The sequence below is a fragment of the Vanessa tameamea genome, chromosome 12 (genome assembly GCF_037043105.1).
Source record: "Vanessa tameamea isolate UH-Manoa-2023 chromosome 12, ilVanTame1 primary haplotype, whole genome shotgun sequence".
Taxonomy (NCBI): domain Eukaryota; kingdom Metazoa; phylum Arthropoda; class Insecta; order Lepidoptera; family Nymphalidae; genus Vanessa; species Vanessa tameamea.
In genome coordinates, this window is record NC_087320.1 from 10,503,727 (window position 1) to 10,637,522 (window position 133,796).

General features: G+C 32.8%; 2 protein-coding genes across 15 annotated transcripts; one reads left to right on the top strand and one right to left on the bottom strand.

Moving 5' to 3' along the window:
• Window positions 1-223: 223 nt before the first annotated feature.
• LOC113398477 (uncharacterized protein) lies at window positions 224-99,578 on the top strand. Of its 4 annotated transcripts, XM_064216477.1 has the most exons (19): window positions 285-408; window positions 18,133-18,188; window positions 18,308-18,389; window positions 19,944-20,039; window positions 83,624-83,695; window positions 88,661-88,835; window positions 89,714-89,740; window positions 90,490-90,701; window positions 91,194-91,401; window positions 91,932-92,140; window positions 92,309-92,444; window positions 92,769-92,867; window positions 93,062-93,273; window positions 93,821-94,049; window positions 94,268-94,466; window positions 94,588-94,792; window positions 95,052-95,181; window positions 95,725-95,903; window positions 99,361-99,578. In XM_064216477.1, the coding sequence occupies exons 4-19, from the start codon at window positions 19,952-19,954 to the stop codon at window positions 99,552-99,554; spliced, it is 2,574 nt and encodes an 857-aa protein (XP_064072547.1). In that variant the 5' UTR covers window positions 285-408; window positions 18,133-18,188; window positions 18,308-18,389; window positions 19,944-19,951; the 3' UTR covers window positions 99,555-99,578. The 4 variants fall into 4 exon arrangements, with proteins under 4 accessions (XP_064072546.1, XP_064072548.1, XP_064072547.1 ...); XM_064216476.1 differs by lacking the exon at window positions 18,308-18,389 and having other exon boundaries at window positions 224-408; XM_064216479.1 differs by lacking the exon at window positions 83,624-83,695.
• Window positions 99,579-103,898: 4,320 nt separating this feature from the next.
• On the bottom strand, window positions 103,899-125,699 carry LOC113398488 (heterogeneous nuclear ribonucleoprotein R). 11 transcript variants are annotated; one of them, XM_064216451.1, is made up of 17 exons: window positions 125,460-125,699; window positions 125,121-125,186; window positions 122,751-122,862; window positions 120,785-120,978; window positions 118,810-118,937; window positions 115,642-115,883; window positions 113,435-113,570; window positions 112,530-112,663; window positions 112,361-112,450; window positions 112,124-112,273; window positions 111,479-111,624; window positions 110,468-110,562; window positions 108,650-108,792; window positions 107,882-107,941; window positions 105,788-105,932; window positions 104,842-104,893; window positions 103,899-104,775 (listed from the first exon to the last, which is right to left on the bottom strand). In XM_064216451.1, the coding sequence occupies exons 3-17, from the start codon at window positions 122,859-122,861 to the stop codon at window positions 104,628-104,630; spliced, it is 1,974 nt and encodes a 657-aa protein (XP_064072521.1). In that variant the 5' UTR covers window position 122,862; window positions 125,121-125,186; window positions 125,460-125,699; the 3' UTR covers window positions 103,899-104,627. The 11 variants fall into 11 exon arrangements, with proteins under 11 accessions (XP_064072521.1, XP_064072519.1, XP_064072518.1 ...); XM_064216449.1 differs by lacking the exons at window positions 113,435-113,570; window positions 125,121-125,186; window positions 125,460-125,699 and adding exons at window positions 113,080-113,215; window positions 123,117-123,322; window positions 123,740-124,074; XM_064216448.1 differs by lacking the exons at window positions 125,121-125,186; window positions 125,460-125,699 and adding exons at window positions 123,117-123,322; window positions 123,740-124,072.
• Between the last annotated feature and the right edge of the window lie 8,097 nt (window positions 125,700-133,796).

The following is a 133,796-nucleotide window of genomic DNA, read 5'->3' on the forward strand; positions in this document are numbered from 1 at the left end:
TGTTTACTTTTAGCATTCTACGTGAACTATTGAATATTACATTTTATATATCAAATAAATATTCATCACTAAATTTTACAACATACGGCTCATTACAAACGACGTGCTCAAACATTCACGAAATACTACCCTAATAAATACCATATGAAGTTCCCATATTCATTGGAATGCCCCGCAGCGTGTCGCATCTATAACATACCGTAATCTCATTTTCTTGCACCGATAAAGTTCGAGAGCAAAACAAATTGTGGGTAGTCGCGCGCCTGCGCTAGTCTGACACACGCAAGCGCCCCGTCAGTACGCGTTAGTCGCGCGTTGGCCACAGCCGCGTTCGCACAACTTCGTTCGTTTGTCACGCGCCATCAACACGCGATAAATGGCGCCCAAACTGGGACCTCTTTATCGCGGGTAAGTCTACTGATTCTTTACTTTAATCAACAAATAATATGTATGTTATCTCATAATTCATAAAATATGGTCCACGCAGCATCTGAGTGCGAGGGCGTGGTAGTAGTGTTGGGCGGAGGCGTATCGAGGTGATAAGAAAACGTCCACTGTCAACAAACTCTGTCATTATATAAACTGTTAAACTCAGAAGTGGAGAGTCATCTCAAAGTGCTTATTGATTTTCCTCTCCGCAGATATTCGTTTAAAATATGCTTGTACTAACATACAATAAGATGTGGTTTTATACATAATGTACAAGAAGCAACGTTTGAAACGTTAACACCGAATTACTAACATCATTTTCCAATTTGTCCTGTGAGCGTGTTATTATCTTGTTTCGCCATTACCTACCTCTGACATTGTTAGATCTATATATAACTTTTAACGAAGCATTCTAGTTCGTTTTAAAATTTAATTTTCTTCTTTTTCACTTGATAAGTTATATGTTAACCTAATTTCGTTTTATAACATACATAGATATGTGTATGTATATTCGGTATGTTATGGAAATGCTTACTGCAGATGTAATTTAAAATAACTATAATCCAATAAATATAACAATTCAGTGCATTCATATTATTAATAATATTTTAACTTTAAGCTTAAAGAGAAAACGTAAAATATTAATCTTTAAAGTTTTTATTAAAATTGTTTAATAAAACACCTTGTTTATAAAATATCAGAAACATGTTATTAAGCTATATTGAATAAATAAATCAAAGATTAAGGGGAACAACATCAATAGTTTTATACAAATATTATAAATGCGAAAGTAACGCTGTTGCCTCTCGTCCGATCTTAATGAAATTGACATTGAGGTAGTCTGGGACCTAGATAACAACATAGCTATTAAAATGACGAGATTTATGCGCAAAAATGCTTGAAATGGACGCTGTGATCATATGCAAAAGTATTTTTTACAATACATCTATACTAATATTATAAATATATATAAAGTAACTCTGTCTGTCTGTCTATCTGCCTGTCTGTTGCGCTGTCACTGTAAACCACTGAACCGAATTTGATAAAATTTTCTATGAAGCAAAGTTGAACTCCAAGAAAGAACTTGAGCTACTTTTTTATGCATAGCACATTATGATCAATCCTTAAAACGCCAGCGAAGCAGCGCACGACTGCTAGTACTATATAGAGTATTATCTACTTTATAAAATTTAAGAGGAACTACGCGAGTTTCTTGCCCTTTTTTCAGGCTGGAGGCTGCTTTCCGAAACGGTGGTAGAGTTGAAATTTATATGTTTCAAAAATAGTTTGTTGTAAAAATTACTTGAATAAAATTAAATTTTATTTGATTTGGTTCGATCAAAAATAACTGTTAGTCACGCAACATATAACCTAAGCCGTTGGGATTAACAGGATGAAAAAACTGCACAGAAATTCTTTATGGACCATACGTGTTCACTAAGAAAGGGTTTACAAAATTTAACACCTAAGGGGGTTAAATGAGGGATGAAATCTTGTAAATGATAACTTTTGTACGAAGTTTGAAACTGGAATTCAAGTATCTATTATGTAGTACTACATACTAGTAATACTAGTAATATATTTTATGTAATAAAATAAGCAACCATACAATTTATTTAAAAGGTTATTAAAAGGTATTCCATTCTTTATAAGATTATATTTATAAATACCTAAACATATAAAACATATAAATAAAATTGCCAGGAATTAGTCTTAGGTCACGTAAAAATAGCTGGCTGAATATTCCAGAGCGAATTACAATTAGCTGTAAGAAATACCAGTTATACAGCCTAGCTACCCCTAATATATTTAGATATGTTTTGGGGAATGCTGCTCTGGTACTTAAAGTAGAAATTGTTTGATATTCGTATGTAGCTAGACCGTGACGTTTTTAATGGTTCTATAAACTCTTGACCCAAAAATGAATGTAACATGCAAATACCTTTATAATATTCTAAATGTATTTTTTATCGTATTAATTAAGTAACCGAAAGTGTTTTTTTTTTTTCGATAATATTTCATGTTTTAAATTTAAGATAATATTTTTACTCTTTTATATTCTTACGGAATGAATCTCAAATCTGGCACTATAAGCTGAATGATTTTAAATAGCTTTTCCTTACAAAAATTTAAAACTATGTAATATTCATAAATTTTACACATCCATAATAAGTGTAATTTTAAAAATAGCCTTGCAAATTAATGACAAAACAATTTAAAAATGAGTGAAGCACTTTTATTTTAATTCATTATTTGCAGTCCAAATATTGAATTAAATTAATTAATATTGTTGTATTTATATATAAATAAATGGTTCACAATGTCCGTTCCACCGATAATTCGTTATTTATTATTAGTTCGTCCCAGCTTCGTATAGAGTGAAACTGCATAGAACTTTATAAGGACCAAAATACACGTAAATAAATGGTTGACGAACGCATGGCATATTTGAATCGTCATTTAACAATAATGTATCAAATGTAAAGCTACCCGGCTACGGCTACGGCTAAGCTACGGCTCGGAATGTAGATTCTATGGAGAAGAACTAACAATAAACCGAGTATTTACTCTCTTCCAACATTTAAAATACAAAGTTATGTTTGAACGACATATAAGAGCATTTATATAATATATCCTTTTTGAAAGTCAACTAGCTCCACTATTTTTGTCGTATATACACGAGTGAGCAATATCCTTTATAAATTAATGTTTGTATAAAAAAATAATTTAAATTTATGAATCGCCAAAGTTAAAAATATCTGAAACGAATAACACCCCAGGAAGGATTTATTGAGTTTGCGGAGTCGGAAGCTTGGCGTTATAAGCTTATCCTTACTTCTGTTATTACAACTGATTCTATCAAAATGATCAATGCTATTTTATGTATATACATAGCATTGTTCTAAATGTATTGTGTTGTAACTGTAAGTATTCCTAATTTGTTAAAAATATCGTGCTCCACGCTTTTTATAATCTATATAATTGTTTTATATTGCGCAGGTGTTTATACATTGAGTGCAGTAAGCATTAATAAATTTATAGAAAAACCCTTTTTGTTTTTCAAATTGACCACAAAAGTCACTTATGGATATCAAAAATATAAAAGCATGTAAAATTGATCCTTGTAAGACACCCTTTTTTAATATAGATCCAGAGCTTCGTGTAACATCATAATGTTTACGATTGTATAAAATTTAATAAAATACGTACCGAGTTAAAATGAGTGTTTTTTGAGATGGCCTGGTTGTTTTTAATATAATTTACTGTTCCAATTGAGAGTCGCTTCACAACAACTAGATATATAGGCTTAGCATCCTTTATATGCATTTTTACTTGCTTTTTATATTGCTATTCTCGAATTTTCTGGAGCATTGGAATGAAAAAATAGTAGGATAAAGATGGACGCAAGCTGTCTCCCTGTGGTACTACTTTCAGTAAAGTCAAAATGATTATACATGAAAGAGTCTTGAGAAAGGTCTGGAAATTATCAGAAAAAAAATCGATGGCACAAAATATCATAAATATCGGTCATGTCGAGGATTCCATATCTTTTCATATTGGAGAAACATTAAAATAAATATAATTAAATTAATTGATTAAAGCACAAAGTCTCTGGTTGTAACAAAAAACATTCTGGTTCTAAATTGTATGGCTGGATACGTTAAACGAACACCTAAATAAATGGTAAAAAAATAGTTAAAAGTGTTACACAATTTATAAGAAGACGAAAACGAAGGCAAGGAAGATGTGATCAAGAACCACCATAAAGATGGATGATGCTATCGCTGGAAGTACCTAGAGTATGCTAGCTATCTCTACAGACCAGAGAAGAAACAGGATTCTTTCATCAGAAGAGTGATTCTTACAATAAACTAAACTTCCAACAAGTTAGGTTTCTAACTAATAAAATCTACACTTACATGTATAACTCAAGTACATTCTTGTTTAAACGTGCTAATCTCTGAGTATACTAGTCTGTTTGTAGTATAGTATAGAAAAAATACAATTCTAAGCATGTAAGTATTAAATAAAGATATTTTTTTTATCTTATTATAAAATAAAAATAAAAAATTGTAGCTTGATAATAGAATATCTTATGTACAAACACTAGAACCGAACTCACTATTTAATAGCTATAAACGTTATTCAAAGCTGGTATAAATGAATAACCGATATAATTGGCAGTGTTTGGTATCATAAAAATACAAGACCAACCCTCTAGCCCACAAAATACAATTTGAAACAAGCGTCGAAGCAATAATCCAACATCAAATAAGTTATCGATTCTGAATCCGTTCGTGTTCTATTTCGAATACCAACAAAATTCCCATTTAGTACGAAAATTCGGCCGAGTATCCACAAGCACATTACTGGACTATTAATAAAAAAATGTTATATCATTTTTTTTATATATATTTTGTATTGGCAGGTTTTAGAGTTGTATGTATATGTAAAAAAATACAGACATTAGCAGCAATTAAAATTTATATTGATGATTTTGAAAATAATATTTTTTCTGACATAGTTTTAAGAAACAATTATTAATGGATGCCATTTATTATCTATGATTTGTTATATGGACAGTCAAATGTCTTTTTAATCAATTTCTTTGTCCCCCTAAAATTTTTACCAAAAACTAAGGTAGCATTCTGGCTTAATTATGGGGTTCAATCAATCAAACCTATACTAATAAATGTCAAAACGTCATAACATACGTCTTTTTTTAATGCCTACTGAAAAAAAAATTAAAAAACCAATATATTATGACAAAGGACGCAAAACTTTTCGAAGAAGGTTTTAGTATATAAGTAGCGGATAAAATTTAGAATATTGACGTGACAAACGTGAATTTAATCATAAAAATTATTTATAAAAATATAATAGTTATTATGTATTTATTATAGTCATAGTGTATAAAATAGCGTTTAAAGAATTCCCCAATGTATTCAAAGTTTCCAAGCAAACGTTTAATATACGTCTTGTTAGTTTTGGGACAGGACAGGGTCGGCGTATTACCATTTAAATGGAGAGAATCTTGGGCAAGTTCTCTTTTCGGTTTATATTCTTTATTGGGTCTAAAGCCGCATGCCGCAAAAGTGTTATATTACTAAACGAATAATATATTAATGAAATTAAATAATTATTTTAAAGGCAGTTTTGAGATTAGGTCTAAAGCCACGATTTCCACCTGACTGATTTCAGCTACAGCAGTGATTATCAATAGAATTTAGTAATTTAATACTGAGCATGGTACAGTGCACAATTATGTGCGCTAACATAAATGCAGAGTGCACTTTATTTTTCCCATACTTTCAAAATATGTTAGATGCTCTATAGCCCGGGATCGGTTTGCTAACCTTTAAACTCCGATTTGGTACTCAGCATACATATATTGACAAAAAATACCAATTTAATTAAATTAGTCCGACCCTTGGTTTAACTATTAGATTATGGGCTTTGCAGCCTTATAAACTAGCCACAAAAACGAATCAAAATATACTATATTAAAAAAAAAACTTACAAGTACTTTTGAATCATTTTGTTTTTAAGTGGCCTTATCTGAACTAAATCCGGACGCAAAAATGTATAATACTGCTGATTGTGATATACAACTATTTGTTAAGTTTCATAAATAAACAAATTTGAAAGATTTAATAATAAAATAAAAAAGAGTCTTTGTTTACCAATATATAATGTATTAAATAAAAGATACAGTGAAATAAATTAACAGTGTCTGAGACTAATTCAATGACAAGAAATTAAATTTTTATTTAAAAATCCCGTGTGAGTTAAGACAATAACAAAAAATGAGTTTAAGCAATGTTAATAAAACCGTATATAAAAGAAAGAGACAGAGATAAAGAGAAAGAGAGGGAATTGTAGCCTGGATAACGCTTTTTCCTTATGACGATTTATGACAATTCACTCTAGTATAAGCCGCGGAAGTGATCTTTGTTCCAAAAATATTTTCATTGGTTGTTTTATTTTGAAGAGTGAGTGTGGCAGTGTTAATACAGACACAAGGGACAAACATCTTAGCTCCCAAGGTTGGTGGCGCGTTGGTGTTGTTAGGAATGTTTAAAATTTCTTAAAGCGCCAATGTCTATGTGTGATGGTTATTACTATCAGTTGGCCTATTGGCCCGTCCACCTACCAATAGTATGAAAAAATCGCTCATTGATCACTCGTTGCTTCATCAGCTTCTATTTTTACTTTAATCTGAGTGGTCATTGCAATTACAATTTAGACTATAGTAATAATATTTTGACTTTATATAAGAATATTCAACTATCCTCTTTTAGTCGATTCGTTAACGTTTACTTTTTTTTTTATATGCATACTAAATAACTAATAATGGGTAATAACGCTTCGGAATTTCTTTGCTATATTGTTATAAAACTATTCTCATATATGTTATAAACATTCAGTAAAAATATTAGAATTTTTTGATGTTACGTATTTGAATTAGATCTCTAGTGTTATCACACCATCTCGTCTAGTCGTCTCAGAAACTAAATTGATAAATCGATATCGATATATATATATATATAAAATCATATAGGTATATCGTAAATTAAATATAAAAATATATTATTTTGATATTTGCTTAAATATAATATATTTGTGAAAATAAACAAAGAAAAATGCCATTACCTGTTATGTTTTTCTGATTCCAACATTATTCCAGTAATTCTTCACCCTTTTCAAGAACGCGTACAAATCCTATGGTATGAGATAAAAACGTGACTCAAATTTTGAGTGTTGGTAATCCAATGCGTAGAGTGTTGGGATTTATAGCGAGCGATCCATTGGAGGTCAGTATGGAAATATAAACTGTCTAGTAAAAGAAAAAAAAATAAGTATTTGTATGGTCCGTATGTTGCTTCTGTTTTCCATTTCCTCCTTGAAGTTTTTAAAACTTAAATTAGTTAACCGCAAGGAGAAATATGCTAAATTTCAACTCGATTAGACATATTTTGTTAAAGATTTCGTGTTCAGTAGTATTTCAAGTGTATTTATTATATATATTTTAATTGGAAAAGAGGAAACATGTAATCGGGGCGTTTATCTGTTGCTCTTTAACGGCCAAACTTACTTTTTGTGTCTAATACGTGACGACCAACCCATAACACGCGAGCGAAGCCGTGTACGCCAACTTGTCGTGTATTCCAACCATAACAAGAAAAAAGCCAAATAAACAACATTTGACAGCAAATTGACGCGATATCATTGGTCGAGAGCTTGATTAGTCTATGATATTCACAATGGACTTGCGAAAATTTCGTTTAACGTTTTGAACGTCGACGAAACTGTTATCGGAATTTTGGAAGGTAAATTAAAGTGAGAATAAGGGATTAAGTGCAATAATGTTGTATTATAAATAAGGATATATTAATCATTAACTCTTTATAGTGCACAACATAGCTGAGTTATTAGCAAATCGCATGAAATACGTAAATCTAAAGTTTGTTTATCTTTTTTCCTACTTCGATTAGAATAGGCTATATGCACGCACGCCCCACGTCTTTGACATGCGTTTATATAAATGATGTTAAATCTCTAGTGAAGACGTCATGAGATCGCTTACTGATACTGGACTTGAGGGTATCTAGATTACAGTCAGATTCAATTGAGTGTTGACCAAGTGGTTAAACGCTATCAGAGTGTGATATATCTCAGTTATTCCTAATGAGTTATTATTTATAATACCTTAACATGTTAATAAAAATATATATTTCTTGCAATTACTTGAATTCTAATGATAGTATAGTGAAAATAATGAGGACAATATAAGCATGTAAAGTTTTTTTTTCAGGTGTAAGGCCTGAATAAAATAAAACTTTTCTTCTCACCTGTACAAGTACACGCTTCGCTCTTAACACGGACCCTTATCTAATACTTAAGAATCACCTTTGTTTGCTGAAAGGAGCGTAACTTTACTATAAGGTACAGTCAGCTACAATAGTGAGAATCCAGAATGATAAATTTAATACACGAACAAAATTTGTCCTTTATAGTTATGACATTTTAATATTTGGTAACATTGCTATTATACGGAGAGTCTACCTATCTCCTTAAAACCCGTAGTCAAAGTGTATTTGTAAAATCTCCACTGTGACAAAATATTGAGACCATTAACGTCCTTATATGGGGATGTTTTTAAAGTCACGGTGCACAGGCACACATATTGTCAGGGTTGCTACGTACGGTGTGGTGTAGAGTAAATAAAAATGGAATAGTTTCATTATACAATTTATATAATTCTAGATGAACCAGCGGCTTTACCGAAATTTATAAAGCTTTATCACACAAATCCCTAGGTTATACCCCCTCGAGAGATGAATTAAGTAGCCTATTTCTTTCCCCGGGACGCAAACTAACTCCATACCAACATTTTAACTAAATTTATTCAGCGGTAGAGGTAGCGGTAGAAAACGCGTGAAGAGGTAACAATATCTTAAACTATAACTAAATAAATTTTCAGTTTGATATTTTCTAAACAAAATTATACTTTGTTTATATTCCTATGTCGAAGACTCATAAGTAACCCTTGATTTTATAGTTGACTTACTTATTTGAATAACAAGGAGTGATTTGAATAAAGAAAGTGAATTTTTTTCACGTTTTAAAGTCAAAACTACTCAGCCAATCATCAAGAAGTTTTGTATAAATATAGACATATAGACAGGTTCCAAGGACAAAGTATAAGTATCACAAAGTAGGACAAAGTAGTATAATTTTAGTAGTTGAAATACAAAAGGACTGTTTGTTTATATATATTTTGAGGCTGACTGTACACAGCGCTGGTGCAAATTGATAACTCTTTGAAACTACTCACAAAGTTTATCTTCGTAACACTTTCTAAACTAACATAGTTGCTTACGTGAAACGCTATTACTTTAAATTTCTGAACTAAATGCTTGTTTGTAATAGATGTTCAGAAAAATACTACAATTTATTCATACAAATTTAAATATTTAAGTATTTTTTGCGCCTCCAATAAAATACCTCATAGATATGTGAAAATAAAGTAACATTTTGAAAAAAGTGTGAGCGACTATACTCTATTTGCATGTGGAATTAAAGTATCGAGTCGGTTACACTTTTCTGATTATTCCCTCTTTTATTTCCCGGAGTACAGGATTATTGTTCCTATCACCTGCATTATAAGCCCATCTCTCTCTTCCAGTATCCGGATATGTAGTATACGACTTCTATTCTCCTGCCCAAGATTTTCGGCCTACTATTATCCAACCACTATTTTCCTATCCTTTTTATGCAAAATTATCGAATCCATTGTTCATTCCTAAATTGCTTTATTATTTACGAAATGTTAGTTTAATTAGACGTTGTAGTTTATGTTTTGAGCTGGGCACATCACGCCTACAGTTCTGCTAAAAGTTATCCACTAATCAGGAAAGGCGTGAAGAATAAATATTATTCTTGGTGTAATCTACTCAAATTCTTTACCGAAAATGACTCTAAATAATTGTAGAATCAATCAAAATCAAATATCAAAATATACTTTATTCAAGCAAGCTTTTACAAGTACTTTTGAATCGTCATTTAACAAACTATTTTAAGTAACGTTACCACCGGTTCGGAATGTAGGTATATCTTGAGTGGACAGACTTTTTTTAGAGAGTATCATGTTAATTATGTTCCGCTTTGTGACCTTTTTTAAGTCTTAATATGTTTGTAACCATCAAAGTTATGCTCTACTCAGTTCATACATTATTGTTGCCTATCATCGATGAAGGGGATTTTCAATTAAACCTTAATTAAGTCTACTTAAATAAAATGGACTCCTTGATACATGTGCTCCATATCTCCACTTATAGATCTGAAGTAAAATGGGTATCGATTCGTCAGTCTATAAATCTAATCCCTTTGATTACTTTTCACCCTCTCGTTTAATCTCTCTACCCTTATATCTACAATGTAATGTCTATCTGATTAATGGCAAGGTATTTTGTTCATTTAGCAACTTGTTACGGAACTCTCCTTTTAATGGCCGGTCGCCATTGGTACAAATTACCAGTCCAAGGGAAGCTTCTTCAGTTCACCCTGAAAGGTTAGTTGGTGGAGAATGCTTTAGCATTAAGTTAACACGTGAACCTTAGCCAAATATTGCGGGTGCAATCCTTGACAAGCATCAGCGAATATCCGAAGTATTTAATGTGTGTTTATAATTCATCTCGTATTCCAAATAATCCATCGTGTGGAAACTTACACGAATGAAATTAAATCTTGCATAAGTGTATCCAACAACCCGCATGGAAGCGATAGTGAGACATTTACAGTAGTGCGATTCGGTATTATAATAGACTACGTATCTTGTGAAATATTGGCAACCGACTTAACTTGATATGCCATTGTGATACATGTATTGTATACATTTTGACATTTCAAGCTCATATTCTGCGGCGATTTTGTGTTTCTTCTTACAGATTGCCTCTAAAGATCACTTGAATATATACACTGACGGACTTTGAACTGCATCGAAGTTCAGGATTATTTACGAATTTATTTTTGATAAGTATGTAAATTTTTAGATAAGTAAATCTAAAATACTAAAAAACGAAACTGTCCATTAAAAATATAAAAAAAAAAATTTAGTATAAAATTCTTTTGTTTTTTTTTTTTTATAATTGTTATCAATAGCAATGATTATGAGTCTTTTAAATTCAACAAAAGTTTTGTAATCATGAATATGGATACTTCGTACGCCCAAGCCTCTCAAATTGTGGCATTGGTGCGGGAAGTCTCAGAACAGCGAACGGTTGCTAGTAATTTAAATTCGAATCAGTCTACGGATTCTAGAGCATACCGAAGGTTTGTAGAGATAGGTTCACACAAAAGCAGATCCGGTAGCGGCAATACTCACCAATTATTTTTTTTCAATTTCCCTACGATGTCTTTAAACATCAAAACAAAGCGGAATTAATTGCGTGGAGTACTCCTGAGTGCACGAAAAATAAGAAGGAGGCTTAAAGAATCACCGGCAATCACTTTTTCAGAACAGCAATTGCTATTTGCAGCTCACAGACAAGCTCGTTTAAGATTTGCGTGTGAACATCTATATTGGACTGAAGAGCAATAGACCTCCATATTGTTCACCGATGAGAGTAGGACGGATAGTAGTAGACGGTAGCAGAAGAGTCTATCTTCGACGTGATCAGAGAAATACTCAAAGTTGCATTGAGGAGCGTGTTCCGTGTGTATGGTGGTATTTCGATGATCGGGCGACGAAACTTGTGTTCATCGACATGGTTCGTCAAAACGGTAGAAGAAGTTTGACAGCTCAATACTATATAACAGAGGTTTTAAAAGCTTACGCGTGCTCACGTGTCACGTCCGATACAACCGTCGCTGCACAAGTTCGACAATATTGCAAAGTGGTTGGCATACGTACCATGAATGCCTAGCACGCAGGCCTGATCCCTTAATCCCATTGAATATATTTTGGACAGTTTAAAACAAGCTGTAAATGCCAGAAATCCTGTGCCCACAACAGCAGCAGCACTAAGAACAACGGTTTCCCAAGAATGATTTAATATTCCGCAATACCGTTTAATAACCCAAATTAGATATATGCTGAGCGATTAGAAACTGTAATAAGGGCACGTGGAGGCAATACACCTTATTAAAAGAAAAAAAAAACCTGTGCTACAACTTTTTTTTTATTGTAAAAACCTATTTTTCAATAAAACAATTTGTTAAAAAAAAGTTGAATAGTCCTTTCCATTATGACAACATACACTCAAGGATATGATACTATGCTATTATGAAGTTAACGAACAAAATTATAGTTTTCATATTAAATTTGTACAAAAGTTTGAATACTTGGTTGAAACGTATATTTCAAAGGCGTTTTGAACATTGATGCAGCTTACGAGTATTTCAGTATATTAATAGTATGAAATAATTAAACATAAATTTTCATCTAGGGTATAATTTATTATCTTCATTATACAAGGATAGAGGGAATCTTAAAAGCGGTGTTGTTATCTCGTTAACTAATGTGTTCTATAAAACCCTGTGTTAAGACAAAGTCTTATATCATACAATAATTCATAAAAACTATGAAGTGAACCCTCACACGACTTATCAATGAACAATGCATTCCAATCAACACTAGACAGATACTCCCTAATTTTAATATAATCTGCTTTATAAAATTTGTATTTTATATTTTTTAAAGGGCGATGATGCGATATTAATATATTAGAACAATCAATTTCTAGCGCTTGGTGATACTTATCTTCGATTAATAAGGGATCGCACGAAAGATACACTTTTGGTGTAGTATTCGTAATAATAAGGTCTAATATATGATTGGAACTATTGCAATGCTTATTGACTTGTCTGAGTCCAATAAACTCGATGGTGTTCATAAAATGAGTTATAGCAGTTTGGCTTTTTATAAAAAGATAATATTTATTATTTAATATTATTATATAAAAAGTATTTTTTTATAATCACAATGATCGTTCTGCTCCCAACTCAAACAGCCTTCTGTTAAATATGTAAGATTTTATCAAAGATATTAAAATTATTCCATACACAATTACTACTTTTATGATATATTCCTAACAAATAAAACGAGGTAAACGAGTCTTAAACATATTATTATGATTGCTTTCTGTCTCACTCGACAATGCCAGTGGAAATAGTGCCTAGCCGAATTTTCAAACCGTCACTTTGGTCTGTTCTTGTAAATTTTACACATTTAAGTGATCCAGATTTTTTAAGCTCAGCTTCTTACTAAGAAGTACGCAATTTAAATGGTTGTAAAGGCAAATTTTCAGTAATCGTTCTTACTTAAAACAAATTACAAACATCAATTTATTTTCAAAAAACACTGCTCGCCACAACTAGGAACATTATAGTTTTGCTCGAGATATTTTATTGACTTACGAGTATAAATATAATATTGGTCTTTTGTATTCATTTTCCTTCCTATTCCATGCGGTATTTTAAAGTTTCTACTAACAAAAACACTCTAACTCACACACTAAAACTCCTTTGTAAATTCCACTTACGTTTGGGTTACCCATAGACTAATATTGTTATTATTTAATGTTTATTATTAACATTACGGCCTTAAGTATATACAAATAAGAATTAATAAATTGAAATACATTTTTCGACCGTAATTTATAAATACAAAACAAACACAATTAAGTACATGAACGTACATTGTGCATTGAGATAGAAAAGTTAAGTTTTTATAAGTTATATTTATTTTAGAAATGCAGACGAGTTGCTGCTGCCATTTATATCATTATGTTACGTATAGATACTTTCACCGCAAGATCAAACCACCATGATACAAAGCACTGACGTGATAGAATTTAGCACACATCCTAAAGTGTCCAAAGAACTATGCATATAATTGTTTAAAATAAACCAAGTATAAAATTGGTTATGACTGTAATCATCATTAGTATTTTGTTCATGTACGAGTATAATATAAAGGCAATCTCTACGCTCATTTAAATTCGAGAAGCATCACGCTTTTTCAAGTGCTAAATTTGTGTTTATTCATCCTGTACAGTGAATGAAAAATTGTTATGAGGAAATCTGCATATTACGGAAGGTATTCTAAAAAAATATCGCGTCCGACTATTTTTATTTATAAAACGTGTTTTATGTCTATATTTTTTGCCGTACAGTAACTCATTTTTTTTTACACACAGATATATATGTACTTATATAAATTGCCAATAATTTGTTCGTTTGCCAACGAACGTACATTGTGCTTTTAACTATATCTATATTCATATTATAAAAGGTAAAATTTGTTTCATTTTATGTATGGGTAAACGAACGATCAAATTTTTTTTTTTACTATTACCTAGCTACATTATTCCTGAATGACAAAGGGTGTACATTATTTTAAATATTTTATATTTTGTATATTTGTATATTATTTTCTTTATTAAAAATTGCAACCTGCGAAACCGTGCGGGTCGCTAGTTTATTATATAATAATAAATACATAAACACAAAGAGGAATTTCCTAAAGATTGATAATTAAAGAAATTTTAAAATACCACAAGGAAAATTAACAAAGTACAAAGAATATATTAAACAAACGTACAGATTCCACATTGTCCTTGGTTTATTATTAATTGTGCTCAATAGCGATGCAGTAGGAACTGAGTGGCTTTTGTCCGCTGAATAACCTCGCAACCGTACAGCCTGAGTTTAACAGCTGATGCATCTAGTCACAATATGCTATGTATATACATGTATGTATTATCGTACTGGATTAGAGAGAGACCGTGTGACTAGATTTAATATTTATAAAATGATCGTGGGAGAGTTTATGAGAAACGAAAAGGATTATCTCGATTATAATATAATATATTATACTTATGTTTTACCAATCTATATTACATATAATAAAATTGGAGTGTCTGTTTGTAATATTAAATTAACCGCTTTTTACTAAATGCATATGTATGTATACACGGGACATATACTAAAATAACATTTGTTTCAATTTTTGTCTGTATGTTTGTTCCGGTTAATCTATGGAACGGCTGGACCGATTTTGACGGGACGCTCACCGGCAGATAGCTGATGTAATAAGGAGTAACTTAGGCTATTACAATAATTTTTTTGTTACATTCAAACGCGCACGAAGTCTCGGGCACAGCTAGTATTATATATAGTTACATAGACTGATATTGTTATTATTTAATTGTATGTCAATTTGCAATATTTTATTTACTTTGGATTATTTAGTACAAGTATGAAACATAACGAATTATATGTACAAGACAAGATGTTATAGCGATTGTAATAATATTTAAGTAATCTCTGGGTCATTTCATCTCATTACAACATATTTAAAAAAATATATTCAAAAATCCGATTTTATCTTCATTCGAAAGATGTATTACCACAGTATATACAAATAGAGAGGTCCTTATGATTATTTCCTGAGCATTTGGTTGGTTTTTAAATGTGATGCCGATTATTCTCTTCATTCCACTAAGAGCAGGATACGATTGACAAAATAAACTTAACTAATGACGTAGCATTAGTTGTTATAATAATAATACTCTTTAACTATATTACGTATAAAATACATGTTTATTTGCTAAGAGATGTCTTAGTTCTCACTGCTAATGGCTTCTATGGAAAGAGAAAATACAAGTCATAAAATAAAATAAAAATACATGTCTAAGTCATCTTGAAAAATAATAGAAAATAAAAACATAATAATTTAACCCTTAATGTTTTTTTTTTTACTGAAACAGTTCTGTTAACCGGGGCTTTTTTCGCATACGCGAACATGGCGCCCTGGTTGAGGATTCATTATGAGGATACAAATAATAATAATAAATAATAACAATATATATAAAATTAAAAACTATACATTCCATCAATACGTGCAAAAGATCATCAGGTACATTACAAGTTGTGCCCAGACCGAAGCAGCAGAATTAATTTTGTTTCATTAAAGTTGATGCTACAAACAGTTCTGTTAACTTTCATTACATCGATATTAACTTGGTAGTAGTACCAACACGTCAGATATTCTAACAACAGCAATAATTAGTACTGTTGTATTGAGCCAGTGTAACTACAGGCACAAGGGCCATAATATGTGTATGTAAGGTATGTTTAATATTTCTTGCAACGCCTACCCGGTGACCCATTTGCTTGTCGGAATATATCCTTAATAATATTATAAAGGCGAAACTTTGTATGTATGGATGTTTGTTACTCTTCAACGCAAAAAAAATTAAATGCCACTTATACATCAGAATAACACATAGGCTTTAATTTATAAAGATATTGTGTGAATAATACCTAGAACGCGAGCGTAGCCGCGGCCGAAAACTAGTATATTATAAAAAAAGTGTAGCACTCTGTCATCACGATAATAAACGCAATGGATGTAAAATATTGATATGGAATAATACCATATTTATTGTTAGCAAAAATTACCACATTTCCAAGGATATTATAAGGCCATGATTACGCATTACTCCCGGGGGTATTTATATTAATTATTCCACAAAGCGATGCATTTTGAGTCTGAGTTTCTATTGTTTGCTTAATTATTTTGCACTTCGGACAGCTTCGAGGCTTCGGAGCAGAATATACTGAAAATAAATGCAGCGTTTTCATTTTAGTCGATTTCTTAAAATATCAAATACATTTTATCATCGTATAGGATCGATCATAGAACAACCTAAGAGTAACTATAAAATATATGTACATCTGTACCAACAGTGCGATTCCATATATGTGTGTAATACGCAATTTTGACATGTGTCTCCTATACATTTGAAAAATATAATTTTCCATGTCGTTCTACGGTGAGTTGCGATTTTCTTACATAATACTGTAAGATTTAAGATACCGTTCAAATAAATAACATTAAATAACGAAGAATAAACAATCGGCTATATAGTTAAATACCTAATACATATATGTATATAGATACTTAGAAAACATAAAATACATTAATAAAAAAACATATTATTCAATACACGATTATATAGATGATAAAAAAGGATGGAGCTAATATTGTTGTCTTCCAGGCAGGATATATTTATTATATACAAATATAATTGAATTTAATTAACATAACAGTGAAAAAGACAAACTGAGTTTCTTGCCGGTTCTTCTCGGTAGAATCTACATTCCGAACCGTTGGTAGCTTCACTTAATATAGTTTTGTAAAATAATGACTAAAAAGGTTACTTATAAAATTGAATAAAGTATATTTTAGTAACTGTACAGCTTTTTTAAAGTGGATCCGGTATTTTTATATGAAATTACAAAATAAAAAAATGTATATTGTTACACAGGACAACTAACGTAGTATCGATATTAAAATGAGGTCATTGTTTTCATATATTATTATTAAATAGTTACTAGAATTAAATCCTCTGATTGTTAGATAGTCATGCAGATATAACGAAGTCTAATGACGTCGTCGCAATATTCGTAGCGGCGTAGCACAAAGCAACGCTACGTAGTCGATCGCACTGCGGTGCAATGAACTGACAAATTCGCATTGCTTCAGTTGACTTCACAAAACAAATCAATTTGTTTTGCTTTTTTATTCATAGTCTGAGTGGCTTTGTAGTTTAATTTAACTTCGTAAAAATAAATGCCCGGGGTATTGTTTTTATTATTTATAACAGATCATGGTCGACGAGTAACGCAAGTTGTTGTCGTTGAAACTCCCGTAAGAAGGTCCAACATTGCCACTGTAAAATAAGTTCCTTAGACTGTCAATGAAGAACTGATTATGAGAATTAAGACGTTATGATCATAAACATAATATACTTGCAATTATTTTAAACTTATGGTTGTGCGCGGTATCTATCTCGCTTACTCACCCTTCAAACTCAAACGCAAAATTGCGAAGTACTTCTGCTCAACGATAGATTAACCGATAAATGGGTGTTACATTTCCAGACATGCTTGTGTGGTATTTAGTTTCTGATATATATTATGTAGTTTCTAAATTAATTCCTTTCTAGAACATAAATATACTTACATTTTGATTGTGATGCTGTCTGGCAAACAAGACATAAAAGGCACATTAAAGAACGTCAATCACATTATACGTAAGATTCAACATTGAGACGGACCGATATAGGAATAAATAAACAAATAAAAATATTCTACGTAATGAGAGTACAAAATGTATTTTTATACTTTTAGGTGATTCGTGGTGGGCAGCGGACGGCCGCGGCGCAATCACACATGCTGACGATATGGTAATATTAAACTCTAACAAAGACAATTGTCTTTTTTTATTTACTGGACATGACGAAGAAATTTGTATGAGCAATACTTTTGTAAAGAAATGTTTTTTTTTTTAATTTACATGTTACAGGTATGCTCAAACCCTAATGGACCGATTCCGATGGAATTTTCTTTTTGCCTATTTTGGAAGCAGAGCTGAGCTTATTTTTAATGTATGTATATTTTTATAAATTCAAATAGGTAGCAACAATATTCATTCATAGATTTCACATTTAACGAAAAATATTCAAACGATGTGATAAAAGTCGCGAAGGAAGGGAATGCCTGTATCAATAACTTTATCCCTTATTTTTATTGTTATAATTTAATTCTATAAGAAAAGATTGAAAATTATTTCGAATGCATCATTTAATGGAACAATTCATTTCATTCAAAGACATATTTTATACATTCAGTAGTGTTTTAATTCATACATTTTGTAGCGAATAATTAATGAATGAATGAATGTATAATTTTTTCGGACAAAGATCGTATTTATAGAACTAAGAACACGAGTCCTAATTTCATTTCAATATTTTAATTAATTGTAAAATATTGTGTACATTTTTATTCGTTTTATTATTTCGTTTCGATTATGTGATTACATTTAAGTTTTGTATGTCAAAAGAGTATTAAAAAAAAATTGTAACATTAAAACAAATCCGTGAAAAATAATATATTGTAATATAATTTTGTATGATTTGTTATATGTACAAACATATTAAAAATATCATTTTTTTATTATATAAGAATTATTTACATTAATTATATGAATAAATATATATCTACGAATTAAAATTAGCTACAGTACAAATAACGAGCGCGTCGTGTGCAGAATTCTAGCAGCATTACATCTCTGAATCGCAAATCCGATACACTTGAACGAACTCTTGTCACTCGTGGAGGATGTATATAATATATTAAAAAGGAAAGGGTCGTAACATCTTCCCAAACTTTATGGTGAATGACGATGTATGGAATCGTTAATATTTCTTAGCGTCTATGTGTATGAACAGTCATGACCACTCATGATTCATATGCCAGTCGTAATATAAATTAAAAAAAAAAGTTTTGTTAGTATTTGTTCTTGCGATATTTCTATTTTTTTTTCTATTTATACAGTATGCAAAATACATTTAAATTACCGGAGAGACAATCTCAGATGACACAGACATATTATGTAGATTATAAGTAGAGGCAGGATTACCGAAGTAGTTCCGTCGCGCTGCTCTGAGGGGCTGAGGGTACACTTATGCAAAAGCTTGCTTACTTACAGGATTTTAAATCATGTTTTTAGGTTAACAGTTTCTCGTTTTGCTTTTTTTATTGCGTGCAATTAAACTTTATAAAATTTTGTAATGTTGGGTTAGGTTATAAAATACTAAGTAAATTGTTTTATCTCTATCTTGATATAGGTATCTCATAGCGTATTTTGGTTTATGGCAATTATAAGAAAGTTGTATTTTAAATGAAATCCATCTGGCATGAAATTCTATATTACTACTTTTACTTATAAACGGGAAAAATTAATTTTTTTAATTGCAATAACTTTTAACATTTTCAAATAGCGCCATCTATGAGTTTTCGCGGGAACCATCTCGTAACGGTTGGAATAAACATTGGTTATCAAGTTCTTGCACCACCTACTAGATGGCGCTGATTTATAAAATTAATGTTTTTTCACGTAAACCAGTAAATTTTGATAATACAAAATATTGTTTTAACAGGATACAGTATGGCCGCGGCACATTGGCTCAACTCGCTCGGATACCTGTCGCTGTCGGTGCTATGTCTCCTCGCCACTACTCTTCAGGTCACAAGCGGTAAGTAATATATTCTTCATATTATGGTATTTCAATTATTTTATTTTATTATTTCAATTTAATAGATTTTAATATTGACAACATAATATTTTATAAATTAAAAGTATTGTCTATACATATATAATGTATAAATTCCCTGATATGTATGAATTCATTATGTTGTATTTATTTTTAATTATTTCAGTATGTACATTGTATTTAAAATAAAACAAAATTGAATAAATTTCAATTACTTATTTAACATCAATAAAATTAGCAAGGCATGTTCACCAATTAGTATTACAATAGTGGCCAGTATGAATTGAATATTGTTATTCGTTGGAATTCAAGACTCTACAGTGTTTAATGACACTCAGCGAACTCATTATGCGGAGATGCAATTAATTATTTGTCAGAATTTGTAAATACCGTGCAGTGAATTTGTGCACTGTAGAACCTACGTGTTTATGACACACTCGTTGGCATTCTTACCTTCTTCGGTCTGCTTTGGGTCAAGTTATCATTATCAATTAAATAATACGCCTCTTGTTTAAAGCGTACATTTTTATCAATAAAATATAGCTTGTCACTCTACGGTCTAGAAAGTATTTAAATGTAAAGATTCACGACGTCTTGCGGAGTAGAAGACAAACCAAAAAATAGAATTTCCTAATTATGGTATAAGTATAAAATAAAACACTAACTGTTTAATTTGACCTGAAGCCCTGAATTTAAATTCGGAGTCTTAGAATTTTAGAACCGTTTGATCTCTTTCGTTTCACTCATATTGCTGATTCATCGGTTTATGAGGGTGAAGTAAACACTAAAGTATGTGAGACACCTCCGCTTTGACGAATTCGGCGGGTGAGATCTTTAGTTTATAAGTTTTTTTTTATAATTCCCTATAAAATTACTTCTGCTTTACAACCAGTTAAATGTACGGTTAGTATTTCTTATCTGTATACCAACGAAACGTTAGACATGATCATCTGAATTTGCGATTTAAATGAAATTTTTGAATGTTTTCTCTATTTATCTATTTTTTTATATATCTCTTCGTCTAGTTATATATGAACTATACGATATATTGTGACGTCATCATTATGTTATTACTAGAATTATGTAGATTCAATATGACATGGTATATATAGGACAAATCTATAGGATTTCTATTCAAAAGTAGATAATTTGCGACAAATTGCGACCAAAACGAAATGAATTTTCGGTCACTGATTTTAAACAATTAGACTTTTATCGGTAATCATCTGTAATATACATCCGCACTAATCATTTTGAATATTTTCATTTCATTGGTTATTCAATTTCATTTTAACAAAATATGAACTCTAGTTATGTTGGTCGAGCAGAAAAGGAGATACAAATAAAATTGCACAATACCTTAATAGTAATTTTATTATAAGACATTTAAGAGTTTACCAATGGCTTTTAATAGGTATTTAACTGATGTGCGTCGCAATATCTATGATCGTAATATAACCATAAAGTATAATTAATTGATTCTAATAGTTGTGTCAACTTAGCAACTTATGATTTTAGTTGTGTATTTATTTGTAATCTCTAAAAGACACAGAAAAAAGGCGCTCGAGTAGGTATGATTATAATAATAATGTCCTAATTACGACCAACTAAGATCTTATTTTCAAATACTTTTAATATATAGCATAAAATCTAATAAAATAATAATAATCGTAATAATGACATAAATAATTCAATATAATACATAACTTTTATAGGTAAACAGGTTACATATTAATAATATATTATATAACTGATTAGACTAAATGTTAAATAATAAAAGATACAATAAAAGTGTAAAATTGAAAACAATTAAATATATTTCTGAAATAATGAAGTATTGAAATCAAAAAACATATTCTTGATAATAATAATAATAACCCCGAAAGGAAAACATTATCGAGCTGTAGTTCCTTTATATATTTACATTGTTTTTAAAAGGATTTAATATTAATTATTTCGTTTCCACAAACGCGTTGTCTTTGAATTTGTACGATATTTATGTTTATGATTCCGTCTTTCGTTAATTGCAATAAAACTATTCCAATTTTTCATATACTTATTCTTAAAGCAGTATTTCATATGAAGTCTGCATTTAATAGCGAAGTCAAGCCATTTCACGGTACTTAAGAGGTTGCAATGTTTAATGACAGTTCTGGACTAAGAAGTCTTATTCCAAGAAGTATTACTGCCCGCATTCATACAATTCACTATTTTCGAACTTAATTTATAACTTTGAGCATTAAATTTAGTATATATACAAAAAATATTAAAGGTTTTTATGTGGTAAGGACTTAATAGAAATTTTCAATATATTTTTATCTTTTAACTAGCGACCCGCCCCGGCTTCGCACGGGTGCAATGATGATACTAAATATACTATAGAATGTCTTACAACGTTCACAGTTTTTTAGTCGTTAGACAATGCAAACCGCTATGACCTTGCGTTTTAGATCTGTAATATCTTCGAAAATATTCATTTAAATTACATGTTGTAAGGGCCATATTAATCTATATTAAATTCAGAATAATTTTGAGGTATTTAATTGGATAAAGATTAATGCTGTATTTCTCGTAAAAATAAACTGTACAATACTGTAGTACATTATTTTGATCTATCTATAGCGTTTTTAACGTCGGCGAAACTGTTATCGGAAAATTAAAGGTTAAATACGTAATTAAGTGTAATAGTGTTGTATTATAAATAAAGATATATTAATCATAAACTCTCAGTAGTGCACAATATAGCTGAGCTATTAGCAAATCGCATGCAATACGTAAATCTAAAGTTTGTTTATCTTTTTTCCTACTTCCATCGGAATAGGCTATAAGTTGAATATACTCGCAGTACTCGGGATTGTATGTGTTTCAAAATATGGAATTAACAATGGCGGTTAATGTGTATTCATGTATTAATCTCGGCTTGTTATTTATCGTCTTAAAGATTATATAAGCAGTTATAATGATAATATTATGTTCCATGGAATATTCATGTTCTGTTATTGTAAATATTGTTAGACCAATTACCCGTATTAAAGCAACATATGAGCACTTAAGTGGAGTCCACAAACGAGACACAGATACCCACTTAGGGACCTCTATCCTGAGTGTCTCGTCCTTGTCTAGTACACTAGTAAAATATCTTCTATCCCATTCTAGCGTCAGGCATCGATCAATAAGGGTTCAGATTGTAAATTCGAGTAAGAACCTCGGTAAGGGTATGAAAACGTCTAATGATGTTTTATGGTTTTGCGTGAAGAGATACTTTTTCTTGTACATTTTATGCGCTACTTTATATTGCAACGCGGGGAGGCTGTATTGAAATAGATGGTTTATGTTCACTTTGATGACTTGGGATACATTTTCTTTATGGATTCTACAAATTTATTTATAAGAGACAAGCTCAACTATAATACACTCCAATAGGAAAAGGAATAAAAATAAACAAACCTTAGATTTACATTTCCCATGCGATTTGCTGATGTATTTTTGTTATCACTGCTGATTCACACCTCATTCGTCTATATTTATTTCTAATAGAACAATATTCAACTTATACCCAGTCGAATTTTACTTTCAATGTTCGATTTAACATCTACGATATTCGAAATGAAATCACGAATCCACGAATAGTGAATACCATAAATAACCTTTACTTTTTCTGTCGTTAGAATTGACTACAGTGATGTCTATTCTATTTTGAATGTCGAACTTAGAACCTAACTCAGATATTTAAAATGATTACAAATTAAAAAACAATTATCGAACAAATTATTGTGCTAATTACAATAAAACGTCCATACTAAAGTTATAAGTGCGAAAGTAAGTCTTTCTGTAACCCTTTCACAGCCAAGCCATTGAATCGAATTTAATTTAATTTGGCACGATACAAACTTGAACGCTTAGAAGGATAATTTTTATAGCTAACATCTAATGACCAATCACTGAAAAGCGATCGGAGCCGTGGCCGGCGACTAGTAACCTATATATGTCACAATCATAATTAGTAGTTAATGAACAATTCAAAAATCAAATAAAAATGTATACGACTAGATTTTTAGAGAAGAACATTCTACTAAAATATTAAAAGTGAAGCTACGAGTAGTTGCTAGTTACGATTTAGAATATATATTATATTATTATGTCGTAAGTGACGTAATTGGCTGCTGTTAAGACATATTTTATAATCTGTTGCGCTAAATAAATTTCATTGTTTACTGGTAAATGTTAAATTATAATTATTCAAATTCTAAGTATAAAGTCTGTAAAAAATGTGTATAATATTAGATCTGATTTACAGATTTTTTTTTTTATAAAACTGTATAAAATAGACTGTCAGAGAAGTTAGAAATAAAAGCGTTGTTGCCACCGACCATTTACAAATGCACTCAAAAATAAAATCAAAAGCAAAGTATTCTTTATAGTAGCCTCATAAAACCACTTTTGTGTTTGTGTTTAATTAAATATAGATTTATCATCTATGAGAAGTTTTAATCCAGGGCGCCAATTCTATTAGCAAATGTCAACTGTCAAATGTCTGTCACTCGATCGCAATCGAATCGAAACGTAATCGTTGCTGTTCAGCCATTTTCCTTTTCCTAATCTACGAACATAATGATCCAGTTACAGTTCGGTTGAAGTTGGACCGGAATATAATCCGGATCGTATCATTGATATATGTATATGATTAGAATTGGCCCATAGTTACGATTAGTCTCGGTTTTATTTTTGCGAGGAATAGTCGAAGGTCGGAATGGAATCAATAACGTATCATAATCATTATATATTAGAAGGAAAGGCCCTCCGTATCATTCTGACATTGTCAATCATGAAAATTAAAAATATAGTAATGATCTTTATTAAAATGTTAATATTATGTTACTCACCCGTCATTCATTTTTCATATTTATAAACTATTAGCAGAATCGACAGTTTTAAATCGATTTCTACTTTTAATTGTTATAGAGTTGTAATTCTATTTTAACCGGTTAAAACCGGTATTGAGAATAAAACTAAATAATTTCACTAAAATAAATAAAGGATTTTACAGACTCTGTAAACTATTCCATATACAAAGTTCACGGGAACAAAGTTGCGGTCATAGTTATAACTACATAAGTATCGAGGTATGTATTGTTCTTCAGCACGCAGTATGCCACAAAGGACCTGTTATGCTATGAAGTTGAAAACCGCTTTGTTATAACGCATTATTGCGTTGTATTTTTTTAGTTTATTAATAACTAGGTCGAGATGTTAGTTTTATACGCATAGATTCCGTAACAAAATTCCGTTGCTTTACATGTGCCGTATATTATATTTTACATTTTATTCTACACAAGATTACATAGATAATGAAAATTGTAAAGATGCTTTGTTGAATTAATTTAACCGTATGTTATTAATGTTTTTTTTTGTTAAATTAAATAATGATAGCTAACAATTAATTTAATCCATTAAATTAAATTCATTATTTTGGGCTAAAATTGATCTATAATTAGTTTTTATAACCTGTTCGGTATTGCTAAACTCCCAGGAAGCTTCCAAAGAAGACTCCAAATTTTAACCAAATCGGGGAAATCGTCTCATATATGGCAACACAATTTAATAATAACCTCCATATATAAAACATCATGGAATATATTTCAATTATTTTAATAAGCAATATAGAACTATATGTTATTATATAGTTATAATTTTTATATGGTAGGCAATGTTTTAATTGTTTCACTATCAATGCATAGCTTTGGAATCTAAAAGTTCGTGGAATTTTAATGTAGTTTAAAATTTGATTTGAACAAAAATATGGTCAAAAAACACAAGTTATATGATGACCGGTGACGCAGGCAACTAGCATCCGGCGTGGATTCCACTGCCCTCCTATTATTGTCAAAAAAGTCAAAGAAAAAATCAAACATTCAATATAGAAGCGTAAAACTTGCTTATTGGTTGTTCACAATCTACCATCGGTTCGGAAATAGATACCTGAGAAGAACGAATGAAAGAAAATCAGTGGGATTTATTAAGAAATATGAGTTTCATTACGATAAGAAATTACATGTTATTTATTATCTTGAAAAAGGAGAACTAAGAAAATAATGATGGTTCAAATAAAATAGCTCCTATTTTATTTGAACTTATAGAATACATAGAGTTTAAAATTATGATTTAATAAGACCGTAGCTTACTTATATATATTAGAAGTTAACTGTATATAAAAATCTTACTTATAAACGGTATTCATAAATACTATGGCACGTCTAGTGGATAATTAGTATAAAGCGAACGAATGTATAATATATAAATAATATACAGAACCCTACAATTAACGTGACCAAACGAACTTGTTGGAATTATTTATAATATAATTTTATATAAATATATATAGATGACCTGTATCTAAACTTAGATTTGTGGAATTGAATTTCAGATCGAAGATGCATCTCTAAGATCTCAATATTTACCGAGAACTTGAATTTCTAACCTTCTCGTACGATTCAACTCGTAGCGTTATTTGAATCACTGTATAGCATGGAATGAAAAATAAAATATGCGTATAAAAGAGTTATATTAAAATTAAAAAATAAACAACACTTTATTCAACAATATTTCAAAAGCTCAAAAGACTATAAAACATGTGATTATTAACCGAAGATAGCAGGTTTAAATCCAAGTTCTTCTTGATGGTAGGACTTTTTTGTAATTCCATCTGGGTAGTTACCTCTCAATCATCATATATCTACCGCCAAACAGCTATACTGTTATTGTTCACTGGTTTAAACGGTGAGTAAGCCAGTGTAACCACAGGCACAGGTGATCAGGATATCACCTTAATCCAAAGGTTGGTGGTGCATTGGTATTGTAAGGAATGGTTAATATTTTGTTACAGAATCGATGTCAAAGGGAAAATGGAGACCAGTTGTCATCTGGTAGCCCATATTCAAGTCCAAATACGACATAAAAAAATGTATTGCAAGTGTCACAAAACATCTTACAAGTGTCACAATATGAAACTATGCCATGTGTATACACAGCGTAGCCTGATGGAAAAACCTCTAAACATTTTCCATAAGAGAAGAGAAATACTTAGTGTATCAGTGGAAAATTTATAGACCCTTATTTATATTTATTTAATAAAATTTAAACGTAAAAGCCTGATATAAACTACTTATATGCAGAGAAACCGAACAAATTATTTGTAATTGAAATCGCTGAGATGTTTTCAGAGGAGCTTTAAACTTCAGTCAAAGGAGATATTATTTTTATTGAACATAAAATTCTCTTTCATGTTAATTTGATATTTAGATATATTATATAGTAGAAACTTATAATTTTCTCTAAATGAAAATTGCTATTTCAGGTCGATTTATAATAACCAGTGTTTGCTCAGTTATCGAAAGTCGACCGCAATAATTATTGATATGAGGATAGATTATACATATGATTTTTTGCTTGGTTTCAAACATAATTTTACTCTTAATAAGCAGATATGGATTGATAAGAAAATAATCTAAAAAAAAAAAAAACTGAAAATCGGCCGACAAACAGAAGGGAAAACTATGAACTGTTTTGTTTTTGCCTATATAATGAAATAGTTGTCGCCCACGGCTTTGCTTGCGTTTCAGGGTTTGGTCGTCATGTGTTAGGAGTAAAAACCTTGCTTCATATCAAATTTCATCTATTTCGATTCAGTGATTTGTAAAAGAGCTTGTTGACTTCCAGGCAGGATATATTACATACATATATAATTGTATTTAACTAACATGACTGTATTTTTAGATGTTGAAAAAGTGTAACTACTGAGTTTCTTGCCGGTTCTTCTGGGTAGAATTCTACATTCCGAACCGGTGGTAGCTTCACTTAACATAGTTTGTTAAATGACGATTCAAAAGTGCTTGTAAAAGCCTGCTTGAATAAAGTATATTTTGTTTTGATTTAGCAACAAAAAGGGTTTCTTTCGCATTTATAATATAACTTTAAATGTTTTAATAATAAAATATCTTAAGTAAAAGCACAGGAGCGATTTGTAAGCAGGTGAACTGTGAGTCTGTGGTTTAATTGCTGAAAATCGAGACCGGTGACCTTCAAGATGCCACTAGACCCGGCCCGGACTGCGCAACAGGCATGTGCACCACTTTCGCATGATAGAATAAAAGCAATAACACGCGTCTCGGCAATACTTGACACGCTGTAGATTTGTTTGTAATGAAACAATAAATCTCTTGATGTCAAAGTTAGGTATTTTATTTGAAAATAGAAAAACCCGACCGACGTGGTCCTGTCCGTATTATATATTAAGATGATTTTTAAATATACATTTAATCAATATACGAATTAACCGTATTAGCTTTTTACAGTTCATTTTAAGCTCTACAATATTAGATTAAAAAACATTAATGTATATTTATATATATCACCGTAGAATTGTAAATACCGTTAGATTGTTATCTATATCGCGAAATTGTAAACTGCCTAAATATTGTCAACGGTGATTTAACTCAAAATAAAACGTCAAAAATTTCGATAGTTTATGATATATTTTAGTTTTTTTTGTTGTTGTAGGTATATTGTAGATAGTGTTTTTTTATAGTAGATAGTGTTTTTTTATAGTAGATAGTGTTTATAATTTAACTTTAATTAGCTTCGGTAGATTATAATCTACCGAAAAGTAACGCGTTAAAATGTAAGCAGTATGTTGCGGTTCACAATCTTTCGACAGTTCACAATCTCGCGAGATAGATTATAATCTAACGGTAGTTACAATTTTCCGGTGACATATATAAGTCAACATTTCGTATATTTGAATATAATGTAGCCTTACTAAATAATCTCTCACTCTTTTTAAATAATCGTGAAAATTTAAATAAAATTTAATTCGCATTCGCTTCGGAAATTACCAAATTACAATTCCATTCCATATTTACAATAATTTTATCTGTTTATAGTATAGACCATTAAGACACGATTGAATAATTTCGTTTCTCATTAAAAGATTTATTTGTATATATTTTTCTAGTACTGTAATTATCTCCGAGCTTCTTCATTTTTAAAATTGAAAACCAAACTGTCATTTCCATGAAGAGATAATGAAAAAGAAAGAAAAAACGTGCTGCTTTTCACGGGTTCCTATCAGTTTCCGAGGTAATTTTTGTCGAGTCTTTGTTCATATCAATCACCAAGGAAGTCCAATGACTCTATCAAATGAATGATAAAAGGAGAGCAACATAAATATAGTATAATTAACATTGTATACTTTCGTTTTTTATTTTCTTTATTTAGTACAAAATTTGACATAAAATCTTAAATTAGTAAGTAGAAAGAAACGAGTATCATGTCAATAATATGTTCTTAAGTTGAGGTCAAAATTGACAAGAAACTTTCATGGTTAATCTTACTAATATATATTATAAATGTAAAAGATTGGATGAATGGATTTTTGTTACTCAATCACACCAGAGCAGGTGAACGGATCTGAATGAAATTTGGCCCAGAGATTGATTAGTCTGGAATAGCACATAGGCTTTTTATTCCGGAAAAATATTGTTAACACCCTTCCCCTCATTCGAGGATAAGGTTGCGGATGAAAACTAATATGTATATATGTATGTGAAATCGAATGATTTGGTGTAGTAGAATGTCTGTGAGTTAGATGTCACACAAATAAATTACTTAACTCTATATTGGAGATATGTTTAAATTTAGACTTTAAAGAATGTGATACATTACTTTAAATGAATGCCATATGTGTATATAATAATCATATTTATTTGATATTATAAAGACTATCTGGTATTACAAAACTGCAACGAATTTATGAAATTCTGTACAATATTACTACTAAATATATCATAAGAGTTCATGATATTATTATTCTCATTTCACTTAAATTATTTATTGAAGAAATCCGTGATGTTGAGAAATATAGTTTTCCCAAAATGTCAAGAACTTAACGATATATAAAGTAATTAAGTTAATAATAATAACATTCCGGCTTAATTAAACAAGTTCGTATATATTATTATACATATACAAAAGTATAATATTTTCTTTTCAATATAATATAACATGCTATACAACATTGAAAGTCATAGCGGAGGCATATATGTGAAATTCAAGCGTCAATAGTGCAATGGCTTACAGGACATATAGCGATGTAGAAAGTCACAGGATCGATCCTGACACCTTGTGCTATTGTCGTCCCCAATCATAACACAAGTGATATACTTAAAAGGAGAGGTAAATAGGAATATCAGTAATTCCTTAATTCATTTGGGGTATTGCAACTATTCGTTTAAAAAAAATGAGAATATATTTAGATTTAAATGGCTACGCCTTAACCTTAAGTGGTGCTAATTAGTATGATTCGAAGTAATGAGGTATTTATTTTTTACATTACACATTGTGCGAGTTTTGAAGAATTAGCAAGTCGTCTAGCGCATGCGATACAATAATATGTTTTGTTAACAAACCCAATGTGTAATATTTAAACTGTCCGTAAGGCCTGTGTATATAAAATAGTTTTGTTCATTATATTTAATCTGTATATGTTTATATTTTTTTATAGAAGGCTTGTAAAGTTTTGTGTCTGAAATTGTCTATATAATGAATTATCTATTAACTAATAATAATTATTATTAGTTTTTTCTCTGACAATTTAACTAAATGGTAACATTTACATTCAAATCAAATCAAATCAATTTTATTTACACTTTATTTAAACCTTGAAATTCAATTATCTCTTATTTTCATTGCATTTTCTTATTCTATTATTAAAAGTTGCATATTCAATTTTGAATAATAGTATATTATTTATTGTATAAAAAAATCAGACAAAGTTAAAGGCCAGTACTAGTTGTTACGGATAATACAAGACAAGGTCTGTCATGAAAAATATTTACATTGCCATATTATTTGTTATATTTTTTGGTAAAACGTGTTTCTATAATATATGATAATAAATGTACGAGGACATTGCGAAAACTGCAGGTTACACCTTGAAATGAGGTAATTTTAGTTTAGTTTTTATGAGAAATAATCATATCATTAATATATTAGCTCAGTTAAAAATAATTAATCATCATCAATAAGATGTCAGTAAAGTATAGCGATTTTTAATAAATGATTTAATAAATATGTATGTTGAATTAGAAAAAATCCACTGTGCACTCAGAACGCACAATTAGATTTTTTTATTATTTAAAGTGTCAACCTTTTCCTGTTCCAAGAGGAATATTTTAAATAAGTTGCGTGCACTTACGTACGCTTCTCCGGCATGCTTAAAAGTAGTTTTAATCTAATTAAGTCTACTTGTTATTAATAAAGTAATAATAATTATTATGTTAAATGTAAATTCGTCTTTATTCACCACTACTATAACAATCACAAATTTAAACATTCGAAATTTAAATTTGTAACAAAATAAACGTCGTAAAATTTTATTTGTTGCCTATTACAACATGTACGTCGTCTATAAAGGTTAAATCATGTTAGCGAAAAATATAATAATATTCTAGAAAATGTATTACAGTAATTTGGATCTTTACTTGCATACGTAGCCCACATCTCATCAACTTTCTTTGTAAGTCATTGAAGAATCTGGGTGGGAATTTTAAGACTACGTCACATAGAATATCTTGTGATGGATTAAAGTCTAAATGTTCTATCTCTTGAAAGCCTTTATAGAATGCCTTTGTAAGCTATCTATGAGATTTTTCGGGTTCCGTGTTAAATATTGCCTTAAATTTATATATTTTTTAACTATTACTTCACTTCTTGGTTTAATACGTGTATTAAAACATTTTTTAGATATTTTGAAATAACTTTATGATTCCTATGTTTGTAGACCGTAACTAAATTGTTGTACTTAAGACTATTACTTCCCCTATAAAAAAACCCAGTTTTTTATTGTTATCACAGATTTGTGCAATGTCCATTCCAAATTAGTCTTTATGTTTATTCTTATAGAATATTTTATTAAACGTGTCCATTAATCTAGGTGCTAGATGTTATGATGCTAGATATAAGCACCTATATCATCAATAAAGTCACCTATATGTGGCGGATACCATAAGGTATCAGCATAAACATTCCCAGAGAGCGTTTATGTCAGAGAGCTGCCACTGCCCTTAAGACCTTAATACTTAATATATTATAATAACCTTATCTTACGTTTTCACCTATCTCAAAATTAATGACAAAAAGGCAGGACATTGCTAATGGCATATATTTAGCTGATGAGGATAAAAAATAATTTTAAAAAACAATAAGTATTTTTACATGATTATTTAAATTAAATCTTTCCAGAGGATCCGTACAATATTCCGCAATAAAAAGTACAGTCATTGCGTGAATGAAGGATATAATCGTCATCCACATAATATTTGTCAGGATATATTGTTTTAATTACATTCTGAAGCAATATTGTATTCACGAATTAATATCAATACGACAATTGCATTGGCAATTGACGAATTAAAACACGCCTCTTGCTGCAATCATGATATTTGGCCAATTACAAGACAGAAAGAAAAATTAAACTGTAAAATGAAATTAATTGGTATTCAATCAGAGCGCTCCGTCCAATCATAAATGAGGACAAATCATTTTTATTCATAAATGTTTCATTAGAATGTTGAATGAGATTTTCATACTGAAAATTCATTCATATTTCATAGATCTATATCGAATTTACATTTATTGATAAATTTTTAATATCAAAATTGTAGTTAAAGCAACTAAGCTGACGGGTGTGACATTTTAGAATTTTTATTTTTAGTCTAAAACGTTTTATGTTGATACGTTACGGAATATAGAAACATTGCATTTGGATGATAATTAATGTGAATGTTACTCCTGTTGCGGCTCGAAGAAGTTAATTATAAGTATACTTCTAATTTTTATTTTAATAGAGCGAATCAATTCTTAGTTTTTGTGTAATTTTTAATGTATTGTCTAAGTGTGATTTAGAAAATCAATTTAAAGTTTTTATTTCATCGAAGTGAAGAATATAGTGTTGTGGGCCGTCCCCAAATCCCGGCGATCCCGGATAATCCCAGGCGGACGGTCACAACTGATTCTGAACATAGACACTCAAGCTTGCATTACGATTCACTGATATCCTTCAGTTTATCTACTATTTTTCAAACTTTCCAAAAAAAAAAAATGCGTAAAATTGTATTATTTTCGTAAAGTATTCTACCGTGTTCTAACATATATATAAAATTAAACAAGTATTTCGGATTTTCTAAGCCTTAATATATTTGATAGTTTCGGTATCGAGATTAAAACCTTTTTATGAATAATCGGTTTTAATTTTTTTATTGAGAATAGAGAAACATTGAAAAAAGAATTAATTCTATCTAGTACATCAAATGCTGCTTATATGAGTGTGTGTACTTTATTATTTTGTTTGAGAGTGAAATAATAGTAAAATAATATGTGTTATAACTGTCAGATAAACTGTACCAAATATGTGGTTTGCTTAGCAAACTTTATATAATGTAACGTACCCTGTTTTATACGCAGAATATACAATTATTAGTCTTTTAGTTTTACTATAATTATCTAAAATATGGTCATACTATAATTAAAAGTGCATTTAATATATGAGGGCAATAATTTTAATTGTTCATATTTTATTATTAATTTTGTAAATCATTAAATAAAAAAAAAACATCTAATTTGAATAATATTTATAAAAATAGAGACAAGATGGCCCAGTGGTTAGAACGCATGCATCGTAACCGGCGATTGCGGGTTCAAACCCAGGCAAGCACCACTGATTTTTCATGTGCTTAATTTGTGTTCATCTCGTGCTCGGCGGTGAAGGAAAACATCGTGAGAAAACCTGCATGTGTCTAATTTCAACGAAATTCTGGCATATGTGTATCCATCAAAACTTTCTCCTCAAAAGGAGAGGAGGCCTTAGCTCAGCAGTGGGAAATTTACAGGCTGTTAATCAATCCTACCAATATAACCTGCCTTAGTACAGTTACATTTTGCCGAGAAATTACATTTCTCACGCCATTTGTCTTAGGCTTTCATTCCATCTTAATTACTGTTAACATATTTTTTTTATTTAAATATTGAGATAAAGACCTATCAAAATTGCATTCGCAGTAATTAATTTAAATTAACAGACTGACAAGATAAGAAAAAAACAATTTATCGCTTACAAAATTGCGACACCATAAAATTAAAAGTTGTCAAATAATACACCATATTTCCGTTATCTAAAGTTCAATATTTATATATAAGGTTCATATTATGTAGGTATTTTTTCATAAGTGAAAACAGCTCCTAAGACTTTGATGGATGAACGGCTGATGTTAATGGATTTTTTAAGTACTGATTCGCGTATCGGAACTTGCGAAGATTTTGACCTTATTATTCTTTATTTCAGGAAAAATACTACATTTATTTATTCAAAAGACTTTTTCCAAGTTCATAAAATTAAATTAAATAAATAATAAATACTTAGTTACATAAAAAATCTCTTTCAAAATTTGATCTGAAATAGAAACAATTAATGAATATTCACGTGTTATCCATACGGCCAATTTTTTAAAACTGTATTTAAACATATATATTCCGATTACTTTTATGAATAGAACAATATCGAAGTGAACGGATCATTGAACTCTTTCAGATTAAACAATCTTCGATCCAACCGAATGTATTAAAACAAGTAAACGATGAAAGTGTTGTTATACCAAGACGCGAATTAAAAATCAGTAGTTGTAAATAGGTAGTTTTTGTAATTATTCAATTCATCCGAGAGCCAGATGCGCGCACACGATTGAAAGGTTTCCCGCCCGCCCTAGTTACAGTGCTCGCTCAGTTTCAGTCAGAAACTTACGGAGATTGTACGTCCCTAGCGGACGAATCTCGCGCGCCGCGAATTTCAAATAAACCACAATATTAATTAATACCTTCACATTTATTAAATGTTAATATCACATTGAATATTTTTGAATTTTATTGCGGAATATAAAAGGCCAAATATAGTTATAGTTGTGTGTTGAATAGTGATTAATACTGTAGTTCGTATAGATTGTTTTATTTGTTATATTGTAATCGTGTATTTGAATGTGCTGAGTAACATCAAGTGAATACAAGTTATATTTATTTCTTCATGTTTAATATTTGGGTGCAAACATCAATGATGAGAAAAATACATCGATATATTTTTTTTATATTAAAATGTAGTTAAATTATTAAACAATAACCACAAACTGAATTATTACATTTGAAATAACTTGTGATATATCTTAAAAAATATAATTTAATTTGGACTTGTTTTAAATAACTTATATCATTTACACTTTAAGCAGTTACGAAAAACCTAATTTGTTAATAATACATAATTTACTGTTGGACCTACACATATGTACATACCTCGTACAAGCTATTTGTTGTTTACGCTACTACATTTATAAATAAGATACTTTACATACTTTTTATTTACTGTAAAATTATTTTTATTGTACGAGAGATAACTTTTAAATCGTAAAAGTCATTTAAAAAAATACGAAGGAAATCGAGTAATGAATAATTTAGTATAAAAACCTGGCAATAAAAATGCGAGTTGAAAATACACTTGATACCCATCCCAATAGAACCCAAACGTAGCCGATTTAAAATATTCTAATACTATTTTTAAAGCTGACATCCCTGTAGGTTTTCAGTTACATATTATTTCTAGACGGGGCGGTTATTTCAAATATCGAGCATTCCAAAATAGAATCGATTTTATAGTTCGGTGGCTGTATAAATGTTGTCCGTGTCATAATAAAAGAAACTGTTGATAGATATCTCACCTGTGGACATAACTTATCTCTCCTTTAAATACGGTTTTGTGTTAATACATTCATACTCATACTATAAAACGAAAGGCAGATGGAGCGCATGGATCATTAGAGTGAAGCAACAAAAGCCAATGAAAAGTCCCGGTAGTGCGAAAGGAGTCGTCGTTTCGTTTTTTTACCGAGTACTGCACTGGTTTTGTCTCGAAGATTTTTTTTAAATCGCGCTTTTAGGTTTCTTTTCCATTGTCCTGTCTTAAATTTAATTAAAAAATTAATAATCTCTACGTAATATAGGTAAAAATCAGCCCCTTTTTCAAAGGAATGTGAAAAGTCGTGTGACCGACAAAAAAACAAATAAGTCTTAAGTTAAAAGCTAAATATATTTTATTCTAGTAGACTTTTGAATCGTAATTTTACAAAGTTAATTTTAATATAAACACAGGCTTGGAAAGTTGATTTTCGTGCAGAATCCGCCCGAAAGTCAGTATTAGTAGTTACTATTTTTCAATCAAAAACAATGAACATGTAATAATCATATACAATTATAATTATGTATCCAATACGATCCACAAATATTAACACCAAACTCTTCTATCGTTTATATAATCAAGTGGACATAATATGTCGTAGGAGAGTAGATAGAAGTCACTTAAGCGTTTCACCATCCACCGTCGGGATCCAATATCATAGCACTATAGCTACCAAATTATTGTGTTATCAGCGTTATTACAAGATGACACAACACCATAAAGTAGAATAACAAACAAAGTCGATTCCCGCCGTCTGTACGCATAGATTTTAATAAGCAGAATGATTCAAGAGGCAGGTATTCGATATATGTATGATACCATAGTTGTCGCACGCGACTTCAACCGCGTTTAAGCAGTCGGTCGTCAGGTGTTAGGTACAAAAAAGCTTTTTTTTTCAAAATTTCATCAAATCGCTTCAGTGGTCTGGCCGTGAAAGAGTAACAGACAGAGTTACATACTTTCGGATTTATAATATTAGTATATATGCATATTATAGTAGAGGAAAGCTGAGAGTTTATACTTTCCTAGCCGGATAAAAATAAAAAAAATCCTTTTTATGTTTCTTCTTCAATTTTAAAGAAGTAGACCCTTAGAAGCAGGGATGGGTAGCTAACTATTATACTATACGTACTGTCTACATAAATTTTAAGAGGAAGTTTGAAAGTGAACCGAGAAGCTATCTGGAAACCGGCTGTCTTGGTATGGGCATGTTATGCGGAGGAATGAGGACCATGTTGTGAGAAAGGTTTTGAGAATGGATGTGGATGGATATAGAGGGAGGGGAAGACCAAAGAAACGATGGATAGATTGTGTGAAAGACGATATAATTAAAAAGAATGTTACTTGTGACATGATGTCCGACAGAGAAGTATGGAAGAAGAAGACATGCTGCGCCGACCCCGAGTAAAATTGGCATAAGTGCAGGAGAATGATGATGATGGTAAAAGAACAATCTATTGTTTCTAAATTTAAATAAATTTATTATACAAATAAAAAGGACCAATGGTCTCATTAAAAAAAGTTGGAAAAACTCGATAGTAATGAAACAAAGTTTGTTCAGAAATATAACGTACAAATTGGTTTCCCACTCAGCCATTGTCGAAGTTCCCAACGTCACAGTCGCAACTTATACAATTGAGAATACAGTTGACAGCTTGAATTATTTCAAAATATTATTACAAATAAGTATGTTTCGTTTGCGTAACATGCCATACAACTTTTACATTTAGTCGGGTTATAGTTACGAGATAGACAAAGGCTAAGTAAAATCGTTGTTTTGAGTTTGATAGTTATTGTGTGTCTTATATACTGGAAATATATCGTTAAACATTGTATGTTTGTTTAGGCGGGATGATGGTTCGTTGCTAAAGATTCATTGCGAATCTCCGTTGTTACATAAAAAATGGAATCGAGAATTGCTTGATGCGTATTAAATCGTTAGTAATTCTTTACAAGAAAGAATCGCAATATTACTAATGATATGTAAGTACCTAGTTTTCATAACATAATTATTAATTATATTTATTTAATATATTGAATTCAATCCTCATGTTTCCAATCTCATCGGAAATATTGCAAATTGTAATTAAAAATATAGCGCAGAAGAAACGAGCTGTTAAAAGAATATAATCATTGGGCTTGCGGCAAGATTTACATATTGTAATGGCTCGCTTAAAACGCTATTGTAATAAAATATTCAACAAAAGAACCTTGATTGTATCTAAAAGAAATCGTGGCAAAAGTACCATCCGGTAATGTCATACTGCATTTATTCCATCCAATCACAGAAACATCTAGACATGATTTATTGAAATGTAGTATGGTGATGCGTGAAAAGGTAGCAACTAAGGATATGACTTGTGATTGAGATAAATGGAACAGTAAAGCAGACTACCCTGAACCTTTTTTTTATCTCACTGGAAGAACGCATTAGGCGCTTCCTCCACGTTGGGTATGTGGGACTCGCTGGTGCCCCGGACGCCGAGTGCGCCCCGGTACACCGGAATACCCACTAAAAAACCAGCGGTACCCTCTCCGTCTCTTCGGCGGGCGCCACGGGCTCGCTTTCGCATGCTACCGTGACGCCCTGACAGACTACCCTGAACCTAAATAACTAAGAAAGGCAGAAGTATTGAAGTGTTGTAGTTTTTTTTATGATATAGGTAGGCGGACGAGCAAATGGGCCACTTGACGGTAAGTGGTCACCATATAAGTTCCTTTATCAAATTCAAAACTATTATCATACTACTATATACATCAATACTTGGTTAGGGCTTTGTGCCAGTCCGTCTGGTAGGTACCACCCACTCATCAGATATTCTACCGTCAACCAGCAGCACTTAGTATTGTTGTGTTACGGTTGTAAGAGTGACCAAGTTAGCGCAAATACAGCGGTAAGGGACCATACATTAGTTCCCATGATTGGTGGTGCGTTAGTGTTGTAATGAAGGGATAATATTTGTAACGGTAACCAATATTTGGCCCATTTCTATTTTTCCTATCTATTTAATATAAAAAAAAGTAATATAAATATTACGATAACATTCATATGTATGTGTATGTATACACACAATATGTTATTTATTATAGAAGTTATGTATATAACGAATGTTGTAAAAGTGAAAGTAGGTAATATACTAATTTCCACCAACCGGCATTGGAGCAGCGTGGTGGAATATGCTCCAAACCTTCTCCTCAAAGGTAGAGGCTTTCGCCCAGAACTGGGACATTTACAGGCTGTTAATGTGTGTAAAAGTGATTTCACATGTGTCATGTCGATAATTTTCTTAAAATATATATATTTATGTACAGTCCTTGAGAGGTTATAAAGATGTCACCAGAAATATCTTTTAAATTTTCGATCTGGAGAAGTCTCGATACGTCGACCCTTGTCAAAGATCACATCATTGATTATTGATAAAATATACGTCATATAAGTACGAGATGAATGCTTGTGACTTTATACTCATGGTTACGCAGATTTCTTAATACTTAAATTCGCAATTCCAAAAGGATTTAATTAAATTGCCCATTACAAAGCTATGCTATGCTAGATAAATTGTAATGGTATGCTATGATGCCGTTTATTAATTTTGCAGATATCAACGAATCACCAAGATTTAAAAACACACAGTTAATGTTTTTAAGGGAATAAAATTATAGATATGCATATATATATATATATATACATATCTATAATTATAATATATATATATATATAATAAAACACTATTTAATACTGCAAATAAAACTGTATCAATACATAGAAAAAAATATATAATTTAAAAATGGAAATGTATAATATATTAAGAAAATATAAAAACGGTTTATATAATGTTAAGCGCTTTGCCTTAAAACAATTTAGAGACTTTTATACAATTATAAAGTTATTAATGTTGTTTTTAAATTAAGGAAGTTGAACATGTTTCCTTTACTTAGTTATTATTTAAATATTGGAATTATTGTTCGAAAATGTTCTATGTATTGTAAATTTATGAGAGTATAAAATTATTCAAAAGTTTTCTGATCGTAATTTATATGGAACACTCATTTTGGTAAATTTTTTGCTATGATAAACGTTATATAAGTAAATGAAATCACTTATTTTAACACATTACACTCATTACACACATAGTCGTTATATATATATATATATTAATATAAAATGGCATGAATGTACATTGAAACGAAATATCTTCTAATAATTGAAAATAATAATAAAAAATATGCAAAATTTTATATTAAGAATACAATAATAAATGTCATCATACAAAAAAAAAACATTAGTCAGAAAACGTTCTAAAAAAGTAAAAGAGGTTTTTTAAATTTTGCGTTTTTGACGGATTGCGTTTCAGTTTTTGTGATATATGAAAATGATATGAAAACTCTTTTGTAAATTGTTTGTCGGTATTTGTTGAAAATGACTGTCATACCTATGTACTAGTGGATATTATTAAAGGGATAATTTTAAAATTATATTGTATCGACCATTTATTATCGTTGAAATGGCCAACCAAACTTTGTATCTTTTTTTTGTTAATTTATAGACACATACATATTTTTTGGTAAATGGTTGGTTATGAGCATGTACTATAGTCACAAGGGACCTAACTCAAGTTCGGCGTTACGCATTAATAGATTGCTTTTATTAAACAAATGCAATAACATTAAGTGAATGACCTATAATAATCGGTCAGCTTACTTCTCTACTTGGCAATAACGAATCAAATACTTTTAGCCCGATATAAAACGCTTACGGAACCTTAGAAACAATTTTGTCGCTAGCTGCTGTGAAAATAAACCCGTGATTAAAAGTCCTCGGTATTGTTTAGGTTTTTTCCATTATTTACAAAGAGTTCCTGTTAAGTAGACACTCGTCCGTTTGCAAGCGTTCTCGGTCGCTTTGTCTCCCTCCGTTGCGTCGGTAATTAGTCCTGCTAAGAAAAATGAAATGTTGTCACTTTCAGAGGATGTATTTTTTAAAATAAGCAGTTTGAAACGGTTGTGGATATTGAATGTGGAAATAGTTTTAAATATTTCGTAATAAGGCTTATTGCAAAGCGGGACAGGATTATTTTCGTGAGTTAAAAGTACCTGCCTTGTTCCGTATGGAGGGCTGTTTCTGCTGTTTAAACTTGCTTTTATCGATCACAGAATACAAAAGTATCATATAATATCTGGTAATCAAATCGTGGCAGAATGTAATCGTGCTGTGGCCTCCCCATGGTTGGAATCCCATAAATGTGACTCTATTTGTTCTTTTTTAGTTATTTTATAAAAAAAAATCGTAGTTTAAACTACAATTGTTTCTTTCGAGATTTTAATTAAATATATATACAAATTGTGTTATGAAATTTATATTTATTAAAAAAAAAAAACAATTTATTTAATGACTTTCTGCTCCAGTTGATACAAAATTGTATTAATCCGAATGCGTGGGGTTTTGAAACAAAATGTAACGGAATAATTATAAAAGCGTTGAAATAAGTCGCTAAATGCGGAATATAATAAAAATTAAAATAGGTCGAGTGCATTTCAGAATACGCAAGTGAAGTGGTTGTAGATTATTATCCTAAGAAGTTTCTCGTTCGTATCCCCTACCAAAAGTTCTCGCTTATATATTATTAAAGTGAATTTCCTTTTAACGCTATAAAATAACGAGTAAAATTAAATTATAAATCGAATTAAAGCGCAACGTAAATTGAAACGTTTTTAACGCAAAGGACTAATTTGATCTCTGTCAAGTGTACTAAGTTGCTCGTTTTTTCATCGAGACATGAATAATCGAGTAAATATACATATTTATTATGTTCGCATCTTTCTTCTATAGTTTTATTATTATTCAAAGTTAAAGCGCTGTTCCATTACAATGATTAAATAAATCTTTGTATCGCAATTCAGTCTCGCAGTCGCATTTCTCCAGTAGCATTGCCGTTGCGTCTTGAGGAAATAGAGAATGTACCTGTGTTTACGTAGATATTTCAGCGCGATAAACTAATCCCCTGTCCAGGTCCATTGATAAAGGTCGCTGTGATTAAAATTAACTATAACCTAAAAAGGCGATCGTTTATTTAATTTAATTGTGTTACAAAAAAGTGAAGTATTTGAATTTGGAACTCAAGTTCGAAATATTATTGTAAAACCCAACAAATATATTTTCAATAGGATAATATTATGATAATATTACGTATCGTCTAAGCAATGAATCTAGACATATAGTCTAAGAGCCAGTGTTCCGCAGACTTACAGTATATAGCTTCGCCGAAATAACTATAATAAATTTGTATAAAATTTAAGCAGCTTTGAAATTATATAAAATATAGTAGGAACCGGAATAAGTGTCTGCCATTAAATTTTTCTATATTTTTCCTTATATATTTTAAGACATCAAAACGGCAGACATGCTGCGATCACGTTTTAAAAGTAAATTTTTAAGCTTTTCGACTCCTTGGCACGCTCAAAGGAACCCTCGATGGGAATAGTGGACCTCCATTTCTCCAACGGCAGGTGAAACATATTACCTGGCATTAGTATGGAGTTTGCTACTATCTTGTAAGTCTGCGGAACACTGGCTCTCAGTCTAATAGGCATGGCAGTAGCACGCGTCGACGATATCGAATAGCCTTTATTAATTACCGAAACATCGACAGCAGAATATCGATAACGATGTATTGTTTACATACATCACAAGTTCGTGTTTAAGCGATTGCCCATTACTTTAATAACCGTGCGAGTTTTAATCACCATTACTCAAAGCGAGTAAGTGTATCATTCACATTTAGCTTTATATGGCGGTATAAGTAGGTATGTTTTTATCGATAGCGGAACCAATTTTTGAGGATCATTTTTAAATGATCTTCGTTTACGAAATACTGAAACCAAGCTTCATATATAATTTGACAGACGATATGTGGAAATTGTACTGTCACTTATAAATAATTCATTTTCCAAATATAGGCCTTATCTTATTCTTAAAAACCTGTTTATTCAGAAAAAAGTCTATTGTTTAGCGTTATTTCAATTTTCTTTTATATCAAGTTCAAAAACCCTTTTAACTTTTTAGGGTTAGCGATTAAAAGTTTTCAGAGTAATTTAAAGATAAACCTCGCAAATAGTAATTTTGCCTTTTCAGAATTTCTATTAAGGAAAAAAGTTTTTTTTTAAATTCATATTAGTTAAAGATCTGAATGTAACTAATCTGAACAGACGAGACAATAATATGTGCTAGAAAACAAGTGATATTTATTTGCATGTATTTTTGATTGGACGTTTTAATTAATTCAAACATAATCAAACGACCTTTTATAAAGAAATGTATAATGTAATGTATGTAATAAAAATAAATGTAATATACTAATTGGCAGTTTAAACAAATATGAACCAAACATATCTCCTCGTAGAATAAATAAAATAAAAATTATATTCTATTTTACAAAAGTTGTGAGATTTTTTATTCTGGTCATAGTTATAAATTGCTCAACATCGATCGTGATAATAGCCTAAAACACATTTGTTTTTAGTCATTATTTAACGCGTAATGCGTTATTCGTGTTCCTTCATGTCGCTTAAAATCTGTAGAAGTTAATTTCAGTTAGATTATAAAAACTCTATCCGAAAGATTATAAAGTATCGAAAATTAATTCGTTTTATTCTGTGATTCGTCACCGTTCACTATCTTTCGACAGTTTACAATCTCTCGAGATAGATTATAAACTAACGGTATTTACGGTGATATACGTTTATACATCTCTATACAGAGCAAACACTTTGATATTATAAATGTTAGGACATATTTAATACACCTTCGCTAAACTTCAAAGTATGGTTATTTAAGTAACCAATATTGGAAGCTCGTATAGATTTCAATCATTATATTAATATTATTAATAATGTATTAGTTAATTTAATTAATGTCCTTGAAACGACAAGGACGTTACATATAGGAACGTTGCATTCAAATTCGAATTCTCATCGGATCCAAAAAGGTTTTACTGTATTTTGAACGAACTTGGGGCTTCAGTACGTTATTCTAAGTTATTTTCTATTTCCCAAAAAATAGTGTCTTACCCGTTGAACGTAGTTAATAATCACGCCTCGTTTCACCTTAATAGTAGAATCGAATTAATTTCCTATTAAATCCAGAGTGATGCGATTGATATATATTCATGCATCACTACAACTAATGAATGCTTCAGTCAGTGTTGCTACCTTCTATAAATTATATTTGTGAAATTCGGCATGAAAAGATAAATTTTAAGGTTAATTTCATGCCAAATGAGAAAGTGTGAAACCCTTACAGGTAATATCATAAGATAAATATATGATAAAAGATTTTCTTAATTTAATAATATATTCAGGTAATTTATTATATGACAACATTAGGCCAAAAATAGATTCAATGAACCATAGTGTTGCCAGCTCAGCCGTTACTTCCCGGTGATTTTTTTTATGGTTATTGTAAGTATTCGCCATCACCCATAGATATTGCCACAAAAATATTAGCCATTCCTTATATTGCCAATGCGCCACCGACCTTGGGAAATAAGATGTTTTGTCCCCTGTGCCTGTAGTTAGACCATCGCTATTATGATGTCAGCATGAGTATATGCTACATATATTACGCGTTAACAAGCATAATTTAGGCAATTAAGACAATGTGCAATATATTATGCAATTAATATTTCATAATTTGATACGTAGTTAAGCACACGTTGCGGAACAAGTGACGTTAGTTTAATCAGGACGTCGGACCTTTATCGGGGCACATGGAAACTTTTCAAAAATTTTCTGTTCCAATATTATGTCCATTGTATGTATGTGTTTGCTGTTTATGCTTGTATTTTTTTTTGAACAGATGCTTTTTTTTCTTAAAAAATGATAGTCTAGCAAATCGACCACTTGATAGGACGTGGTCCACTGTCCATAGACATTGTCATAAATGTCTCTTGTGCATGTGGCTATGCCTTTAAATTGGAGCACAATAATACAAAGTACTGTTGTTTGGTGGTAAAACATGCGATGAGTGGGTGGTACTTAGACGTTCTTGCACAAAGCCCTACAAGCAAATATATGTTACTGATGTTTTACGTTAATAATATTGTAATATGTAAATAGATATAACAATTCTCGTGGCGTTCAATTGTGCGGCATAAAAGTTCAAGTACTGCACCGCCATCTTGCAACACAATTATTACTACCAAAGATGACTGTAAAAAACCTTAATCGATGAAAATAAAGTATATATATGCTTATAGATATAGTAACGCCCATTTTCATATATAATATTATTTGTATATAAAGTATATGCTGATATTGAATCAGGAAAACTTTATTGTATGGATTTCACATATTATCAAATCAAATCAAATCATCAAAAAAATTACCATAATATTATCATAATATATCTGTATAAGGGAAATTAATTTGTTCAGGAAAGCCCTTCGGCTTTATGTCGTTTCCATTTAATAGATTAGGCATAATCTGATAAGCTTATAGGAAAGCAAATTTTCTCGAAAATTGTATACAACAGTTTTTCGTTACGTTTCACGTTACGTTCTAGTGTTTATGTCAATATAAAATACTTAAGTACTACATAAATTTCATTTGCTAAATTACTTTACAATTTATCTCGTGTTTGATGAAATTACTATTATTTTTAAAATGTTGCCGATAAAAATGTGAAAATTCTGCAATATATTTTGTAATAAAACTCAAAAAAAAATTTTTTTTATTTTTTTCAATGAATAAATTATAATAAAATAAATTAAAATAACAAAGTATGTTAAAGTATCATAATTTAATTATAATACGTTCTTGGAGGTTCTTATTCTAAATTGGCTAGTTTGTATGCGATCCGACGACCTCGCTTCGATTTCCATCTGAGAGCGTACCGGAGCCATTTATTCTTGAATCAGATCATTCTACTGTCTATCTCGGCCTTGTTCATTGATTCTCGAGGAATGAATTCGATGCCGAAAAATAGATCGATTTTTCTTAGTTTAAGACACTATCAATTGTGTTAGTAGGTATCAGGTTTTTTACAGGATACAAATATGCTAACTATTTGCTATTTCAGACAATAATCTATCTGTAGTATCGTATCTATAAGACGTTCTGGCGTGATCAAGTAACAAACACCCATCCAAGATACCGTAATAAAAAATATTGCAAGATATTATTTGTCGAATAACTATACTTTTATAGGAATCCTCGTTCTTCTATAAAGTTTACCTAAAAATATGATCTAATAATTTGCTTTTTTTTTTTCATTTTCAAATTCACATTATCGTTCAATTAATTATTACAAGAATCGAATATAATAGATACATATGTACATTTATACCGTTCTATAATGTAAAATACATTAAAATACATTCGTATTTCTTGTACAGAGAAACTAAACATTAAACAGATGTATGGTTACGTACTACTTAAATATCTTTGTGAATATTTAATAACCGCTTATATTTAAGATTAGGATTTAATAACAAAGTTTTATAACAAAAACTTTCTTATCTATTATCATATCACTACGATTAAATTGTTTAAGTATTATCACTACATAGTTTAAAACAAAGTCGCTTCCCGCTGTCTGTCTGTTAACGCCACAGATATTGATGCGGATTTTTTTATAGATATAGTGATTCAAGAGGATGGTTTCTATGTATAATACAAGCATAATATAGTAGAGAAACACTGATAATTTTAGAGGTTTCTAATGTGTGGCTGAACCCTACGAGATAGATCAATACAATGTAAACAACTCAACAACTGTCTACAAAAAAGTCCGCGATGGTATATGCCTATCTTTTAGGGATAACTCACAATAACCATTTTTATCCTTTACTTTTTACGAGAAATAATGACTAACTACGAAGCGATTTTAGGCAATACAGCATTATAATCCTTATTCAATTAAGTACCTTGAATACCTTCTGCGTTTAATATAGATCAATATGGCCCTTTACAGCATGTAATTTAAATTATGTTTTCGAAGATATTACACATTTAAAATGCAAGGCATAGCGGTTCTATTGAAAAAAACTATAAACGTTGTACATAAAGACATTGTGTAGTATATTTAGTATCAGTATTTCACCAATGCAAAGCCGGGTCGGGTCACTAGTAAATTATTTATAAGAAAAATATGCTTTTGGTTAATGTATGGAAATTCAAAACAAATGGCTCAAACTCAATAGTTTTTTCAGGGTTTATTAGTAGATTGAAGAGTGCCACTAGAAGCTTATGACTGTTAACACAGATCAGCTAGGTGGTATAAGAACTATCATCCGAATTTTAGATATTTTGGAAGTCTAAATCTATACGACAATTAGAACTGGGTTCAATTGACTGCTTTCGTTCACAGTACATTTGCAGACGTAGAACCTCTTTTCGTTAGAAACTATTTACGCTTGGAAGTGGGAATTTGTACAAGTCTCTCATAATAGATACTACTCATTTATTTTTGGATATAGTACGGCGCCAAACAGCAATGTTATAAAAAAAGGCAATTCTTACTTATAAAATCGTTGCACCAAATTGGGCGATGCAATTTTAATCTAATCCTCATGAAGTTTCAATTAAAAAATTAAGACGCGTTATTATCCAAATTGCTCTTTAATATTTCACCGGGTGACCAGTTTTTAAAACGTTCATTTAAAACAATGAAAATGCGGCAACACTCGTAACAAGAAGGTTGAAAACTTTTCAGTGCATTAATCCAGAGAAATCTTGTAAATTGAAATAAATATTCAAAGGTTGTTTTACAAGTTGCTACGATTTTTATACTTAATTGGTATCGAGTCATAGCTTGAGACGACTACCCAGAAAATGTGACCTCTCAGGACGTTATCGGAATTTTAACTCAGAGACAAGTCGTTATTTCCAGTAACTTTTACGCTAAAAGAAAATACAATAAATAAAATGATAGTATGCACCCAAATATTAAATTTCGCTTTATTTCTTGTCTATAAAAGTCTATAAAATAGTAAATTAACTATCTCTACCTCTTTAGGGCTATCTAAATAATTTACAACAAAAAATAATATAATTTGAAAATTTGTAACTTCTGACAATATTAAAAAGGAGTAAAGACTGAATAAAGGCCTATTCGTTGTAACGTTAGGACATATTTTTTCGTGTTAGTAAAAAGTTTTAAACTTATACACAAATAATGAAATTGACGAAGTGTTGAAAACATTTTTTTTACCAAAACTTCACTTTTAAAATAATTCGCTGTAACATTTTAAAATGGATAAAAAAATAAGTGCTTGTACTTAAACATCGAAAAAACAACAAAGCACAATAAGTGCGCGCGTAGTCGCGGCGACGCTAACCGCAGCGCGCTGCGCTGCGCGGGGCGCCGCCAAGCTGGGCGAACACGCTGCCATGCTCGCCGTCGCCATCTGCTGTATACTCGTGTTGCTGCTCGTCTTCATCATTCTGATCATCGTGGTCGGGCAGAACATGGAGGTCAAAGGCGGTTCATAGCAGCAGAAAGGTATGTCAATAGAATCAACATCAGAGTTTTAAGTTTTGCTAAGAGCTGATTGTGAGTTATTTAAAAAAAATTGCTTAAAACGACACACATATCAGACCGGAGTTTGACACAAAAAAGTGATTTAATCGTGGAAATAGATTTAGGCTAGAAGAAAGCTATGTTTAAATATACATACAATTTTCTTAATTCTTGTTCTTACCAAAAAAGTTTGCTCACTATGTTAATTTTATTTACGCCGATAACTCCAAAAAAGTATACAAGCCGTCTTGCCACTTCACAAGCATCCTATTCACACAAACGAGTTTCGTATTGAGTTTCGGAAGCTATTACAAAGTTTCAACGCATTGCTAGAACAACCAACAAAAAGTAGATTGAAAAAAAAAGTATATATTCACCGATTTTACATTTTCTACAGAAAATTTGTAAGTATACAAAAAACAAATCTGATCACACTGACAGCAAGAGATGATTCATTATTTTCTAGAAGAGCATATTCCGTATTCACTCTTGCCTTAAATGTAATTTTTAACATTAAAGCTTATCGTATTGTCTCAGCCTTAAGATAAATATTAATATATTTTCAAAGGGTATTTAGTTGCCGCGGTAGCATAATTTATTAAATAACGCTTAACTTCATTCAGTTCCACGGCGCTATTTACGGACCTTTATTTAAATTCGTCAGGGACGTCCGGATTAATGTTGAAAACTGTTTTCAAAGAGCAACCTGCAAGAAGTCGAGAATCTGGCATTGAGTTGTCGAAATTTGATTAAAATTATACTTAGCAATACAACCGGTTTAAAGTTCAGCAAAAAGGTTTTTAATATTCTACTATTGAGCAAAGACATACTTTTAAGGTTTAGAGATTTTATCGCCACATTCCTCCAACGCGGGTCATTGTGGTAAGTCTTTGTGCAATCCCTTCTAGGAAGGTACCACTCGCTCGTCAGATATTCTACCGTAGGGTCTGTGAAATAGTTTACATTACAGGACAAGGGATATACTATCTTAGTTCCCAACTAAAACACAAATTAAGCACATGAAAATTCAGTGGTTCTTGCGTATGTATGAACCCACTATCTTCTGTTAACATTCAGATGTTTCCGATCGGGCCATTTCGAATTTCACGATTCTCCATAATATGAGAGGAGATCGTATCCCAGCAGTGGGATATTTACAAGTTTTTCTTACTTAAAAATATCTTGGAAATATCGCGTCGTGGAGTTAAAGTTTTAAAATGAAACTTAGTAAATGTCTTTAATATTCGAGATTATTTAAGTAAGAAGCATACAGTTCTGGTTCGCCTTTAGCCATACTCTTAGGTAATTAGACTCATCTCGATAATGGCAGAATTACTGAAATGCTATTCAAATAGTCAGTGCAAAGGTAATACTTAAAGTACCAAGATTATACTTTTGAAAAATGAGCTTTAAAGATTTATGTTTAAATATCATTTTGCAAAAGTACAACTTTGGAGTTTAACCTCTTATTCCTTTCCACTGACGGAATAATATATCTTACTAAGAAATATTTCGAATTGCGAAAAGTGATTTACTTTGGTTATTCAGTATCACCTAAACGTTTATGGGGGAAAGTGACAGATAGACATATGACAGACAGATAGTATCAGGTGACCATTTTGCTCGTCCGCCTTACTAGAATAAATATTGTGTCATTTAAACTACATACTTAAATTAAAAAATAAGTTGTAAATATTTTAAGAATCTTTGGAAAATCTGAAAATAAAGTTGTAAGAAAAGGCCATTCGATTGAAAAATTGCTACATATGTTTATCAATTTGTAGAATTAGTCTTATTGAATTGTAATCAAATAATTGGTTATTCAAGTCAATTACGTTCAATGATACGGCCGTTGTGTAGTAATTACTACAATTAATTGACTTTGCGACATTGTAAACAATAAATACAATGAGCATAAATCTGATATTTATACTTTGAACATTTCCTTACATTTGCAAAAAATATTCAATCTGAATAATTTATACATAGTACTAAAATGTCAAGGAAATTTTATGCATCTCTTTTTATGTAAGATTAATCCCGATGGATGTGACTCTCGAATACAAACTAAAAGGCATGGTGAAATAAAGTTATAATAAAATAATTTTACAAAACAGTCACGGTGATTTAATAGGCGTAAATCATTGTTTAGTTATTTTTATAATTATTTGTGTAAACTTTGGTGAATGTTGCCAATGTAATTACTAAAGTTAGTATGGTTATGTTGGTACTTTTGTTTATTTATGCTGACTGCTTGCTGACTGTATACTGACTGAATGTTTAAAAAAAGAGAACTTAATTTTCTACATCAAAAATACTTGTCTTTATTTTTCAAGAATATTACCATGTATTTTGTATGAGTTAAGATTTTCCGTACCGTTTCGACATCGTCATAAGCCGAGGTATGCGAAAAGTCGATGGTAGTCGTAGACAAAACAAAAATTGAATAAATACGGTTTATATAGCTTAAAAGGAAGCATATGCGACCAAAGTTTATTTGCAAATCGTAAAAATGAATATTACAGGATTATATTTAGCTTAGTGTGTGGTTTCTCAAATCAATTTAAAGTCGTTAAGCCCAATCACTTTTAGATATTTTCTGTGCTGGTTATAATCTGATATAATTTTTTATGTATTAAATAAAATCTATTTTGGTTTGTTAATTTTTATTATATTTTAGTTTAGAATAATTCTAAAAACGCGCCAAGTTCTATAATTGATGGTAAAAAGTCGAGTGAAACGTCCACGTGTGGGACTTGTTCTGCGTATGTTTATGATGGTAAAACATTATATTATGTGTAACAATGTGTATATATATTTATCTATAATCCTATTCTGCAATTCTGGTTCATTTATAAAAAAAGACTAGTTTCCTTCGTATGAAGGGGACAGGTGTTAAGTACGATATATGTATATATTTCTGTATCTTTATGTACGATTTCATGATGATGAGAGAAGTAGTTAGGACATGAAAGTATAACAAACAAACTCAATTTCGATATATAAAATTAATTTCATTTATATCTATTGAGTTTCATTGAGCCGAAATGGCAGTTAGAACGCTTAATTAGAACGCTTCCAAATAATCGGTGATTGCAGGTCCAAACTCCGACAAACACCACTGAATTTTCATGTGCCTAATTTGTATTTATATGTTAAAGGAAAACATCTTATAAACCTGCATGTGTCTAATTTCAAAGGAATTCTGCCGCATGTGTATCCACCAACCTACATTGGAGCAGCGTGCTGGAATAAGCTTCTAAACCTTGTTCTCAAAGGGAGAAGAGGTATTTTCCCTTTGAGCCTAGCCTGCACTGCCAGCAGAGCAACATTTTCAGGCTCTTACTTTTATATCTATTCAAATAGTCAACAATCTGCTCGCTGAACGTAAGGGGTTTATTACAATGTTTGTGAACCAACGGGGCTATGGGTCGCTGCAACCGTTGAAAATTAATTTACTATCTGCGCATACAACAGCACCAATTATATCTATTCTCTGTTAAGAATAGCTGCCGTGACTGAAATCCGTTAGGATAACAACATAATCATTAGAGCATTCACCGCTGAACGTGCAACGTTGCATGCTCTTAGTTCATGAACATAATAAGAATCCACTACAGGAGTTATTACAAGAGCGAAGTGTCGTAGGTGCACGAACATGGTGGGTACGAAACATAAGATAAAATACATTCGAAATCACCGTCACTGTTGACGATAAGTTAAACTTACCTTTTACTAAAACTTGTAGTATAGGATGGAAATTATTTTGGTATTATGGAAATAATTGTACTCTTTATTGGCTTAACACTAAAATCCTTTTATAAGATACGTATGTATTTTTTATATATTTGGCTGTAGCTAAAATTATTTTTCTATTTTGTTAAACGCCTTACCTGCTGGGGACAAGTACGGAACAGTGGCTTACTCGAATTTGAAACAAATCCCCTACGGCTTACGTGTTCTCAGTTTAGTTTATTTTTGGTGTAGATAGTTATATCAAATTAAAATCCATTTATTTAATTTAGGAGCATTAATTAACTTTTTTATCAATGTAAAAGTTATGACTGGTCAGATCGGCCGGTTAGTTTTTTATGTAAATTTTTTTCTACAACTGTCTACAATTGTCTATAATTTTCAAAAGAACAAAGAAAATTGCCAGAAAATCCTTCATTACCAAGCTTCGTTATCTTCCATAAATTCACCACATTGTATATACAGACACAGTTTACGAATATTTTTTTAAAAAAATTATTGGGTAATTAATTATATTATTGTTAGCAGTTATTTTTTGTACCAGATATACTTATTTTTTATTCCGAATGGAGTTTTATGTTGATAGTTGACTCAATTGGAATATCGATGACAATATGAGTGAGTAAGAAGCAAACGTAATATTCTATATTCTACCTATAATTGAAGAGTATAATTCTAGGCACATGTTTTTAAAATATATTATTATTATTAAAGTAAAATGAAATTAATATTTATTATAGTATTTATAGAATTTTATTTACAAATTTAATAGAAACACCCGACTAGATTTCCAAGAATAGAATATAATAGCCAAAAAATTGCGGATGTTATTCAAGAAGTGTCCCAATAATACCAAACCTATTTTTAAGACACTACAAGACAACTTCTTAAACTCTTTTAAACTTCAAATGGCAATAACTTTAATTCCTGACTTACTCTAACGATAGTTCTTGACAAAGTTGGTAAGGGATTCAAACTTTATATTTTAACATACTTTTCACTCGTAAATAAAATAAAAAAAAATGTTCGGCAGTTCTTAGTATAATATGTGTATAATTAAAATGTTCCCGATAGTATATTACGTCATAATGTTACGAATTGATTGTATCTTAGAAAGATAAACCATATATTATTAGTAATTAACCACGTTACGGTAAGTGGCCACATTAGCCGATAACCATTGGCGCTGTAAAAACACTCCTTTCTACGTCAGTGCGCACCTAACTATTGGATCATTAATATTATATCTTCTGTTCCTGTAATTGCACAGACTTTTAGAGTATTAATGTATGTCGTATGTGAGTATTATCCAGGTAGGTGATTTGTACTTACGGAATATCTCCACAGATCATCAAAACATATAGAATACACACATAATGTACTATGTATATCCTCTTTCATACGACAACATTTAATTCAAAATACCACAATCTGACTGACGTAGTTTATCACAAACTTTTCTAATATAAACATTCGTATAGAGATAATTTCATACTAAAGCGAACATAAATTAAATTCCGAAACTTTCATAATATGACAAGGACGCGTCTAACTTCCTGACATAAGTAGCATTTCGAGGGCGTGGTCAATGCATAGTTTTGAACTGTTATGACTTAGCTGAGAAATATTTAATCCTACCTGATATTATAAATGCGAAACTGTGTGTGTTTGTTGAGCTTTTACATCGTAACTACTCAAGCGAAAATTATGATGCATACATTTTTAATACTCCCCCCTTACAGTAACCAGTATTACATATGGAAGAAATAAATTATGATATTTAAATTACCACTAAGAATTTTCTAATTTGAAAAAGTCTGTTAATATCTACCCGTTCCTTTTTTGCCTATTGTTTAATTATTCTTGGAAGTCTTGGGTCTATTCTTGAGCATTGACAATGTGAGGCATAGGCCATTTTTTATATTGACAATGCGTTGTTGACCGTGAAGTCTAAGCTGCTATGAAGACGCTATGAAGTTTAGTTAATTCGACTTTTTATACAGTTACAAAGATGAGTATTAAAAAAGTATCGTAATGGTATTACTTACTTATTTATATAGTGATTAGTTATAAAAACATATTAAGAATTATATTCAGTGCTGCAGTTTCGGTTACAATTCGGGTGTTTAATAAAATATACAAATTTGATTTATATAGGAAATCGCACTTTATCGAAGGAAATTAAAGAGGTCGTTGCTAGGCAACTGGTATTCATCATTTCCGCGATCATCCTCTTTCTGAATTGATTGCTCGTTTAAATAGTTGAATATTACGGAATAATTGAACGAATACATGAACAATAAATAGATGCTATACGATTTTTTTTATATTTATAACTTTTTTATTTGATTTCGAACCAATTTCGAGCAAATCCAGATTTTTTTCCGCTTTATTCCAGTAAAATTATAGTATTGTATTACTAATTGATAGGGTTTTTTCTGATTTGCTAACGGAGGATAAGCAAAATGATCGAAATTGTTGAAATGCGAGGAATAGACATTAAATCTTCTTAAAACAAGATAGGATAAGATAAGAACAAGACAAGATATTTTTAAAAGAAAGCATTTTTTGCACCATTTGGCATTTTCAAATTGGGATCGCATGCTTTTATATATTTAAAACTAATGACTTCTCAAATGATGATGATGATGATTATTATTATTATTTATGTCTTATATTTGGCATTAATATGATTAAAAAATATTTGGCAAATATATAATGATTCATCGAAACAATTTATTATTCCGCTGAGTTTCCTTCACTAGTACTTCTGAAGTCTGTGTAATAATGTAATTGAATAGATTTCATGACATAATTTTACTAGATGAATATTCTGGAGAAGGGTTATTATACATATATGTGTTCTATCGTAATATGACGTCCATAAAAATATTAAATTAATTATTGAAATCGTTGACATAATTACTGCATAAAATACAAAATGTAAAAACACGTATTTGGTTAAGAAGTTCAGAGAGTGCATCAAATAATCCGCGTAACAGTTTTTACAACCATCGCTAGAGATATACATATTTAAAAAATATTAATTACTTAGTCCGTGGCCTTTTAAAGCGTTACGATTTAAAATAAACTGTAATTTATATATGAGCTTGTTCGCAAGTCGAGCACGTACTTTGACGGAAATGGAACAAGACGTCACCATATTGATGTCCCGTCTTCCCATCTTCCTTTTAATGATATTGCAATTTCATTAAATAAAAGAAAAATTATCATATAAACTTAGGGCTTTGGAAGAGATATGTAAGTCCTTACGTCTCTGAAATACTAATATTATTTAACAACTAAATGAAATCTCGGTTTCGCTCAAATATAAAACGGTAAAATAAATAAAAATATACAAATATAAATAATTAAATATACTAACTACCAAAATATTATTTGGAAAACACTTTCTGAATGCACCCGTAAACGTCAAACATGGCCGCCCGTTGAACTGTCACGTCATTGAATTTCATGGATTTAATATCGAAATATCTCGTATACGAATTTTGTGGATATCGTTATCAACACATAAATAATTATTTTTTAATTATCTATAATTGTGGATAAGTTTCGATCGGATCTATCGTCGATCTGCACGAAATTATTAATATAGATAACGCATAATAAACATAACATAAACAGCCTGTAAATTTCCCACTGCTGGGCTAAGGCCTCCTCTCCCTCTGAGGAGAAGGTATGGAGCATATTCCACCACGCTGCTCCAATGCGGGTTGGTGGAATACACATGTGGCAGAATTTCGTTGAAATTAGACACATGCAGGTTTCCTCACGATGTTTTCCTTCACCGCCGAGCACGAGATGAATTATAAACACAAATTAAGCACATGAAAATTCAGTGGTGCCTGCCTGGGTTTGAACCCGAAATCATCGGTTAAGATGCACGCGTTCTAACCACTGGGCCATCTCGGCTCTTATTCGAGAAGTCATATTATAGATAACGCGTGGGATACATATATGTATATATAAGGCTTACTTACAAAATAACATTAATTTCATAATACTTAAATTAAAAAAAAAACTCTTAAACTAACTGACATACAGTAATTTTAAGAGTATTTAATTTTAAGATTTAACAGATAAATGAAATAGATATAAAATAAGTTAATTAAAATTTTAATAAACTATCAAATACGATATTGTAATAATATAATATCCTATAAAATACGGTGATTACGACTGAATTACTACTATGCTAATGTCCGAAACACGGTACGAAATTAATATATCATTTTGAGAAAGTTGTTAAAATTCGATATTCGTTACAAAACTCTTATTATTATTATTTATAATTTAAAGAATATCTATATATATCTGTATGGACCTGAAATAGATATATTTTCATTTCGATTTACATCTAATATATTAAGAATATTAGAGTTCTAGATATAATATACTGGTAGTCTTATACAATCAAACTATAGGTAAACTGGTCGTCCTCAATAATATCTACAAAGGACTACATCACATAAAAGCGTTACAGGCGATTTTATCTCCTATAAGAATTAATAAAGGAATAAATGACGCAATACATCAAAGGAGCTAAAGGCTAGATGAAACGTGTGACGCACATGATTAAAATGACGTGGTATCTTATATCTTATAGGGTATGTAAAATATTCAGGGGGAGGATAAGCGGCGCCTCTTAAAGCCACAATCCATACATTTGCGGGAATCACAATGGAAAATCGCTCGTGCCGAGGAAAACCTATCGCAAGCGATTACAGCGAACTTATATCGGCGACATTATAATATCGTTTTAAAGAGCGTCATGTATGATACGATGGGTAGCTTATATTTCTATTCATAGCGTCGCGCCGTTTCAATAAGAAATCCTTAGAATTCTTTGCGAACGTGATATGTACTCGCTTTACGTTTTTATTAAGCGATGTTTTATGAAACTATATTAATTTATGTTGTATGTTTATTTAATACAGATAGATTATCCAGTAAAGACTCCGTGAATCTTAATCGAAAATTGCGATTTTAAGCCCAGACAAGACAGAAAACTCAAGAAGTTTATACAGATTATGCAAACAAGGCGTTAAAATATCGACTATTAGTACATTGGATTATTAATTATTGAGTCAATATGAAGACTTGAAGGTGGTTTGAGTAATGTATAGAATAAATATTAGCTTAAAATTTGTTCTTAGTTTTCAAAACTCGAACCATTCAGGATTATTATTACGAAATCGCGAAGATCGTCCTCTGTAATGTAAATGAGTAGCTTTTTACCCCCGTAAACGACGGCGCAGGTCAAATACGATTCGGTCAGATTCCCAATAGATCCGATATTTTGATAACAGTGAAACTGAGTTTGGAAACGAGACTTTGCATTATTTAAAAGCTTGAATGTAATAGAATATTCGTTATTTAAACTAGATTAACTAGTTTTATATATTCGACTGCTTCGTTGGTGTATTGGTTAGCAGACCTCAAGATCCTGGGTTCAAATTTGGGTTTTTCTTCGAGAAATTTTCAGTAGCTATCCGGAATCTGGAGATTGGCAGTGTTTACTTTCCCTTCCATCGGAAGGCACGTAAAACTGTTGGTCTTGCGCCTGAATTGTTACCAGACGTGTCGAATATTCCCAATGAGTTGAGAGTGAGGGTCCAGACTAGACCGTTTATTTGGGCACAGACGCTCACTACAATATTTCCGGCGATATAATCGTCGAGACCGATATAATCCATCATTCAGGGTATATCTTTGTATAATATTAAATTTAAGTTGCACTTTAAAATGCTTATAAAATTAATATCGGCTTTAACCTCGATTATTCCTATTTCATTAATTAGTCCGACTTCTTGACAGAGTAGCACTTACCTTTGTCACGAGTTGGTCAACCTGGCGTAATAATAAAATAATATGATCGCGGTTAGAATTTTAGTATACTTAAGAAAATTTTAAGGTGTATGGTGATTAAATGGAAATCATGAAATTTTATATACAATTTTCAATGCAAGTCTTAATTATTAGTAATGCTCTTTATTGCTCTGTTCCGGTTTGAAGGGCACAAGTAATAATACAAGCACAAGGAATATAGCGTCTTCTAACATATGCGAAAAACGAGCATATCTCAAATGTATAGCACCACAGATCATGAGGATAAAACAATACTGTCTAAAATTTAGCTACGTAGTGCTAGGTAACATTTCATACAAATGTAGAGTAGTATCTGTACTAAATCAAAAAACGTTCAAGCAATAAATTACTTGAAAGACTTATATCGGCTGGAGTTCCACGTATTTCATCCACTAAGCCGATTTGGCGAAATAGAAAATCAAATATATATTCATGTAGTTCAAATAGAGGTAAAAAAAATACGCAAAGTATGCATTATTTTCATGACATTAGTTTAAAAAAGGACTGCAATGAGCGATCACTTATGTAATCGTTTTATATAAAAAATGAATATGATTTTGAAAATGTAAATAATGGTGTCTCTGATAAGCAACAAAGTTCAAAGGAACAATGATATGTTCAGAACAATTGCTACTAAATCACGATCGATTTCTAACTACCATTCCAGATAAACCTTAAACCATTTCATGGTTACAAACTGGGGGCGTTCGGACATGTAGCCGGTATTTGCATAACAATTCCAATTTTCCAAACAAATACCACTTGGTCTTGCTACGGGAATGTTTGGTGAAATCAATATTAATTTTGTTAGCACTTTTTCTATTGGTTATTTGAAATGACCGGCTTCAAATGCTAACTCTACTTATTGAACTTTTAACAAGCAATGGATTTAAGACGAGCTAATTTGTTTTGTTAAATTATTAAGGAAATTGTTACGATGACAAACTCGAGCTGTAGTTTTTATTTTGCTATTTTTTTATCTACAATTTTGGACCATCGATGGTAAAATGACTATTTGGATTATTATAGATATTGGATTGATTGATGGATTTTCTATTTTTTAAAGGCTTTTATAATTACAGCAATGGCTATGCGTAAAATAAAATATTAAACCAGATTAGTATGTAATACTAATCTGGTTTAAATTTATTAAATACATTTTAATTGATGAAAAAAAAATATTAAATGGCTGGTTAAAAATAAAAACACGATGAAGTTCACAAAAAATATTGTTAAAAATAATTCCATTATCTCTTAAGCGTTGATTGTACGATTATCGTTACAATTCTCCCTTTATCACCAAAATAAATCACTTCTAAATTCCAAACCAAAATTTCTTTTATATTCGATGCAAAGGTTGAAAGACTATATATACTATCGTTTAGAACGCCTCCGCTACTCCAATTCAATTTGCGAAAGTCAACACCGTTTGTTTAAGTTAAAATTTCAACATTGCGCGACTTTTCACTCCATTACTAATGAGTTCAAGTTTTTCAGACATTAGATGGTTTTCGTTTACTTTTTCGTTCGGCGCTGTCTCTATAATGCAGTGCACTTTCATTGCTTTGACGGTTTTAGAGCTTTATATCCCTTTTAATTACGAGCCCATTTATGAAGCAAACATAATTGGTTTCTGAGATAAGACCTTTTGGAATAATTTTGTCACCATTTCTGTTGAAAGTTTAACGGCCACATTTTTTTTAAAATTTTAATAACAACAACTCAAGTATTAAACTCAAGACATGAAGTATTTAACGAAGAAATGTAATAAAGTAATGTATATTTGCTAAAGTCTAATTTTAGAAACTTAAGTTGATGTCACCAACTCTTAATAGACTTATGAACTCAGGCTTATGTATGTGGGGATGTTCCATCTTAGAGCTAAATGTAGTTAGCAGATTTCCTTGCTGGAACTTTAGGAAAAGTATAATTCTGAAATGTAATTACTTCATTTAAAATAAGAATTAAATATGGAACATGATGTTCTAAAAAACAAATGTATTGTTTATATGATCGAAACAATCATCGGAACTGCGATCTCAGAGTTACCAAAAGATACAAATCACTTAAATACATATTTTCAATCAATACACGAACAATTTATCCATATCATTATATCTGTAATAAACCATGAACACTTTATCGTCGTAATCTTAATCCTCCGTCCCTTACTAGAATGTTCCTTTGACGGTTGAGACTCTCGAGTCAAGTGCTAAATAATATCGAAGCATTGCCACACAATGCCCCCATCTTCGATGACGGGGCACTCCAGATACGCTCGAGATATTTTTTTTTACTCTGACCTAGTTAATTTTATGACTATCTAAAGTTTTGACCCGAAAGAACAGCTTATTATCGGTTTGGAATATCGGTTACAATATTTTATTGATTTTGAAGAAGCATGTTACAACAAAACAAACTTACTGGCAATGTAAGTTTGTTTTCTAAAAATATATCGACGGTAAATAATTCTGTTTGCAAATAAATTTTGGAATTGGTAAAACATTGGTGAAATATTATTATTATTATATTTACTTGAGATTTTCCTCGTCTTTCAAATAAGTCTCATCAATATAATCTTCCTCCACCTCTCCATTCTTAGTAAAGTCACACTCACTATCAATATATTACTAAACGGTCAATTTTCCTACAAAGTATACGAGAAATTTCACTCGTTTGCATTTATTGTTGGTTTTATACTTCAATAACTTCATGCTTTAAATCAAGAAAACTCAGTTATAGTATTATATATTATTAGCTTCATTCTAAGTCATCATCTTGGGTTCTATGGTCTATCAGGTTGGCCCAGAGACACGACGACACACTTAAGATTTCGAGGTTAAAACATTCTGTCATAAATTAAAAAATAGTATGGTAATAATATAATAATGTAAATCATATTGTATTTAAAAAATAAAATATTGATTTTAAATGAACGGTATTAAAAATTCAATAATTCTATAAAGGCCGTATATGAAAAACTTTTTGCAGCGACACTAAATTAAACCTGACCTAATCTGTGATGTTGACCTATTAAAATTCTGCCGTATGCATAGGTTGAACACAAAAGGCAAGCGACAATAGCGCGCCCTTGGTTCAAACGTTGTAACTTTGGAAAGTTGGAAAGTCACATCTGTTACGTCTTTTTATTAAAAAATACCTACAAATCGTAAGGACAAGCCTCAACAAATATCTGAGCAAATATCACTTACTTATAAGGTACTAAGTTATTTTTTATATTATAATTTATCCCGTGCGCAACGATTCCCACTATTTTTCCAAGAAAAATAGTGGGGATAACTTACGCATGTACTTGGTAGTAGAGATTTTTGCAGCCCCGTCTGCGTAGGTGCCACCCATTAATCAAATATTCTACCGCCAAACAGTACTCAGTATTGTTATGTTCCGGTTTGAAGGGTGAGTGAGCCAGTGTTATTAAATGTACAAGGGATATAACATCTTCGTTCCCAATTTTGGTGTAGCATTGGTGATGTAAGGAATTGTTAATATTTCTTACAGCGCCTATGTCTGTGGGCGGTGATGACCACTTGCCACTGGGTGGCCTATTTTCCCATCCGCCTACATATAACATAAAAAAACCTACAGTCGGATACAAAGCCGGCATACGTCGTGAGTGACGTGGGCACCGCCCACGGACTCGCGGTCAAAATTAAAAGGACCTCGCGCTTTCAAATTTAAGAGTAAACCTGTAAGAGATATGTTAATGTGTAACATTTTTTTCTCGCTTTCCTGAAATCTGTCGAAGAGATTTCGTTGAAAGGAACGGAAGTGTATACTCGATTTGCCCGAAAAGCGCGCGTTGATAGAATTGGTGCTAGAGCTTTATGCAAGCCCGTCTGGATACTCTACCACCAACCCCACATCACATATTTTACCGCTAAACTCTGGTTTCTGGTTTGGGGGTGAGTGGGTCAGTAAACTACAGTCACAAGAGACATAATATCTTAGTTCCCGCGGTTGGCGGTGCATTAAAGATGAGAAGCAATGGTTAATATTCCTTACAGCACCTATATCTACAGGCGACGGTGAATACTCAACATCAGGTGTTCTATTTGCCTGTTCGTTTACTTATTACATTAAAAAAATAGTGTCGGCTATCAGATGGCAACAGCACATTTTCCGAGAGTGTATAGTTTTACTGTTGCTTATTACTAAGGTGAGATGTTCTGTTATTCATTTGCTCTCACTCGCTTATTGCTCTAGTTCGTAAAAATAGATAATAACATGTAAAACAATATTAGCTATTTGGAACATATTAATTGAAGTATATTACAACTTGTTTTATATAGGATAGTGATCAAATTTGAAACGAAGTTTCAATTTCGTTTCCTTTATAACCATGTACCATTAATAACGTAGTTGAACAGATGTTGAGTTGAAATGTTTACCTGTAAGTACCTTATATTTTCTAATTAAATCAATTGCGCTTATTTATCGCAATGTTTACACTATAATCACCCACAAACGTATGATCTCATATATTCGTATTTATAAAACGATATAATAAGATTTCTTATTTAAAGATATTTTGTAAAAATAAATTCAATTTAGTTTCATTTTTAGAATACAGGTTCTGGTTTATACGTATTGAGTTTGTATTTAAAGATTGATGATCCTACTCGGTCTGGATAGTTTTTTTATCAATCGTAAAGGCATATATATTGCGCGGGTAGATTGTATGATTCATCGTTATACAAACGGCGTCGTCTGCTCGCAAACGCTCGTTGGCTTGTGAAATGTTGAAGGCAAATTGATGATGCGATTAATCGTATTAATTTCGCCAAGACCCGTATGTTTGGGTAACCAACATTTGTCGAATGTAATTGTCGTGATATATCATCTGTTTTTTTGGTTAAATTTTAAGAAAACTGTCACACGTAGCGAGCTAATTCTAATTCTACGTGATGTCCTCGGTCCGATGCCTAGAGTGTTTTTAAAACCTCTCTATATGGTCTCTTAATATTCACCTATTCTAGCCACTGAGCCATATCCGTTATTATTCGAGAAGTCATATTATATATTTACATAAATAAACATACATAATCAGCCTGTAAATTTCCCACTGCTGGGCTAAGGCCTCCTCTTCCGTTTGAGGAAAAGGTATGGAGCATATTCCACCACGCTGCTCCAATGCGGGTTGGTGGAATACACATGTGGCAGAATTTCGTTGAAATTAGACACATGCAGGTTTCCTCACGATGTTTTCCTTCACCGCCGAGCACGAGATGAATTATAAACACAAATTAAGCACATGAAAATTCAGTGGTGCCTGCCTGGGTTTGAACCCGAAATCATCGGTTAAGATGCACGCGTTCTAACCACTGGGCCATCTCGGCTTTTTTTATTATATACTTATGCAGACGTAACAATGACCTAACATTTATTTACAGAATGTCAGCTGAGATTGTACTTCTTTGTTAAGGTACTCACTGTTTTATATTCTAAATATCCTCAAGTACACATTTCGTGGGCATTAAATGGAAAATAATCCTTGGCATTTGCATTTGAACAAACTTGTACCGGCAAACTCTCTGTTACTGTACTCTAAGTGTTTTGTATTGCATCTTATCTTCAGGCGACCTTTTCAATGACTAGGGCGAGATATATTAAAAACAAATCTAAATAATCGATATGGCTATAGCCATACTTTCTCGATCTAAATTTATTTATCACTATAAATTAAAACAACATACATATTTGAATTCATACACGTATATTTTATTCAAAGCAATACAAAGTTCGAATAAACAAATTAATCGATATATCATCAAACAAAACACGTCATCTGACTGGAAGTTATCCAGCCCCATTCGGTTCAGTCAATACGCGTGCTGTACTGTAGCGATGTAATTAAAAATCAATCACTCTCACGTTTGCTATCACATCTGTGACACTTAATTAGTGATAAAATAACTACAGGATATATTGTTAGTGTCTATGAAATTACATTGACTTATTCATTTCACATTGAAACGAAATAGGCAACGCAATTACAATCAGTGATAGCACGTTATATTAAGACTATCGAACTGCGCGGGGCATATTATAGTGTTCAAGTGTATTTTCACACAAACACAAACACACACACGCACGCACACAAAATTCTGATATTGAATTTATACATAAAATTTATACAGTACCAACTAGGGCTTTGAACTTAGGATTTTGGCATCTGAGACCTTTTTATCTAGCGACTAGACCAACGAGTCAATCAGAGGGTAGGTAAAGAACAAAATGGCATAACTTAAAATTAGTTTGGAGTATAAATATCTATACACATCTCGGCGTATGCCCTTCAGTTGCACTTGCGGTCTTTTTTTCACTCGGGACTGGATCTGGATCGTATTTATAATAGGGCTAGAAAAACACAACAGTCAGTGCCCTGTCTGTGTACCAATAGTTATGGCGATTTTTTGAACGGGGTAGAAGTAGATGTGCTGCAGCGCCATCTAGTGGCGCTCGTCGATCTTCGGATACACTACAAACAGATACACCAACACCCACTATATACATATATAAAACATAAGAAAATATATTACATACTACACTGATACTACAATTTTTGTGATAACAAAAATCAGATACATTTTGGTCTTATCCATAGGTCTATATACATATACATACCTTTTTATATTTCTTTTGAACTACTAGATAGTACATGTGAAAGTATATTTATGTGTGCCATTTGCAAGTGTACCTAATCGTAATGGGATTGTATATGTCGTTGATTAATGGTCCTGACTGGTGAGTACAAAATCTTTCTGTTCATGAAAATAATGGTAAGAAATTATGAACCAGCCGTACTTGATGTTCTATATAAGAATTGTCCAAGGAAGATAACTACACCCAAAGAGCTCTTCCACTCAAATTATGGGTCATGTTTGCACGAAAATTTCGTAAAGCGTAAGCCCGTCAACGGAAAACTACGAGATTTTTATAAAACAATTTCTTGATATATAGTCTTTTTCTAAATCTTGACTAAAGTATATTTTAAACAATTAAAAATTCTGTGAATGATTGATTCTTAACCGTCGATCCAGAATATAAATTTGAGGTAGCGCTTTTGTATCGGTAAATATCAGCCTATATAAACTAAAAATTTTAATTAAAAAATCCGCTGTTAGTGAAGAAATATATTCATATTTTATGCAACAATAATCAACATTTGATACATCATAAATTGCGGGTTTTATGCGGCTTTGAAATGTAAATACGTGGAAAATATTTTCAGTACGTTGATTCACACAGAACCACACTTTAATTCAGGTTCGTAGAAAACATGCGGTTATTTATGAAGCCGAGATCCTTACGTTTGTTAAAAAAAGGTCTGAGCTTTCTAAGCCGGTTTATATTTACGTGAATAGTATGCCTAAATTTTTGAATGCATGAAAAATTTCATCGAATACTAGATCGTTTCTCACAAGTGGCTTATTTTATGAAAATTAAATATTTATATTATATTTTACCCGCTTTAAAACTAACACGTTTCGCAAATTCTCACAGATATTGGAGTAAAAGTTTTTTATGGTTATTTTCGTACTGACTGGTGTGAAATAGTTGGTAATCGTTACTAAAAAAGTAATCAGTTACCGAACACTTTGTTTTCATCGATTTTTATGGAGGTGTTAAGAGAAAATTTCCTTTTGTAATTTGTATTAAAGGAAGCAGACAATCGGATGGTAATTGATCCATATAGTTTTTGTATGAGGCTTGCATGCAGTCTATATCTACTGTGAAAGTTCGCAGGTACTGTGGTAGTTTTACTTAATATAGTTTGTAAAATGACGATTCCAAATTTCTTGTATAAGTCTACTATTATAAATATATATATTAATATGGTCAGATTATTGTCTAGCTTGCGTGCTATGTGGTTTCTGCAGAGTAGAGTGTGACTCTTAACTTATGGATGTCACAATTGTTGCCTGCGAAGATTTTTGTTAGGCGATTCTAATCTGAATTAACTTTTAAAATGACAATGAATATATTGGTGCCTATCATCAGTATCTTGCCCAAGAAATTCTCACCAAAACATATAACGACTAAAGGTTGACAATTAATATGCTAGTGATATTATTGGATATTTTGCTGAATATAGTGATATACAACATATATAGTCGGAAATTTCTAGTACAATTGGACATAAGTTATCTCCAACGTGTATCTAATCCCTAAGTTCTCTGCCTTCTGCATTGATTGCATGAATGCGATCTTCAAGAACCTTAAGAAGATGACAGATCAGAATCTGAGTGTATCATCTACGTGATTGTTTTACTGTTTATCGTAGCTATTATAACAATTTAAAAAATAACATTTATCAACACTAGGAGGACGGTATGAAAGCAACCAGTAGTAGTACCAGTCTCTTTTTTCGTTATCCTGCACAGGATGGCCAATATACTAAGACCAAATTATTAAATTATTTTATTGTCAATGACAACTAAGAGAATGTTTGTCAATTTTCAAATACATTAGACGTCTTGAAGATCGAGAAATTATACATATATACATAGTGCCGTTGCATATGTATATATATAGGTCAAGGTAATAAAAGCATGTTAAACACCATTCAAAGGAATTAAAAAAACTAATATTAAACGTTTTATCGAAATGCGACTGAAATATATTTATATGTACGTTAAGCATTCGATTTATTTACTCCTAACATTTTCACCTGAGCTCTCAACGCGAATGTGTACGGTATTTGATATAAGTTCAGAGTGGAGCCATTTGAGTGGAAACTGCGGACGTGGGATTTAGTAACAACTCCCTTTATTATAAAACTTTGTAAATACTATTGGAATATCGTCGCCTATGCACCTTTCGTGATTTATATTCGTTTTAGTAGAGAGATCACAAAAAGGAAATTGCTACTAAATTCTATAAATTATTTTCATATTATGTGACATCGTTTTAAAGTATACACTATTGTCATAGTCACATTATTATAGACTATAATTTAGCAGTAAAGTATATTATGGGATGAAATTATATCATTAAACGGTATATTATTGATAAATAGTATTAAAAGCCTATTTTAAGCAATTTATTCTGTTTCATGAAAATAATTCGCCATTACGGCACGCTGTCACGCTGTGCAAAGTTGAAATTATGTACAAACAGTATTTTCAAAGTTCTCACCCGATATTAGGCTGTAGATAGAATATTATAGCATTTTGTTTATGTCGTTATTTATTTATTATATTTATTAGTTGAAATATTACACCATTACCTTATTACTAAACAATTAACAACTGATATAGGTAACATACGAAGTGATACGTCTTTAAAAGTATAAGCAACATTCATCTACAAAAATATAAACCAAACCAACCTTTATAAAAATAAAAATCAAGTTTTAATATCTGTATTATATAATAATTGAAATGAAAACGCTATAAAGATAAAATAATATAATAATTAATTCGAAAGCAAATTAAAAATGCTATAATTTGAACCTAAATGCAATAATATCGTTAAACTAAAATATAATAAACAATACATTAACAACAAAAAGTATAAATCTCTATAAATTATAAAACAAAGTCACTTCGTCAGTACGCTTATATAGATCTTTAAAGTACGCAACAGATTTTAATGCGGTTTCCAACAATTAACGTGCCCGTGCTTTTCGAAGCACAGGCACTTTCATCATCAAGACTCCGGACCGGTACAAATAAATTGACAGAAAAACTTTTAGCGCCAACCAAAGACCTCGGGATCTACAGCCTTATAGTCTGCCACTAGACTAAGGATGTAGTCAATATATACTTTAATAATAAATTAGAATAATCAATACTTTTAAAAATAAAGTAAAAAAAAAACCATAACTGATGTTTGTTTTATGGAAACGATAAAATGTTTAAATAATATCACATTTTGTTTCTTTTTTTTCAGGTAAGAGAACGAAAGTGGAACACTGGTAATATAGGAATACAACTAAGTTCAGCAACAACAGACATTACAATAGTTAAAATTTAACGGCTTTATAAACGTTGTTCAGTTAAACACATATTTCTCTCTTTCATTCATCATTCATTTGACATTCGAAAGAAGAAGACGAAACTATTATATTTTTTACTTTTATATAGTTAATAATTATTAGCTAAATAAATGTATTATTATAACACAATATAACAATTGGATACCAAATTATTGTACTACAACTAATGATAATGAATCTTGCAATTATTCGCCATTTTGTATTTCCATTTCAACAAAATGGCTGACTTAATGCGTTCTATATTTGATATTATGCATCGCCAAAATGAAGAACACGACGGTTGCACACCTTATGAATATTCATTTGAGTTAATGAAATCCATTACAATCATCACCTGAATTTCAGCGAAATGAGGTAACATTTCAAAATTACATTGATTTTCCTCATTAACGAAATAAATTTCGTGGCTCGTCCAAATTATCGTCAGCAGGGCGAATTTTGATAATGTCTGTTAAATGGAGTTTGTGCTGCTGTTGTGCTTGTAAGGTGTAATAACAGTTTTAATTTTGAAATATTAGTACAATTTTGTATGTATGATTCTCTAAATTTTCAGTTATTATAAAATAATTGTGATTTATTATTTACTTTTTTCAAGTAAGTTCTTGCTGTAAGCCGAATGAGGATTTTACCGAATAAGAATTAACGAACGAATACTGCGTTAAAATTTTACTCATAGTAATATTCAATTCGTTTTTTTAAATGCTTTATTTTGACTTACGATTTAAGAAAAATATTTTTATGAATGCAGCGTAGACATTACGAATAAAAATAATAACCTTAAAAATATATATTGAAACCACTAAAAAATAAACTATAGTTAAAACAAAGCACACTTTAGTAAGCTGAAAAAGCAAGGTGTGCCTTTATTTTCGTGACCACCTAAAAGCAAATAGCTATCTGATTAAAAATAAGACACCTATAATATAAAACTTTTTAGGTCTAAAGTAGTTAAAGTGCGTGAAAAATCATAATTGGATGATAGTGGTAGGTACACTCAACATAAAACCAAATTAATGAGGTTTATGGACGGCTCATTTTAAGTGCTGGAAGTAGTAGCCGAAAGGTCTTTTTCTACAGCCTATAGACATCCGGCTAAATATATCCTCCGCTTATACAATAACAAAAAATTAGGGAGGTTTGAAGTATGCTTACCTCAAAGGTTCATTTCCTTTGTTGATTTTATAAGCAGTAATTTTAGCACGGAATAAACATATTAAATGAAAAAAATGTTCCAAAAATATTCGGCATCTTGAGCAAATAAGAAATCGTTTTTTTTTTTTTTGTAAACCACTGAATATAATGAATTAAGCATTCAATTAAGTTTACTTTAGTAAGCGCCTAAACAACTTGTACCCTGTTCAAGTTAGCTTGATCTTTTTGACAGACGGGCTAGTGACAGAACAGAAAATATAACATATATATAACAGTCGATGGAACGATGGAATGCGTAATTCAAATTAGAATTGTTTTTTTTATCTTATTTTTCTAAAAAGAGTTAAGTTAGCTAAAGAGACCCCAACCACTAGTCAAAGAGACCCCAACCAAAATGACAATTAACAATGATCTTTAATAAGGATTTTTGTAATCGATATTTATAGCAGTTACTGCCTGTTATTCGCGTCCCTACCGTACGACCGATGTAACATTTTACATACAAGCGTCTATTATTTTCAGTGTTTCTATTTTGAAGTAATTATATTTAATAGAAAAAGTCTTAAAATTTTCGGATAACGCTTGAATCTTTAAGAACTTTTGTATTATATGTATTGTTTAAAATGTTTTTACAATTTTTAAAATCATGAAATTAAGAAAATAATATGTTCGTCATTGCAAAGTTGGGTCGATCAGAAAAATTTACATCTGTCAAAAAGATCAAGTTGTCTCGTATCAATAATTACAATATTTTTGTTAAGTAAATTAATTAAGACTTTCAATACAATTACCAAGGTATTAAAAGTCAAAATTAAATAATTTGAAAATTATATCAAATGATAACCAATATATATATACTGAAATTCCTGCTTGAAGATCCAAAAACATATAAAGACATTTTTACAAGACTAGTAGACACTTCTAGTGATCGATCATCGATCAAAAGCAGGCGCTTATCTAGTTCAGTGATTGAGGTTCGCCATTTGGAGGCAATATCGCAGCGTCTTGAAACTATTCGATTCAGGATGCTCCATTGGTTAACCTCTTCATAACAAAATTGCTTTATGTAACCTTTGTCGTATATGTCCAATAGCTGATCAGTAACTATTTGCTTGGTGGTGAACGATTGTGTTGCAAAATTACAGGTTTCGAATGAAATTTCGCCACGTGATTACCCTATTCGCCAACTCGTATTGGAGCAGCTTAATCAAATAACGGTATTGGAAAAAGGTCGTATGTCAATCCCACAACTTTTAACACATAAAAATACATCCCTAAAATCAATTATAATTTCTTTAAATTTTAGTGGTATCACATGATGATTTATTCTTTGGTATTATTCTATATTTGGTATATTAATATGGAAATATAAAAAAAAATCGAATTTAACAACCGTACTTTTGTATTTATAGAAGAAATTACTTCGTGGTAGGACTTTGTGGAAGGTCGTCTGGACCAAACAGCAATACTTAGTATTTTTGTGTTCCAGTTTGAATGGCGAGGTAGCCAGTGTAGCTACAGGAACAAGAAACATAACATTTTAGTACTCGAGGTTGGTAACTCATTGGTGATATGAGGAATGATAAATTCTCACAGGTCCAATGTCAAAAGGCATTGGTGACCACTTACCATAAGTTGGTCCCTTTGCCATTCACCTAAATATAAGACATAAAAAATTAAATAAACGAAAAGGCACTTTTTGTTTTCTACTTTTATTCATTATAAAGGTTGCTTTTCTTTGTAACAAATGTGAGAGGTTAAATTTTATTTAAAATCTATCGTTCGTCCTTATTACTTTCATTTCTTAACAAAAATACAATAAAAAATGTTATAACCGTATATTAGTTTCGAAATTATAGTATAAATCATGTCACACTAGATATCTTGTTTTTGCGTGGAGTGGGACCTAGAGATCTGTACTGCAGGCATTCTTATGCTCGACTAAGACACCAGGTCTTTCCACTTTCTAGACTATTCTATGAATGTACAATCTCGTTAGATAGAAATATCGCTTTTTAATTATATATTAAAATTATAAAAGGAATTATTATAGATATTATTATTATATTATATTGCATGACTTTCTATGTACATTGACTCCTATATAATATTAAAATATGTTCCTGAAATCACGCATTGAAATTATTACCATTCGCTGTATTGGCCGTTCGCTTTTGGTACAAGTTGTTGATGATTATGTTGGACCGATGTTGTCTACGGTGGCCAAACTCAAGGGAGACCAGCCAACTATACAGGACCTATAATAGTGTACAAGTGTGCAAATACGGGTGCACACTCATTTCCCTCACTCACAAAATCCAAAGGGACGGCAATTTCGACACGACCGCATTGAGTTCAGGCACAGGACCAACAGCTTTAGGTGCTCCGAGGCACAGGCATGTACAGAATAGAAAAACCCGATAAGTTAGTATCGGTCCGACCTGGGGTTTCAACTCAGGATCTCGGGATCCGCAGCATTATTTCTAGCTGATACACCAACGAGGCAGGCATATTTGTTACCATAGCGCATAAGAAAAGCATGCTACTGCTGTAAACATTTTACACGTAAAAAAATATATTTTATGAAATATATCGCCTTTTATGTTATCGCGTGACTTTGAGTACATCACATACATATTTTGTTTGTTTAATGTGTATGTATTCTGTATTACGAAAAATGGAGTAAATTTGTTTTTCTCTTAAATTGATTTTCATTTCTTTCGAACAATTAGAAACTGTCCTGCACTTCTAAGGTTGGCTGGTAGAGAATGCTTTTAGCATTAAGTCCGTCTTTTGTAAAATATGCGTTTTGTGTTATGTAATAGATATTTACCATATTTTTTATTTTTATTTGGTGGAGCTCGATATTTCGACATTATATATAATAAAATATATAATATATATAATAAAAATAAAAATAAAAAACATGGTAAATATCTCGTTTTAAATACTGTTAGTAAAACATTTTTTGTAAAATAGTATTGTCTAAAAGTACCAAATAGATTCATATTAGCACTGCAAGTGAAAACTAGTCACTAATAAGTTTAGTAATCTTCCCATTAAAAAAGTTAATGAAATACATCGTTACATAGGCTTACTGTAAACTGTCACGTAACACGCTTGTAATTTATCACCAAGGAATATTACGCGAATGATTATAAATTGCTAAAGTTGTCGGAGTGCAGCTGATAAGAATTATTATGGTGGTATCAGGTGCGCTCGTCGCTTCTTTAAAATAATTCAAGAGATCCTCAGCTTAACATTATGTAGATTTTTGAGACCGTCGCCGCAAAAGTGGTCTGACCTTAGCTTAGATAATAATCTACTTTAGACACAATGTAAGATGTGATGTTTGTAATTTTTATTTTTATTTATTTACAAGTGACAGCCAGAAGTACCGTAGTAAGTGTTTTGTACTGGCCTTAACTATTATTTATATTTATTACAGTTTTATGTAAGTAGTTTTATAAGTATAGTATTACTGGATTGTGTACTTCAAATAAAACGAATGATATACACTCTTACAATATATTTGGGAACTTCTGCTTAATTTTATGATATAGGTAGGAGGAGGGGCTAGTGGGCCACCCGAAGAAAAGTGGTTACCACCGCCCATTGGCAATGACGCTATTAAACATTAACCATTCCTTACATCGCCCATGCGCCACCAACCTTGGAAACTAAGGTGTTATGTCCCTTGTGCCTGTAGTTAGGCTCACTCACATAATAAATAATTACTTTCAAAATTTATAGAAATAGCTTCGAGATGTGGTAGTAACGTTCTTTTTCTTCCTTAAAAATGTTAGATACTGAGTTTTTATTATTTCACGCAAGTTAATACTAATTAAGAAACTCAAAAGGCTAACAAATCACACGTTATAAGTATCTGGTTACTTCAACGTCCGACACGTTTGGAAAGTCACGACGTAACTAGAGCGCTCTCGCGCGTGGTCGGTGTTTACCTTGCCTGCTCTTTTATTTTATTACAAGGATATTGGAATAAGTTCTTACAGTAACAATTATTTTATTATAACACTAAGCCTTTCATCCCGATTATGTATTGATGAATTATATACAAGGATCTATGCCCTTATACATTAATATGCAAAAATAAAGCAGTTCAGTTTTCGTTTCTATTTATCAACCGATTTTTTATTAATTATTTTGGTAGATTTTTTATTATTTAATTTAATTATCCAAAAATAATTTTAGTGAACGTCTACTACATCGCGAAAAGAGTAACAGTGCTAAATCTCGTGATGAGTCAGACGTACTTGTGTAAAGGGTTGCATACTTTGATCATTTAATAGTCAAAATATTATATATATATATTATATTTTGTACGTCCGTAGATGTTACATTGGGGCATTTTTCTAACACCAATATCGTCGAACAGAGATTAACTAACATTCTAGGTATTTGTCCATCGTATTACTATAATAATGTAAAAAAAAAATTCTACTCGTATAATATACACTTCTTGATCCAGTGGACTGAGACATGAAATAATTAATGAGAATCAGGTGTCCCTCGGAGATAAGCAAGAAATCATTTTAGACGCTTATTTTACCATTATTTCTTCGTAAGAGCTTTAGCTAAATACTTTGAGTAAACCTTCTTGTGATACCGTCTTCTCATAGTTCAAGTTAATATTTAGATTTGTATATATGTTATAATAACTAACAGTTACAAATGACACAGAAATATAGTTAAAAATTTAAATCATAAACGAAAATATACCTACTTATAAAATAAGCTCTTACATGCATACACTGTAGTTTACAATATTATCTGTACTCTAATATTATAGATTAGATTAAACTTGATGGAAATATTTTGAGTCTTGAGAAAGGACATCGGACTGTTTTTACATCATTCATATTGTAAAATAGGGGTTTACGGCTTGTATGAACAAAAAATAAAAAAAATATTATATAGATGTTATCCTATTTTTTTAATGAAGATATATTCATAGTAATTAATTGATAATTTCCGCCGGTCATCCGCTCGCACTTGACCAGCTGTTACCCATCATCTTCTTCTACAGAAAACACGCTCACACCCCCCGATATATATATATTTGTTATATGCACGATTTCATGTTAAGTTGTAAAAAAGTAATACAAAACAAAAAAATATTAAAAAAAAAAACTCCCAATCGTATTGATCATATTGGTTAGAATTATGCACGCAAGTAATGTTCAAGCTACGAATGTTATACGTTATATAAATATCTCAGAAACGAGCATTACATCAGTGTATCCGTTATGAACATTTTAGTACGCAAACTTACAATCTCACAACTTCTAATATTGTAGATTGTTGTTAAAGTTAATACATAACGTACGCCACTGCAGTCTACTAAATGATCAAAGTATGCAACCCTTTACATGACTATATTTGTTGTTTATTTAAGTTTAATTTACATTTATGACCTAATTTTATGTCTCTTCTAATAAATTAGAAGACAATTCCTATATAATGTCTAGTTAAATAAACTACTGAACCAATATAGACAAGCTTATTCCAGAAGATACAGCACGTTTTGATAATGGTTTCAATGTATATAATTATGTAGGTAGATTGCACACAGCACTTCTACCCGCTTCAGATTTAAACAAAAAACGTGTCAAGTGTGAATTTCATGTTCTTGTAATATATATAATTTTACATTTTTGAACTGCGTAACTTGAAACAGCACGTGGAAAACTGTATGGGTACATTATTAAAAAAGTTTGAAATTACGCTTCAGAAAAAAGCTTGAGGCACGCGAAAGGTGATAACTATGTGATATTATCGCTGGATAGGCTGAATATAGACATGAACTAGTTGTTGAAGTTACACATACACAATAAACGTATACATAAATACGTGTAACTATAATTTTATCCCATAAAAATATATATAATAATTTAATATAGAGCAGCAACTGCGCAAATAAGATTGAAGATAAACATCTCCAAATTTTTACTCAATCAGCTCACGGAAAAATAGGAATTCAAATAAAACGCAAAGAATCCTTAAACGACCAAGTTGATAATTCTTTTGAAAATCAACTGGGCCTAGAATTTAGCTGTCGTAAAACAAAAGGGAAAAAAAATAAAAAAGTTCCAGCAAATTACTTTTGCGAAAGGCTAGAAGTATAATGGTGATTTTGTAGGCCCGAAATTATTTCACTCCAACGAACCCAGATAAAGATTAAACCGGGATCGGACCGGCTCTCGATAGCTTTCGATCGTTCACCTGAATTTTAGCTGTACAATGAATTTAATGTCCCTAACCTATTGAGATTTTTTTTATAATTTCAGCTACCACTAAACCTAAACCACGATATTTCCAAAATAGTTTACTCGATATTTATATTAAGCTATCCTGAGTTCGCTTTAAATTTTTAAAGTGTATGTTTCAATTTGGAAGCAAATAATAAAATTGGTCTGATGCAGTTCGGATTGCTTACACCTAAAATAACTAACCACATTTATATAAATTCACCTAACCACTTCGCATCAGCCACAATTGATTCGGTAGACTCTTGATTCTCTTCATCATTTTTTTGCCCGTGTGCGTGTAACACACATCGTAACGCAACGTGTAACGCGTTTGATACATTTATGTTTTTTAGCATATTATTGCTTTTAATAACAAGCTGAGAAAATATGACGTAGTTAAATATTATCTTTCTGGAAATCATATTAGTGGTGTACATCTCAGCTAAACGGTAATCGGTATACCTCTATCAGTAAACATGGACGATATCTACAATTACACGAACGGGCGCCACCCCCAATATCCGTCGAGACAATCAAGATGGCTGAACATCCGGCCGCCATGTTGTCGTACTATTGCGATTTCCCGTAAATGATTTCACGGGAAATTTAACTCTAAATTGGTATTTCACAGTTTTTTTGGTGTCCATTAACACCTTTATCTATTTAATTAAGTCAAGAATTTCAATTTACATCTTGTAAGTGAGCTCTGTCAAATACTTTTTCTTTTAAGCTGCGTTGCTTCATAGTTGAAGACTTTTGTAATATTTGCAATGTTTCGAAATTTTCTTATTCTTTCGACTCCTAACTTATTGATTTTATCGAAAATGTTCACTAATGGAGGGAAATATTTGCAAAGTGTTATACTTTGTAAAAGTTTTGTATAGTTTAGAGATACTTATATTATTAATACTGAACTGAATACACTTTATTTTCTTAATAATAATAAAGTAACAACGGTAACAATTAATTAACCACATCTAAGTAAAGATTATAAGGCAAAGTCTTATGAACTTGGGGGTAGACCGTTGTACATATTATACCGCCAAAAAGTAATAGGTTCTTAGTATTTTTGTGTTTTGAATTGAAGCGACTAAGCCAGTAAGCACACATACATGAGACATAACATCTTTATCGTCTGGGTTCATGTTGAATTGACGGTCGGAGGGATGGTTAATATTTCTTACAGTGTCAATGTCGATGGGCTATTAGAACTTCTTACCATCAGGTGGTCCAATTGCCAATCAAAAAATAATAAATAAATAATAATATGGCAACAACAGCAACAATTAGGACTCGTTAAATAATATCAATTGGGAAAATGTTATCGATCCTATTGGAGAAAGTATTGGGAATTGAATGCGTCCCGCTTCTTTACTACAAATTTAATTTGATTTGTCTACACACTTTAAACTTATTTTTAATTGCAACTTACTTAATATTCGTTGAAATCTTTTATAGTTGGCCGAGAAAAAATCTGCAGATTTATTTTATAATACTTTATGCAATACTACGCCAAAAATATATATATAACGAATAAAGGCTATGTATTTAAAAGTACTACTAAACTGAACAGTCAGTCATGTTATGAATTTGATATTCCCCATGAGAGTTTATGTTAAGAATGTTTAATACGCTGCGATCATACAAAATTAAGCTTTCATTCAAATCGGTCCGAATGTTGTGTGTTGCTCATGCAACTCCTTCCATTTTACACAAAAAAATAACATCGCATTTTTTCCAGGAGTGACATAAAATTGTCTTTTCATGCATATATAAATAGCGACATCGCATTGAACGAATTTATCGAATATAGTGTTGTGTGCGCGTTGACAAGTGTCTTGGGAAGATATAAGTAGGATAGATATGTAGTTTAACAAATTGCTTGACCTGCCAATCATTATGAAGCCTATCAGCGAAGGAAGACAACTAAATTATTTACAGATTTATCAGCAATTTTCTTATAATTCTTAAAACCTTTACTCTAATGCCACCGATGTGGTCACACAGCGCCCCTGATTCGTAGAGGCCCAAGCGAGTCACAAACGATTCTTTAATTTTAATTCATATTTTCACGAAGGGTCCTCATAGATGCAAAAAAAACAGAATCTCCAGTTTTGCATTGAGCCCGAAAAGACTAGTTACACCATTGACTCTACACTATGTACTCTACAATTATTTTATTTACAACTCCGATAGGATCTTTATCTTTATTCAATCCAATATGATGTGTATATCCACTGTATTGTAAAACTATAAACGCAGTCACGATTACATACATAGTTTTACAATAAAGTACGCAGTTTATGGACTTTGTAACCACGGATTCATGGAATATGAAATAAGACTCATAAGTTAGAAATAAGAGAAGAGAAGTTAAAAATAACGGTGGACTCTAATTATAGAAACGAATACCCAAGAAGCATGTATTAACTTTGCGAAGTCGGAAACTAGGTGTTATTGGTTTATCTTTCCTCTTCGTGTCTAAACAACGACTGTCACCGTTTCTTCCAAAACGATCTATATTACTGTGAATATACATAATATTGTTGTAAACATATTGTGAAGCAACTGTAATTATACGGACTTTATTACAGACATCCCGAAAGGAGTCTCGAGCTCCAATATTATAAATAGACCGGAAAGCTCTTTTCAGAATAAAAACTGTTTTAATATCTGTAGTAAAATAATATAAAATAACCCTAACGCAAAACGACTGACAGAACAGTCAGTTTTGTATTGAGGGAAATTGTATAGTAGAAAACTTTTTTTTTTAAATAATTGTAATAACTGTATTGCTTCTGTAAGTTTAATACATCCGTATTTATATTTGTTTTTACTATTCCATTATTTCTTATTTTAAATATTATTTATTTAAAATACTATAATAAAAACTTTTAATAATATACAAGTGCAAAAATAATCACATTCTAAATTACTCTCATTGAGGGCGAGTAACGAATGGAAATCCGAAAAAGAATGCATAAGTATTGTTCGAATAAACCTCGGCGTCGCAACGAACGACCGTATAACGAATATTTCGTACAATACAACCCCATGGGCATATTGAAGAAAAGAATTTTCATTCATTCATTTCATCTCGAGAAACAAATGGAACATTTCGTAACGCTTTATTTTATCGACTGCACCCTTTCGTTATTTTTATCGTAATCGTGAAAACGTGTGCTTTTCTTCTGTTCGTCTTTTCCAGGTCAGTACTAACCTTAAACGAGTACCGCGTGTTCGAAGGAATAAAGGATTATGTAATATTATATACGGGGTGACTTTTTACCGTCTAGAAAAAATAGGTCGTGTTGTAGAAAATGTACGTGAGAATTTATTGTGTATCAACGAGTTTTTTTTTGTTCGAAATTTCTGCAAATTCGGTGTATATTTTCTCTGTATGATACATACTGTAATTGTAAATTATTTTGCATTAGTACCAAGTAAACGCACGCGTAGCTTTGGATGCGTCTAATACGCCTTCTTAAAAATACACTTCTAGTCCAACGGTTCTTAACAATCCGAACCTTAAAGCAAATATGATAGAACATCAGCAATATAAAACATTGATAAGTCAACTTTTAAGTATATTATTCTATATGTTTGAACGAAAATTATACTATATATAACAGCAATATAGAAAAGGACACAGATGAAAGGACTCCAAATATATACTACGCTAACAAATAGAGACTGAAATGAAATAGCGGATAAGGAATTAATAGTTTTCGGACTTATTTTGACGGAGCAGATTGTATGCTCTGAGTAATAAGTCTTATTCTAAACAAGTTTGTTTATACAAGCCGATCTGAGTAATAAAATTAATTTTAAGATATATTGGTAGTTCCGTACTAACCAAAAAAAAACTAAACAAATCATCTTCAATTGTTAGGACCAATGTTAAATCCTTATTTTGTCTACTATCGAAATGTTTGGTAACATTTGGTCAGGACTGACTTTCCACATCAACAATTTGAGCTACCTAGCTAAACAATGTTTAAAAATAAAGGTTAAATATCCTATATCATTATCGATTTATGGTATGTTATCCAGTAGACACATGGTTATTACACAACGAGATAAGACCACCAATTATTACGGTCAAAATTAGAACAATGAAATAAATTGCGTTCTTGGATTTCTATAGAAATATTTTTAGTACCACCGTTATAATTAAAGCCTAATTTTACTAAATTAACTTTGCAATGACAAAACAACTTGATCTATATAATTAACTTAAACTGTCTGAAGCTTTGTAAGATAAAGAAGATTTAAAACCTAAACCTAAGTACACTAACATTCTCCGGTGACGTAATTGATTGTTGTCTGAGCAAGGGCATATTCCAATATTTTACATTTATCTCTAAATTTCTTTTTATTATCTTATTAATACCTGTACAAAATATGGAGGTTATAATTGAGATTTAAAATTTAAGAGAGCCGAGATGGCCCAGTGGTTAGATCGCGTGCATCTTAACCGATGATTGCGGGTTCAAACCCAGGCAAACACCACTGAATATTCATGTGCTTAATTTGTGAAATTTTGCCACATGTGTATCCTCGCATTGGAGGAGCGTGGTGATATAAGCCCCGAAACCTTTCCTGAAAGGGAGAAGAGGCCTTACCCCAGCAGTGAGAAATTTACAGGCTGTTAATATATTGAGATTTAAAGAATATTTAAAAGTGTTTGTAAAGTTTTATGTAAAATAACCGTAAAGATATATCATGATTCTGAAGGTGTGCAATGATGATATGTTAGAGATTCGTCAACAACTGTTCATGATGATCCAAAGCTAATAAATCTTCCATCAATTTGTTCATCAAAATTACTCTCAGGAATAATTTTAATTAACAAACAAAGGTGGTTAAGGTAATTCAGCAATGTGACAATTATTAACGACGGCTTCAAATGTTTTTCTAAATTGTTTGAATAAGCAGTCCACTCTAATATTCAGTTTTACACTCAGTTCATCCTTTCTATTGTATAAGTTAACATTCGAAACAAGGGGAAGAGTTTTTAAAACTTTTATAGTGGGTGACAAGGTAATTAAGACCTATAGCAAATATATATTACCTACCCAGACGAGCTTGCACAAAGTCCTACCAAACCACCTTGTTTTTCAAAGATATATGATATTTACCAGTATGAGAATTCGCAGTAATCAGAAATGGCGGCATTGGCGACTTGGTTCTTCACTTAAAAAAAAACTATATTATTTAAATGTAAATCAAATTCAATTAAAAAATTAAAGGCACTCTATGTCATTATGTACGCTATATTCAAGCTGAATATTGCCACATACAAAATAAAGCATGAGCTCTGCCATAAATATACTGACTATCTCACGTTGGTCGTACTTACACTTTAGAATAACATGCAACAAACATTTTTTTTATATATTTATACGTTTTATTTATTTTAATATTATCGTTTACACATTGTGCTTGAGTTGGACCTTAAATTCTCCTATTTCATTACATGCAATACGAAGTCGAAACATAATATTTAAAAAAGATCCATTTGAGTGAATCATTATATTGAAATCATATTGATTTTATACAAAATGTGTTGATGATAAGAAAGCGCATTTTTGTAAGTCGTTTATTTCACAAAGGACTTATTACAATAGATAATCTAAAGTTGTAGCAATCAGTTCACAGGCCATTAAAAGCGTGATTCTAATTCATTTATAAGGAGTCCACTGAGTTTGCTCATAAAGCGTAAATCGGGACTTTTTGCGAGCAAAGTAACTCGATTCATAAAGAAAGTCGGTTTGTTGCGAACCCTCTGTAATGATAAATGACTTCCATTGTACTTTGGTCTTGACTAAATTCATTATTATTGCCACTCAACTGAAACTGGAGATCGACTTGAAAACTTGTAAAGGAAACTTTGAATGTTTATTTTTTTATAATATTCAGTAACATAATTTCGTCATCGACTACCGATACAATGATTCATTATTATTTACAATTTGTATGTATAGAAGTATATAATGTATGTATCAAATAGTCATAACAAAAGCCCATAGCGTTAAAAATACCAATATTATTGAAATTCCAGATTTTATATAAATCATATAGGTATATTCTTTCAAATAATAATTATTGTAAAGGAAAATGTTTCGAAAACATGGCAGTATCGATTCTAATATGTACTGTTGATAATAAAAGTTGTGCCACTTATTATTATAATTAGTATAAGATTCATAAATAGGCTACAATGAATACAAAATATTGAATAACAAACTATTATCCTCATTTAAACCGAGTAAAACCTCGTGAAAGAATCTGATCATTTATGGAAGCTTTAGTGGCGAAAAAAAAGAATACTGTAGGAGCGGATGTTTCTAAGTGGGTGTTGCTTGTCTATTTTAAACCGTATTCCACTGTGATAAGGTTAAAATAGAGTGGAGTATAACTTCCGCGCTGTAAACGAGTAAGTTGGATGATACGTTCAACGCAGGAAGTCTGATGAAGTTATACGTGCTATAGATGCAGTTGAAATATTATGTGACTAAACAATTGTGGATATTATTATTGTTTAATATATAAATTAAATCAAATCGTTTTTGTTTTATATCACAGAAAAGGAATGCTAAATCTATACCATTAATAAATAATAGTATCAATATTACTGACGCCCAAAAATCGGTACGAATATGAACCAAAGTTACAGTGCTATTTTCACTGTGTGATATTTAGAACGTTTGGATAAAATTGAGGTATGTTTAGTATTAATATAATGTCTGGAATTTAAATCGCTATCTATCAAGGAAACTGTAGCAGAGTTGATTTTAGAATGTCACACCAAGTTAATAGTAGTTTCAGAATAGTATTCAGATAGTTACAGCAGTAAGTGTCTTCAAACGGGCAAACTTCGCGCCTAAATCGTGTCCAAGACTTAAAATTACTTAATGAGGCCGTGAAGTTACTTGGAGTAAGGTATCAAAATTCCGAAATATCCGTCATATTGGATGTTTGTACAGAACACATCGAATACATAGTATATCAATGATGCTATGGAGTAGATTATCTTGCTGAAGGTTAGTTTTTAGTTGGTTAGATTACTTCCAAATGATTACCATGAAATCGCCTTATTTTAAATAGTTTTATTCCAAAAATAACTTTTGTTTCATTTCTAAAACCATTTACTCATGGACAATTTATTAGGAATCATTTGTTTCATTTAATTTTTAAGTTTTAGTCACAGTAAAATGATGCTTTATTAAGTAAGGCATTGAAGTTTTATGTGTAAATTTAACACATTGATATGAGTTAGGTATTGGTATTATGTTTTAAGGGATTTGTTTCAACATCGATCCAAGTGCTCGAACCGCCTACAAGATTAGCAAATAGCACTTAAACTGTGACCTGATCTTTAAAACGACGAATATAATATTTAAGACTGTCTATTGAGACCTAAGTTTTAAGATATTTGGTATTTATTAAACTCATTGCTATTTACCTACTAACGATTTTCAATGAATAAATTTCAGTCTAAAAGCCAGGCTTACTGTATTCATTTACATTTCATTTCACGCAGGTAAGATAGTTTGTAAACCATTGTAAAGATAATTTAATGGAGATCAATTCTGATTTTTTTAGACAGGGATTTAATGAGATAGAAAAGTAATGAACATCAAAATCGTTCAAAAACTATTCCTTTCAATCATGTGTGAAAAATGGTAATACTATAACTTGTGAAAAAAACAAATGAGTAATTTTTTTTTTTATTAATTCGATGCAGGAATTGTAGGTCACAGTTGGTATTGCCAATGATCATCTTACTCACTGTCCTTTAATTATTATCACCAATAAAAAACGTAATTATATTTCTGTATATATTTTAACTTTGATATTTACAAATAAGTATAATTGTTTTTTTTTTAGATTCAATGAGTTACGAGTCGTGCGCTTTTGGATTTTCAAAATCTTCCATAAATCTTTTAATTCCTAATACGATAAAGAAAAATTATCATTCTCAGCTAAAATTGATTTTTTTAGAACAATCACTCTTACTTTTGTTCACCGTCAACCAGTGCTATAGCAAATTGGAAAAGTTAGTTGCAACATCAGAACGTTAAAGTACTCGCAAGTTCGCTGGAGCAGTAACCGGTTGTTGTTTCTGTGCAGTGCTCGCGGGAGAGACCACGGAGCTCTCGAGTCTGGCCTCGCTCGCCGAACCCTCGCCTACTAAGCTTCCAAGTATGTTTTACATAACAAGTCATGCTTCAATAAGATCTCGAAACAAACATACGAATTAATATGCAAACAGTAAATAAATATTATATTCACGTTTGTATTTCGCGGATTCAGTGATTAGACAGTAGTTTGACTCTGTCACAAGAGAAATGCTTGGAAGCTATATAGTTTATTAAGTTGTTACTTCGTTTTTCTTTCTTCCTAGTAAGTTAGCTGCAAAATTTTCGAAATCTTTTGTAGAGAGATCTTATTCTAGCTGAATTTAGTGTTCATTATTAATGCACTCTTGAATTCATCCCGAGCACTGGACCTATATCCAAAATTAGAATCATATCGTACTGCTTTAAATAAATAATAATACCAAATCGCTTTTGAGGCATTCTAAAATATCATCACAATTGCTAAGTTACAGCGCTTATAATTTAGTCAGTTCAAATTATTATGATATTTTTTATTAAATACGTAATAATAAGTACGGTGACTTAATTTCTTATAAACTGGTACGAATCGTAGATGTAAAGGTTCTACTTCAGAAAAAATATATAATATCTAAGGACCTGCATTAATCTGACTTAATGAAGGCAGTAATCGACTCATGCGGTAAGCTTTGGCTCGGCTCGCAGAAGTTTTAATGGGTAGACATATACAGATACCAAATACCTATATGCTGAGAGATAAAAAAACTGTTTAATGCTTAAATTCTGTTATAAAGAACATCTCTTTTGATGACTAGTCTACATATAATGAACTGTTATCGATTTAATTATAATTATTTGAAATTAATTTTAAAACATATTAATACTAAAAATATATCCTAACAATTTCATTCGCTAGATTAAATACTGCGTTATTAAAAGTATATGAAAGTAAAATACTCTAATTTTTGAGAAAAGATTTAGAGGTTATTCCAATATGTTGCTCAAATTCGGGTTTATATGCACATACAATTTTTTTTTATCACATGGAAATAATTATAAGTTATCGTCTTAGTATGATGTACCAGATGATTCGATCTTAAACAATTTTAAACTCCTTAATGTGTGTAGTGCCAGCGATTTATGAGACACATTATATTAGTTGAATTAGTAACATAAATTTAATTACATATAAAACCCCTTAAAGATAAGAAAGCACTCCACGCACACATAAAGTATCCCACCGCCAAACAAGAATGCTGTTTTTGTTGTATATGTGTGGAAGTGATCACGTCCAATGATTAGTCATTCAACGTGCATGAAGCTGAATGTAACCTTTATTAAATTCTATATTTAAATTAGCAAGCTATTGTTTAATGTTTTATATTACTATTTGCACTTGGTGGTTGTGCCCGTTTGGGTAGGTAACACCCACTCGTCATATACTCTACCACCAAGCAATAATGCTTAGTATTGGGCGCATTGGTTATGAAATAAATGGTTGAGGTTTTATACAATGCTGATGTTTATGGGCAGTGTTGATCACTAACCAACATTTAACTGTCCACCTACCAATACCATAAACAATAAAAATGTTAGTAAATTACTATTTTTAAATATATTAGATAAATAGGAAGTTTACAATTTTTGCTTTCCAAGATAGAAGGTCCGGACGTGCTGAAAAACAAAAATTTTTATTGAAAAAAAAAAACAATTACAAAATAAAGGCTAAAATGTATAGACTTTTTGGAATATTATATTTTTCTATAAGCGTAGGCAAATGTCACGCTTCTTTCCTTCCTTTATTGCAATTAATTTTGAGACGCCATTCTATAATTTCCAACTCTAACGATTAATAATATCTTAAGCTGTTACGCCAGGTATGAAACTTAGCCCCAGGTTCAGCGATTCGTTGTCTTTTGTGAGGAAAATTTGCCTTACAATTTCCTTTAAAAAATTAAAAAGCAAGCGTTCCGTGCATACGCTTCAATTATATCAACATTGCTTTTATGCTCTCTATGATATAAACTAACTTGCTACGAATTGACTTCTGAATTGACTTCTGCTTTTGCTAATATTATTTTACGAATATGTTAAGTGTTACCTTTAGTAAAAACAAGTTTAGTATAAACAATTATCAATTTGATATTATCATAATGTTATCATCAATCATTGGAAATCAAGGTTGTGTTTCCATATTCAACTTGGAAGCTAAATGAGACCCGTTTGCTACACAGCACAGTTGCAAACATTGCTATTTGTACGAGTATGTATATTTTCATTGTTTTATCTCTTGTATTAGTTCTTTAAAATCAAAATAACCAATATCAAATAATATAAATCTAATTTGAGTTATTTAAAGATAATTGTTTTCATATATTAATATATATAAGATAAATATAATATCAACGGTATATAAATTAAATACTTAGAAAGAAACATTTTAAATAAGTAGTTTAAAAAGTGGTCGCTAACATTTTATCTCGGCCGTTCACTGAAACAAAAAAACTCGGAAAACAAAAGACGGATATGTTCTTGTTTACGAAGAGATTTGGCCGTGTTTGAATGTTCAACGTTTTAATTTCCACCGTACGGCCGTATTTTTATTTCCAACTCGTTACATTCATAACTACGTTGACTTTATACTTAATGAGACATTTTAAGCGCAATTTTTATACCATTATTAATGTTCTCTTAACTACTAATATAATAAACTTTATAACAGACTAAGGGAAAAATAATAAAACGACTTTTACAAAAGCAATAAAAATAATCAAAGGTATCTTTTTCAGTGTAATTATAAGTATTGTAGATGCCCCCTTTTTAACAGAACAAGCGCCCGGTGTACAAACAGTGTTTTGGCCATTTCTGCTTTTCCCCATAAAATATTTTTGAGAAATTCTTCGTGAGGTGCCTCACCGATGGTCCACGATTTGACCATCATCGACGAGGCGCCACCAACGCGCAGCGTCCGCTTCACTTGCACCCCCTACATCCAGAATAAACACTGGTTTGGTCAAAGTTAGCTCTACGCTTACTCCACCACGCTTCACTACTGAGTGACGGTGAATATCAATGTGGCAAAATCTAAACTGTTACATACAAATTTATTCACGATGTTTCCATTCACCGCCGAGCACAGAGATCATTAGATAGTATAAAACAAAGTCGCTTACCGCTGTCTGTCCCTATGTATGCTTAGATCTTTAAAATTACACAACGGATTTAGATGCGGTTTCTTTTAATAGATAGATTTATTCAAGAGGAAGGTTAATATGTATACTACATGCACAATATAGTAGAGAAACCCTGATAATTTTAGAGGTTTCTCAAGTGAGGCATAAATAAACACATTTTTTGCGCTTACATTGCAAACTCTGGCTGAACCCTACGAGATAGATCAAAATAATGTACTACAGTACTGTACACCTTAAAAAAATTTACAAAAAAATCCACTGTGGTATAAGTCTATATCTTTATTTCTTACCCACAAAAACCATTTTAGAAATAGATCAATATGGCCCTTACAGCATGTAATTTAAATGAATATTTTCGAAGATATTACAGATTTAAAACGCAGGGACATAGCGGTTTGTATTGTCTAATGACTGAAAAACTGTGAACGATGTAAGACATTCTGTAGTATATTTAGTACCAGCCTTGTTCCAGTGCGAAGCCAAGGCGGGTCGCTAGTAAATTATAACCACAACTTAAGCATAAACATAAACTCAATTCATATTGGAAGATCCGAACTTCGATCAGGATCCACGTATTCAATTCACTAGGGCGCCTCGTATCATCAAAATGTACAACGTTTAATATAATATTTATACTGCATGCATATACTTTAGTATTTGTATGATAATAAGTGAAGAGACAACTTTGTATGTCTTCTTTTTATGTATAATACAAGTTTATATTTAGAAGAAGATGTGACAGCTCAAAAAAAAAACGTTATATAATCCTATACTTCAATGAATGTCAAGTTTAATTTTTATTAGCATTTAATTTCGGTTGAATTTTACTGGGCGACCACTACTATAATATTAATTGTAACTCCAAAAATTGTCATTATAATGAAAATTTTCACCCTACTTCTTGTATTTTGCAACTTTTTCCATAGACCTATAGAGGTATGAGATCGGTCGGATTGATTAGACCGCTGAAGACTTGGGTAAATCAGATAAAAGTGCTCCATTTTATTGAAAGTTTTTCTCTTCAACGGACTTTAAACTTACCAATTAACACAACTATCTAATCAGCCTTATGATAAGGATATATAAGAAAAATGACACTTTAATCACCAAAAAAAAAATCAAAATATTTTTTATTCAAGTAGGCTTTTAGAATTCATAGGCACTTTTGAATCGTCATTTTAAAAAACTAGGTATATTCACAACATTTGAAATAAGTTATGTTAGGTAAATACAATTATATATGTACGTATATGATATTAAAGTGATATACATACTGATTTTGTTTCGAAACAAATATACAAAAACAATAGCAGAAAAATGATCTCCCAGCAGTGCTATTAGCAGTATTATGTAAGAATTTACTATATATCTCACCCGTGAATTGCAATGTTTTCATGGTGGGGTCGAAAATAAGTTAGTTGTTCCGTATCGAAACTGCAAATTAACCATTCCGTTTTTTTATACCGTTGATCCATCGAGACTATAATATATATTTACTTGGTAGTAGGGCTTTGTGCAAGCCCGCTTGGGTAGGTACCACCCACTCATCAGATATTTTACCGCCAAACAACAGTATTTAGTATTGTTGTGTTCCGGTTTGAAGGATGAGTGAACCGGTGTAACTACAGGCACAATGGACTTAACATCTTAGTTCCCAAGGTTGGTGGCGTATTGGCGATGTAAGGAATGACAATGAATTAACATTTCTTACAGCGCCATTGTCTATGGGCGGTAGTGACTACTTACCATCAGGTGGCCCATATGCACGTCCGCCAACATAATACATAAAAAAATGTACTTACAATTAAAACACAAAAATAAATGAAACAATTATAGATTTAACATAATGATTCCAGAGTGCGACCGTACGTTCGTGAGCCGCGGCGGCGCCAGCAACGGCACTTTCCACGCTCCAGAACTCCTGAACCCGAACAACCACAGCCGCCAGTGCCTCTACACGTTCCTAGCGGCCCCGGGGCAGCGCGTGCTGGTCGAGTTCCGAACATTCGATCTTCGAGGGAAGCCACCAGAGTAAGCTAAGCTTTTTTATTATGATTAAGCTATTTGAGGAAGACTGTATAAATCATCATTTTATGGAAAGTGGTCATAATATATATTGTGGGTTACAAACATAATTTTAAGAAATTTTAAAGATATAAATATATTTAATGTAATTACACTTTACTTATCACTCGCTAAAATGGATATGTTTTGTGGTTTGGTGGTAAAAAAAATTATAAGGTACCCAAAAGTAGTAAGAGATAACACCACTCGACGTCAAAGGAAAATGTCGTGAGAAAACTTGCACGTTGATAAATGTAATTGTGCCAATGTATCGCACTAGAAAACTTAGTAGATAAACTACAAACCTTTCATTTAAGAGATGGCTGTTCCATCAGTGGAACCCTAATACTAATTTATAAAATAACTGAAAAGCAGCTTAAGCTGAGACTTCGACCTCTTCACCAAATTGTTAAGATTCAGTATCTTTATTAATTGTTTCTACGTATTTTATCTGTGTTTTTAGTGAATAAAATTCATTAATATAATTATATCATCCATTAATCTTTTGAGAGAAACTTTAAAAGTTTAAGCGATGGTCTTATCGGCTTTGCGCAACATTAATTTTTTTTTTATATGTTAAAATACTAAACTTTAACTATAACTTTTAAATCATAGCAAAGCATAGCTAAAATAAGTCCATTATATCTTCATTCAATATAATGTCGCTATTTCGCTATTCCGTTTAAATCTCGATATTCATTTTGTAACTTTTGGCCATAAGAATCTTGAAAACAGATCAAAATGTGTTGGGAGAACTGCTCTGCCAACATCAATTTCTATTAACAAAGTTTTACGCACAAACATCACTTTTCATTACTTATTCTAATGGTTGTTGTTTTTTCTAGTGGAGCGGCAGTGGGCGAACTTCCAGCGTGAGTATTGCTGTCACTGTCTTATATTATTAAATCGAAAGAGAAGGGAATATGTTTTCTTATAACAAGGTGAGATTAATAGGTCAAAGTTATTAAGCTGTCATTTGGAGAAATATACTTCGATTTATTTACAGTTACGAAACTAACTATGATCATCTGAGTAAAAAGAAAAGTCGAATACTATTTTATTTTCATTAGGACAACCAACAATAGATACAATATCACATGCAAAATAAAAAATAAAAAAATACATTTCAATATTATCAAGGCAAAAGTTCTACTACTCACAGGTAGTCTCACCGTGCATTATCATATTACACAATGACATGATATTGAAAAAATAAATTAAACATAAGCATAATAATTAAAAATAAGAAATATAATACATTTTTTAAACTATTATATAGGTAATAAATTATAATTAATAAAACCAATAAGATAAACCATATGATTAGAATTGAGCACAAATAAAATTCTTTATTTTTCGATTGAATTGAGGGCGACTATCGTGACATATGTCTAAATCTTTTACTTTAATACAGATGGTGGTGTATAACAATGATAATCTCGATATGATGGAATTCATATCAATTAATATTATATATCAATATTATTATCTACCAATATTATGTACATTTAAATTCAGAAGATACAATAACAAAGTCAGTTTTTATTATTTACTGTTTTCTTCTGCTAAAAGGTGACAGTTATTTGTAACGGGATCTTACTGTTAAATATTTGGTACTCAGATGCATGCACGAGTATATGGACATCTACTCCGAGATGGCGTCCCTGGAGGCGGGGGAGTTGGTCAACTCCGCCTTCGGTGGACGTTTCTGTGGACCGATCCCACCACGCCGCCGCGTATCCCTTCACCGAGCAGTCGCGCTCGCATTTTTTACAGATCATACGTATACGCCTCCCACGCTTTTCGCAGGAACCTATCGATTCATCAACGCTTGTAAGTATCGGCTTTTAGCAGAAAATACTTTTTTCTTTTTTTTCTCTTTATGGTATAGGTTGGCGGACGAGCATATGGGCCATCTGATGATAAGTGGTCAGTACCGCCCATAGACAATGGCGTTTTAAAAAATATTAACCATTCCTTACATAGCCAATGCGCCACCAACATTGTGAACTAAGATGTTAGGTCGATTGTGCCAGTAGTTAGACTGAACACAACAATACAGAGTAATTCTGTTTGGCGGTAGAATATCTGATGAATAGGTGGTACCTACCCAAACGGGCTTGCACAAAGCCCTACCACCAAGAAAAGTATAATATAGAATATTAAAGAATAATATAAATAAATTCCAGTATTTAAGAGTTATTGTGGAATACGGAAATAAGTCATAACAACGACATAAAAACAATTCAAAGATAACAAAGAGATTTAATGTACTCAAGTATTTGGAAATGTTCGTATAATTATATGAAATTGATTGATTAACAGCGGAATTCGAGGTAGGGACGCCAGTCCCGAACACGATGTGCTCGTTTATAATCGAGTCGAGCAAACGCAAGACGGGGCTGCTGCTGTCCCCGACCTACCCCGGCATCTACCCCAAGGACGTAACATGCAACTATCAGTTCGTCGGCCAGGCGGGCCAACGCATTCGCCTCGAATTCCGAGACTTCGACCTGTTCTTCGGCGGACCTCAGTAATTTAAATATTATGATTTTTGATAATAGTTTAGAATTTAGTTTCGGAATTTAAAATGTTTTCTAAATGCAATAAAAAAATCTATTAAAATATTTAATCCCGTTACGTGTTGATCTACAAAGATGAAAAGCTGGTTTTTGTAAATCAAAATGGACACTACGTAGGTGAGTCATTTTCGTTAAAGGTACATATCAATTACAACTGAAAAATTCACATCTACTGTAGAACGTCCTTAACCTAGATTTTCTGTTAGACATAGAAGCAATAAAATCAACTTTACATTTCTATATTATAATATTTTACTAAATGAAAGATATGTATAAATATCTATATATTAATGTATACAGGGTTATTGGTTATTCGACGTATTCCCGTTACGAGGTGATAGGGGTGACTATTTGCGATAATTTTAACCCCTATATGCATGATGCAAAAGTGAACCATTTCTGTCACCTCCTAACGGGAATACGTCGAAATATCAATAACCCTGTATAGTACATATCTACATATGTACCCTTAAACCATCAGCTGCCCGTTCGACTGGGTGCGCGTGTACGACGGGCCCGACAACTCGTCGGCCGTCATCGGCACGTACTGCGGGCAGCAGCGCAACCTCGTGCTGTACTCCAGCGACGAGCGCCTACTAGTCACCTTCTTTACTTTGCCGCGATCGGCCAACACGCAGAACCGCGGTTTCAAGGGTATCTTCGAGTTTTCAGAGAGTTTTGTTAAGTTAGGTGAGTTTTTGACGAATTTATTTCAAGAACGATTTTGTAGTCTTGTTTATTAACAAATACAAAACAAACGTTTTAATAATAATCAGTACACATAACTGATTAGGATTTAGTCTTGCAATTGATTATTTTAATTATAAACTACATTTTCATATATTTATTTCATTTCAGATTTTATAAGTAAACACGATGCTGAGCACATTAGAGGCTCAGAGTGCGATCAGAAAATACTTAGTAAAAAGGAATCTACAGGATTCGTGTACCATCCAAACTATCCATTTCCCTATATACAAAAAGTTGTTTGTAGGTGAGTTACATATACAAAACTAAAAGTATAGGATAACATTTAACCTAAAAAAAATGCTTTCAAGCAAATGCCCACGATGGACATTTCCCTCTTCTTGAGGAGAAAATTTTAAAGCGTATTCCTCCACGTTTATCCAATAAGGATTAGTGAATAAGTACATATGTGGTCGATTTTCATCTGACACATGGTATGAATTATACACACAAATAAGGCACACGAATTATTCTGTTAGGATTCACGTATTCTGGCCACTCTGGACCAACTCGACTCTTGATTTTTTTTTATTAAATAAAGATATAAAATTTTTTAATGTATCATTTTCAGATATTTTATATATGGTATGCAAGACTCACAAAATTTGGAGAGAGTTCGATTAGAGTTTCAGAACTTTTCTATACCGAAGGGAGAAAATCCAAAACCTGAGTGAGTAAAAAGGTTTTTGAATAATTCGACTTAAAGCTTTTTAATATAGTTCGTGTGTGTAACTGTTTATATAAAAAACGTATTTATTAAAAATTAATTCTTTGATTAATGGTATAGTGATAATAGAACAATTTGGAAGAAATATAATTACATACAATAGTTGGATAAATAAGAAATATTATTAAAATTTCTAGTTCATGCCAAGACGGTTACCTGAAAGTATATTTGCGTGGTCAAGAGGCAACTGACTCGTATGATAAGCACGACGCGGAATTGTGCGGAGAGGGTTCTCCCGATCCCATTTACCCCCCACCACTACTATCAGATGGACCCCGTCTAGTCATGGTGTTCAGTTCTGGTGAACTCCAGGGTCGCGGTTTTAAAGCTAAATATACTTTTGAGACTGGTAAGTTGGAATATAAAAATAGTATAACTGGCAAGAAGTAAAGCTCCGTGTCGAAAGACGACCTCCGTGGTCGAGTAGTGTGTATACCGGTTTTCATGGGTACGCTACTCCGAGGTCCCGGGTTCGATTCCCGGCCGAGTCGATGTAGAAAAATTCATTCATTCAGTTCATTAGTTTTCTATGTTCTCTTGGGTCTGGGTGTTTGTGGTACCGTCGTTACTTCTGATTTTCCATAACACAAGTGCTTTAGCTACTTACATTGGGATCAGATTAATGTATGTGATGTTGTCAAATGTTGTCAAATTTCTATGCTCCCATTTCGCTGGTATATATCGAATCCCATTAGTAATATTTTTTAAAGCTTGTAATCCATTTAACTTAATTTTTGCCAACATCTTGCAAATGTTGGTTCACTCTTTTCTTATATTTGTGATCTGGATAAAAGCCCTAAGTGTTTGTGTGTGTGTTTTGTTAGGTGTAACAATTTAAAAAATTTATTATCTCCTGGTCTAAAAACATTCTAAAAGCATAATATTGCAATTTTCAGAATACCGTGTACCGGGTACTGCAGCACCGGGCGGCGAGTGTGCGTTCACATATCGTTCGGAAGCAAAGAAACGCGGCGAGTTTAACTCCCCCCGCTACCCTTCGAACTACCCTTCGCGTACCAATTGCACGTACACCTTGGTTGCGACGCCCAACGAACAGGTCACCGTCGTGTTCGATCACTTCAAAGTCAGAGCTGACTCGTGGAATGCTACTGCGGGGTTATATGGGTAATTAAGATTCAGTCTTTGAAAATAACTACACGGTGACTTGAGGAATTAGTTCGCATAAATATATAGATATCAAAAGGGTACAGTATTGTTATCCTTTTCCTTCGTTTGTTCCTCGAAGAAGAAATCAGATATTTTATTTATTCGTCGATTCCATCTGTATACATTTCGATAGTAAATAGCAAAGGTTATTCATTTAAATCATTTATATGTTCCAGGGGCGCAACTTGCAGTGAGGACTGGGTAGAGGCATGGTGGACGGGTCGCGAGGGCAGTCGCGTGCCATTAGGTCGCTGGTGCGGGCCCGCCACGCCCGGACCACTGCAGTCACCTCGCGGAGCCCTGGGGCTCCTCATTGCATTGCACACCGATTACGATTCAGTGGCCTCAGGGTTTAAAGCACGTTACGTGTTTGAGGTCTGTTCCTAACACTTCGAGATTGCATTATTATTATTTTTCTGTCTAGTATAAAGACTGGATTTAATCCAGTTTGCCTACCTATAGAATATGAGCATGCTCATAATTGAAATAACTGTAGCCCGCGAAGTCGATCTTCGGTGATTGCGGCGGCAACGTGTCGGGCTCGTCGTGGGGCGCGGTGTCGTCCCCGCGCTACCCGCTGCCGTACGAGGCGCCCGCGCGCGGCGCGGCCTCGCGGGTTTGCAACTGGTTCATCACCGCGCGACCCGGGCGCCGGCTGCTCATCAACTTCGACCACTTCGCCGTCGAAGGTCATCTCACCGGTATGTCATATTCTAGGTTATTACGTATTAGTCGTATTTAATTTGAAGGTATCTATAGCTTCAAAATTCTTACAAATCTGTCCCCCAATTAATCAAACTAATTTGAAATACTGAAAACAAGTTATAAGTTACATCAACTGTGCAATCCGTTAGTTAAATCGGTAAAAGGAATTATTTACATGACTATCTACGCCTATTATCGTCCATTTTATTGACATAAGGATATTCTCATTCAACGTATGGTACATAATTATATTAGAACGCGGTTGCCCTGCGGCGGTGTTACGGCTGTGGTACGAGAGTCCTGGTCCGCCGCTGGAGCTGTGCGGCGAGAAGGCGCCCGCCGACCGCTGGCAGTATCTCTCCTCCTCCAACTCGATACGACTCTCGTTAGTAACTTTTATTTTTATTACGTATGCATCCGTTATGTGCTATAATAAAAATCCCTCATAATCCGACATAGCAATATCGTTAGTTCAACAAAAAATACAGGGATATATTTTTAAACACAATATACTGATTTTATGTCAATGCGGGGTCACATTATTTGTTTTTATACTCTCAAAGTTTCATATCCACAGAGTTTTTATCGCCTAAATTAAGAATGTTTTCTTTAAAAAAAATGTTATAAATTATAATGTTGAATAGTACTCGAACCGTGGTATTAAGGTACGTATATTATATTTATAAATGCACAGCTATCATCGTAGAGCTTAACAGGTAAAAGTGGGTTTGACTTGATTTATCTTTAAAATTAATATGGTGCTACGTGAAGAAGGGAACAGCAAAGAACGCAAATATGCTACATTCAAAGGAATTTTCACGTCGTATTCAATTCGCAACTGAAGGTTATATCGAATTAAGCTCTTAATCCTAACAGATGAGAAGATATCACCAATCGTGCAGTAGTCCATTGATCGCGTCGACTGCAGGTTCATAATAGCGGACAAGTCGGTGGGCGCGGGAGGCTGGCGCGCGGTGTGGACGGAGGTGACGGTGGGCGCGGGAGAGGACTGCCCCGCTGCCTGCGGCGGCGCCTGCCTGCCGCCGCGCGCCGCCTGCTCCGGCCTGCAACATTGCGCCGGCCAATCCGCCGCCCGCCCCGCGCACTGTTAGTATACCCGTCTGCCCCAGCCGACCGGCGGACTGTAGGATTCAGTATTCACTGTCAGAACACAATCTTGCTAAACATTTTCGACGGTACATATAAATCCAGATAAATGCAGATCACTCATATCTATTCCCCTTGAATCTGACATACAAACCCACGACTTAAAAATTTTAATACCTTAATTAAGTAAAAACATACATGTGAACTTTCCATGTAACTTCAAAAGTGTGGGGTCTAGCAGATTTGCTGTCAATTGACATTTTGCAATTACCTTCGTTTTTTTAACCAATTATTCGTTTTTTGAACCAATTATTCGTTACATGTTAAATAATTACAATTTAAGTTAGATTGCGTCGCATTCGAAACCTCAATAATACACCACGAAAGACTACAAAAGTAAAAAGTCGTATCTGTTAGGATTGACTTCGCTTCTGCGTAACACTCATACCACTGAATCATTTCAACTGACACACGACATAGTGCTGGTGTTTGGCTAACACATGATTGCAGTAAAATTCGCACCGAAACACTTGCACAAAATCGCACCTGTTTTCATACTGTATATTTACGTATAATAAATACCTAAGTGTAATAAATATGTTTATAAAAAAACAATAATCAATTGACAAAGAGAGAGAGAGAGCGGCACCAATTCTATTTGACTATTTTATCTTAAATATAAATGTGTAGTGTAACTCATAGGATACAAAAATTACTATAATATATAATTTTTGAAAGAACAGCAAAATTTACTGTACCTATTAAAATTAATTACATATCGAAGTGTGACTTGAAGATTATTAAGATAATAAATAATAGTAATCGGTAGAATGGATTTCGCCTTAGTAATAACTTTACAAATATATTAAATATACATATTTTTCTCTATATTAAAACAAAAAGTGGCGCCCAAATTGGGACAAAATAAAGAAAGCGCGGGTCATAACAAAACGCATTTGAGTAATTTCAATTTATATTAAAAATTGATCCTCTTTTACAATATGGATTAATTTCTCATTTAACATTCACACTTTGCGTCGATTCGATATCATGTTTATTTATAATGTCGTCTAGTTGAACGTATTTATTGGCAATAGTTATTTATTATATTTGATTCACATAAACTATGGTGTGTCCATATCTGTCGATTACGTTGCATAGTAGTTCAGTAAGTTTTGAAATAGGAACCTGATTGGCTTTTCGATTATTAAGCTTATATAATTCTTATTTTTATCTAATGTTCAAAATTTTCATCTACACTATTGATAGATAAAATTGTTATCCGTATGTTGTTCGCACACTGCAATTTCGTATACGATGATAATGTATCAACACAGTTGCATTTTGTCGTTGCAATTAATAATATTTAAATAATAATTTAAAATGTAGATTTTACGGAGTAAGCAGTATTATTATTTGCATTGAAAGTAAAGCCGTTGTTATATTATATTTTACTATAAATATTACAAGTTAATAATGTATGTGCTCAATTTTATTAGATGTAAAATAGTTTTAATAGTTTAAAAGGTAAATTATGAAACATTTAAGTGATTTGTTTATTTGATCATGCAAGCGCTTTCTGCTGCTTACTCCTGCTTTCCTCTATGAATTGTAAGATATTGTATCTAAACACTGTAGAACTGTTAAATGATATATTACTTAAATAACATATATAACATACATTCACTGTACTCTTACTTCTCAATATTGACGGTTCAATGCAATCTTTGTCTCAGAGGATATTATTATATGTTAAATGTTGGTAGGTATTTAGAACAAAAAATGAAATTTAAACTGTTTACCAAATAGCGTAATATATTGACGATGTTGGAAGATTATGGATATTTTTATTTACAAACTTCGTCCCTTCTATAAACTCTTTAAATATCTTCATAAAACATAATAATTCATTATACATCCATAAACTGTGCTCCATTTAAATAGATGTTTAAATTCGTCTTGATTTTTCCTTTTTATACTGTGATGACTCAGGAGTAAAAGAAAAACATGTTTTGCTATAATGTGAGCCTATTTCTCAATCGTTGACCATTATATGGTAAATAGGTCTGAATTCCGATGGGACGAAGCTTGCATTGAGTCATCGCACTATAGGGCCCGGGGTGCTGTGTCCAACGCTAGAAATACTTGAATCAAATTACATAAATCGTAATGCAGATGTTTCTAAATGTATAACTAAAATATATTCAGATTAAACACTTTTATGTCTCAAATTAATTTGACCAAGTATTTCTTTTGTAAAAATCGCAATAAAAGTTAATGTTTTCCAATAATTTATTACGTTACACAAATTGGCAGAAATTTATTTAAATATGCAAATTAATGTTTGTTTTTTTTTTGTAAATATTGGAATACATTTCTTACAAAATCAATCACCTAAACTAACGTTGCTGAACCATATATTTTATTAATCGTCATTTATGTTCCTACACAAGGTGATTTATTTTGCAATACGCTATACATCCTTGCGTTTCTATGGAAGACCAAACATGGTAATGCCTTCTTGTGCCAACTTCCTGGAGCGGAAACGTAACGGGTTACGCGTTGTGATGCACTTGGGTCGGTCCCCGGGCTGACGCGGCGGTGTGCGCAGGCGGTGCGGCGTCGGGCCAGGCCGCGCCGCGCGCCGCGCTCGTCGTCCTCTCGCTTGTGCTCGCCGCCCCGCACTGACCGGGCGCTGCACACGTGAGTCTATATCTACACCCTTTCCCCCGCCCACTACTCACCGCTAACGCATGCACGCCGAGCATCCGTTCCGCTTTTCTTCTCTTGCTTCTTCTATATCATCCTCATCTTAATGGAGATCATACTTCAAAAGTTCTCTACCGGAGCCTGGTTTAATCAGACAGTCGACACCAGATGTCATCATAGCAGCCGTATGTAAGTTTTCAACTCGCATTAACAGTGAAGATCTTCATCGCTCTCGCAATCTGCAAACTCGCCTCCAAGTAGTTGTTTTTCATTGCATCACCATGTAAAGCTTTCTTTTCTAAATAGACTTTAAAATATTGCATGACATTAAATATAAATGATAAATATAAAAGTATAATAAATAAAAAATAATAGCATCACTGAGCAGAATAATCCTGGGTTATAAGTTCAACGTTAAAAAAACGCATAGTGCCTAATGAAAACTACTACGATGTGCTAGCTATTTTAGAAGAGTTCAGGTTTATTGGGTTAAAGAATGCATATGCACAACTGCACAATTTATAAATCAAATTTCAAGGTTAACTTCAACAAAACGAAATGTAAAAGTTGTTCAGGAATCCCTTCTACGTCGCCGGAAAATTTCTAGTACGGGTTAAAATCATTCACTATCTATATAATAATCGATATGATATCCCGATTTATATTATGACGAGTTTAAAGAAATTTTCTCGCGACGAAAAAGTCCGAAACCATCGCGGAGAAAGGAGACAGGAGTGTTCGCGTGCAGGCGAGAGTGCGGGTGCGGCGACTGGAGGAGGGAGTGCGGTATGGTGGGCGGCGGGGTGCGTGGGCGGCGGCGCGCTGGTGCTGGCGGCATGTTGGCGCCGTCGCAGGCGCACGCCGCGCCGCCCGCCCCCGCCGCCGCGACCCCCGCCCCGCGCTGTTGCCGCCAGGCTCGCCGCTCCGCCGGACACAGTGTGACGCGCAATACAACACTTTAACGGATACTTTTGTTTTATTTTTTACTGCCCACTATTTATTAAAATATACATTTAGTCGTTACTTATATGGAATTTTCTTCAATTTAGCTCCCTCTATTATAGTCGGTCCGTCAATAGACTTTTAGATTAAAAATTATTATATTGATCTCTTAATTTTACAAATGTTCATGTATTAAAGAAATGTCACCTTGTTTTCAAATTTCGTCAAATACAAAAACGACGATGAAAGTGAAATGTCGTTGGGGATTTCTTTATTGTGAGTACACTGAATAGACCATTAAATAACACATAGGCAGAAAAGTCCCGGGCCTGACAAAGAAAACAAGGTTTTTTCAAAATTTGCTTTATTTATCAACGTTATTTCCATGAAAAACAACGCATTAATTCCAGCGCCACTCTAACATTTCAATACCACTTTTGTAAAACGATTTATCTTTTGCCTCAAAATAGGCCTTAGTTTCAGCGATAACCTCTTCATTCGAGCGAAATTTCTTAACGGCGAGCATTTTTTAGCTTTCCAAATAGCCAGTAGCCAAATCTGCCGAATATGGTGGATATGGGAGCAATTCGAAGTTCAATTCATGTAGTTTTACCATTGTTTTGATTGACTTGTGACACGGTGCGTTGTCTTCATGAAACAAAACTTTTTTCTTCGCCATATGCGTACGTTTCTTTACAATTTTGGTCATCAGACGCTCCAGTAACGCTATATAATATTCACTTTTGATGTTATTTCCTTTCTCACGATAGTCGATGAATGTTTACACCATCTACATCCCAAAATATCGAGGCCATAAACCTTTCTAACCGATTGTTGTGTTTTCGAGCCGTTGGACGAGGTTCGCCAGTTGCTGTCCACTCAGATGACGATCGTTTTGATTCCGGAGTGAAGTGATGGATCCATGTCTCATCCATTGTCACATATCGACGCAAAAATTCCGGTTTGTTACGCTTATACATGGCCAAACACTGCTCAGAAACATTAACACGTTCTTGTTTTTGGTCAACAGTGAGTAAACGCGGCACCCATTTTGAACAGAGCCTTCTCATAGTCAAATACTCATGCAATATAAAGCCAATACTTTCTTTTGATATCTTTACGATGTCAGCTAACTCACGCAACTTCACTTTTTTACATTTTTTTGATGTTTTCTAGTGTTACCGCCTCATTTGGACGTCCACTGCGTTCTGCATCATCGGTTTCTCTTCGACTACGTTTGAAGTCAGCAAACCAACGGTTTATTGTTGTTTCTGATAGAGCAGAGTCCCCATAACACTTTCCAAGCCATTGCTTCGCCTGAACGCTATATTTTGTCGTCAAGAAGGAGTGTAAAATTAAAACACGAAATTGTTTTATCCCTTTTTTTTTCAAAATAACAAAAGTAGCGTCACTCTTAGTACAATAACTCACAAACTAATGAATAGAATATCATGAAATTTTAACAGTTGTGTTTTTAGGATTAGTACTAACTGCAAAAGAGGTGGATGAAATAAAACTAGCGCCATATATGTGTTAGGTCCGGGAATTTTCACCCCATGTAATATTTGACCTAGCGAACATTTAATTGGAATTTTGATTTAAAAATTGAATTGTAAAATCAATAACTAAAATTACTCTGTAGGTAACAAAAATAGTAAAATTTTATCTCGCCTCATACATTATAATAAATATAAAAATTCTTTTATTTACAAGCAATATTGTAAGTATACGTGATTTATTCGTTGTATAATTACAATATCATTTTATTGAAAAATTTTTTGAAATTGTCATCACAAATAAAAAATAACAACAATATTTACTGACGATACAAGAATTTTGATCACCACCAGATTACAAGGACAAATTGCAGTTATAAAACAACATAATATATTCGCTTGGAAACCGAACAGGTTTAAACATTTTAGAGAATTTGTTACGTGCTCGGCGGATTTCGGGTGCTTGGCGCGCCACCATTCAATATGCACACTAAGGGCGGTCCTGCACCGGGTGCATTGACCTGTATTGTAACAGTTCTGATTCAAGCATTACGTAAGTGAGTGAGAAGAACTTGTAAAATTGTAACCGTCGTTTAAGCCCATAAGGAGTATGGCACTTATTACAGTATGCAACCACGATAACGTCACCGATTTTGAAAAAAGCAAATCAATATTGTTTCATATGATTTATCTTTTTAATATTATAATCGAATCAATGTAGGCGAGCTCAATATGACCATTTCGTTCGACATTGACAAATCAACTGAATTGACTGCAGGCGAATGTTCAAAATGAAACATTAGTTTGTTCGCAGCATCCGCATGGAATGCCATGCGGATGCTGCGACTGAAGGAACGCCCTAAACCCAATGGAAGTAACAGCCTGAACAACAAATGCCATAGTGAATAATACCACTATGGGCAGCACCAGATCTAACGATTTATCAGGGTAAAGCGTAGTTGTCTTTCAGCACTCCTTGGTCGCCCACCATACTATTTATATTAGAACATTGATCTCTGACGTGCGTGATTACTCACGTCTCAATTATATATATATATCATATTATTTAAACTATGTGCCTGAGTGTACCATTTAATTTTTTTGGTTGTTTTTGACGTCTTTTTCCTAGTATTTTAGCGTCCATTGAAACCTGGCGCCTATAGTAACTGGTCCTCTAGCTCCACCTCTCATTGTCGCTGACGATTTAATTTCTTGTTATTAATCTATTTGTATTTATTTTCAAAAGTTACGTATTTCAAATATTCATTTTAAGCTTTGCGAGAAATTAGAGTGCCGGAATTCGGTAATATCCCAATAAGTAAACGGGACATGGAAAACTTACTTTTGTTATTAATATTTGGTTAAGAAAATAAAATAGGGTAGGTAATATTACAGCTTACTGCGTTTTTTAATAATACTGTATTATTTATTATTTATTGTTCTGTATAAGACTATAAAAAAATGAAAGTAAATTAGGTAATCGTATAGTAAATAGTATGTTTTAATTAAAGGTAGAAATCAGCAGCAAATCTTGTTTTTGATACGACAATCGTCAAAAGGGGTCACGATTTAAGATATAACTTTCGCACCGATAGTTACCCTGTTTAACACTGGGCAACTATTGATGACATTTGCAGTGAGCAGCATTATCTGAGATTTTTTTACATTTTTATTTGTATTATGTAACAGCTTACAATATCAAATTTCAACAAAAATATAAGACAAGTTACTTTGTGGTATGGCTTTGCACCAGCCCGTCTAGGTACCACCCTCTCATCAGATATTCTACCGCAAAACATCAATACTTAATGTTGTATTGCGATTTGATAGGCGAGTGAGACAGCGTACAACACAGTGACATGAGGGACATATCATCTTAGCTCCCAAGGTAGGTGGTGCATTAGCGATGTAAGGAATATTTCTTACAGCGCCAGTGTCTATGGCAGGCTCATGCGGCTGCCTATACTCTAAATAACTAAAAAACAAACGGATTTCAAATTTCTTTAACCAACTCCTAAACAAAGAATTAACTTTCCAAATCGGTTCATAATTGAGAAGAGGTTTCGAGGTAATAAACAAAAAAAACTTCTTATTTTATAAACTAACACATGTATGTAATTCGAGTTATTTTTATTATGTACTAGCTTAAACTGCGTCTCTACCAGCTCTTTATTTATAAAACACTACTTATAGCACATAACCTTTCACCCCCATTTGAGGGTGAGAGGGGTGAATTAAAAAAAAACTAACTAAACCCGGCGCTCAAACTATCTCCATACCATATTTATTTTAAATCGGTTCAGCGATTTAAGTGTGATGATCTAACAGACAGTTACTTTCGCATTTATAATATTAGTATAGATTGAAACTTAATTCATTAATCTGATCGTTATAAGTTTCACAAAAAAAAATTACAATATACCTAACTGTTTAGGCAGTTACACAAAATTGTTTTCTATTAGGCATAGGGCGTAAAATGTTTTTTTGGAACTGCCATATTTTCAACGTGGCGAGGTTCAACTCTTTCAGTTTTTATGTGCCCCGTACACACAACTTGAAAGGTTCCTTAATTTATTGGCTCTTGCAACTGCTCGATAAGTATATATATTCACGATTTGCGCAATGACCGAAGCACCGTGGGCGACGATTCCATTAGAGCAGATGCAGAAGCGCGAATATTGTAAAAACGGCCCTTTAAAGGTGTACTTTAGTTTGTATGTAATATTGGCTAAATAATTAACCAACTCGCGTGGCTTTTTTAACGCTATTGATACTTTTCTTCGAGTAGCTAGAGTAGTACATATGTACATGGGTGTTGGTAATGCGTAAGCAAAAGAAAACAAGCACGTAATAAGGCAAACACAGTTTTGCAAATTTATTCCACATATTAACTGATACAAGATTGATACAAGTCAGAGTTCTAACAGTATGGACATGCTATGTGGTCGAAATACAAAAAAGTTTAGTACAGCGATAATAATAAACATTGCAGAAATCCTGAACTTTACATTACTACTTCTTCACACTAATGTATTTTAAAGGGAAATATGTAATAAAAATAAAGCAAAAAACTAAAGCAGGAACACAGTTGGGAAATGTTATCGATTACAGGTGTTTTTTATTTTAGCCGTAATTGATAGAGTCGTCGAGTTCAATTCATTCCATAAATTCTTTCTCGTGTAACCTAAGTTGTAAGTTTGTCAAAAAACAACAGTCAAACTCCTTATAATATAATAATTACTGCTAAAATACACATCACATCGCAAAATGCGTTCGCAGGAATAAAATATATCGAATAACATGTATTAAAAAAAACAGACAGTCGACGGGTCGGCGACCCGACGCGCGACCGCAAACAGGCAACCGCGGCCGCGCGCCCTCACAAAAATAAAGTATATATTAAATATATACGGCTAATACGACAGTGAAAACATAAGCATAACGGGAAACTTACATTCGAAACATTTCATAACGTCCTACTTTAAGATTTTTACGGAATCGTCGCGATACAAAATCGAAAACGTGAAAATCAAATAAAAAAAACACATATATAGAAAAAAGTGGAACGATCCCCCCGCTAGGGCGGGCGGACCGGGCGTAAACGTAACCGTGAACCGCTGCGGAGCGTGCGAGGCGCGGTGCGCGGGCGAGGTGCTCCCCTGCGCAGCTTGTAGTGTCTCCGGGACAGGGGCTCGCGCGCGCGGCGCCCGGCGGCGGCGCGACGGCGCGGCGGCGGCTAGCTGCCCGCGCCCGCCCACCCGCGCGCCGCCGCCGCCGCCGCGCCCAGCCGCCGCTTGCTCTCCCCCCCAGCGTTCTGCTGACCCCCGTCGTGTTTACGTTTACCTGCAACCGGACCCACGGCCTCACGTCACCATCTCACCGCATTTGTGCAAATCAGTACAAACCATCGAATCGGTTCAGCTGATTTTAATCGATTAAACTTTTGAAAAGTGATGTACTACTTATGTAAATTGGTCAGTAACAAAATGATCTAATAATTTGATATTATTCACTACACAGAGATGAAAGAATACATGATACCATTAAAATTTTCTAGTAAAATACACAAATTAAACGATATAATCTTCCACAAACTTTACAATTTAAAAAAAATTTGGACTCGCAAATAGGGTGGTCTAAAGTTTGTGGAAGACCTATGCAGGAACAGGATAAAGGAAAGGAAAGGGTGGGATAGTTACCGATAAATATTTAAGAATCCAGATTACACGCAAACCATTAAACATGCTGAAACGAAATAAGTTGTATCAGGTAGTGAGCTGATTACAGTGGCCATCCGAGAGAGTCCAAATTTTTTTTAGCAAAATTTTGAATTTTGTCTATTATATCATTACTGTATTAAATCTATTCAAATGTGAAACAATACAGTAATCATAAGAAATAGGGTTTTTTTTTAATTTAGTTTGAGCAGAAATTTTTAACTTAAGCTAATTAAAGATTGGATCAAAAGAAAACTCTTACCCTTGTTTTGAATTTAAGGTTGGGTATAATTTCATTTTTAAAGCCCTTATAACTAATAGCTTTTCGTTAGTCTATCTATGTGGAATAGTTCAAAGATATATTCCATATAAAATGTTAAGGGAATAAGCGGTAATAAAAAGGAAGGACAATATTTTGGTTAACAATTCTAATGGTAGCTTTGTAAATACAAAAAAATCAATAATTATATATCAAAACTCGTATAATATCATCTTAGATAAGACAAAAGCTTATACGAACCTGGTAAACTTGGCTTGGCGCGCGGGTTGCCACGCATGGCGCTGGGCGTGCGGCGGCCACGAGCGGCGCGCCGCGCACCACCACGGGCCCCAGCCGCGGCCCCGCGCCGCGCCCAGCGGGCGCCCGTCCCACATGACCCAGCCCCCTGCACCCAATTCACTGTTACCCATCTCGTAATACCATCACCCTCGCCTTTCGTTTGGTACCTCTCAAGTTCGACACTATTAACCGATTGTTGAATTGCAGAGGAACAAGTTGGCAAATTATATGATCATGCATGCTTTCGATTACGACAGCCTTCGTATCGAATACAAAAGCAATTATTAACTAATCATATATTTTTTATATGATCGAAATTTTACTAGTTGTATGGTTAAGGAGCAAAATTTCTTTATAATTAGCTCTTTCGGCATATTATTTAAAGCGACATTTTCATTTTACTATGACAGCGCAGTATTATTACTAAATGATTTATCGTGCCTACCTCTGAGAGTTGGTGTTCAAGACCCTAAAAATAATAGAAAAATGGTTTTCAGGATGGTTTCAGCCCCTGGGTTTTTGAATTACAACGCTTCAAAAATGTAAAAAAAAATATGATATAATCTCTAAATAGAGGACAGATTAAATATATGAGAACTGTGATATTCGAACATTAGCATTATTGTTCTTTTTTAATAATGCTGTTGCCAAAAATTCGTAGACAATCTTCGTTCTTGCAGAGCCCTGGATATCTGCTTCGTGGATTTTTCGTTGAAGGATATGTTTGGGCATCAGTGGCCGGTTCTTCTCGATAGAATCTACATTTCGAACCGGTGATAGCACTTAATATACTTTGTTAAATGACGATTCAAAAGTGCTCGTAAAAGCCTCCTTGAATAAAATATATTTTGATTTTTGATTATTATTATTTTTTGAGCATTGAATGCAGACATAAGCTACTTATTAAATTTAAATGTAGTTTATTCTCTAGAACGCTGTAATTCAGCGGATCTTAATTGACTAAAACAAATCTATACCATTAATATGAAACTTGGCCAAATCATAATTTGATATAAATGTAATTTAATTGTTGCGAGCTCTCTAACCAATACACGTATCAAGTTTTTTTGTCAATGTCACATATTTTTTTAATAAAACATAATTATAGCATCAATTTGCCATCTCTAATCATGCACGTTTGCATCTCGTTCTAATGAAAAAAAAACTGAGAATTAATCGTGAAATTAGGCAGGTTGAAACGATAACACTTGAGAAGTACCAGTCTGAAGTGAGGGTATATGATTACAAGTTTGGTAACATTAATAAACATTTTCATCAACAGCCACCATTTTTGTTCTACAATCACTAACAATACTCATCTATAAGACATCTAATTCTACCAAGACACTGGTGACTATTGATGATTTATAGATAATAAAAAAACAACGAAAAATAATCTATAACTTTAAATATATTTTTATAGATTAAATGAATATTTTTTGTCAAATTAATATTAAATAAAGAAGCGCACTGTCCATCGATGTTTTATCAATGAATATTTAAAATCCAGAATTCTCAGAAAGGTTTTGAAAACCAATCGATGAACATAGAATTCAACACATAATCATGACATTGAGAAAGTATTTGGTAAAAAAAATAAATCATAAATACATCTATATTTAATATATATATATAAAAGCTTTGACAGTGTAATCAAACGTCTTCCATATACATAAAAATAGTTTACATTTGATATCGTAATATGCGTCATCTGAGAACAATCACACAAGCAATTGTATTTGTTACTAATCTTCAAAAAAAATAATGTGTGAATATTCTCGTCTAAATCTAAGACATCATGCAGCAAATAAATAACTGCTTTAACTATATAAATATGTAGATATTACACGAGATACAAAATATGCTAAAAGTATTCATGGATATTTTTATCGATAATTATGTACTAAGAAACAATCAGGTACCTACTTCTACGCTACGAGTAATTACTCACATACTTTACGAGTGAAAATTACAACAGACTAAGGTTGACAGCTAAACGCAGACAAACAACCGATGTAAAGTACTCATAATTGTCTATATAACGCAGACGGGTACCTGAATGCCTCCAGTTAGATCGTAGTAAAGCGAGTTGGGCCCGAGAGCGAGCTCGTCGTCCTGAGTGAGGCATTTACCAAGCGGGTCAGTAAGTCTTCTTAACATATTCTCTACCTCGTTACAACAACGAGAAATTTAAAAAACGTTACACGGGCTGTCCGATTTACGAAAACGACATTCCTGATCTAAGAGATATGCGGGGGTGGCCAAGCTCCAAGCGTGTTATCGGGTTAGTGACAAAGCGAGCGAAGCGAAGCACTACATGAGGAATGGTAAGCGCGGGATGATGCTAAGCGAGGCAAACGTGTAATGGCAACTGAAAACAACAGGGAGAGGTGAGTCGGGCGCGTTAGTCGGAGTGGCCGCAGCCATGCAGACCTGATGGTGCGATCGCCGACAGCCACCCCGCCCCGCCCGGCCCCCTCGGCCCGCGCGCCCCGCACCGGGCTCCGTGTGCGTGTGTGCAGTGTGCACTGGCCAGCAGTAGCTGCGCACTGCACACTGCACACACGCGGTGCCGGCGCGCCGGTGCGGGCCCGCGCCGCGCCCCGCCGCCGCTATCGATCACCACCGTCAGGCCTACACACTACCGTCTTTACCGAGTCACTGACTCCATTCTAGGATGGGAATCAACCAAAAATAAAACAAAAAATGAAGAGTAGATGAAAAATTTGGCAAATCAAAAACCGAAAGGTAACAATGATGAGTACAGCGTCTAGTGACTAGTAAAATAATATGATAACATTAGTTAGTGTGTGTGGGACCCACCGGTTGCGCTCTGTTGGGAGGCTGGCGGACGGCGGACGGTTGCGGTGGCCCCGCGTAATCAAAATAGAACTCATCGTACCGGTAAAATGGCTCATTGTAGCCACCTCGGTAATCCCCGTACCCGTAATAGTCGTAATCATAATCTATAAACACACAACACAGGCCTTTTAGAGGCTAAGCTAAACTAACGCTAACTTACAAGCTACCGTAGGCTGGCGGTATCCGAGCCTCTGCAATACTCGTCACCGGGCAAACATTTACATACGAATATCTCTGCTAGGAGGCTGTGCACACGGGAACTCCACCTGCTTCCTTAGCTCACTCACAAACCGCTACGCACTCGACGTAGTCAAAATTATTATCGACACACGGAAAAAACATGCATCTTCAAGTGTCTAATTTTCATCTATGGCAAATATTTCTCAAACATGGATTCTTATGAAAACAAACAATTTTGAATTTGGAAAATGTTTGGTTGCTGATTTGCATTTCTTTGTCCCACCACCAAAACCTATACTGAAAGCGATGTAAAACAGATGATCAAGTTGAAATCTCAAAGATTGCTGTCGAAACGCCGCGGTACCAATGACAGTGATTACATCATGTTGAAGCATGCACTCGGGAGTCTGTTAAGGTTGTTATTACATAAACAAAGTTTAGCCCTCTCGTATACACGTAGACTTCACTTTAGAACAGTGTTTCGTTTCTTCTACGTCTTTAGTCCGAAACCATGCAGAACCTACTTAAACCTAGCTCTCATTAATTCTAGCCTATAAAATAGCGTTATGAAACATGTGAGTCGGTTCGCGATAACACACTGAAAGTTATTTAACATACTCTCCGTGACTTAAATCGATAGCAACGGAAACTACAGTGTGTCATCGCAACCTTATTTGTTAGTAGGGGATCAGTAGCAAAGTTTGCGTGTGCGCGTGGAAACCACACCGTGTACACTTCATGTATGTGTGAAATCAGATCCTTTCAAATCGAGTAACAGTGAAAAAATATTAACAGTATTTTAATTGCTACAAAATGTATTTTTTTACAAATATTTCTTCACTCTTCTCGCCCTTGTCCGAATTTCGAGCTCGCTAGCTAGATTGACTTTTTCTGATGATTTAAGTATTATTTTGCCTTTAAAATGATTTTTGGACTTTAGTTTTACAATTAAGTGGTTTAGTCTCTTTTATTTTTAGCAAAAACAACAAATATTGACCGAAACAATTACTACGATATCAAAAACCTAGAGATCATTAAGTTTTAGTAAGATGTCCTTTTTATGCTTTAAATTATATTTAAAAAAATGAAGATAGATTTGTTCACAGAAAGAGATATTTCTAAGAGCATTCCCTTATAACATGTTATGGTTTGATCAAGGCCAACGATTCAGCTTCACATCAATAGATGTCGTCAGAGGGGTCGGAGACATGTACACAAGTATAGTCACAAAAACGCAGGTGTGAATACGGCAGGTGGTAATCTTTTATAAGAACATATGACGTGACAGCAGCTGGGACTATCGCAAAAAAACATCTGTTCGAAGAACAAATCTCATACTTTTGTGAATTTAACATACGAAAATGAGATGACGCGTGCGAATATCGCTCCAAGCAGAAAACTCGTCGGTCAGTCCCTCGCGTGCCGATCAACCACGACCATCGAAAACAATTCTAATGAAACGTATGTAATCATTTCGTTCAACCGAAGTCATCGAAAAGTCGATCTATCAAAGCGAACATAGACGCTTGTGTGTGGTGTGTGGTGTGTGGTGTGTGGTGTGTGGTGTGCGGTGTGTCGGGGCGCGGGCGCCGTACTGACCGTAGTCGCCGCGCGCTTGCGGCGGGCGCGGCTGCGGCTGCGGCGTGCGGCCGCGCAGCGCGCCGTGCACCGGCGAGCAGCTGCACCAATCAAATCTGACATTACACAACGATACGTTACCCACCGCTAGCTACGCTGGCGCGGCGCCGGCCTCGCGTGGGCGGTGCTCTCGTTACGTACTCGACCGGCGCATTGTTCGTTAGGGGCTCGTTTGTCTTGCGAGTGTCTCGTTATATTCTAGCACGACTTTACCGTTAGATTTGAAAGAAACGAGAGAAACGAACAACGTATAAGCAAAACTTAAAAAATATCTTCTCAATCAAATATTAAAGTTAGAATTGGCTCTAATTTGAAAACTTTTCTTAATATCATAGTTGTATTTACTTTGTTCTCTAAATTTTCAATAACTCGGTCGGTCAGGCCGACGACGACGCATACTAAATAAAGAGGCAAATATTTTATGAGAGCAAACTAATGGTGAGTAAAGAACGAGTAATCCTATTATTTCTAAAAACATTCCCCACGAAACATTAGATTCCCATGTTTTAAATGATTAATTGAATTCAGATCTTTCACTACCTACAAATGTCTAAAAGTGTCTTAAAATTAAAACTCCGAGACGATCTAAATAAATGTTTCTATATACCTAAAATACAATTCTAAAATAAAATAAATTAGAGATCTTGTAGAGCAGTCACGGTTTTCATAAAATAAAGAAAATATTAAACCTTTACATAAAATAATTTATAAAAAAATATACTAAAATATTTTCTTGGGCTTCCAGTCCAGTTAAATTTGAGTATACGTGTACACCCTGCTGCTTTTATGCTGGACCTGTATTTAGCTCTACAAGGAAGGACACAGGCCAATATTCTGACAATAAATGATCACCTTTAATTCTACCAAATACATCTATTAGACGTACCATACAATTTAAGAATTTAACACACATCAAGGAAAAATCCAGTATCTAGATGTAAGGTGTAAAATTGAAATATAAGTCGAACTCACCCGCCACGGCCGTAGATCATTTGGGTCATCCGACGTTCACGCGCACGCAATATTTCCTCTTTCTTCTTCTTGTCTGAAGGGGGTTTCGCCAGCGACACCTCCAAACGAGCGCCGCCCATATCTTTTCCATATAATTCTTCCATCGCCTGATATGAATGAGTATTACCAATTTATAGTTATTTGTATCTCCTTAGGTTACTTTTATTGATGACATCATTTATGATCCAGGCTGCGTCTCCACAAAAGGAAAATTAGCAACTTTCATCATGTCGACACTCGTCGGTGACAAGTATTTTGTAATTGGTTTTTGACAACAAAAATCGTTAAAATGTGGAGTTATTGTTGAACTTTCCATAGAATTACGATCAGATCGAACAGGAAACTACCAATTTCAGTAAAAACATAATTTAACCCTTGTAAGGCGTTACTATGACGGATGCAAATGTCGAAATTGATTGTTACAAGCGATTGATGGCTAAACTAAATGATAGAGAAACTTTTTTTGAAAACTACTAACTGCAACTAAGTTTTTGATCAAATCAATAGTTCAAAGATGTAATGGATAGAAATAGGAGGGTTGTTTTAGAATAAAAATAATGTTCAAAACTAAAATAAAAAATAGAAAAATTACACATTTTTAATTACCTTAACAGCACAATCTCGGTCTTCAAAATGGACGAAAGCATAATCCTTAATCTTCTTGACTCGTTCAACGGTCCCGTAACGTTCAAATTCTTCTTTCAGCGCCTCTTCCGTTATTTCTTGGGTCAGGTTTCGGACGTATAACACCTTAACCTGTTCAAATATATATTTTTTATACAATTTGTTGTTAATATTTCCTATTCTATTTATGAATCGTCAAGCGAACGACGATTTACTTACTTTACTCATAGTTTGCTCGTCGGGCTCTTCTTGAGGATCAGCCCAATCCACTATAATATCACAGCCCCATACCTGCGAAGGATCATTAGACTATTAGAAAAAAAAAAAACACTGATATGCAAATAATATTTCACGGAAGGCATGTATCGTACTAAAGTAAACAGCTCACCTTTATTCTACCAGTTCCAAGTCTACGCTTAGCTAATGACGCGGCTTTGTGAGACTCGTATTCCAAAAAACAAAATCCTCTATTTTTCTTCTTATCATCGGGCGAACTATATATAATTACTTCTACGAGTCCGGCTGCAATCATACAACTCAAATAAAACGCCACGAAGGGGCCAACGAGCGTGAAAATTATAATATAAAGCTCCCTCCAACCCTCGCTTAAATTCAATTTCAACGCTACAAAATATGAAGCAAATCAAACGATATTCCAGGAGAACATATACGGTACTGAAGAAGTCTAGAGAACAACAGCAAGATTCTCCAGTCATTACCAGTGAGCATTCTCGAGGCGGAGGCCAATCGTCAGGTTAACACTTCGTTTGCAATCTACTTCGCGAGAGGCCGCGAGGCGGCGCGAGGCGCGAGACGCGAGGCGCGAGGCGCGAGGCGAGGCGAGGCGCGAGGCCGCCCGGGCCCGCCTCGCGCCTGGCGCCGGCTCGCGGGCCCTCGCCAACTGAATAGCATTTATTATGAATTCGACAAGGACTTACGTGCGTGCCTAGTAAGCTCCTCAAACAAATCGTCCCGATCTCGATTCTTAGGGATATTTCCCACGAATAAACGATGATTGTTAAAGGAAACCGTTACGCCAATCTTTTTCCCCTTTCGAATTTCATAATCATTCAGCTGCAAGAACAATTCGAGGGAGAATAGCCAATGGCCCGGGCCGGAGCGGCCGCGGCCGCCCGGCCCATGACTGGAGAGGGACGCGGGACGGGCGGCGGGCGGCGCGGGACGCGCGGGACAAGCGGGACGCAAGCGGGGCACCCTCAGCGGTCCACACCAAGCCCCACGCACTCAACCCAACAACTATCAACTCTTTAAGTCATTCGATTGAAACTTTACCTGTTAATTTACCAAACTCTTCCAGTATCTCCTCTTTGCCTTTAGACTTGGGAATGTTGCCGACGAAAAGTCGCAGATTCGGAACGCTAATCTTAATTCTCAGAGTCTTCCCCGGTTTTATTTCGTGATTATCGAGCTGTGGGAAAAATAATAAGGGAAAAATTTTGAAAAATGGGTTTCGTTTCGGATTCGTTCTGGCCGAACTGCGATCGCGGTCGGTTCCGATATCGGTCGAGCCGGCGCCGGTTCCGGCGCTTGATGAATTTAGCACAGGTCTGCGACCGCGGACGCGACAGGCGTGAGCGATGATGTCGGTTAGAGCCAATTGTGATGAGTTAACTGTACTTTGGATGATAAGCCAAAAGTGTTTTACGGAGCAAAGAGGAGAGCCTGAGATATATTAAATTCTCAGCCGGAGAACTTTTTGAAGCCAATTGAAAGTTAACCCTGTAAGTGGACCGTTTGATGAAGTGAAAATAAAAAAAGCGAGTACAAAGTGTGGTGGTAACAAAAAAAAAAATGAAAGCAACTTAAAATTGAACGAGGTGCACAGTAAAGAACGGGATGATATCTCAGGAAAAGCGAGGCTAGATCAGATTACAGGTGTTATGTTTGCACATTTAAACAAATTCAGTGATTACATTTATATGAAGAGGTGGCCATATAGATCGTAAGAGAACAACTTCAACACAAAGTTTTAAGTTACATATTTGAGAAGTGGAACATCACAATAGTAATGCAATTCTCGAATGCAAGATATTCGTTAAGAGAGCAATGTATAGGACCACCGCCAAGGGAATATTAATGACATGCTCTTTAAATGATAAAAGCTTAATATCTATATATCCCAAGTGTGACTGTGAATACGTATATTCATCAGGCAAAGGATAGCGTCTTGCAAAAGTACCGACGAGTGATTACACTACAGTAGTTTTGCAAGTGACGCCACAATTTGAAGACTTCGGTTGTGGGGATGAAATCATCATTCAAAAACTAATTACAATTATTAATAAAAAATAGCAAATTCTCGATACTGAAAATTATGACTATTTTGAAGTGATTTTTTCAAAAAATTTAAATTAAGACTGAATAAAGGCTTTAAGGTCCGATTTCAATGGACTTATAATGTTTTTAACCGAGTTAAGGAGATATCAAGTAAAATATTATAGCAAGTTTTGTATTTCGTGCAATTGACTCAATATTGGGACCAAAATATATTATTGATGATTTCATCGAAACATATTTAAAATATACAAATGTACGAAGTCGCCAAATTGCGGTCAGCTAACGTGCTGTGATTCAGTTATTTTTCAAGGATTATACTTAAACATTCGGCGAGTCACCTGGAAAGTAGATGTCAAATTAGAATTTAGTTTCACTTTGATTCTTCACCAATTAAACAGATGTAGGATATATCATTCAGTTTAGACACAATTTAGTGTTACCAATTAAGTTATTTCATGTTTTATGTTCTGCGATAACACTGTGCAAGATATGCGTATCGGTACAGATGTGCTTTAACATCCATATTGTTACGAAGGTTTGTGGCAACAAATGTTTACATTCATAAATAATTACTACGTCATATAAAGTCTAGTACTAACTACGTCCGGAGTCTCCCGACTCGCAACGTTTCAGGACTATCTACAGATTGCAACGAAATGTCTAATATTATTATTGTTAGATTAAATTTATTTATAATTTATCGATCGATACAATATGTATTCAAGGCTAGATAAAACAGTGTACTTATCAAGATGCAAAATTGACATCGAAAGCGGAACAAAATGAACGCAAATGCAGGCAAAAATGAACAGAAAATTGATATTTAAAGCCTAGTACATTTTAAACAGCGCGTTGTTGCCACCAACCTTATTCCCTCTTAGCGCTTAAACCTTACGTTGAAGCGCTAAGCGGTTTCGAAAGTGGTAATCATTGTACGACTTGTAGGACGGATCTGTTCACTAAAAATAATATAAAATCATTCATCTTTACCATCTAAAAATAATTATTACCACTTTCTAGAAACAAAAATTACAACACCCATATATAAATAGATACCCAATACTCTGAACTTATTTTTTCTCTCTTAAATTTTAAAAATGAAACGTAAAATCAACGAATAACCAGACACGTCGTCGGTCGCCTAGTACTGCTTCGCAAAAGAATAAGTTCAGCGGTCCCGGGACGGCGGCGCCGGTACCCACCTCGTGCACGGCGCGCTGCGTGGCGTCCCGCGTCGTGAAGGTGACGAAGGCGTACCCGCGGTTGGTGCCCGTCATGGGGTCCATCATGAGGCGCAGGTCCCAGATGGTGCCGCAGCGCTCGAACAGCGGGATGAGCTCGTCCTCGTACATGTCCTTGGGGATCTTCCCGCAGAACACCTCGCAGCCGGCGCCGGGCGTGCCGCCCTCCCAGCCCGGCGGCGGCCCGCCGTATTTGCGCTGACCTGCGGGGACGCTTTGCTGTCTCTCGGTTCGTGCTACGGCGGCTCTTGGGATACGAGGAGCGCCGATGCTTACGGCTAATCACCTCATATTTTAATATAAATTGAAGCAACCCAAAGATGTATTGATCATAAATGGCAGTATCTATAAATGGTGTTAATGAGGTGATCAGATATATAATGCTGCCTTCATATGTAACAGATAGAGATAAATCGGTATTTAACTAAACACCGCTAAACGTCTCTAAGTAAGGCTAACGATCTTTTATTTGATACTCTCAGGTTTTTTGCACTAAACTTGTAAATAATGTTTCAATTTAAAATATTTATAATCCCAGTGGCAATCAATTAAATTGAGTATTAAAGTCAGAATGCAACATTTTTCAACGCTTGTCACGCAATGGTTAATTATTGTTGATGCGTTGCGCTTATATTATTAATGAAATCAGTTCTCCCGTCTAATTAATTCGCTAAAACAAACAAAATACGCAAACACCGCGTGATTCATGAGCCGTTTCCTTTTCACTCGATAAGACTATTTTTCCCAAACAAATATCAAAACTATTTTTAAATATTTATATGAAAACAAAAACTAAACGCATACAATTGACAAAGTAATTGTTGACGACAGAAAGGTTTCTCCTAAATGTTACATATAGAAAACGTTGCATTCAAATATACGACTTCAAATTTTGCACTCATCGCGTTGAAAAAGCTGTATTTTAAAATATAAAAATTGGGTGTCAGTTTTAATATTATATTAAACTTAATTCTTATTAGAATATTGTTAGAAATTTACAAATCTAATATGATATATTCAGGACGAATCCATTTTAATCGACCAATTTTTTTTTTGCACTGTTGAGTTTAGTCGTACCTTTCGGTATAATATATATTTTTCATGATAAATACTATACTTTACAACGATTTAAGGTTCAACTTTTAAAAATGTTATATATTCCAGTAATCGTAAAGGTGGTCAAAGAAATCGCAGGCACGCGATCTAGTTGATGCAATCCGGTGCATGCATCTGAACTGGTTTAGAAATCAAGCCGATATTATGTTACGTTTGTATCGGATTCAAATATATACTATAATTGTCACATCGTCCGTGTGAAGATATCAAAATATTATTTCAACCAGAAAAGCACCAAGCGTTTCCAGTAAGATAGTCGAATTACTACCTAACGAATTTCTATATTTGCAATCTGCAGTAAGTTACCTACAGTACTTAATCAACATCGTGTTAAGTTATGTTGACATTATACAATTTAGCAAAATATAATTTAAGAGTAAATTTTTCTTATACATTGCAGACACCAATTTTTGAAGTCAAAACTGCTTAGGACGTGATGCCCATAAAATTTCAAGATTGATTTTGAATGCAACATTCTAAATGTAACGTGCGAGTGAAACTTTTCCATCGCAAAAAGTTTCACTTCTGTAACGTACCCTGAGTCACTTATTTTAATTCAACAATGATATAAGCTATTACTCAAGCCGAGTATCAGAGAGTTCATTAAAAATAAAAGTGGTTCCGCGTGATGCGCGCACATCTATCAAACATACATAGTAATTTATATTGTCAGTTCTGTGATATTAATACCACTGTGTAATAATGACAGCTGGTTAGAGTCCATCTTTTTATTATAAAGTTAGGCAGACTACTATATTAATAATTCATCATTTCAAAACTAAGATACGTCCCTTGAGCCTGTAGTTACACTGGCTCAGTCACTGTTTAAACCGAAACAACAACATTAAGTATGACTTTGTCGGTGCAATATACGAATAGTGGGCCACAGAGGTGTTTCCGTTTTGACAAATATGTAATTTGAATTTATCGACGTTATCTATGAACGCTTTAGGAGTGATCAGTTGAAAAATGCCGTGTCTTCAAACACACTACGAAACTATACACATGCTAAGCATCGTTCTATAGAGATCGTATGTTTTACTGTGACTATTAAGATTGTTTTTAACGAACTCACTCATTGCTTAACGTTAACGCACGACTAGTGATTTTAAATAATACAATCAACATCTCGTTTAAGTCTACACATACTGTTTTCATATGAGGTCCAAATTCCCCGATACCTTTTGAGCCAAACGTGAATGGTCACGTTTGGCTCAAAAGGTATCTATAGCTATCTATATATATAAAAGCTATCTATAATTTCTTAGATGCATAGTACCTCTTTTAAGTTTCAAGTAAATAAGTTACCTCAACTCAAAAAAGTGACTTTACTAAACAAAACTATTTCTCAAGCTATTCAAGCTTTACTCTGCGTGTTTCGAATTCACTTACCAAAATAAACAGAGCGGTAATATCGCGATATCGATAATTCTATGATTATGAAAATAATTAATTGGACAACTCGAAGATAGCTTGCATAGCGTGCGGCGTTAAGTAATAATTGCATAGATAATATTCGTAACATTTTATCAATTTGAGGTTTAAAAGTACATTTCAATAATCGGTAATCAAAGATAAATTGAGTGTACGTTTGTAACACGTTTATGTGTGCGTAAACGATAAAGAGATTAATTTTAGCATAAAGGTTTATAGTAGTAAGCATTGATACTTTTCCTTTTAAACGTTTGTTTAATACTACACATCTTAAGAGCCAGCCGTTCAAACAATATACATTTATATGAGCTGCCCGTACTGACTTAGTCGGGGTGAAACAAAAATTTTATTTACTCTTCGACTGCAATGCCATTCACCGGGTCCGATAAAAACTATCCAGGGACCCAACTCAAATACACACACACACACAAATCATCGAAATCGGTCAGACCGCTTAGGAGTTGAGTTAACTGAACTTGTAAACGATAAATATTCTGTATGTATGTGTATATGTAACTAGATACGTACAGAATATATATACATATATATACACGAGCATATGATGAGTATGTATCCTACCTGTCGTCACGTCTAACGTGTAACCGGTCCTCTCCAAGATCTGTTTGATCTTCTCTTCGTCGGGTCCTTTGACCTGGACAGTGGAAGACAGCGCGGGCGCGCCCTGCACTCCCGCTCTGCTTTTCTGTCTGGAATAACGATAGTTACACAATTATATATGTATGTAGATACGATTATACATAGATAGATAATCTTATTAGAGTCAAATTAAACGTTAAGTGAGAACCGCCGCCCCCCACCCCTACCGCAAAAAATCTTTTAAACGCGTCTTCTATTATACATATTTATAAGCAATTTTCATTAAATTCTATATTAATTGAAAGTATACAATTTTAGTTTTTGTACCTATATAACGTAAAAAATATATACATATATATCTCTTGCGTACTTGTCGTGTCTTGTCTGGATAAAATTTGTGTAAACAAAAATTATTCAATTATATTGTTTAAATATTAAAAAACATAACTAGTCTTAAAGATGATGTGATGCAAACTTTGAAAGGAAATAGAAATTAAAGTTTGAAAATATTAAAGCGAAATTGTATATAAAGCGCTCGAGGCTCGACACTTCGCCCTTATGGTATACTCGCTAACCCTTAGGACACGCGTTCACTAATTGGGAAACACTGTCTTAGTACTTATGTCTGTCTATAAAGAATGCATACGCAATATACCATCGCATACATCACAATAACACTTTTCGTTAAATAAATATATATATATATGTACTGGAAACTGATGTTAACGTTGAAAGCGATCTAAAATTAATCAGATAGACTAACTTGTGTTATTTTTATTATATATGTATATCAGGAAGATAGATGAGGAAAGGGACCATCTGATGGTAAGTGGACACGCCATAAACACGGTCACGTTAAAAAATATAAACGACAAAGGATATCAATGCGCCGTCACTCATGGGATCTAAGATATTATCTCTAGTGCGTGTCATTACACAGGCTCAGTCACCCTACCAAACAGGGGGCTAGACAAAGTGTTGTCGACAATAAGTGATTTCGAACTTCGCTTTCATCTAAATTATTCAATTCAACACGTCAATTGTTCATCACGTGATAAGTCGAATATATTTGTCATTTCCATACATTATTGATATTTCGTGTGCGATGGGTGATTATAACCCAACACGGTAAAAGAGCAATATTATTTTGTCATATTAGTTCTGATATCATGTACAACACAGTCTGACACCATTATCGAATTCTAATAAGACTAAGAAAACTCATTTGAAAAACAAAATCGAATACGTTCGAAATTTGAAACAAAAAATGAAATATAAAGTAGATTACATATTATATCAAAAATATAACAGTACCTCGGGGAAAATAATTCAATATCGAATTTATAACGTTAGTGAGTAATACTTCAATGGAATTTTTTGTTTGCTTTGTCATTCCTTGTGGCTCTTTGTACAAGGTTGCGTTAAAACTTATAGGAGCTTGCAAATATGCGTCACACGCCGCAAAGAGGATAACGACCACATGTAATCTAATCTTGCACTGTATGAATCGTCACAAAGTATTACAATTCAATATTCATTTTTCATATTGCATTTAATTACGACAAAAAATCCTAATACAAATACGTTTTATTAATTATGCTGTGTTGTATGTAATGTATGTATACACGTAAATGCCTGTCCTAAATGTTACATATTATGAAGTCACAAACTTTTCGTCATATTGCAGATTTTTGAAATTATCAACTTGTCAAAGAATCATCAACGATGCCGCAGTACGATCACGAGATGCAATGCGGCAAGTAATCTGCAATTCAACTAGATGGCAGCACTCGTTCATAAAAATCATCATTTCAATTCAAACTGCTGCAGTCCGCAACACGGCCGATAAGTGTCAAATCAATTTTTCAAGATGACCCAGATACTAATCGGACAATTTGGCCATCATCCAATATTAAGCAGGGTTGACAATTGCGAAAAAAAAAAAAATTGTACTCACCTATAGGTTTTCATGACTCCACATAAATAAGCACTTTTATTAGATACATGTTCGAGATTTGAATCTAAAAATTGTCCAAGAACACTTAAAGCACCGTCGGATGGAAATTCTTTTAAGGCATCTAACGCACGCTCGTCCAACTCTGCGTGCGCTAGCTTTCCAGTCTTATAAATATCGTCGAGCTTGCTTGCTACCTGAAAAAAACAATAATCTTCGCTTTACTCAACATCAAAGGTTCAACGGCCAAAAAGTTTAAAGATTTCGCAAGTCACTAGTTCGAACCTTCTAAACTCGATAAGTGCGAAATCGACGCCGATAAGAAATGAGACGTGAGTGTAAGAACGTGTCTTCAGATAATAACGATTGAGAGCGTCCTCAATAAAGTTCATAATTAGTCATCAAAGCCTCATAGATAGTGTGTTTAGAGCTTTATCTGACCACGGAACTACCGCGCAAAGTTATGTTACAGCCTCAATATTTGGTATAAACTAGAGTCTAAGTGTTATGATTATGAAGTTCCATTTTCGAAAACATCACTTACTTCCGACTTTTTTTTATTAAAACTTATCAAATGCAGAGAGACGCGAAGTAAGAGTGAGATGGCGAATATGTAAAGACAACATAAATATAGTCAAAGGCGACAGGCTAAAATTTTTTAACATTACAGGAAGCAGTCGTGAGTGAAGGTGAACCACTTGCAAGATTTAATACCAGTTAACCAAACAAGCTTCAGTTATAGGCCAGGAGTGATGGTGTTTCATCATTTTAATTATAGTAATTACAGGGCTAAATGTAGGATCTTTTGACTCTTGTCTAACAAATATAAGTCTTATTATTAAGGCCGTAAGGATGTCAATGGAATAACTGCATATATCAAATTTGTAATTATGATTCCAGAAAAACATAATGTATCTTTTTTAAGTTGTATATATAACTTTTTAAGTCATTAAAACCTAATGTCTTTGCTTTGCATGTTATTATAATTTTTGTATACAGATATGTTAATCTATTTAAGTGTCATGGCAACAATGTCCAATTTAAAATCCTTAATAAGAGAGATAATTTCATATCAAGGGTCAATATAGCTAGAGAAAGAGTAAATCCATTTCAAGATTATCCAAGAGAAGTCAGGTAGGTCATATTGTAATAATATTTATGATACAAGTCAAAACATTGTAGATAATTTCAGGTGTGGCAATGCATTAAGTCTAAAATATAATCCCATAAATACTTCTAGCTATGCGTCACATTTGATAAAAGAATTCCAAAAATTTGCCACCACATGTCATTCATACAACCAATTTTTTTTATAATTAAAAACCCATAAAAGACAATTCTGTCAACATATTCTTATATTTTAATTTAACAAAATATATAATAATATCTTTCTTATATGAATCTTATAAGAATTCAAATTATTTGATTGAAATAAACTAATTTATAATGTTGGCAATATTGTAAATACTTATATGAAATTCTATTATCAAAGACTAATAAAGTTGAAAGTAAAAATTTGTACTGAAGGCGGCAATTTCATTCAGTTAAAGTTTGCAAATTATTAAATTGTAACAGTTTAAAAGACAAATTTTATTATTTAAAAGTAGATCAATAGTAGCTATTAATATATACTATTATAAATAATTTAAATGTTATTATATATGGCTTTGGGATGTTTTCAAGTTGATGAACAGCGGAGAAAAACTTTTAATAGGAATATGTACATGAATCATATGAAAAAGAAAATAATTATGTATCTTAATAAACTGTTCTATAAATTATTTGAAATATTAAATACTTTATGGCCTCCTCGGATATAGTTATTGTAAATTTAATTTTTTGTTTCAGTGTAACTCGTTGCATTATGAAATTAGTAAAATTTGATCTGGACTTAAAACTATTACTAAAGTTATTTACTCTAAAAGCTTAATTATATAATATAGTCATGTTTTACTATAATAGTGCTCACCTTTGTGTCCAAGCCATATTCTATAAGTTTGTGGTAATCTGGTGTCCGGCCAACATCAGAGTCCTTCCCGGGGACCTCTTCTAGGGATATTTCTCCATTACCCTCCGCCATTCTGCACAATTATTAACTTTTTGAACACGCACTACACTCTTGCACAGCTACGCACCGACTTCAAAACTTTCAAATTAACTTTATAATAACCAGCTTGTTCTAGGTTGAGCTCTCAGAGAGCTTACTACAGAATGCAAATGATGTCATATCGAGAGGCCAAGGAATACGAAACAATGCTACACATACATCACCAAATTATTATCTTAATTTGATGACTTACAAACAACTAAATAATTATGGGAGAACAATATTTACCTTATTTTACAATTTTTTGTAATTTTGGAAGAAAATGACAACTCTCTAATTGTCCGAAAAACAAAAAAACAAATGATGTTCAAACATAAGAAACTGTGAAACAATAGGATAGTGCACTCCTCATTCCATCCGGGTAAGGCGTAATTTCAAAAAGCGAATGCGCGGGTCATCGCATTCTTCTAGTGATGTGAAACAAATTTTTGAGCCTAAAATAAAAATTTAAATTATAACATAGAAGTTAACAACTACACTTAACATAAAGGATGCGAAATCCGGCGGTCAATGACCGAAATAACACAGAGTATATTCGAAGAGAACTTTTAAATTGTTAAACACAACACTTTTTAACGAATAATCACTGTAAAAACACTTTTACAATCCTTCGGTATCAAAATACAAACACAAGTAACTTTCCGCGCATAAAACTTTGGCAAATGCGAAACTGCAATAAGTTGAGAGTGCAACTGCATTGCACTCGATAAGAACCGGCCGGCGCGCGCCTGAATTTCCAAGAAGATTCCAATTAGAATAAGCACATACGATGCCAGAAGATAGAAAACACTATAACACACAATCACTTTGCAATATAATTAACCTGGAACACTGTACACAAATATAATTACCTATTAATTTTGCTAGTTGGTGGCCGAGACAGATATGGCGGCACCGCGCGACGTCAACGTGACCGCCAGTACGGGGTTCTCATAACGACGCGCGCGGGACATGCAACGAGGAGTGCATTCAAACTTTGAAAGACAAGTAATGTGTTCAAAAAGTTGTAAAGATCTCTCTCTGTTTTCAGAATTAATGCGACCGCAGCGAGTAATGGGATATTTTTATTGCACAGAGAGTTTTTGCAATGATTGCGAATAATTTTGAATGTGAAAGAGCGCGGCGCGTCGCGCAAGGCTGCCGGCCGCGAGGTGAGACAGGCTAGCGGCAAGACGGCGGCGAGTGAGAAGCCGAGAGCGAAGGGGGGAGGGTGTTGCAACCGGCGGTGCAGGCGTGCAGCAGCGACGACGCCGCACCGAGCTCGCTTGCATACTTGCATATACACTCACACTTGCAAACCCTCTGACCTTCGTTACTTGTAAGTCGTAATCGATTCACTGTAAGAGTTTTGCCTTTGTTACATATAGTTTCTCTGAGAAACTTTAAGTAAAACATTAAAAGTTGATAACTTACAACAACTACATCGCCACTTACTAAAAAACATAATTAAAGTTTTTTGATGTGACATTAAACAAACTTTAATTAAAACAAGTATCAGTATCACCGGTTTTATCCAGTAAGATTCTCATAAATGCAGAAATAAATAAATAAATACCTAATTAGAAATTCACGACTAATAAAATACTAACTTCAAATAAAAAAAGAACTAATAGCCTTATATTCAATATTATCTATTTTTTTATTGTTCTTTTTAGATATTCTATTGTACAAAACGCATAACAAACGACTCAAAAAATCACACGGTTACTAATCGACAACGTCCAATAGTGGAACAAGGTTCATTACTCTTTGATATGGAAACGAAGGGATAAAAGAGTTAATCGCAATAACCCCCTTGCTTTAGTTCGCTTCACCTGCTGATTATTGAAGCCGTATGTATTCGCGACACATACACAAAACTGGCCTTCGTACTTTGCGTGTATGTGTAAGAAACTTGGATCTGTATCCGCCGCATAATGCATATGTGGGTAGATACTTAGATAGAGCGGCTACTGCGGGTGCCTCGCTTTGTGCGGACAGAGTTCCAAAGCGGCCCTTTCACCGCGAATATGAATCTTACACGAGGCCTATGTCGCGTCGAGAATCGCTCAGTACTTAAGACAGACTCGCTTCACAAAGAAGTCGTGTGTAGTATGTATGGTGTAGCGGCACGACAGACACACTTCCTTTCTCACATTTTCTTGATATCAATAGCGTTAAAATACAAGCTGTAAAACGAACTCTCCCCGAGTTTCCGGCGGGCTAAGTCTTCTTGAGAAAGGTTTCGCTCACCTCACACGTCTGTTTTATTCATATCTGATGAATAGTATGGCCCATTGTTCATACTTCAGCTTGGCACTAAAATAAATATTAAAATCTTAAGAATTTGCAAAACGGCACATCACTATCTTCGAAATTTGACAGATTGACAATTATTATTTTTAATTTACTTAAAAGACCTATCTTTGTCATAAATAAAGATTAAAAATAATCTAGATCAAATAAAAACTTTTCTACAAACATTTTATAAAAATGACAGTAATAATAAAAGTAAAATTATTATATTTGTAATAATAAAATTTACTGTGCTTATAAGCTTATAGTTCACTAGAACGAGGAATTCTTACTCACCGATTCTCGTAAGGACCTTAGAAATAGCTCGAATCATCCGTCACGGACGTCTATAAATATCCATTTTGCAAATATACATAGCTTCGCAAGACCGCGCTGGCCGCGCGGCGTACTACATTAGCGATAAGGCACTTAGTGCGTATTTTAAATACGTCAACAGTTCGTTGACCCGCGCCGTTTCGCACCGTACGTTGTCGAATTTATTGTGTCTGTAGATTTGTGGGTCGACCTCGACGTTGTCTCACTGCACTACCTGACGTCAAATGGAGGGCCCAGATGATGATGACGTCATCTTACCGAATCCAACTAGCCGGTGCTTCTAGTTCTAGTTAATATAATACGGTATTCACAAAACGCGTACTATGAATTATAATACTTGCCCTAATCTAACCTGTCGTTATGAATAGTAAAGTAGTGGTTCTAATCGCGAAACACATGTGTGTCGAGGTCATTGCTATTTGTTTTTTTTTTTTAATTCAAGGGTAAAGATGTTTAGTAGACATGTTTCAAATGAAGTTTTAGTCTAAAATTAATAATTTAAATTACTTATACAAAGTTATGTATTAGTATTATTAGTATTAGTATTATTAGTATTAGGTATTAAACTATTATGAGTTCTTGTATATACAATTCTGTATACGACAAATTTATTTGATATAAAATTAACCTCTTAAATTTATCGCAATAATTTAAAATAATTTTAAAATCATACCCTAAAATTGAATGAACAAAATCCTGAACTTTAATGTTAAAATGTTATTTGTACATCTTTTTTAGACTCATAACGTGGCATAGTATTTGAATACTGAATGTCACTTTAATTAAGTATGAAAAATCTAGGTTATATATTAGATATTATAGTGCCTATCTACACATAATATGTACATTTTATCTAACATAGACAAATGATTCTTTTCATGAGTTATACAAACTTTTTAAAGCGCAATTATGTCGTGGAGTCATCTCATCCCATTGTCATCGAGGTTCTCGACCTTTGCGCGCCGCATATTCAATTCGCGTTAGATTTTTTTTGCGTCTGCGCGTGTCATAGGCTAAATGCTGACTGAATTGTGAATTGATGATTGGTTTTCTACTCGCGATTTAAAAGACAGTAATTATAATGACAAATATTTTTTATTGTCTAAGGTTTTTTATTACGTTTGTTTACTTATTTTATTTTCATTACTTCTATTAGAATAATCAACACTTACTTTTTAAATAAGTTTACTGTTCTCGTTTCTAATAGTTAAGTGGTCTCTGGGATTATTACCTATTTTCTAGCTATTAAACATAGATCGACTATGAACTATGATAGTCGCTGCTTTAGTTACTAAGTACTTGAGGTGGGGTACTTTGCTAATACGTAGGTAGGTATTTATAAAATATAAAAATGTAAGTGTGTCATAACTTGTAGGTTAAAGGAGTGATGTGACTTTCTAATTTTAAAGACAATAAATTCTTTGAAAATATGATATAACATAAAATTACATTCAAATAGTAAACTACTTTGCAGGCTGTTGTACCGGAACGGCCTCAACTCAGTTAACTTATGTAAATAAATAAAGTGTATTACTCGTATACCAAAGCATTATTTGAGATCAAACTTATATGTTAACGTATTAATTAAAAGAAAACGTTAATGCTAAGTAATTTAAAAGAAATCTTGGTGACAAATAGCAAGGGCACAGATATGGTTTTAAAAAAACAAGTACTTAATTAAACGGTATATATGTATATATAAAATACTCCATATATTTTCTAAAATAAAATAATCGCATAGACATGTTTACAGTAGCAAAGTAGCAAAAACAAATCCTCAATTTTTATATATTGATATTTTCCAATTGCCATTCTTACTCATCAGATATTCTACCGCCAAACAACAGTACTCAGTTTTGTTGTGTTCCGGTTAGAGTGGTGAGTGAGCCAGTGTAACTACAGGCACAATGGACTTAACATCTTTGTTCCTAAGGTTGTCGACGCATTGGCGATGTAAGGAATGTTTAATATTTCTTAAACATTCCTTACATCGCCAATGCGTCAATTGCAGAGCCATTGTCTATGGGCGGTGGTGACCACTTATCATCAGGTGGTCCAAATGGCCCGCCAACCTATGCCATATCAAGAATAATACTAGTTTCCCTCACAAGGTGATCAATGAATGACTTAATGCGTTGGTACCTAATAGTCGATATCGAATATATTTTTTGATATTAACATCATCAAAAAAGACGTGTTAATTAAAAGTCGTACTTTCAAGATGTCTAATAATGAGTAAGTTCCTGTAGAAGTACCATATGGCGGGAGCATTTGTTCGCCCACGGAAACAGGAAGGTACATTATTTTTACAATGAGCAAATGAAATTTTATTCATGTTGGCCATATAAAGGAAGTTAACTAAGTACATGAAATCAAATTTGATACTATTATCGATTAGTTTAAATCCTTTAAATAGATCGTTTGATACTCGAGATCGATAAATCACAAGGTTTTTAACGGAAATTTAAGCTAAACAGTAAATCATGTGCTTTATTTGTGTTCATAATTAATAGTGCGCGGTGTTAATTGAAAAGAACTTCAAGAAACATGCATATGTCCAACGATAATTCGCCATATGTATCCGTCATAGCGTCTGGCTCAACCTGGTGGAATTATTTCCCAAACATTCGACTAAAAAGGAAAGGAGACCTTATTTAGCACTGGTTCGTTTAAGAGCTGTTACTACTACTTAAATAATGTTTTAACTATTATTTTCTGCAACAAACTTTTTTATATTCTAAAAATGACATCCTATTTTTAGTAACCTATTAGTATATCTCGAAATGTTCGTGCAGACATTCGCGCAAAGACCGATAAGGGATGAAAACAAAATAGGTGGGTACGACTTTCTATAAGTTTTTCTAAAGTGCATTTCTTGATACTTATGCAAGTATATATTTAATATAGTATATAAAAGTGTATATATAATTTCTAAATAGACTTGTGGGCAATAGCTTACGACGCCAAAATTTTGGAGGCGAAAAGCTGTGACTATGTTGTGTTTAATTTAATGAATATTTGATAAAATTGGTAGTTTACTTTATTCTGCTTAAGTATATTTTTAATCTATAAAATATTGATATGTCATATAAAAATTATCTATTCCTATTTTTAGCTATGCTTTCTATATAAATAAATATATTAATAAAAGCTATTGTTCAAACCATGACCACGAGGTATGGTGGCAGGATTGCTTGCAGCATTTTCCAGTTGAATCTTGCGATTCATTCATTCCGTTTCTATGAGCGAAAAGTGAATCAGCCCTATCACAAGTAGTAGGTAATATATAGTAAATACCCTGTATTTAGAAGTTTTTTGCACTATTACTTTCAAGTACTTATTGCACTTGAAACACTTCCAAGTGTTAAAGATTTAATTTAGTATTATTGGCAAATATTTGCGCCGATTGTTGGCTTAAGCATGTACCGCTGCGGCTACGGCCTTCAACATTGTTTCCCTGACATGAGACATTTTTTGCGTCATTTGTACAAATATGTCAACTAAGGTTAATTGGAAATTTGTGCCTTCCGTCAATTGTCGTTTTTCTTTTTTTAGTTACACATCAAAGGAATGAAAATTCCCTCACTGAAATTGCCACCAAAAATCTTGCGTTCACTGTTTTATGAATAAAAAATAAGTTGTATATATATTTACAGTATATATAATTGTAAATATTTTCGAGTTCAGCCTATGTGTATGTTTTGTACATACAGCGGTATCACTACACGACAAGTCAAGTTAAGTGCCTCTGAGCCGGCATATGATATAATATATTATACTAAGTATATAGTGAAAGTCGAGAGGTATAATAAATTACTTTCCACGAGTAGCGTTCGTCGATATATCTTTTTGCTCAATACCGTTGGTATATTAACATTTAATCATTCCTTAAATTTACTTTAATTAATGACCTAAAATGTTTTTGTCGAGCAATGTAGGCGGTCGCTTATGATAAAATAACGATCATCAAGTTAGCTTAGTCTTTTATTTTTTATTTGGTAAACGTTGTCTATAAGTTACGATGCCCTAGTATATGTATCCTCAGTTAAACTAGAAACTATGGTATCAGTTTCTCATAAGAAGACTAAAAGGGAAACCTTTTCAGTGTCCATAATTTGCGTTTATCCTTGTTCGTGTAGGTAGGTACTGTCTTTACTCAATAATAGACTGCATTGTTTCAAATATATATCTATATATAACATTATGTAACTACTGATAAACTTCTCGTCCAGGTCACAATGATATATGTATTTTATAAGCGTGTATTATGAAGACAATGTACTGGCTTTGTGATTGCAAAGCATTTCGTTTTTTTTGTTCTTGATTGTCATTGTATGATATGTCAAAATATAGACAATCTATCGGTTTCCCGCCCGCGTCGCCGGGCATTAAAAAAACGGGAGGGAATCAACGCATTAAAAAAATAACCTATTACCATCTACGGACATTTCTGTCTTGTCTTAGTCTACATTCAGAAGTTTTCATACCGATACGTTCAGTGTTATGTCATTGACGCACCACAAATAAAAATCATTATAAATATAGATTAATAAATACAAAATATTATAATTATGTGAATGTAAAGTAAATGATATAAATCTTACACAATTTTAAATTCGTAGAAAATAAAATACTCATTATGTTTTTTGTCATTACTTCAGGTAGTTTAATATTATTTTACTTTATAGTTATTAAATTTCAGTAATATTTTTGTAAGAATCATTTCAAAAGGTACGCTGTCGACTAAGATATAAATGACTTCTATTGCCAATATATTATTAACAACAATATATATCTAACAACCTCCCACTTCCACGCAGGCTAAGCTGCGGACAGAAATCAGTTAACAGTATAATTATTTTATATTTTTTATATTTATAGTTGAAATGCTCTATAGACTAAGTAAAGGTTTATTAAGTTTTAATAATAAATCTATTTAACGGTACTTCGATACATGAACAGAAACCTTAAGAGCTCTTTCACACCTGCGGTTTACCGCGTATACAAATAACACCGAGGTTCATCCTGATTCCTGCACTTGTAAAATTCAATTGAATTACGTCCTCGATTACAAGGAACATTTTGGTCTTTTGGGGGCAACGTGTAAATTATCACAAACACTATTTATTGCTATAGAAAACACACTCGTGGTAAGCCGCCTCTTGTTAAGTGTCAGAGATCGCGTTCCGGGTGGGGCCTGAATCGTTTTACTATTGGAATGCTCTTTAAATGAATATAACCTTTACGATATACTTCGCAATTAAATTAATTTATAACATCTTGACTTGAGGTCTACAAGTATGGAGTATTTCTTGACTTATTCCGAGAGGTGTGTAATGCAGACGAAATTTAGGCGAACCTAAAAATATTAAACATTAAAGTTAAAATATATCTTAAATTATGAAACGAATTAAAAAAAAATGTTTTATATAATATTCAAGACAATAAATATGATTAGATACTTAGCTATTATAGAATATTGATAGATATGCATGATAACATAAATGTATACTTATTTTATATACTTTTTTTATACATAAGGAAAATTCAGCCTCTATGTAATAAAAATTGGCTTAACTGGTCTTAAGATTGTATAGTCGATAGTACTCGATGCGTAATATAGACGTTTGCGAAGAGACAATATAATTTACATAATCGGCATTTGAGGATACAATTTTTATCGTACAAAAATCTATTAAGTTTTTTAACAGCATTTATTTTTAATAAATTCAATAAAACTGAGAACATGAGTACATTTATCGTATTATCAAATACAATAAAAAATAAACGACTTTAAAAGACGTCGTTGTTCCCCTATCTAGCTGGCCAATTATAACATTAATGACATAATCATAAAAATTAAACATGAACACGATAACGTTAAATAAAAATTTACAATTCAAAATTGGAATCGGATCGTGGAATCGTGACCCTATTTAACCTCAAAAATCGGGGTCTCGTGAAAAATAAAAAGAACAAGAATTGTCACTGGCCGTAAAAGATTATTCTCGGCTATCGCAATTTCTCCTATTGTCCGGACATCCATTAATTTTTTTCTTCACACAGCAGCAACGGGTTTGCCTGCCCTCGATGCACAAAGGACGAATGAAAAGGTGGTATGGTTATTCATAAGACGGGTCGTCTGTGTCTATAGGCGAAGAAAGGTGAAACCGTAGTTTAAAGGTCGAGAGGTAATTGATGGTGTCACACCATTGAGTGATATTATGACTTTGTCTAGTGATTGGTTTAGTTGAATGAGCAATTTGAATGGTACTTTTAGATTAACTCCTCGTTTCGTTGCTAAGCAAAGAAGTTCATTGTATAAAAATTAAACGTTGCATAACATTTAATATAATTGTAATAAGATATGATGTTATGTTTTTGTTTTATACAGACATTAGTTTGAATATTTTTTGAATAGGTATCTAATTTTGGGCTATTTTTTTTAGTAAATGGGTTTTACTATCTGCCATGATTTTTTATTCTTAATTTGAATATGATTTAGAGTAATTTGAAATGTTTGTAACGCCCAATAAACTCTAGATGTTATTTTTAATGAGACAAATGAATTATGTATTTTTAATCTACAGTTCTTTATTATAATCATGATAAAGTTATTTATAAGAAACATTTTACTGTAAGGGTTGATTCAATATTGAATTCTTGATATATTTGTTCACATGTGTTGGTACAGTCATAAAATATAAATTTACTTATTACCTTTATTAAAGAGCGACATCGATTTATTGAAATGAAAATATAACAGTAATGAATGGTATAATGGAATAATTTTAACTTTTAATTTTCTTATCCACTTATTTTTGGATCGGAAATTTTCACAAAGTGCATTTAGAAGCATGACTTTAACATTTAATATGCTGTGGTTTAATATAATTTTAAGACCGTTTATTTTTTGTGTCATCTGTCATTGGGATTTCTGCACCTATCAATCCTCCAGTTAACGATACGAACGTTGAATATCTTGGAAATTATCGAAAGATCTGAGTCCTTATTTGGTCATAATTGATTTAGAGGTTTGCTAACGAGCTTGTACAAAATAACGCTAGTTTTTGTGCCTATGTTTGGGCAAAAGCGATTAAGTCGCATCTGTCCAATTTAAATCGTGATATTCCCCAAGAACTCGATAGTAAATGATATATAATTAAAATGATATTCTCTTTAGGAATAAGTAATAAATAATACTTTTTAGATAAAATATTTTATGTTTTCGATTACGAACAATTTAATACATTAAATTTTATATTTAAATTATCTGTGGCCCACAGGTTCATTTGCGTTTAATTTTGATTACCTATAGGTACAATATACATATCTGTTTCATACAAATTATGAGTACTTGCCTACGGTTGGTTAACGTTTATGGTAACTGCTCCGCTCTTACGGTCGTAACGTGAATTTGTATAGTCTGTATAACCTATATAACCTTCCTCAATAAACGGGCTATCTGACGCAGATAATGTCTCAAATCGGACTCATAGTTCCAGCAATTAGACTAGACTAAACCCATAATAGTAAATGTATCTATGTAATTTGCATTTAAATGTTTTATCCCGAATTTATAAATATATTTTAAATTGAATTGTAATGGATTAAATTGAATTGATTGAAAATAATTGGGACAATGATAAGTACGAACTTTCAAATCTCTTTCCGATTAAATTAGATTGGTGATAAGATATTATCAGTAACAAAAGGTAGTAAATATACACCTTAAAGACTTATCCAACCCTCTTTAACAATTAACAAAGGGTTGAAAACTGAATGCGAGAACAAATGTCTAACGCCGTGCCAAATTGAAGATGACGAAGCGGAAACTCTGAAACAAAGACGTGGACCAAAATAACACAAAAGATGGGAAGTTGTTAAGAATTATATTAAAAAAGGTATTTTGTTTTTATTTTTTTTATTTTAAATGTTAAATTAATAAACAAATAAAGGAATTAATCTCATTGAATACTAGATTTAAATGACAAAATAATAACCGATAAAATAAACTGTAATAATAATGATTGTACAATTAGCAGACGTAGCATTTGCGAGTTTTACAGAAATATCATATAAATGTATCGTCAACCGTATTATGGGACCAGAATTCTAAGAAGAAAATTAAACCCTCCAGCGCATTGTGTAAGTGCACTCGACATTTCAACGCAACGCAGATAAGGAGATTGTTCGTTACCGTAGTGTCTGCGGCCGATACATGACGCTCGATTCGACTGGTGCTATGGTGCTCCCATGAAAGCTAGTCTTAGAAATAAAAGCTAATAAGTCCAAACA

Excerpts from the sequence above, each read along its gene's own strand:
- LOC113398477 (XM_064216476.1), top strand. The coding sequence starts at position 19,952 with ATGGCCGCGGCACATTGGCTCAACTCGCTCGGATACCTGTCGCTGTCG. Across the intron at positions 20,040-83,623 it reads TACTCTTCAGGTCACAAGCG|TGCTCGCGGGAGAGACCACG; the intron begins GTAAGTAATATA and ends GTTTCTGTGCAG. Across the intron at positions 92,141-92,308 it reads AGAGAGTTTTGTTAAGTTAG|ATTTTATAAGTAAACACGAT; the intron begins GTGAGTTTTTGA and ends ATTTCATTTCAG.
- LOC113398488 (XM_064216451.1), bottom strand. The coding sequence starts at position 122,861 with ATGGCGGAGGGTAATGGAGAAATATCCCTAGAAGAGGTCCCCGGGAAG. Across the intron at positions 112,451-112,529 it reads TTGGAACTGGTAGAATAAAG|TCTAATGATCCTTCGCAGGT; the intron begins GTGAGCTGTTTA and ends TTTTTCTAATAG. Across the intron at positions 110,563-111,478 it reads ATGATCTACGGCCGTGGCGG|ATTTGATTGGTGCAGCTGCT; the intron begins GTGAGTTCGACT and ends GTGTAATGTCAG.